Source organism: Dicentrarchus labrax, unplaced genomic scaffold (genome assembly GCF_905237075.1).
Source record: "Dicentrarchus labrax unplaced genomic scaffold, dlabrax2021, whole genome shotgun sequence".
Lineage (NCBI taxonomy): Eukaryota > Metazoa > Chordata > Actinopteri > Moronidae > Dicentrarchus > Dicentrarchus labrax.
In genome coordinates, this window is record NW_026136712.1 from 18,645,123 (window position 1) to 18,778,121 (window position 132,999).

Here is a 132,999-nt window from a genome sequence, read left to right on the forward strand (position 1 = left end):
TCTTCTTGGGAGGACAGTCTCCAATGAAAGTTATATTTTGTCAACCATTTCCCACCAACCTTATCCTTACAAAGGTATTTAAATTAATTTTGCTGGAACCTTTTCAAATGGAGGACACATTTCAGAACAAAGCTCTTCCTGAAGCCATTGAGTATCAGCTAATGGCCAAAGAACAGCTAAATATCTCAAAAGTTGTCAAAGTGAACATATGGAGATGGAGGTCAAGGGAAGGCAAGAAGAACATTAAGAGGCATTAAAAGGTGCAGTTTTGAATGTGTGACTGGGTGGAGGAGAGTCAAAGCAGGCTGAGAGGCAGGGCCCTGGCACCGCCATACAATCCATTTGTTCATGGCACAGGCGTTAATGGTTGAGCAGCTCTGAGCCAAAAAACATAAGGGAGCGCTTTAATCAAAACTTGCATGCATTACCTCTGCAGATCCAGGCAAACGTTTGCAGAGGGTGGCCAGGAGGTGAGCAAAAGCCAGTTTGGTCTCCAGTGCGAGGGGATGATGGGGGTGTAACTCTAAAAACAACTTCGGTCCCTGTGCGTGGACCACATGTCGGGGGGAAATGAGGAACGTGTGCAGTATCAGAATGGTGGCAGGCGATGGAGGTTTGAACACGGAGGTAGGATTAGGGCTGTCAATAGACCACAGTGTGGCTGATCCTGTCAGAGCTGTGCCGGGGGTTAAAGACCAGGAAATCAGTCTCACAGCACACATACACACACACACCGTCTTAATGCCATGCGGGTGCAGGCTCTTGCAGACCTTCCTCTTGTGGCTGATGAGGTGTCTTAGCTGATTAATGCCACACAGAACTTTGGAGGTCATTTCCAGGACTTTAATTAGGCCAGGCACTAACTAAATCACACTTATACAATTGAGTTCTCAGTTGAGTATCTTCAATTAGGCTCAGCTGAGGGCCAGGAAACCTGATTACTGTGTTTACTTGAGGGGTAGTTCCAAATTTAAAGGTCATGGGGGAATAATGGAATATCGGTTACCTTCTGTAGATACAGGAGATTCAGACAAAATGAAAAGTTATGCTGGCTCTTTACAGTAGTTGTGATAAGTGCAGAGGTTGTTCGGGAGACTCATGCTAAAGCCAGACACACCCAAATCAGATTAACAAGCCAAATTCAAGTAATTTGACCAACTCTATAGAGAGGTTGATCCCATTACAACAACGACCCCTCCTCCCTAAAACCTACAGGAACTGGCTTTTTATGGCCTCTAATTAATTGACCATCAAACCTGCCCACCAGCACATCTGTGACAAGTTATCTTATTTGCTGATTCATAGGTTTTCCTGTTTGCAGAGCTTTGTTCAAATAAACTGGGTTTTGTGTCTCATTACATCACAGAGCGGAGGTGAGGGGTCTGCCATGCCTGAGGCCTCAAGTGGAAGCAGCGAACAAAAGGGAGTGAAGGAGTTTTTGGTTGTCATTGATTCTCATCATATCCTGTATTTATTTTGAATGTCTATATTTTTTAAGCTGAACCAACCAATACTTTTATACAAACAATGGATCAAATGACTAAGGCCTTTCTTGTAGTACTGACCCCACAGAGAATTATCACTCACCTCTCCAGTTTCCCCCAGGAGAGTTTTAGTGTCTTTCAGTTTATTGCTTTGGTTTTATTGGCAAGAACTGTATTCTGGTTCAGTCTCACTGCTTTCATCAACACTACCAGCAACAGACAGTTGTTTTCAGTATAAAGATTTGGATAAACTCACTCGATGCTACCTGCTTAAAGTTTGTGACCAGCTGGTGAATGTATTGGAGCATTTAGCAGCTCAGGAGCCTAAGGAGCTGGTAGAGAGTAAAACAGAGCTAAAAGCAGAGTAAATATTGGACTCAAGATTAATCAGGTGGACAGAAACACAACTCCAAATAAATGAAAATCTTGCTCTGTCTGCTGGATGTGTAAACAGGAAACTGATTGCTAATTAATTCACCATATCAACTAATCCCAACGGATCCCAATAAGGTGATAATATGTGAATGTTGTGTTTACAGCTTGCAATCAATAAATGCAGTTTTGAATATACAGTGAAATAAAACACATTTACAAACTTCCCTTTGTCTCCTTAATTGCATGTCAAAAAACATGTTTAATGTTCTGTAGTTATATTAAAATTCTTCTCTTCCCTTGCTGTAAAATACTTTTGATGACTAGGATTTCTTTCTCTGATTGGAGTGTTGCATCTTTCTAGATTCAACTTCATTGGATCGTAAAAAGGTAGCAGACCAATATCATTAATTGAAGGTATGTATTTTGATATCAGTTGGCAAATAGCCCCTGGTTGTTGGATAAATTATGAATTTTATTACACCTCCTGATGTAACATGGAGGTGAGGGAGATGTGGGTCCAAGGCATACAGCCCTCTACAGCTCCACCATGGTTCTCCAGAGACTCAATGTTTTCTAAGTTGTGCCCACTTTTGATTAATCAAAATACGCCATGTTGGTAATACGTCAGGTTACAGAGGTTAAAGAAGCTGTGACTTTTTATATTTGCCGCAATAAAGTGGCACTAAGAATATCAGAGAGCTCTGATATTGAATGACAGCTAATAGAAATCTGGAAAGAGTGAAAAGAAAATTTCAGCCAATTAGTGCAAAAATTGTCTGCCTGCTGACTACTACTGTTGATGGGTCGTGTTAGTCAGCCCAGCTAAGAGCAGACTGATGAATGAAAGCTGCCGCCAAACAACACATTGGATTGAACGATGTGGGTGATGAAGTTGGCCAAAGCCCTTGTGGTGCCTACCTCTTTCTCCCTCCCTGTCTCTGTCTCCGTCCCACACCCACACACAAGAGTTCATCAAGTGCCATCAAAGCTTTGTGCGGTCAGAGGGAACATGTTTTCTTTCCTGCTTTCACCATTTTATGAGCGACCGCAACGTATTTCCCATGTCTAATCCCTCTCCCCGTCTCTGCTCTCAGCCTCCCTTTTCCTGTTTCCCTTCTTCAATCCATCCTCCTCTGTCACTGTGATGGCATAACGCTCCAAGTATCTGGCTAATGTTTTAAATGTTCAGTTAAATACCCGTACTCTGGTTAAAGCCATTGCTCTCCGGGAGAAGGCATTCATAATTTAGACAGAGAAGAGACTTGGGAGGAGACCGAGAGGAGAGAGGGAGCAGCAGACAACAACACATTAGTCTGATCACCGAGGTATACTCCATCTTGTTGAGAAGCCACGTTTCATAATGTGCCATTGCGGGATGTTTTAATGCAGCTCGGAGGAAAATGCATCGGGAATGGTTGCAGGGAGGTGGACCTGTCTGTGATGGACAAAGGGGAAAAGGAAATAAACACAGCAGACCTTTAAAGAACTTCTACAAAGCTGCAGACCGGTAGTTACCACGTCGCTTTCTAGGGCAATAATTTTGTAGGAATGGATACAGATCGTCTGAAGGGGCCCACCTGAAATAAAGCAGCGCCTCACTGCTGAGGTTTCCTGGTGGATGATGGACAGGTTCAGTTTTGTGCCTCCTGTGTAAATAATCATACCCTGACTGGCCCTCTTTAAATGCAAAAGGGCTGAATTATGTCGCAGTTGCATCACAGGTTGTAACAGGTCAAATTATACTGACAGCAATGTGCTATTACCTGAGATGGTATACATGCAAGGTGATTTTTGATTGAGAAGATGTCAAAACAAATGCACAAACTGGGGCCTGTATAACAAATCAAGTACAATATAGTCAGTCTCTTTGGCTTCACTGAGCCTTACATTGGCGGTCCTGGTTAACCAATATCATTATAAAGTCCCAGGGTCCACTGAGTCCACTATCAACGTCGTGTAGGACTGATACAGACCTCTCCATCGTTAACAAGTTCAAGAAGCCCTTCAGTCAGTTCTCAATTAAAAAGATGGATTCATAATTTACTGAGCTAATTAGCAGTGTATGCTGATAATAAGCAGATATAAGTCCTGTCTCAAACCCAGAATGGACACATGGTTATCTTTATCTCTGACATAATTATCATGGTCAGCAAAGTGATTCTCCTAATCTGTAAAAATGTCTGCTCTTTATTACTTTATTATAAAATCAATGTCCATGTCAAGATCTGGAAGCTATGAGGACTCATCTTTACTCTGATTGGTTTTGATTGATTTGATCTTATTTTGCTCTGGAGCAGGTTAGCCCTGCAGCATAGGTCACTCTGATAAAAAAAGTCATGGCCAAAGATGACCTGCTTAACCCAATAATCTTGTCTCTTGATACAGGACCCTGGCGTCTTGTGGGCAGAAAAAGAAGTAAATGTGACAAGAAGGAAAGGGATGGCAGCTAAAGCTCGAACTGTTGTGATGACAGGTATTTGAATTGGAAACACAAGGTCGCGACAAAGAAAACAAAGTGGTGACAGAACGTCTTGTAACATTTTTCTTGTAAAAGTGTTTTTCTGTTCTTTACAGTCGAAGGTTAAAGGCCATGTGCTTGTCCTGCACTTCCTTTCCAGCCTTCTCTTGGAATCCCAATAAAAGTCATCACATTTTTGTCTGTGCTCAGTATCCTGTGTTTGGACACGGCAAGGGGAGAGGACCCGCTGAGATCTCTTTCACTAACAGATGGGAACTTGTGGGTCCATTAGGCTGAGAAGCACGCTTCAGCAGGTTCAGTCAGGAACGCTGCAGAATCTATTGATTCTCCGGTGAAAAGAAAATTACAATCCAGACATCTAGTTTACAATTCTTAGGAGCTTGCCGGAAAAGCCATCCTATTTATGTGATAGTGCCTTGCCGAGAACTTTTTCTCATTGGCAGCTGGGTGGCTTGAGAGCGGAAAGATGATGGATTTGTTGCACATTCACCACCTGTGCTTCCACAAATAAGACAACGCTGATTTGTTTCATATTAAAACTACATCCATTAAAACAGACAAACCAAAGTTCTGTGGCATATACTTTCGACAGTTTTCTGTTGTTGATCACACCATGTTGAGGATCCCAGCAGGCCTGGATCAACCTCAAGCCCTGACTCCCCCACTTCTGCTGGGTGTAGGCAGTTAATGGGGGGTAATGGGGCAGAAAGTAAAAGTCTGTCTGGTAGGTAGAAGTAACTACAGGGCTGCTGCAGCAGATGCAATCACAACACAGCAATACAGCTGCCTTGTAAATGGTTTGGTATGCTTTAAACAAACTAGTTAGAATTCAGTGCTGTGCAAACACATCTAAAGGTAAAAGTGTTAATACCTGTCACAATGGACACTCTCATCGTCACAACAGACTCTTGGCAGACTGCTAAACACCGCAAGGTCAGGGTCACGTGACCCACATGGACAGCCGGAGCTGTCAGCAGGTTACTTTTCTGTACCCTTGCTAGCTTGCCAACTTGTCTAATATTATTTGTACTGGGAAAGAATTGTTATCTTACATCTGCACACCTGGCCAATCACTCTGTGAAGTGGGCGCGATTGTCAGATTGCCAGTTTTGGAATAAAATCCAACATCAAAGTAGTGTGGGAGGAGGGGATTTTACACACTTTTCGCGATCTGACAAGCACTTAGTTTGACACCTTAACACTGCTAGCTGTGAATTTATGCAGTAACTTACCAATATTTTATCAAAACCTATGGCTATAATTAGAAATGCATTGTTCTTTTTTGTCTCTGCATGATTTACATAAACATATTGCTCTTCCAGACAGTCAATCACACAAATAAAGCATGCACGCAATATAAGAGTCATAAAACATCAGCCGCTCCAGTTCAAACTCTGGATTAAACTCATCTAAATGTAGTTTGATATGCATATACATTACAGTTTCTTACCAAGAAACCTCTTACCAAAAATGGTGTGCAGTAACATAAAAAAAAATCCAGTTAACATCAGTCCTCCTGCTAAAAGACCTTGTTGATGAGTGACATCAGATTAAAATAGAAATATTTATTCCAATTTCTTCCAGGCTAAATATATGCAAATAACAACTCAGTACAAAACTGATAGGCAGGTGTGCATCTCCAAACACACAACTCATCAAACCTTGAAGTAGACAAGCGACTGCAGGAGGAAACCATGCCATCTGTCAGCTAACAATAAGAGGATGAAGCTACAGTGAGCATGTGATCACCAAAACTGGATGACTGGAGAGTAGGAAAAAACTGAGTCCTCTAGCACATCACAGTTTGTGTTGTGGTTTGCTGATGGCAGGGTCACAATTTGGCATAAAAAGAATGAATCCTGGAAGCCTTTCTGTGCGGTGCCAATAGTAGAGTACATGCTGCTGTTGCTGCTGCCGGTACAGTAGCGTAATAGTTTAATATTATCACAAATTAGTTCCCTGATCCCTAGGACACAGGTTTAAACTTGGCAAATTGAACTCGGAACTCCAAACTCCCAAAAATGGGAGGACACAGTACGCCAGTTTCCAATTGGCCATGATCTAGTGATTAGACTTGTTCAATGCAGATTGAGAAAGGCCAAAAAAAAGCCAAACTGAGGCTGTTTAAAAGGAAATTCTAACGTGCATTTTAGATTAACTTAATAAAGTGGATATTAGTTGTACTGTAGGTATATGGAGCTGAGCTGTTAAGACTGTGCTTTGTTAATCCAGGCAAGTTCACTTTGGAAGTAACAAATCAAGCCAAATTATTTGTACTAAATCTGCAAAAAACTATTCAACTCAGTATTTTAAGTTACAATGACTAGATTTTTCATTGTGTCATTAAACATTCATTGAAGTCAAATATTTAAGTTGAGAAAACTCAAAATATGTCTTAGTAAAAAACACACATTGCAGTAGTCTAAAGAAAACACATTTTTGTTTGCCTAAAACAGGGTATATATTTGTCAGACATGCTCACACAGTAGCCTAGAAAATCAGTTTGGGTAAGTTAGAGCCCTGGAGGAAAAAGTCTGAAAACTACCACCACAGTGGGGCATGTTACAGAGTGGCGAAGCAAGGACAGGCTGGGCAGCAATCTGAGCGAGGACAGCAGCTTGTTTGAGAATCCTATCTGTTGTTGGAGCTCCTGCATGAGCTGCTGCTGTGAGAGAGATAATAGTTTTGTCCCTCCTCCAGGCTCCCTGTCTGCTTCTGGTAAAGCAGACTGGCCCATTTTATGAGACAGGAGGAAAGTGGGGGGGACTGACAAGGTGGAGGGATGGCTGAAAAGATTGGAGAGGGGGTGCTGAGAATATGGCCTCGGGCACTGAACAATGTCATACTGCCATGATTCATGTGCTGGTAGTCGGGAGGCAGTATTTCATGCCTTGTTTTGTGGTGGTGGTAGTCAAAGTGGTGGTTGTATCAACCTGTATGTTGCTCATGTGCATGCATGTGTGTCACTGTGGTTGTCAACTTAGTGGTCTAGGTTACTATTAGGATGTAGAAATTATGAACCAGCATGTCCGTCTCATCACGGCTCACCTCCAGGCCCGTCAGTCTCACGTCTTTGTGGTTTCACTTTAGTAGTTAAAATAATAAATAAGGCCTGGAGAAATTGATTTACTGTGATTCATTGTGGGAAAAGCGCACTGAAAAATTACTCGCTGGAATAATTAGCTAGACGTTTGATGAAGACAGACTATGATAAACAGAAATTTTGTGGGCAAAATTAGCAACAGTGCCAGAGCAGTTTATTCAGTTTTAATCACATAAAAAGAACAGTTGCAAGAAAAAGTTCTGAACAGATTTAGTAACTTGTTATCCACTTTGTAGTCCCTGTCTGGGGATCGAAACTTAGACACAAGCTGACTGCTTTATCGCCACCAAAGGCACCAGACATTCCCTATGCATCATTTCTATATTGCAATTTAATAGCATACAATCAATGTGTCATTAAAGAGACTTATAATACAAACTATGATTTGTTCAGGGTGACTTAAGTAAGTTTCCCTACTGATGTAAGTTTCAGTCATGTTCTTCAGCACTGACGCAAGTTTGTTTTGGGTGTGTGTGTGTAGTACTGCAGAGCGGCCAGCGTACAGCATACCTGTGGTGTTTCTTCTCACTGAAAAGTACAGGGTGGTGCAGCTGCTCCAAGACAGAGAGGTTAGAGCAGGCTGGTGTCCAAAACTGAGGCTAACTCTTACTCTGGCACCAAGCTTTGGATTTCTAGTACAGCATGTGGAAGTGCTTTTGGCTTGGAGGAGATCTAGCAGTTAAAAAAAAAAAAAGAGAGAGAGAAAGAAATGAAATGAAAAAAGCGGTGGCAAAAGCAGCCTCTGCACAAGGATGAAGTAGCTGGGACAAAGCACATTACTCTTCATTTTTGTCACATCCAACTTGCCAGCAACCATACGGTGGAAAAACAACAAGGCACGGAATTATGATGAATGCAGTCAAAAGAGGAGAGCGCCTGGTAACTCAAAACAAGCTGCATGCTTACCATCCTTAAATTTAGTTTTATTTGAGGCAGCAGAGCATTTTGCATTAGATTAAATTACTGCTGTTGCCAAATTAATTAAATTTCCCCAGAGATTTCCTTGCACTGCTCGCATTATTTTTGCGTCTGGTGAGACAGTATCGGTTTTGATAGCACATCGCACTCGATTTTCCATTTTCATACAAATATTTAACCTAATGCTGACCTTTAAGGCAGCTTCCTCTCTTGGCTTGATCTCCTCCCTGACAACACCCTGGACTATAACAGGCTCTCAGCAGTGCTCAGGGTTATCATCAAGTCCATCCACCAGTCTCAAGCCTAATATCAATGTCTCAAGGGTGTGCAGATAACCATCATTTTCCTCCCTCTAAACCCTCCTGTTGGTCCCCAGAGTGGAGACTCAGCTGTCTGCTAAAGCCTGTTTTTACTTCACCCCCTTGCTGTTGTCACAACATTTTCATTACATTGCAGCTTAAGCCCGTAATGACCCCCTTCTAAGACTAAACATGAGGTCAAACAGGGTGTTGCCTGGACAAAAAGCAGGAGAGGCGACAAGGGATCTCATAGTCACCCCCTTTACGCCTCTATGCCTCTAATGCAATTAGCTTGTCAACAAATTCTTGCAAGCTGCAGAGAAAATGTCCCTCTATTGAAAGTATCAACTTGCCATATTTGAATTTTATATTTAGATTTTTTGTGCAAATGAAACCACTTTCATAGTAAACAACTTCTCCCTGTCAGTATGGGAAAAGCTGTTCCACTGTACAGCCCTATAAAACAATGGATAGAATAAACAGTAAATGGGTAAAATCCCATATTTAATGGCTGCACACTCCAGGCACCACTGACACTCACCAGCCACCACTTCAGTTAACTACTTTTGTTTCCCTTCAGAATAAAATTAGCCAGCTATCCTTAATTTACAGTTGATGCAAGAAAAGGGCGCCAACTCCCTGTCACAGATTTTGTTTATGTACCATTTTTGCGCCCTGAAATAAACAAATTTGAATAACTGAGTTATTATTTTGTAATAAAATGTAATAAAGTTGCAAGTCAGCAGTGAAAAATGTTAATGAATAAAGTACAGTCCCAATGAAAATAAAAATCATTTTAGGTATCTAAAAGCAAATTTTAGAGTTTGTCACGGTTGCGTGTAAAGTCAATGTAAGTAGACAGGAACTCACGCTCCCTTTGGGTGATGCGAGTTGAGTGGAAGACATATCTGTGCCAGTTGAAAAAGTTACCCCTTTAGTGAAAGTGACTTTATAAATGTACAGAGACCAGATGAAAAGGAGAGAAACTGGAGGAAAATAACACAAAGAAGTGGAGTTCCTTGAGTCTGAGCTGTCAAACACACACACACACACAGACACGCACAGTCGCCACATGCTCCACTTGGTGTGTGCGTTACTCGCTACCGGCAGCTAACATCTGTGCAGTTGGTACATTAGCTGTTTGGGGGGAACAAAACACAAAATGCAAGAATACTCTAGTGGTCAAATTTATGCAAATAATGCGAAACCCCACTCGTGGTGTGAACACAACTTTAGGATCTCAAGAACAACCTGTTCATTGCCATGTAGCAACTATCCTGTGCAGTTATAGCTGGTCAGGTATAGTCCCACTAAGAGCTGCCTGAGAAGACAAGTTCAAGGAAAAGGTCCCTCTGCCAAAATTAAAAGTTGGCTTTTGAGATTGTTTGAGATTGAGACTTGGCTTTTGGCAATTAAAAGTGGTTCCATTCTTGATTATTTTTATGTGGCAAGCTCTGGTGAATAGCATGCATTCTTTAAGTATTAAAGTTTTTTGCAGAAAAAATCAGTGGGATTTGAAACCAATGCAAGATTTCTGAAATGTTTATTTGTTATATATGTTCATTCATGAATTCCTGCAGAGACTGTTTAGTAGCCTATTATTGTTATGACAGCTATGCAAAGACAGAGTGATAGCTAACTCCAGTAAAAAAAAAATTATATGGCTAAAGAGGAAAATGCAAAGGCTCAACTTCTATGAATCCACAGTGATTGTAAGGACTATTGAACTATGTTTTGTTGCCTTTCAGATCATGACAAATATGATGGACAGGGTGACCAGGGTGTTCAGATTTCCCACAATTAGAGGCTTGATAATTATCCATATAAACGCTAGACATGACCGCTCATGTTGCTCCTGCTGTCTTGTTGTCTGTGGTGGGAAGGCATTCGGTTGCCGCTGTCTAACTCAGTCTCTAATAGTGTCAATTTATTCCTTGAGTCTGGTCTATATGGCTGCTGGCTGCGCTGCTGCCAGCTCTGTGGTGCTGAGTTCAGCAGAGAGACGAGCTAGCTGAGCTGAGAGCTGGGTGTGATTTTTGTATGTGTTTGCTCGGTTTTCCACTGAAGTCCAAATGAAATGATTGATGGCTGCGAGGGCCAAGCATAGGGCCGGTGCTTGTTTCACAGCCCACAGGCTTCTGAGTCTGATTAACTTGTTTACGCAGACAGAGAACGGGAACGGGTGTAGGCGGATGCAGAGACATAGAGTTTGGACAAAGCAGAAGATGAACAGAAAGTGTCTTTATTAGTGTGGATTCTGATCATTGCTCCTCCCTTCGGAGAAAGGAGCATAACACATTTTGGAAAGTAAAGTAGGAAAATCATGTTTGGCAGGTTTTTTGATCGACAAATGGAACATCCAGGACTTTCAAAACTACCACCCTGTTGAAAATTTGCAAAATAAAGCGAACAATAAAGGAGAAAATTATATTACAGTATGTTGCGGTCAAAACATCAAGCGCTTGCAATGACATTCGGCTGTAGTTGTTAGGTGTTTGTGTGATATTTTTGGTAGAAACCAAAGCTCCCCATACAGAGCGTTGTCTTGTGGTCTGGGGTTTGCATTTGAGATAAACCAAAGTCTGCATCATAGCCCACAAAATAGGCTTCACAGCTGCCAATCACATTTTTCCAGTCAGTGTGACGTAGCTCTTCTTCTCTTGTCTTCTAGAGGATTAATAGCCCCAGTGAGTAACTAAACATAAAATCTTCTCACTTTTTTCAAACCAAAGTAAACTTATTAAAATGGGACTAGCAGTGGACCCTGTAAAGCATTCTCTTACAGTAACTGCAACACTGAGGGGAATACCATCCCCCCCGTTACAGCAGACATCAAATAAGTGTCCCTGTCTTTTGTATGACCAAATCCCTCAAAATTATAGCACACTGTGGTGTCATTAAAGCAGTCATTTAAACAACTTGAAAACTGCTTCAAAGGTACTCGCAATGTTAGTCATAGAGATCTGTATGGAGAACAACAAGGTTTTAAAGCAGTTCCAGTATTTCCTTTACACTCCAAATATAACTCCTTGGAGATTTAACATAATGCCCTTGAGCATTTCCTAATGCAGATAAGAATTCTGCACTGGCATAAGAAAGATAAGAAATCCCTCAGGGCACCTGCTCTCAAAGAAGAAGAAAAAAAACTCCCCTGTGTGTAGGTTTCTGAATAGCCTTTCGTACCTGTTAACATTACACTCCCTTCTCCCGTCCTCAGCCACAATTAGCTCACCTTTCAGTATGAAAGTCCTTCTTGGCCTGCTGGCCAAGGCAGCAGATGTTACGTTGGCCTGTTCACGCAGACATGCTTGATCCAAGATGATTGGCCGTAATTATAGGCTGTAAGCTGATAGTGGGGGAATAGGCGGCCCATTGAGATGTCAGTCCTGCCAGTGTTTATGAATGCATTCAGGCACTGTCACGAGTACAGCCTCAACAGCACGAGGGTTGATAGAGTAAGGGGAGGTCGCTGTGATTTCAATAGGAACACCTGGAGAAGTGGACTGGGTTAAACAGTGAAAGGTTTGTAAGTGTGTGCATGCGTGTGTGTGTGTGTGTGTGTGTGTGTGTGTGTTTGAGGGGGACAATGTTACAGCTGGTGTCTGTTAGGACACATATTTTGTACATTTCTGAATTTCTCAGCCATTACTTCAAATAATTTGAGGTGTGTGTTTTGCCTTTAGTTTAAAAGGAATAGTTTCACATTTTGAGAAATTATTATAAGAGCTTATTTGCTTTCTTGATGAGAGTTAGATGATAGGACTGATACCGCTCTACGAGCCAGACCCGAACCCGGCAGGCATTATATTTTTCATGTCCAAACCCGAGCTGAGCCTGGCGCAGTTAATATAAGCTGAAGCAAGAGTTTGTGTGTCACGCAATTGTTTTTATCATGGTTGCAGCTTACCTCTTTACCCTGATTACATGTGTGGGCAATGCACCTTGTAAATGACCGCCAGAAGGCGTTGTTCTATTGGCTATAGATAGATTGTTTTATTTTTACACTATATTTTCACTAAAACTAGGACATCATTTCTACATTTTTGGGTCAGGTGAAACCAATTATCTTAACTGAGCATGCAGACTAGGAACATGGGGAAACAGCTAGTCTGGCTCCATTTTAAGGTAACAAATCCACGTACCAAAGCTCACTAACAACCTTTCTACAGTTTTAAACAAAGGAGATTTGACGTGTTACATTTTAGGGAACGTTAGAAGTGATGGTAGGTTGGAATTTTTGTTTGGTCTTTATGCTAAGCTAAGCTACCCATCTCCTAGCAAAGGCTTCATAATTTGATAGACATGAGAATGATATTCTAATCTAACTCCCAGAAAGAAAGCAAATAAGAGTATTACCCAAAATGTCCATTAACTGCTTGTCTAATGATCCTTATTGTGAAAGTTTTACTTAAATCAAGTGTTTTTTAAACTATGAGCTGGGCTAAAATCCGGTGAGTCTCCACATGACCAGACATTTAATTTATTTTAATGAGCTTTTGGTCCCAGTAGAACAAGAAAGTTTGAAACCTGCTGCAGGGGGCCATCAGCTATTTGTCATCAGCTCCCTCAATGACTCACAGTCTTGTTGCATTGTCCCTTCAGACTCTTTACCTTTAGACTAAACAAAACACATGTAAGAAATTGACTTCAGCAACTTTGACAGGGCGGAAGATAAAGAGAGCAACAGGGGAGTAAGAGGAGAGAGAGAAATGTAGAAAAGAAGAGGAGAAAATCAGTGAGGGCTGTGTATGTTGGGAGGCACCTAATTGTCTACTGCAGCATGTAATGACAAGCTTACTTCACATCAATCTTTCATTATTAAGAGCTATTTCTGTCTTGATGCAGTATGCAAACAGATTCATCTTCAAGAGGGAGACACTGGTCTGTCCACTAACTAAACGGGGGAAAAAAACAAGAAGGAAATGTGGATTAATGCAAAGTGTGGTAGTTTAATTGAAGTGAGAATTAGATGAGGAAGTTTGCTAGTTGATCTTTTGGGGGTGGAAACTTTGTCAGTTTTATGCTGGACTTTATAAATGTGTTGCTCAAGTCAGTATCATCTCACAAAATGCTTTATAATGGTATTATCAGAAATCAGTGTGATCTCAAAATAATATGAATTCTACCGTAGAACTGTACTAATTATAATGCTGAGGCTTTCATTTTTTGTAATCCTCCAACTATATAATAATAACATTTGACTCAGAGCAGACTGATGTGAGCATTTATATTAAGATTTGTATTTATATTCAATTAAGAAATGTAAATCGTATTGTCTTTATTTTAACAATTTCTTCTTTAGTTCACAGTATCAAGTCAACTTCACTTGTATTTCAGCTGTATCTGATGGCATTTTACCTTTGAGAACACTGCCCCCTATCTTTGAAAACTATATAGCAACTCGTCCACCACTGTGTATAAGCCTCAGAACAAGAACTCTGCTGCTACAGAGCAAACATGATAGATGACAGAAGGGAGAGGAAGCTTAAGTGAAACTTTTAATTAAAAACTATTGCTTCACTTTGTATGTATTGCATACTGCACTGGCCCATTCATCAGCTATTAGCGTGAATCAGTGAAACATTGAAACTGCTGTGAATGGCTGAGAATGAGCGAGCTGGGCACTGTGCCAAGGCAGCTCGGACGTGGAGATGAGGAGGAGAGAGGATCAAGAGTGAGTAAATACAGAAAGAGAGAGAGAGAGAGAGAGAGAGAGAGAGAGAGAGAGAGAGGAGAGACGTCTGTGTGGATTTCACTCATCTCCACCCTCCTAATAACCCCACTGGATAAAATATGCTTTGAGTGGAGATGATTACCTCTTTATCACTGTTCTCTGTATTTATCCTCCCCCCCTCACTCTCTTCCTCTCTGCAGCTTGTAGCTCCTCTCTCTCATCCTCTCTCTGTACTCAGGAAAATAAGCCTCAGTCTCAGTGATGCTGTTCACTTCTCAAAAGTCCTGAAGAGATTAGCACTTTGAACTAGTGTGGCTTCATTTAAACTTGAACACTTTCTTAACTTTTAAAGGTAAAGTACAGCCGATGACAAAAAAGTTTGCCTTCAAAGAGCAGGAAACTTGTGTGTGAGCTACTAAAGAGGGCCCGAGTGAAAGCTGAACTTTTTTTTCAGAAATCACATTGACATTTAGTAATTATTCAAAATGCTAAAGTCCAGCCCGGGAACATGTTTAACAGGATGGCATGGGGTTCACTCCATTTGTCTAGACAGCAGTGGTACATTTTTAATAAGCTACAACAGACAACACTGCAGTTGGATGGGTGCTACGTAGCACAAAATCAAAGACTATAAAGAAAAGTACACTGGACTCAGAGCTGTCTTTGGCTTCTGTTTGCAACATTTCAACCAAATTAAGGTCTTCTTTAGGCAAAAAAAACTTTAATATGACTGTTTGTAGTATGTCATATGACTGTGACATGCACAATATTTTACTTTAGCTACATAAGTTATGGATGCACCTTTTCTTTGAGGCCTTAAGCAGTGTTTTTCAAAGTAAATGGTAACTAAAAAAACTAAAACTAAATGGTAAAATAATTTTAAAAAAAAACTAAAACCCTTTTTTATAATTAAAATATTATTGTTATATATATCTTTATAAAATAGAATTTATAATAATATTTAAGACATAGAAATTCTATTTGTTGCAGTATTGTCAATGAGTTTTTAAAGACATCTTGCAAAAGGGGGGCCGGGCCATAAGCTGATGCTATTTGGGGGGGCCTTGGCCTAAACAACAAGATTTACCCACGATACCTCCCTTTACTCAAGCATGCAAGTAGATTTTCCTCAAGCCCTTTACTTTTACAGTACAGCTTTGAAGTACTTGTACTTTACTTGAGTATTTCCATTTTCTGCTACTTACTCCACTACACTTTTTTTCATTTTTACTACACTAAATGTATGTGACAGCCGGAGTTAAAACCTCTGCTTTTTCATCAAAAAATATTTGATAAACTTCAAATTCAACATGTTGTTAAAGATTCTTAACCATTTGTGACCTTTTACAAAAAAATGTGGAGTTGTGGCTCCTGGTCATGTTTCTGAGTTTTTTCAGGCTCAAAGAAGAAGGAGTACTTGTACTTCTGATACTTGAATTACATTTTACTGATAATACTTCTGTACTTTTACATAAATTAGAATTTTAATGCAATGCTTTCCCTTGCTATGGAGTATTTTTGGAGCTATATTGGTTCTTTTATTTAAGGACCTGAATACTTCCATCACTGCCCATGTTGTTCTTTAGCACACCGCACACTACTGTAAAGTGCTCTGCGGCTGAGCAGCGCTATGGTGGCCTGAGATCCCCATTGTATGTGCAGATCGTAGAACGGAGACTGTTTTCCCAGCTGTCTCAGGCACGCCAGGCATGAGAGAACGACGGAGGAGTGACGGATCTGTATCCCTCAGGATTAGCATGCAGAAGACATCCTGGTGTTGAGCAGGAGCGGATTTAAAAGCACTTTGCTGATAATAATGCAACTCTGAAGTTGGCAGACTGGGGAGGAGGACTCGCAGGACAAGACCCTTTGGGAAGAAAGAGCAGAGGGAAAAAAAGTGCACATGCTGGAGAAAAGAAAACACAACCTCATCCCTGCACTCTTTGAACTAGGAACCACCTGCTCTCTCTTAAAACAACTTGTCTGGCTTTTTATTATTTTGCCGCTCACCACTATAACACATGCTCACATGGAGAAATGTTTCATGTGTCGCTCGGAGGAATTTTGTGGATTTTCATGTGGTCGTATTCCCCATGTTGAAGCTCTACTTTAAAGGATTTCATTTTGTTGATGTTGTGACATGTGATAAGTCCATGCATATAAGATATTCTTGGGCAATTTGATTGGCACTGTGAGAAGCAAGTGGCTGGAAATCTGGCAATAATTGCCATTACTGAGTGTACTTAAATGTATTTAGGTGGACTTCTGCATGAACCCAAATAAAGGTAATATTTCTGTTGTCAGGTTTAGTTTACAAAGTAGAGGAGGAATCATTTGAGATGTATTTTGGTGTGAAGAAAGAACTGAAAAAAATAACTCAAATATATCCACACATATATCATACATACATTCATGCATACATATTATCAAATATCTACATTTAATAGCTTTATTCAAATTAAAGCTGCGTTAACTTAATTTAGTCTTCAACTTCTTTTCCAACTTTTTTAATTTTTAATGCCAATCCCACACACCTGCCCACACAAACACATTTGAATATTTCAAGTAACTCTTTCTCTGAAAAGGAAAGTTGAGAAATGCCTCACAATGTTTGTTTTCAAAGCTCTCTGTTGTGGGTGTCTAGACATCTCAATCAGCAATGATATGGAGGCTGTCAGTAAGAGATATGTTCATCCATTGCATTCATCTCAGCAGGCATCAAAAGGCCCCGACAGCAGCCTCCGTCACGCCACAGGTGGAGGATACGCTGTGAAATGGCACCATTGTCATCTCTCCGAACCATCTGCCTCACTTTCTCCGGCCCCCCTTCCACTGCCACTTGTTGTCATCACAGAGCAGCTACAATGGCCTGTCACCTTGTAATGAACCATGAGGGTGCAAGGCACTGATTTAAAGTCCCATTACTGTCACAATACAGTGGGACTGTAGGAATGATGACTGAGGTACGGCGGTTTGCTGGTTCCTAGCACAGATGGTGCTTTTTCACACACTAAATGTTACTGGGTAAACTGTGTTGAGACTGTTGGACAATGAAGGTGAAAGTGTCCGCCGCAACAGATTGGTATTCTTGCTTTTCTCATTTGGCTCCTTCTGGTCTGTAAACTGGTCCAGGAATCTGTTTTTATGAGTAATTTCTGAAAACAGAAGTAAAGCTGCAATATTCCGCACCACTGAAGTGGAAAATGAAAACAGGCATTAAATTAATACATTACAGAGCATTTATAAAAAATCTAGGTATGTCATCAACATGCACAGACTCTTTGTAGTGATGAAAAAAGAACACGACTTCTGTTCTGGCCGATTGTGTTGACTCTTGTTCCCCAAGCTGGCCCGTGTCTTCGCTCTCTCCATGTGAGCTGTGTTTGAAAAGGCAGCGAGCAGCATGAGGCCGGGGCGACTGTGTCCGCTCATGTCACATGGCTCTTTTCATCTCTCCATGCTGCCATTATGGCGGGTCAGGGGGTGAAGGGCACCACAGTGGCAAAGCATGCTGGGATACATGGACTGTGAGTCACTCTCCCGCCGGCACTCGCAGCCCTTGTGGGTTTGACGGTACTTGTTGCTAGGGTACGCTGGCAGCTGCTCCAGCGCTGCGTGGAAACCAACCTATGGGGCATTAGTTCTGGTCAGACCCCTGTAGGATGTTTTTCAGCACCTGCATTTTAATTCTTCATCTGTATTCAAATGGGGGACTGTTGCAGGCTATAATGTGTCATTGCCATTTATGTGTTTTAATCTTTAAGTCAGGCTGGAATTAAAACCAATATTTGCTAATTAAATTCCTACTTTCTGTTGGTTTTGACTCGTGCACTTGGGTCAAAATTGTAACTACCAAACAGTAGGGTCATTCAGTTCCTTACAGGCAGACAACAAGCTATTTGGCTTATGTCGTTTGCCACTGCTAGGCCCATCTGTGATTTGAGCTCCTCCTACGTTACACCATTTCTTCGTACAGTACTCCATGTTGTGAGTTGAATCACTTCAACACAGGACTACCCATTGCTGTACATTTCGACAATCTGGTCATTTGCCATCACCACTTCTGGACCCATGAAAGAAAGGCTGCTAAAACCCTTCCTTTTTTATTTTCTACAGTCTGTTCTCCAGCCAGTAGCACACCATTGTAAGTAAACAGTGTCTCCTAGCAATGCCTGCTCTTAGCTGTCAGTCTATGTAACAGGAAACACCCACCCAGAAGCAGGTTTAGAAGCTGTTTCCAAAGATATGTCCAAAAAACGGTTTATAATCCTCTTTTGAAAAACTGAAAACTATGCACAATAGCTGCAGTATCGTTATAGTTTAGACTTCCTCACACAAAGAGTAAGGCGAATTTCAAATATCAGTTTGACTGCGACTTGGGGATTTCAGCTATTCTCTGTGATGGACATGCTACGTGTGGATTTTCAAACAAAAACAGCCAAGGATTACAGATGCTGAGCTTGTCACATCACTCACCCTCCAGGATGAAGAAAATTTTGGATCAAACACAATCTCCTGTCCCATTCCCGCTCGGCTTTCCCGAGAATCAGTGAAATGACTTGTGGGAACGATGGGAAAGGTGTTCCATTACACACGGCGAGAAGTCTGTTTGAAGCAGAGTGTCAACACAGATTTGTTCGTAAGGTCGATGGTTTACGTTCAGCAGGTTGATTAGTGTATCTATATTGTCAGGGCTGACAGTTTTTTGTTTCCTTTACCTTTCTGGTTTCACAAGGTTTTCCTGCCTCCTCTTCTGAAATTAGCCACGTGTTCTGCTTATAAATCCTGCTAACCTGCCAACATTTCATCATTTGCGGCAACAATGTTCCCTCTCTGTTTGGAGCCCCGTCTTAATCCTCCATGGCTGGACATGGTAAACACGACACAGTGCCATTAAACCAATCAGACACATCTCAGGCAATTTACCTCGCCAGAGAGAAATGCAGATGGAAGAAATGGCAGGCAAACAAGATTTGTGTTTGTCAAAAATAAAAGTGTATCTGTCCCATCACACTCAGGATTTGAGCCAGAAGATCAAACCAAATTATCAATTTCAGGCTGCTTTTGGCTACTGGCTTGACCTTTATAGAGACAAAGTGATAATCTCTGGACAGCAGTACGTGCTGAGTTCACACTGTGAATGAGGCTATGAAAAAGAATGGTGCATCCTCTACAACACTAGCCAGCTCATCAGGCATGCGGTCCCAGCTGGCATGGAGGCAATATGAAACACATAAACCCTGATATTAATGACTCTGTCGAGCTGAAAGCCTCTGATGCTATTCACAGATAGGCGCTAAATGTCCCTGAGTACTGAGAACACAACATTATATGCATTCATATAAATATCCTCTCATCTCAGTACAAGACTGCCTGTCCTTGAGTTCCCATGAAAATAATAAAGAGGTGGGCCTCTTGTAACTCAATACCCAGATATTGCCTGCAGTGGTGGCGCCGAGAGATGAAATGAAATCAGAACAAGGTGATGACAATGATGCCACTTGTGGTCGAGTTGGAGACTTAAGGATCCATTCCCCTCATATTTCAACTCCCTCCTCCAATCTCCAGCGTCCTTCTTTAGCCTCCCCTTGGAACTCCTTGACATTATATTGCTGGTAATTATAATAATCAAAAACCGATTTACAAAGTGCTTCAAATAAGGCAATCTAACAATCATAACATATTCACAATGGCAAATGGTAAAACTTATAAAACTAAAAGAATAAGATCTTTAAAAAACTCCCGACTGCAAGTCACTGTATATATATATATATATATATATATATATATATATATATATATATATATATATATGTATAGTATAAGTACAAATATTTGTTCATTAATGATGCTGTTGGTTCATCTTTTTATGCTAATTTTAGTGATCGCATCACTTTCTATCTTTCAGTGTTCAAACTGTTTAGTTCGGTACAAAATGAGGCCTAAACAAGCAAAGTTTAAAAGGTTAGTACCACAGACAGTATCTTTAACAGTCACACTGATGTTTTTGGGTTTTGCTGACGTTCTTGTGGATTTTGCTCTTTCAGTAAATTTTTAACCAGCAATTAATGTTATGTCCCAGCTGAACCAACAATGAGCTTTCAATCACCTTCATGATGGGGTCAGTGATTCAACATACGAAGCTAAGGACTTTGTCTTAAACATTCCTACCTGGGAATCTCAAACTACACTACACAGGCTCTTATGGGGCTAATTTTGTATTTACCAAGTTTTATTTGCCACATACCCCATCCTAGTTTTCCTTTCCAAAGCATGGGGAATCTGAGGAATTCAACTGTTTCTGCGGGTTTACAAGAGCACCAGTGCCATATGGAAAAACTGTGGTGGAAGACAGAGGCTTAGACATTGGTCGGGCATCCCCAACAGCCAGACCCCTAATCAGTTCTTGAGACGAGCCAAGAGGCTGTCATCTCTGGGGGGTCCCAAACGTCCTTTAACGCCCAGATCTGTCACACACCTGCCACTGTCTTTTATAGGGTCTGAGAGGCAGCTCGTACACTGGATCTGTGCCGATGAGACCAGCTATCAGCCCTTCCTGCAGCACTTCAATAACAACGTCAGTGTCAGGTTCCCCTTCAGCAGCACACCACGCATGGATGGGGGGCAATCAAAGGCCACTCTTTAACATTAGGGGAGATTGGCCTGAATTTAACCCTTGCCTGTCCTTCTCTCAAGAGCCTTTAACAGACTGGAAACTCGCAGCTTGCCAGTGTCCAATTTCTCTGCTAGTTTACCCTCTGAACTGTGAGGACGGATGGAAGGGTAGCTTAACCTCTTATCGAGACCTCCAGGGATGTGTAGCATTGGAGCTGGATGGACCCAAGAGATCCTTGATTTCATTACATGCCAGTTAGGAGTTGGCCTTGGATGTCTCGCTGTTGTTTCCTGTGTTGGAATTCCCCTCAAATGGCAAAGGAACTGTGCAAAATATTATTACTTCTTTGAGACACAGAGCTTATTAATTTGCAAGAATGTTGATCTGACTCATGTCAAACTGATATGACAAACTTGTGTTTTTTATTTTTATCAGATTAGATGGAAATACTGGTTGTTAAACGGCCAATTCACCCAAATAACAAAGAATATATATTTTTATCTATGCACTATTGGTGTCATTTGCCCAGATTTTTTCAGATATCTGTCTCTGAGATATTCTGCTGCCACCCAAATATAACTGAGGTGAGGTGAGCACCATTTTTTTTATCTTCTTGATCTTTATTTTAATTCAGCATTATTTATTTGGGACCTTTTAGTTTAAATTATGACAGGGAAAGTATTACATTGGTTAATAGGTTTGGTATATATTCAGAAATAAGTTAATAGTTTTCAAATCTGTTTCAACTAAAGAAAATAAGAATTAAAGCTCTTTAAAGAAGCAACATATATTTTTTTCCAAAAACAGTGTCTCTGTTAAACTGAATAATCCACAGAAATGTGTTGTCAGCAGTTTTTATAGTAAATATTACTTTGGACAAAAGAAGTTCCAATGAAAAGTGCTGACAGCCTGGTCTGTGGATTATCACGGTGATTTAGAGAAGACACGGTGCTGCTGGATTTTTTTAATGTAATTTTTTATTGCTGTGAACACCACTGACAAAATTCCATTAACATCCATTGTATCAGGGTGGTAGGAAACATCTCACAGGCAGATATCTCAAAACCTAAATAAAGTCTGTCTACATGACTTAGAAATCACTAGCGGTAAGTGAAAAAAATATTATCTTTTGTAATTTGGATAACCTGACCTTTTAAATTACTGTATCTGCTCTGAAGTGGACTGAGGAGGATTGCTGTCCAGAGTATACATTGGCCCTGATTAGACTGTGTGTAATGCAGAATGAGCTCAGATTGGGGAGAATGTCAAGGAAATCATTAACGCCTCCTGTTGCCCAGACTGTGGTGCCATGGTCGATCATCAGCACTCTGCTCTGCCAACACGTCTTGTTGCCCACCAAACACAACATTCTCCATTAGTTTCAAGCCTGCAGCTCCACATTGTTGGGAGATGTGTAACTTTTCTTTCCGAATATCACTCATGTACCTGTTTTCTCAGCAAAATGGGAGATGAGAGGAGGAATTACCGTGGAATTATTTTGGGATGTTGTACTCACTCTGAAATCTTCATGCCCGACATTTAAAAGCACATGCCAATGTTAAATTATGGGTGACAGACATAAATAAAATGGTAAACCCAGGATAGTTGCAGTATTTGAATTGGACTGTTCTGCCTTTCGTGAGACCAAGATGTTTAAGCAACGCTGACAAATACCACCTCTGGCCTGCCGCAGAAGGCATAGCAATCCACCCAGGCAATGAATAAAAGAGTAGGTGTTGAGCCCTAATATCCCATGTCTAGGACTATTGCCATTCTGGGGAGACAGTGACAGCCAAGTCAAACAACACTACTACACTCAGCATTAGCCACACTGTAACAGCCACTACTGTACACGCCTTCTCTCCTGTGCCGTTACAAATTATTCCAAGGTTTTGGTTTAAAAAACAGATTAGTTTCTTGATTACTGTGACAACTGTGACAATTCATACTCATTTTAACCCAGTGTGCTGCTGTGTTGTTTAGATAAACAAATACGTCTTGCCTTCAGTCACATTATATAGATTAGTACAAGCAGCTAATTGAAAAGAAATTGATGTTCTCCTCTGGTTGTGTTCAACGACTTCTGTACAATCAGATAATTCATCTGTTTTCCCTGAGCTCTTAATCCACTTGGCTTTGGTCTGCTGACCAAGCCACAGTCAGACTCAATTCATGTTATTCTAGCATTTCTCCATGCCGAAAGGAGTTCGCCTTTGCCCTCACAATTACTAAAAGCATTCATTTGGCTGTACCAGTGAAAGTCATGTGAACCCCACAGCCTTCTCTTCAAAGTCTGCTTTTAACCATCATACAGTAAGTGCACAGGAAGCAGAGATATAATTCATAACTCATTTACAGCCTGTCTCATAAGATCAGGATGACTCAGAATTTATGACGAGCCATTATTCTTATTAGGCTTGTAAAAGAAGGCATTAGCCCACGCCAGGCATTAGTAAAATTCACTTTACCTAACAAGGGGCAGGCTGAGGTGAGAGAACTGTTATACTCAGTCAGAGCTCTACAAGGTGATGGCAGGATGCCCAATTTCATAACTAGTATGAAGTGTTCCAAATTGATAGATGTGACTAATTGTACAATCTCTAGAGGGGAAATAGGAGGTAAGGAGCAAAGCCGAGGTTGAAATTTCGAAAGGGATAAGAATCCAGGCGTTTAAATCTGTTGTTTGTGTTGTACAGTATGAACAGCTGATTGCGTGCGAGGGAAGACAAGCCGCAACTCATCACTGCACGTCAAATTAAACTCAAGTCTCTCCCATCCATGAGATAATGGCGCAAGACAAAATAAAATAAACAAAGTGAAGGAGCTCCGATCCCCCAATCGAATGCCCCACGCGGATCCTGATTCTGCATGGCAGCTTTAGGAAATCCGGCTGTCCCGGGGTGTGTCAAATCCCACACGGAGGACCCTGGAGGAGTCAAGAGCACAGGCCCGGTTTCTTTGATTTTCGCTTCATATGACACGGTTCTCACATGACCTGATAACTTTGCAGCCTCTGTCAGACAGCTGAGCCCGGGCCATGTAGAGGAGGGAACAGGTGGGAGGAGGCCACTTCATTGGAAGAGGTTTGGGACCAGTAGCTATCTGTGGGGTGCACAAATGAGAGGAACTGTTCACATGTTGGCAGCACTGAGCAAACTTGAGCGGCTACAGCCCCAGAGCTGAGGAGCCAATTGTTTGATTTACATTTTGGGATTAAGAAAGGGTCTGTATGGATGGAAACAACTCCAGCCATTTCTGAGCTCAAAGTTATGTGATTTGTCAACCTGGGTTTTATTCTCATATGTTTGCCCATTATGACTAGTGGTTATAATTTTACTCACCACCTCTGCTGTAGAGATTTGGGAAATATGTTCTCTGGCAAGAACTAGGTCAATTTGGGGAAAGACGGTGAATAAATTAATGGACCTTTCAGTGCGACTCAAAGCACACACAAAAAACTTGCAGCTGTTGCTGCAAAACTAAACTTTCTAGCTAAATTACCTGCCTGATTCTTTTTTTTTTTTTTTTTTGGTATATAAGGTACAATTATACAAGAAACAGAGAAAAACTGGATATAAGCTATACAATGTAGATAATAAAATATGTAGAATTTAGAGAAAGAAATAGAGATTTCAAAAATAAATGGATCGACAGTTTTTTTGCATATATATAGCACATAGATACACACATGTATATATATGTTTTTTCAAGATACTATATGCCAAAAAGCCTTTAATTCTAATTGAAGTTATCAATTCCCGCTCCAAACAGCACAAATGATCCACTGTTACTCCCTCTTTTTATAAAAAAGCACACAAAGTAGCAGTAACATCTTCCCCAAATTCATGAGTGTGCCCCAAATGCAAGAAGGTGGTTTGTCTGCGTGTTTCTAAATGCCACAAATTAGCATACCATTCAGCTTTCACTGACTGCCAATATACAGTCAGGAGGAGCTCCGGTTGTGTGTAATTGCTTTACAACTGCTATGCAATCAAGTCTGAAATTACCACATTTCTACAACAGGGTGGTATACAGTAATATTATCATGTCCAGTAGTCATATATAATAGATAAGGTTATACCAGAATCTGCCATTAAAGCTAAATGTACATCGCTTGATGAAACATGCAGACCAGAAGCCTTAAGGGAAATTTTAACAACTGAATATTACATGAACAAAACAATTAATTAGTATGTTTCGTGTCATGCAGCTGTCTAACCTCCAGGCCAGGGTATTAAATTCAGGATGACTGCAGTCATCAAGTGCATCAGTTACACCACAAGCCAATGGTGTCCGCCTATAGGCACTGTTTTGTGAGAAATATTGTTTATTAAGTCCCCAAGGGTGTAAACACCATTAAGGAATATGAATTCCATCCTACTCATGCCATTGTGAAATCCACTAAAAATCAAATTGACATCTGTTGTTGTTTTACTTCAAACTGACATAAAAGTGTCGTAAAATTCACAAGGGGCCCGCTTTAAGCACAAAAGATGTAAATATTTTGCTCAAGAAAATGTAAAATTAAGGCAGAGCTGATGCTGTGATGAGATGTGTTTTCCCACTGACAGTTTCTTATGGTTTTGTGGTGAGACATTAGTCCATCATCTCCAGCAGGCACCAACCCCGGATCTCCTCATTGATCCCACACAAAACAAATGGCAATCTCCTACAGCGGGACACAATGCTTCATCCTGCCCAATCTATTAACCCCTATGACAAAGCTCCCACTCTGAAGATGCAATGCGTTGATGTCCCACTGATAGACAGAGAAAGGAGAGAGGGGGAAGAGGGTGATGAAAAAGGTGCTGTGGAGGGAGAGAGGGAAGAAGGGACTGTATGTGGGAAAAAAAGAGATAAGGAGGGGTGTGGGGAGATAGAGAATAAAAGAGGTGGAGAGAGGCAGGGGTAAAGAATGAAGCTGGCACAAGCAAACCTAATCTTACACCACCCCCAGCAATAAACAACTGTTTACACCAAATTTAAGTAACAAATTCCCCTTTCTAAGACAGATAAAAATGCAACAATTGAGTATATGATCACTAATGACATGAGTGTAGAACTTTAGTCACATGATGACACCTGAACCACCTCCATTCGATGAAGAAGATTGCAAGATGGTGCTGAAAGCTCTGAGATAGTAAGTGGACATTTGACCTTGGATTATTCTGTTATATTGTATAAATTATAAATATAAATGATATAAAAACTCATCCTGCAATTTGGAAAGGTTTAGCTACTGAAAAAGAAGCTACTGGAATAGTTGGCCACTATTTTCTCAACATGTAGTTACATTTTTGAGAAGATTTACACCAGCTTTGGTCTGGGCTATGGCTTAGCGACATATAGGCTACATACAGTATGAATTGTGTTGAGAAAGTTACTTGACAACTGTCACCAGTTACTCATTGCATATTACCCACTGATAAACTATGAAAAACTAAATTTAACTACAATACTATTTAGTCATCAGCAAAAGTAATTCATTACATAATTTTTGTCCCCCAACCAGGCCTCAAAAGCGCCTTTAACCGCCTCCAAATTCTCCACACACGTCACATCTTCTGTATAGTATATTTAGAAATAGAAAGCATGTAGTCAAGGCTGAACATAACCAGATGAATCCTAAATGTATGCTTACCAGTTACCAGCTCACCGAACATTAAGAAGAAGACACAACATGTAATTAAGACAACTTAGAAAATACCAGGAGGCATGTTTTTCATTGTCGGAAGTCACATTGGCTAACCTCCTTCCCCCGCCTCAGTCCCTACGTGTAACTAAATAATGTGTTAATGTCCAACATTGCTCATATCATAAGTATAAATCCAGCTTAATCCTAGAGGCAAATAACATACATTTCTTACCACTCTTATAATCCTAACCACGTGTTAAACAAATGGCATTGGTACAACAAACTAAGGTTTCTATCAATACACAGCTCAAAACACAGCAGTACCAATTTATTTCAACATATTTGATATAATTGTGACAATTATTGGTAATCTAAACATAACCCTTTATGTGTTAGTCTGTAAAATATCCTCATTGTCCACCCTGCTTGTCTTTTGCACCCAACAGTTGAAACCACAGTCTTGAAAAAAACAGCTGCCATTGCGAAACTGAGGTTATAATCAAGCTTTAAATTGGGCAGTGTGTTCCTGGCTTACGGGAAAACGGTAGCACCAGCAGCCACCACGCACCCCGGCAGGTTGGGGAGAAGTCAGTGGGTCTTCATTAAAGCCAAACCGCAGAGTGAGGAGGAGGGAGGCCTCGTTCTCCCTGTTCTCTCTGGGCTGCGTTGGCTTTGTCAGCCCTTCTTTGTAATTAGAACAGACCTCCTCCTCCCACTGTAATTAACAGCAATAGGATGTGTGCTGTAATTCAGCCTCTCGCTTTGTCATGCTGATATGTTTCTGGGCAGAAGCTGAAGCTGGGTGGGCCACATCTCAGGCTGCTGCAGTGTGAAAATATGGATCTTTTCAACACGATAGCTTATTTTCTTACTTGCAAATATATACGCTTATATAATCACACCTTAAGCATTTTGTGATGTGGATTACAGCCTGTAAATTGCAGTATAATTATTCAGTATATACATGGTATCAATTAAATACTGGGGCATACATTTAGGTACAGGGCAACAAGACAAAGGGCTGTTACAACTTTGTGCTCAAGAGGTGTTACTTAAATGACACAACACACACTCACTGAGCACCTATTACTGGATAACAAGGCAGGGATATTACTAGAGAAATTACTTTGGTAAATTACAATGTAAATCTTGATATACTTACTTACCTTCTTACTTAGGCCTTTGTATTCCCTAAGGAACACGGGCCATCAACAAAAGCCCAGAAACCAGAAATGGTGGAAGGTTGGGCTTGAGGTTAGCAACCTTAGTCTGTATAAAACAGCCCAGATTCTACAGAAACATCATTATTGAATATATACTGGGTAATCAGAAAAGTAAAACCAGTATTATTTATATCCATCAACCCCCGTAAATGCAATGTTTTTTCCCACTTGTTCTCTGTATTCTAGCCTTCTGCCAACCACTAGATATCCAGTAAATATTTTATTGGTACCTCATATTACTAAATATTTACACTGCATTTTGCAGGCTGTAATCTGTGTTACCAACTAACGGACCAAATTACTTTACAAAAGTTTGAACCTGACATTGATTGAATGCCTCTGCTCTGTGTCTGAGTTGCTTATTGTTTAAAAGTCGTGGTCAGGTCTTTAGTGGGTCAGAGCAATCCGAGGTCAACCGATGTCACGATCCTGTGGTACCCTTGTTACTCCATCACAGGTCTGATGGTTAAATAGCTCCCAGCTGCACAGAGGTAGCTGCAGCCCCAGGTCCCATAGTAAGCAGTAAAGGCTTGGCAGCAGGGAGGTTTGATAGGCGTGAAGAAAGGTTGTAAGCAGCCAAGACAAGATGCTTATTATACCACTCTCACAGATCCCGTCCAAATGATCTGAAAGGGTGTTTCTATTTATTCTCGACTGATGAGTGTGAACAAATGTTCCTCAGCGATTCCCTGCTGACAAGTCAAGACATAGATAGCTGCCGTAAGACGTTCTCTGCATGCATCGTTTGTTTTGATGTGGCAAAGAAGAGCAGCGATTGCCCAATTGCGTTGAGATGACGACAGCGAGACCCTGGCCTGCGCGTTTAATGCCGCAGGGCGCGGCAAGGGCCGGATATTCTCGCAGGGACATCTTTGTTAATATGAGGTGGGTGTGTTTTATGTACACTGGCGGATCTTTACTCTCTGGCTGTCCTTCAGTGAGCTCAAAATTACAAAACCTACGGCTGGAGAATTCAACACCTTCTCCTGATTCACCCACTCAATCTTGTCTCTCTCCAAACAAGACTGAGATTGGATGATATTTTTAACCTGTTTGTCCAAAGGTCCTTGGCATATTGAGGAAAGAAAAAAAAAGAGAGATGAGTGGGAAGAAAGATGAGCCGTCATCGAAACACATTTGTGTCAGGTGGTGTCCAATGTGTTGCAGTAATCTATGGGAGCACTTATGTCTGTGACATGAAGGGGCATTCATCACATTCCTCCTCAGTCTGTGGCAGGAGAACGCTGGCAGAAGAATTTCAATGCGACACTTGGGCAATACATCAAGGTGGACGTCCCTGCGTGGCACGTTCAGCACATCCGCCTCGCATTTTGAGGACCTTTTGTGTTGGCATTGAGATGCACCAACACTGCCCTCTCTAATGTTTCCAAGATGTCAACAAAGATTGGGCTCAAAGAAAGGTCTAAGCAGGAAAAAAGGAACCTCTAAAACTTTAGAATTAAGGTGTCCATTATGCTGTTGGTTAACACCAAGAATGAGCAGTCACAGGTCAAAGACTGTAAACATCTGTGTTGAAATGCCTTCGTCTAGACAAAATCAAATAGTAAAGCAGTGGCTGTGGGCCAGGTAAACATTAACTGGAGCTCCAACTCACAACCTGTTTTTGTTCAAGCCAAAGACTGGAAAATCACTTATCTCTGTAAATGGCACAATATCATTTTCCACCGTCCTGGGAGTGTTTATTACAACTCAGAGACTCTGGGGTGCTAATTAAAATGGAGTTGTGTCTCTTCAACTTACTTTTTTTTTTTCTATAAACCAGAATCTCTGCTCTCTTTGTCTTTGTGTATAGAGGCTGTGTTTTCTCCATTTGTCAACATAACACTGTCAATAGCTTTCAATTCTCTGGTAGCAAGATGTGATATATAGTCTGTGGAGATGTTTGTGTTACCATGCTATGTGAGTGCAAATAGGGTGTCAAAGATAGGCTCTTGAGTGATACCACCAGTTTCTATAATGAAGGTATTCATTCTGAATGTCTACTTAGTTTTTTTTGTGGGGAACAACCAATAGCAGGTGATTAGTTGCAGAATGTTCAATGCTGAGAGAGACTAGTCCTAATTGCATCTGTTAAACTTGGAATTACACATTTTTTTGCAACTGTTTGCAGTGAAAATGACATTAGCACTAGCTCCCAAGCACCAAACAACAGATCAACATAGCTAGCAACTAGCTGGTGAACATGACCAAAACAGAGCTAAACAGAGATTGAATATTGAATTTATAACTTATAACTTACATTCATTCATCAGGTAGACAGAAACCTGACTCCAAACAAGCCAGTTAACGTTGCTCTGTGTCTGTTGGATGTAAATAAACGGCATCAACCAGAACAGCTCCATGAGATGATAATATGGCTTGTGCTTACAGATTAATCTGCTTCCCCAAGTGGCCAAAAATCTACTATTGCAGGTTTAAATGAAACATAACCTTTCATCAAAGATAAATGTTCTTATAAACTCGTATGGTAGAGATCAGTTTATTACTCTACGAAGTTTGTGCTTTTGGACTTGGCATTAACTTCCACTTCCAGTAAATTTTTAATTCCCTTGATAATCTCGAAATGCTCAGTGACTTGGGTCGAGAAAAGGCCCAAAACGAGTCAAAACCAAAAAAAGCAGGGGTAGGCAACCTGTTTATGTGAAAGAAAAAAGCTGTTTTCACAACATCATTGATTTAAAAGCTCCTGTGGTTACGCAGTTAAGAGCCTCCAGGCTGAATCTTTACTGCCGTTTGAGATAAAAGGATGTGCTATTAATCTGTTCTATCTCCAACTTCTAGATGAAAAACACCAAGCAGTAGAGAAGCAGTAAATGAGCAATTACCCAACAGCCTTGTTTAGACAAGACCCGCATTAAATGTATTAAGCCTTTCAAGAATAAAACTGTCAACAGTTTAAAAATCATATTACTCCAAATGACAGAAAAAAAACATTAACCAGTGAAGATTTTGGGAGATAATCATGTGAGCAAACAAACATCCCCAGCAGAGACTAGACAGTGAGACAGCCATTATTATATATCTTTCAAGTGGTCCAGATCATGTGGCCTGATGAAAATTTGAATTGATATCACCTGTGTTTGTTTATACTCAGCACTAATGGCGTTTCACAAAATGCAATCTCTCCCTGTGCACAGCCTGCCACAAATGCAGCCCGCACAAACCGTCTGGGATGCAGCTGTTTTCTTCATTGGATTTGTTTGCTGTTTGCTGTAACACTGATGAGATCAGTGCATGGATTACACTCGTTTGACGGCTCTGTGTGACAAATCTGTCGAGGCGGGATCAGGTCAAGGCATAATCTGTGGAATACAACCTGAATTTATGATTCATTACACGTGTGTGTTTTTGTCCGGGACGTGGGTGGGAGATAATGAAACTCTGACCTCCTTTATTGGTTTATTATGGTCCTGTCCATCTTCCGCTGATTATCATAACATCATTCGATTCTTTTTCATATCACACACGAGTTTCTCTCACAACAAATGAGTTTGTCAGAGCACTAAGCGATACTTATTTTCTGTGAATTTGAAACAGAAAACACCAGAAACATATAGCAGAGTTGTATATGTACAATTATAAGGGCAGGGACACAGAGTGATGAGGGGGATGACAGGAAAGGCTGCTTCCTGTCCAGACAGTGTGGATGGGGTGCTGATGTGGAACATGGCCTGGGGCACATCCCTGCCTCTCCGCACGGCGCCCATTATCTCCCATAGGGTACAAAGCAGCCCTGCTATGGCGAGCATTTCCTGCTTCCTCTCCCGCGGCAGAGGCAGGTACATGTATGAGGCAGTAACATGACTTCCCACTGTAACCCAGCTGGAGAACAGAGGATGGAGGAGAGCATCTTGCTGGGTCGTGGCCTCCTGATTTAGTGGGCAGGAAGCATTGTTAAAGAACAAAGCTAGTCTGTTTTTTAGAGATGCAGTGCTACAAGAAGTGTGCTCAGCGAGGGTGTGAATTAGTGGGAAAGTTTTTTTTTTAAAATCTACTCTGACCCTGTTATTTTAGCTCAGCTAGGTGCAGTACACTGGCCTGCAGTTTCAGACACAAAGAAATGTGTTTTCCATAGGAACATTCTTTGGTTTTATTTAAAAATACAAAATACACCATTAAAAATACCCCAGTAATTGACTGCTGGCAAGAAAGTGAAGCACATCATGTGGTTAGTATTAAAGTCACCTGTATACATCATTTTAAATAACCTTACATTTTCTTCTCTGCTCAGTGAATGTTTAAAGGCATTGCAACTGCATATAAAGTCAATGATAAGACAAATGGATGCTTATTTGTCCACGGCACAAACTGAGGCGAAACCATCCATGTTAAAAAAGTTTAAATATCCTCAGACTTTGTGACTCCAGTCCATAACATGCTTCATTTTTTGAGAAAGACAGATGAAAAAACGCTCAGTGAGTTACAGAAGCAAGTGCAACGGAGGCAAACTTGGATGCAACGTCAGGTCTGATAACACACAGTGTATATTGACTGCTAGGGCCAAAAAATAGGGATTGTAAAAACATTCCTTGCACTTTTTTTGCATTCACATCCAGTCCAACATCCAACACTGTTTGTTAGTTTCCTTTTAACCATAAGCCATGATGCTAAAATTATGCATAATGCTAAATGGTTTTAACTTTAGAGGCGGCAGATGAAAAAAAGGGGTTTATCATTGAGTCACAGCCTATATGACAGCAATGAGAAACAATGTCTTGATGATAGGAGACACCAGATCTGAAAATAATCACATGGATAATTTTATAATGTAAAGACAAAGTTTTGTCATTTAGGCTGGAGGACTTGTTGAACAAAAACATGCGTGTGTGTGTGTGTGTGTGTGTGTGTGTGTGTGTGTGTGTGTGTGTGTGTGTGTGTTTTAATTATGGAAAATGCCATAAATCTGAAAAGTTTTTTCTCTGTTCCCAAGGGCTTCAGGTGACTCAGTTCCACTGTGAAGCCAAAACAAAGAGGATAGGCTGCTTTGCCAAAAAATGCAAAACAGTCACTTTGTTTAAACACTGCTGAAAACGCTTCTCTCCCAAATGCACAGCTTGGGCCTGAACAAAACATTTTTCTTTTCATGCATCTGACACTGCCGTCCGTCTGCTGCTTGGCTCGGCTTAGCTTGATGCATCTGTTTGTGGAAAAAAAAAAAAAAAAAACACCTGCATATCTCTCTCCCAGCTGAATTGCTCAGAAGTGCTGCCAAGTAGAACTGGACAGATGTGGGGACTGGATCTGCAGTAGACAACTCCATCACTCTCCCCACTCATCCCTCTATATAAATCTCTGTCTATCACGGCTGTTCCAGTTGTCCTCTGAATCCCATTTGTTTTTGTCTGCTGCAAAGGGCATTGGGGAAGGGCATTTGGAGATGAGCAGGGAAGCAAAAACGTGAAGACAAAAAGGGCTGCTGCTTCTTTACATGCCGTGCACTGTAGGTCAGGAGCAACATGTGTGGTCCATCATGCCTTGACGTATTCTCGCCCTACGCGGTGGCGCGTAGCCATCCACACTTTAGACTAATGACGTGTCCGCTCCTAAAAATGTGCTCTCATTCAGCAGGGGACTGAGTCACAAAAGAAGTCAATGAGGACAAGCTATCATAGGCCATTTCCTCTAAACCACTCCCGCCCCTGACCATATTCTGCATCACCATTAAATGTGGTAAATTCTCCCATGCAGACCGGTCCAGAGCAGGAAAGCAATGTCCACAGATGTGTTTACGGATGCAAGCGAGTTACTGATGATTAAGTTTCCTGGAAAATCCTAATCTCTCTGTCTCCTCTGTCTTTCTCAGTCTGTCTGGTTCTCTCATGCTTCACTCCCACACAAACCTGAACACAGTATTCCTTTTAATTAGGCTTACATATTTGCTGGCGAGTGGTATGCAAAAAGAAGATCTCCGAATGATATACATGGCTCTGACTTTTTCCTCCTCTGTCTGTCCAGGCTGAGTTCTAAAGTTGAGTCACGAAGTTCAACATCATAAACACAAAGGCAGCTTAAAGCACAGTTCAGGTTCATTAGCATTTAGGTATAAGTTTTATGGTTTTGGCTGCAGTTTCTGTCAACCCTGACTGACATTGTACTCACCAAGTTAACAGCTGAGATGTGGGAATTTGTCACAAAAAAGAAGCCAAGTAAGGGGAACAAACATAAGCAGTCACATTCACACAGGTTATTAACAAGTTAACACTTTTGCCAAACTTTCTGCAAAAATATGAGCTGAATTTGGGTGTGTAAGCATCAGAGTCTGTGCTGATGAAAAAAGCATTTGGGGTTTATAGGAGGTTTCTTGGAAAGACTTATGTAATTTGATATTAATTAAAGAAAAACCTAAGAATTTCCTTTAGTAATTAAATATCCATTCATTATTCAGTTATTACTGGAAACTTAATTGTGAAATGTATGCTCTGCCTGTAGAGACATTCTCATGTTTTTGTGTGTTAAGCTGACCTGCTTTTCACTTGAGGAACGATTCTCTAAGTTATTCTGATGATTGATTTGAATAAATAATTGGAAGTGTGCTAATTTAACATAGTTCTTTTGCTATAATTACTAACAAATTACATTTAATATTTCCAGAAAACATCTTGGAAATTATTAGGAAACTATTCTAACATTACAAACCCATAAAATGTACCAAACAATTATAGAATTTTGTGTTTTGTCAACTGATCAAAATTGAGAAAATAGGCCTGTTTTTTTAACAAATATCAATGATCTAATAACTCGTTAGTGCTTGTATTTAAACAGCTCTTAAACTGATTGAGAGCTGTTTAAATACAAGCACAATCCCGTGATTTGGATTTCGGTTGCAGGGAGATGCTTTTTTTTTTTTTTTTACATTTAGATCACATATTGTACCTTTAACCTCAAAGCGTTATGAGGTAAGTTATCGGGCCATTTTGCTCTCTCTTTTGGAAACAGTAGAATTAATGGTCTGTTTGATCATGTGAACCAGATGTGTGAGATGGGATCATGCCACCATTAATGCTGCTCACCCGTAAGCCTGCACAGAGGCTTCGGCTATGAGGTGATGTATTTCACATTTCTGTTTCACACTCTATTTGTGAGTCAGTAGGTTTGGCTTTCTCATTTCATGCCGGTAAAAATGCACTTTGGCACCACCGGGGTCCCTTCGGGGTAATAGTTGAAACCGAGTTTCTTGTTACAGTCTTGTGAATTTGACAATGACATTCTTCACATAATTATGTTCTATTAAAGACATGATTGCTCCACGAACGGTGGGTCACGGCTCGGAAAAGTGTCCTATCCTTTGACCTGTATATTGGTTCTCTGGGCCAATAACTAGTGTGTAACATTCTTGGTTACTTCCTTGGCTTGTCACTTGGTACATATTAAAAATTGGACATGAAGGGTGTGTGGTGGGAAGGGAGTGACTACAAAGGCATTATTCACTGTGAGAGACAGAGAGGGGAATGAAATCCAGATTGGACAGAACCAACAAGGGTTGTTAGGCAGAGCAGGAGATGAAAGCCCGCACAATTGGTTCAAGTGTCCAGAGAGAAGTGCTTTTTGGACAGTTTTGAAATGATATGCGAGGCAATGAAAGTCACAGCTACGGCGTATGGTTCTGGTCATGGTCGTTTAAACCGCCTCTCCCCTCGCTTCCCTGTCTTCTGCTGGAGCATGAAAATAAAAACAACACGTCTACTTTGACGAGAATGTGGGACTAATCAGTGCCAAAAAAAGCTCGCACTCGAATGCTCGCTGCCTTGACTTAGATGTATGGATGGTATGTGAAAGTCTTTTTTGTTTCATATTCCTTGTATTTTTTTCCATGCAGATGAGTGTTCAACTGTGAATGTCCAATAGATATAGAACTAGAACAGAATTTCATTTTAAATAGGCAATTAAAAAGATGAAAAAGGATGCATTTTCCTCCCCGGCACAGTGTTATTTTACATTCATGTCATATCAGAGTTACCGTAATTACCAGTTCATGCATTTTAAATAGCGTTCAAATAACATTCAAGTCAATACGAATTTTTCCAACTTTGTGCTTAATAATACAGAAGTGCCCTGAAAGCCAAAGTCTGTTGTTTAAGGTCATTAAACTCTAATATCTATGAGAAAGTGTTCAATTGTATGCACAGTATATTTTTTTATTTAAATTGGATTTGTTTTTTGTTTCTTTGGACTAGCTCACTCATATATCTCTGCACATTTTGGAAGCAAGTTGTGTTGATACTTTCCAATCCAGGCTGAAAATACTTTTTTTTTTTGTTCATTATGATCTCTCCTAATGTGACTGGCTGGAACCCAAATCACTGAATCACTTTCCTCCTTGAGTAGCTACCCCAGCCCTGTTACGGTTATGCGATTTTTTCTTTGTCTTTCACTAAAAAAAGGAAAGGAAGTATTCTTCTTGTTATCAAAGAAAAACACTTCTGATATTGAGTAGAATCTCATACTTTATCTGTGAGGCCAAATGTCATGGAGAAAATGACGCTGGTTTTATTTTATTTTAACAAATCTCATAAAAAATACCAAAACTAACAATGTCTGTATCGCAATATACTTTCTGACTTCACTACCTTGTCTATGTCCCTCAACTCCAGCCCAATGGTTCCTAAGGAAGATGTAAATCTTTAAAAAGAGGTGAAAATATATACATCAATTTTTTAGGGCTCAGTCATTTCCTAAAACAGCTGGGCACTGTAGCACTGTTTAGCAAACATAGCTAAAACAGGAGGAAATCCATTCGTTGGGACTACTTTCAGCTGCGGATTAATCTCTTAGGCTCTTGTGAGACGGTGCATGTGGGATTGAGTCAAAATAAATTACAGTGGTTCATTGTAATAGGAATAGGAAAAGGAACACATGTCACCCAGTGTGTGCATACAGTGTAACTTATTGTTGTGCCTTTAAAAGATTTTGAACAACAATGGAGCTCTGTGGTGCAAAGGAATAAGCTACAACAGACTTTGGATAGCAAGACAATACTATTTCTTTTCATGGAATTTGTTGACAATGAGAAAGCATATCACCAGACTTTTTCTTTAAGAAAATACTTTTTTTTTAAAATCCAAAATATAATATTTACATTATTACCTGATGTTATTATATTAACAAAATACTTACATCTTTATCATTTCAATCTTTATCTGTTGAAATAGGCCCCCTGCTTATAAAGCTGCAAATTTACAAGAAAAAAAACCCACACATTTTTGAATGAGGGCGCACTCACTTATGCACAATACAAAGATAATGTACAGCTGAGCAAGACCTGGGTCCAAAGAGCATGTGTAAATCTCATTAGCTGTATATCCAACTGTCGTCGTCGTGCAATTACTAAATTATAAATGTGAAATTAATCAGAAAAAGGGCTCTGTGTTTGTGCGAGGGGATTAATCTTGTCCTTGTTGCGCCAATGGCAAGAGGCATTATTCATGAACCCTCCATTTCTCACTTCCCCCTCCTGGAATGGGAAATATAACTCCGAGCCAAGAGCAAGCATTTACTCTCCAACTCTGCGGACCCTGACAAAACAGAGTTGTAATTATGTGAAATTATTGATATAAACAAACTGATGAATGGCCTTTGCACTCAGTGTGTATTTATGTGGGCTTTTTTATGATGTATATGTGCACGAATGTACAGTATTTGCATGCATGCATGTGAGAAGGTGCATTTTTGTTAGCGTAAAGTGGGTGTTTGCCCTTGAGTGAGTGAGCAAATGAGTGAATAGATCAGGTCTTTGTTTGAGTGAGAGAAATTTTGACTAATGTGGTGTGGATTGGGGAGCATTTCTCTTTCCAATTCAAAGCAGAATAAATATTATTTCATATTGAGACTATTATTAGTAAAAGCAAAGGGGGATTTCTATTACTCATCAAATGTGAAAAAAATTAAGTCACAAATGAAGAACACTAAAAATGTCGAGGTTGGGAGGCACTCGAAACTGGTCGTAGCACTTAATTGAAACCGTACTGCTCTCAAGAGAAAATATCTGTGCCAAACGCAGATCTGCCTGGCAGTAAAGAGGAACAGTTAGGGAATCTTTAACAGGCTACAATCCATTACAGGGAGTCGTAAATGTCCTCGGGAATATACACATCATTGCAGAGTGGGATGTGACCGTACTCTCGCAGAGACTCATCCTCATTTATGTGCCCGTAAGCTGAGCTTTTATGAGGACTTTGTATAAGTTTGTGAAAGTAAAACCGAGGCTGCATTATGGGATTCTTAATCTCAGTGTATCATGTTGTGCATGTTCTTTGGCATGAAAAGGCTGGGAAGTACTGCTACCTATTTTCAGCTGTTTTCATATGCCGATTCTTTATGTCAAAAAGGTTGACTCGTTGAATTCTTCTCTTTCCTTTTAATAATAATAAAAAAAGATGGTTCCCATTCCTTCCCACGGCATGTTGAACATACACAATGAGCTCCATATAGACCTCAGTCTCTGCGCTTTGACTCCACTTACGTTCACGTCAATCTTGGTGATATATTCAAACCTGTAGCAAATTACTCACTCCCCCACCGCCCTGTGGACGACAAGGGCGTCTTGTCTCTGATTGGTGGGTTTTGCTCTCATTTGTCTTTGACACCCAGCGCTGGCCAGCCAGTTGTGCCATTCATCTCCCGTGTCACTGGCAGACCAGGGGAGTCATGCTGTGAAAGGAGAAGTCTGGTCCTCCTTACAAACCCGTCAGTGCAGGTATATTCTTTGTCTCAGGGGCTTGTCAGGACCCCACAAGTCTTTCTACAGTATCTGCTGTAAAATATTGACAGCAGGTCCAGCTGTTGTACTGTTTAACTGGGCTAATGTTGTGGATGCAGTATGGTAGGCATCTGCTAAATTGTTTTAAAGTGATATTCACTTTATATTGGTGAATATGAATATGTTGAGCCATTGTAAAATGTCAACAAAGCATGACATTTTTGAGTCACGGGGTTCTTGCGCTACACACACAGCGTGCGGTGATGACCTGTCAGTCATCCGTGTGACAAGCAAGTTTTAATGAGGCCTCTTTTCCCCATATGTCAAAATTTAAAAGTCATAGGTCACAAAGGATTGTATTTACATCTGTATTTTCATAACTGGCCAGTGTGTGCTTGGTCAAAAGGCTGTTTGAGGGTTAAAACTTTAAGGTTTTAAGGTTAAAGTTTAAATTTAATATAAGTTTAAATAATGGATTGTACTGATCCATTAACATTTAAGCAGTATTTTGATGTTGCTAATTTATACACTGTTGGGTAGTTTACTCTTATACAATGTCTTGTTATAATTAAAGATATAATATGTATTTAAATGTTTAAGAATGTTAGACCTATGTGTTTCCAGCAATGGAATCTGTAATTTCTTTCCAGTAACGGTACATTTCAACGGTACATTGATCGCCTGTCAATGGGTTGTCTGCCAGAAGCTGTCATAAATTGACTTTATATCTAGTTTTAGGTTACATTTTTGAAAACTGGTAAAAGTTTGAGTTAAATACATATGTATAAGTGCAGAGACATTCTCCCACTAGGTAAAATTTGGGTTTTGGCATGACGTCAACAAAGTTTGGGTAAATAAATGCATTATGACAAAGAGGGTCCAAAAGTAAAAATGTGTGTGTGGGTTGGTGTTGGTGTGTGTGTGTGTGTGTGTGTGTGTGTGTGTGTGTGTCAGTGTAAACAGAGCATTAGTAAGAAGTCACATTAGGTCCTGAGGTGTCGGGGCTTTGACCCGTGACCCCATCGTCCCTCTCTTCGTCATCCAGTGCTGACAGTTTGCCCTTCAGCAGTTCCCATTGTAACCAAACAAATCTATGTCAGAGAGCGATGCTGAACCGCTTGCTATCAGACCGAGCTCTTTGGCAAAAAGAAGGCTGAGATAAAAAAAAAAAAAACCCAAATCCATTCCTCTGGTGCTCATTAAGTTTTCATAATAAATAATGTTTTTTTAATGATGACCTTTGAAACTGTGAAAGAAATGAAGAAAGAGAAACCTTGTCGTGTCCCTTTTGTTCTTCGGTTCTGACACAACAGCTCACCACTTTCTGCTTGATCCCACAGTGTTGGAAATGGCTCGATGCCCTGTGAAGCTGTATCCAAAGATCCATCTGTATGTGGCACCGGCTGGTGCATGGCTTCTCATGTATGACATATGAAGCCATGCCATCTCCTCATGAAATTATCATGAAACAACTTTAAAGTCTCCCTTCCTCCCTTGCTAATCTTATTGCCGCTGACGTGTGTCTGTTCAGAATTATTCATAAAGCATTCTTTGATCCTTTATGCCAAATTTCACAAAAGCATATTTCGGGTTTTACAGGCACTTTTATGGGCACACCTGGAAACTGCCCCATAAAGGTCACAAATTGAAATATTACGAGTGCTACAAATCTGCTCAGCACCTATCAGCCTTGCCAAACAACAGTCCTGTTGAATACTAAACAATTTAACTCAGTTTGGGCCTGACATCCAAGTGAGAAACATCCTCCTCTTTCCTCAAACTTTCTGTCTCTCCTCATTCACACTTTGTCTCTGTATGAGGTGACTGAGACAAACTTTTAAGTCTCTCTATGCCTACTTGGCTCTCATTCTTCAGTAGACTTTCTGCATGCTATAAAAAGACATGGGTTATCTATCCTTTTAGTTGAGCCAGAGCAGTTTATGGTCACAGCAGCCTCTCTGGATCTCTGCCACAGTGTGAGAAGTCTGAAAGGCTCCACACTCACCGAGACTGAGAGAGAAAAGAGATGTGTATGTTGACATCTTGATTTTTGGTGGTGGCCAAAATGTCTTCAACACGTTGGAGCACTTTAAACACTTGGACTGAGATGCTAGGAAATATAGGGAATTCCTTCTTTATGTTAGTTTAACTACAGCAACCAGCAGAGGCAATGTAACTACATTTACTCAAGTACTTCTACTTTACTTAAGTCTTGTCACTTTCTACTACATTTCAGAGGGAAATAGACGTAAGCTTTTGACCAGGAGATCATCAGTTCCATCCCAGGACTGGGAGGATAAATGTGGGTAGGGAAAGTAAAAAAGAAGCCCTTGAGCGCACTGGAGTGTCCTTCTGCAAGGCCCTTAACCCCAACTGCTCCAGTGGAGTTGCTCAACGGCCAGCAGATCAGACTGTGTTTGTACTAGGCAGCTTCCAAGTGATGTGAATGTGTGTAACTGCATCCAATGTGATCAGGGGCTTCCTCTTAGTTAAACTTCCCTGCATAAATGAAGGTTAAAAAAATAAAGCTTTAGTTATTAGTTACTTTAAGGATTCTGATTTTTGGAAACAAGACATATTAGAGCTTATAAAATATTTATTAAAATGTATTTTGCTTTGTTATAAATTAAACTATCCAACAGGCCAAGTACAGCTATAAAACAATTAGTCAATTAATCACCTGACAAAATTAATCTGCAACTATTTTAAATCTTTCATGCAAAAGAAATTCATACATTTCCAGCTTCACAAATGTGAGGACTTCCTGCTTTTCCTTTTAATAATTTTAATGTATTTTTAATAATTTTGAGGTTTGGCCTGTTGGTTGCATTGTGATGGTGTCAGTTTGGGCTTTGGGTAATTGTGATGACATTTCTATGATAAGAATATTTATAAACCAAACAATGAATTGATTACTGGAGAAAATAACCAGTAAATCAATCGATAATGAATATAATCATTAGTTGCACAAAATTGTTAAAAATGAGCTCCACCTAAACCAAATGCAACAGTAAAATCCTGCTGTTAAATTAATGCATGAATAATAATAATCTAATGATATAATATATAATAGTATAACAGTCACAGGGGACATTTTTTCTGCAATACTTTTACGTTTAATTGTAAATACTTGCATACTTATATACTTTTACTTAAGTGAAGGATCTGAATACTTCACCCCAGCCAACCAGAAGGTCATATTCCCAATCACTGTATGAAAATGTATAATACTAAGAGAATCAGATTGTGTTATTTGTAGTAAAGCTGAGAAAACAGTCAAAACAAACATATCCAACATGAATTACAGTCTTAATGGTTTGTTCATTAATCTCCATGGCCTGCAGCCCTATTCATCAGTGGTTGTTGTCATCACCATGTGTGTACTGTATTAGGCAAAGGGCTCTGGTGTCGCTCCGCCGTGGAGCTGCTGATGGCCAAGGAATGATAAGTGGAGGGATAAACCTTTGTGGGGGTACACGGCGGCAAACAGACCCTCGACCACTGCTAAGCATCCAGTTTCAAGACTTCAGAGGCACACAGAGTCCCATTCAAAAGCTCTTTCTGGCTTTATAATCCTAATGTGGAGTAAATATAATCACATGCACAGGTGGCTCAAGACGCTGATGTCCCTCAGAAGCTTACAGTGACGTATGAGCCCGCTGGAATTATTAAGCCAGCTGATTATTCTTATCAACTCTGGAAATGTGTTCAAGTTAAAGGAATGGTTCAACAATTAATGAAATATATGTATGGGCATGGTATCACATGTAATGAAATATGCTTATATCTCATATTGCTTCCTGGCTGAGCTCATATACATTAAATGGGAAGCTAAACTAGCAGTCGATTAGCTTAGCTTATCACAGCGTGGTTCTGTCCAAAGGTGATAAAGTTCACCTGTTGCACCTATAAAACTGAGTATATCTGTGTAATCAATACGGACACAGAAGTACCACACAGAGCCAGGCTAACTGTTTTACCCTGTTTCCAGTCTTTATGCTAAGCTAAGCTAAGCTAACCTGCTGCTGACTGTAGCTTCATATTTACCGTACAGACATTAGAGTGGTATCGATCTTCTCATCTAACTTTTGGCAATGAAGCACATGTATAGTTCCCAAAATTTCAAACAGTTATTTTAAAGGCATATCCCATAATCCCTACCAAAAGGGCAAGGAAACTTTCTTTGTTTTTTTTTTTTTTTTAAAATTTTAAATAAAAATATTATTTTTTTTTGGGGTTTTTTTTCCTTTGTTTGTTTACAAGCATAAACTTGAAACACAATTGGTTACAAATTGTTTGGTCTATGAATCAACTGTAATTTTTATATTAAGCATATATTAGGATGGTTAATGAGCCTTTAAACGAGCATTACTGGCACTCTGTAAACCTGCTCCAACATTAACGATATGTTTTAAGGTTCAATGTTAAATCCTAGATTTGAATCATCACTTACTCTAATATCTTACTAAGGAGCTTTCAGCTCATTATATCATATTATCCTTGAAACATTAGTTTGTTTGTTTGTTAGTTTGTTTGTTGGTATGTTAATCAAGAAAATACTAATAGAAAGATTGAAGAGGAATTGGTAGGTTAGTGAATGATTTCCCAAAAGAGCCTTCAAAACTTTGATTTACTATTTGAACTGACCAAAAAAAAAAGATTTAAAATGAATTTGGCTGTTGGTGGCCGATAAGCAAGCGATATCTCGCAGTGAGACACTTTAAAGTACATTAGCTCTTCCTGGTTTTTCATCAGAATTCTGTTTGTACTTCAAAGGATCAGCGCCATATTTACACACATTACACATCTGCTTAACTTCAGGACACTGAGTATGAGGCCCAAATCTGAATTTGCCCACCCTGACACATAAAAGTAGAATAGCAATTGGTTTAAAGTATCTTTTGAGCAACAGGGAGAAAACCAGATCAACGTGGCTAACTGAAGACCTGGGTTTTATATACTGTACCTGATCATCTAAACATGCCAGGTCTGTCTCCTCATCACTTACACAGCTAACAGGTTCTGATCCCGGTGTTCCCAGATGAGTCTGAAGCACAGCTGGAAACAGGATCTCACACCTCCTCTTTGGCACAGACCTTTCCTCCTCCACATCACTTTTTCCGTTCCCAAATGGTGAGACGTGTACATTACCAATTCACCCTTCACAGCGACGCTAACAAAGGCAGTTTAAGGAGCATGTCTGTCTGTTGTCGTTGTGAGGAAGTGCATTAGAAAATCATTTAATTGGCATTCACTCTCAACCTCTCCATTTTCACTCTTGCTGTTTGTTTGTGCTGCTCAAAGAGCCGCGTTGCCATGGCACCTATCTGCATTTTTCATTTGCTGCTTTATCCTGTGGCCATTCCCCACTTTGTGGGTCTGCAGATATAATTTCCTTTTATACAGCTGATTTTATGGTTGGCTTTGCTCTTTGCTTCACCCTGAGGGGTTGCTCCCTCAGAGAGTGGTTGCTGTAATGTTTGTAATCTTGCTACCTCTGAAGGAACTGAACAGGCTGGAAAGTGGGCAGTTGGCTTAATCTGCATAAATGTCATATTAGAACTGCAGATCCAGGTCCAAGGTGCTTTCACACCTGTAGTTTGGCCCATTTGGTCCAAAATAAGGGGGAATGGGAAATGGATACATTGCTGCCAATTAGTCCTGTTCATGTTCAGGCGTAAACGTGAAGTCAATGGACTGACAGGACAGTTTTGACTACCTCCATAATCAAAGCTATATGAACCCATACGGGGAAATCAAGTTCTAAATACTAGCAAATCATGCAGCATATAGCTGCACCTCATTAGTTTCTCAAGTGTCACAAATAAAATATAAATATTATTAAAAGTCAAGACTGCAACCAGACCTTGAATATCATGAATAGTGACAAACATAGTACGAGACACAACAGAGGCATTCTGTACTGTAATAATATAGTACTGATATGTAGCCTGGTCGCTAAATATCACTCGATTCACCTTCTTGTTTCAGGAGAAATTCTAAAAAGACAGAGTTGGAGACCTCACCTCAAAGGTCTCAGTGTGTTTCGTATGAAATATTGTCCAAACATGTCTAAACCTTGAGGGGGAGCTGTAGTGAATTGTACAAATAGGGATAATAGCACACTTTTGGATGATCTCCTTGAAGGTATTCATTTTGTTGCATTCTGTTGTACACACATACGTACCTGGCCAATCGCTGCCTAAAGTGGCAGTAAATGTGTAGTTGTCAGTTTTACAAGATGCAGTCACCCCAGTTCTGATGTCAGAACGGGGATGAGGGGTTTCAGACGATGTTCAGCCATCTGACAAGCACTTTGTTTGAAGCATTCTGACACCTCTAAAACCTTCTCTTCCATTTATCTTCCCTACACTAATCTCACACGTCATTCCAATACAAGCATTTGCATTCAAAAGTGGAGTGGTCTTAGCTAGTGGATAGCCGCTGGCGCTGTTCATTCCTTGTCTAGTAATTATTCTGTGACATAAGTAAAGAGCTCAATAACTATTGCTAATAGCAAACATCCTTTGGGAAAACAAGTCTCACCTCAAAGAAAATTTAGTAGCTGCTCTACAGCTTTCAATCACATCAAATAATCTTATATATACGTTTGTCTACACGATATTCCATCTGACCTTGCCAAGAACACTTATTTACAGAAATGTTTAACTATTCCTTTAAAAATGACAATATATAATCGTAACATATTTACTTGGTCATGGGCCTCAGTATTTGGCTGTGCAACATTTTCATACTACTTTCCCTTGGAGTTGAATGGACCTAGACCAATCATTTTACTGCATTTATGTGCTCTTTAAAGCTTTACACACCATCTTATTCTTTATCTTAAGTCCATGACCTACCCTCTGCAAAGACAAAAAAAAAAAAAGTCATTGACTTTTTCTGCTCTCTTTTCATGCCCTGGGCCCTGTTAGCACCTTTTTCATCATCCAAAGCATGTTTATATATGTGCTGTAACAGCACAAGTGCTGTAGCCACTGACCTACAGCAGATTGTTTACATATGAGAATAGGCATGATAAGTGATTCTTATCCCTCACTCTGGTCTTGTATATTGCAGAGTGTGGTTTGATACGTGTTATTCTTCGCCTGCGTGTTTGAACCACACGGATGATGAAATGCCATTGGGCAATGGTAAAATAAATTAAAATTGATAAGAACATAAAAAATAATTAAAAAACCCAGAGTTTTATTTCTGTTGGCTCCCAGCAAGGTCACATAATTTGTGGAGCCATATGGAAGTGAATGGCATGTGTGGCATGCCAAACTGATAAACAGTCTTCTTCTAAACTAACATCTCATCCTGCTGTCGAACTCGCAGGAAAGAGCACGATGTTGACAATGGAGTATGAAGTGGATGTGGCACTCTTCCTTCTCAAAATAAACGCAAACCACAAACATCACATCAACATACATGAAAAGAATCTGAGGCCTTGCCTTGTTCACCTCAACACTGGCAGTGCCTGAACGCTGAGAACAGGAACTTCCTGGCACAGTTGTGTTATTGTTGCGGAGGACGAAGAGGGTGAGAGCCAGGTATACAGAGTTAGTTCAATAAAGCTTAGACCAAAAACAGCAAATTGAGCAGGGTGGATTAAGAACAAGCCAATACTGTGTCTAGGAGTGTCCTTGAATCTTTTTTTTTTCTTTCAGTGTATATTCTGTGCTTGCCTGAATATTTGCAGGTATGCATACAGAGTAGCAACAAATGAATAAACTGTGGAAAGACAAAGGGTCAGCAGTAATTCTTGTGCATTTCCATTAAAGCCAGACTATGGACAGTTAAGTTTATGGCATACTCAACACACACTCAATCCAAGTGTGGAAGGAGCAGGAGATAGGAGGAGTCAATCCTTTTGCCAGTATACAATATCACTACCCAAATCTCAGGTTTGATGGTTCAACCCATGCCAGCAGTTCCCAGAATGCCTCTCTTTCCATGTGGGAAAACTTAACCTCACATGAGATTTGAAGGGTATTTGTTTTCACCTACTGTCACGTTGACGGCTAGCCCATTTGGGACGGATCAAGCATGGGGCCAAAATCTGCTGTCACGTCTTCATGCCACTTGAGAGACATTTCCAGAGGTAAACACTTAGCTGAGTGGAAGCCAGTAAAATATGGAATATTCACATGGATGTTTGGAGTAATATTCTGGGCGCCTGTTTTGCGTGGGTATCTCGACATCTCCTGAGCGGTTTTCACGACACAGTGATCCCAGATGTGGCCTTTGTGTTGTCGTCCAGCCCGGCACTCTCACTCTAACCCGCCTGGGACACACGCCACTGTTTTGGTCCTGAGAATCATGGGTTCTCGTTTTAAGGCAATGGGCTGTTTATATGGGCCACGCCAACTGGATCCGTGATTGCAGGCCACTGGTTTATTTTAATTAGCCATGGAGAGCAGTTCCGATGGATTTTGAGTGTGACTCACCCCTTTTTCAAAACATTAGTCTCCACCAAGTCCCACTGTTGCCCTTTGAGGTTGGGTTTCATTTCAGATTAGTAAAAAGAAGGGGCCATGTATACTGTATGTGTAGTTGTGTTTACATTAAGACAGAGACTAAAGGAAAGTGTTACTCGTGCAAGGCCAGTGAAAATGTACTAGAGATTTTCTCTTAAAAACGTTCCTTGCACTGAAACGACAGTAGTTTGCAATTGAAAATGCACTCAGTTCATCGTGGACAGAAAAACTAATCTAATCTAAATTCGAGATGGCATGGTGTCTGTGAGCCAGTGAAGTTGAAATGAAAGGCAGCACTCAGCAAGACTGCAAAAAACATCTGGTTTTCTGCTGCTGGTCCTGGAATAATACACCTTTAATTGTAAAATTGTTCAAATAGATTTGATTTTACATTCAATTTACTGCACTCGAGGTGGCCGTCCAACTCATCCACCATATAAAGTCAAAACCCAGAAACGTGAAGAAATAAGGGAGAATATTTGCCTGTTCTAGCGGGGTACAACATGTAGAAGGAGAAGTAGGATGGTTACAGTTTGGTTCTGTAACCATTGATTGGTTATAGTACACAATTTAATTTAATTATGTCATTATCACATGAGAACAAAAACTGTCAGAATGTCAGTCTCTCAATCAAGAAGATGCTCTTTTACTTTAAACATATGCCAGGAGCTAAACAGGTCAGTTTCATGTGTTATAAATATTTGACTTTACTATGTACTAGGTTGTTCTCAAATATTTTTTTCAACCTTATCTTAATCTTTAATATAGCATCTGTAGTTTGAGATATCAATACGAATATTTGCTGATTCATGTGTGGAGAAAGCTAAAAAGCCTGACAATCATCAATGGACCATCGTGGTACCAAACATTTTTTTTTATAATCACCACATCAAATCCTCAGACACAGACAAAGGAATTCACAACTATTGAAGCAAACCAAAGCACTGGAATAGCTATATTTTCTTATGCTTTCCTTAAATATCTGCTTTTGTAATTTCACATGGTTTTTAAAGTTAAATTCAAACAGAAAGTCATTAATTTTCTATCTGCGGCATTAAGACACTCATCACTCATCACAAATTTGTGATTGTAATTTTTGCAGAAAAATAGAACAGAACCTTTTTACATTAGAATATCCTAAAGGATAGCTTTTTTCCCAGTGACACCAGCAGTTCATTTCCACAGCCTCTCTGGCAGAGTGCTTTAAGTGAATCTAGTTTATTCAAAACACATGAGCAGCATTCGAGAGGCTGAGCCACAGCTTCAGACTTGTAGTAAAGACGTCCTTTGATGTAGCCACATCAGTACACTCAATACACAAACGTAGACACTTGCCGAAAGAAAAGTGTGGTCTGACATTTCCAACTTATCACATGGTATCAGGTTTCCTTTGTGTACAAATGCAGTGGCTTGGCGTTTGGAAAGAGCTTAGTGAAATTGTCATGGACTGTCATGGACTGCCAAAAGATTGCAAATGATATCCTTCATTCTTCCTGTAACTTCAATTTATGTTCACTCTATCGCTACCTGTCTGCAACATTCATGTTGTTTAGACTGTGTGTGTGTGAGAGAGAAGCAGCTTGCTTTCCGATGCAACCACTAAACATGAATTCAACTTATTCGCAACCCCTGAGAGGAACTAGATGACAGTCCTATCCGATACATACTCATTATGCCCTGCAAAAGTGAGATATCGTGTGCAGATATGTGTGGGAAAGACAACTCCAGCTATGTCATTCTTACTTCATGCTTTTATTGTTGAAGGAAAACAGCACACTCACCCAAATGCCTCAGCAGAGCACCTTTTAAACACTCGTAACTGTTAAAAGCTGCAGCTGCAGGGATCAGTTACATTCTTTATCTCACCTTATAGAGCTTTTTCGAATGAGAGCTATAAATTTTCAGTCTTGTGCTGCTCAAGAGCGGCCGTTTGTGAATCTGTAGTGCTTTTTATCTCCTTTTTTTCACATTGGCTTCAAATTAATTTTCTCGCAGCTGTTAACAGACGTTGAAAGGAGAAATGGGTTGTAATTATTAAAAGTCTACTGGGGGAGGTTATATAAAACACCATTTGAGTGAGTAAGCAGCCAAAACCATACAGTCGTGGTGCTCTAGAGAAAGAAAAGAGAAAAATTACTGGCAGACAGATTTGTAAGAACTAGCCAAGACTTCTCTGGTTAAATGACTAATTCTAATTTAATCATTAAGTAACATAAACACCTTTAAAAGATAGAAGAAAAAAATATGATTAGCGCTCTAATCGACACAAAAGTCTCCCAGACAGATTGTTCAGTAATAGAGAGAAATATCTTTAGACAAAACTTATTTCCTTCAGGTGGACATTAGAAAAATGGGAATATTTTGAGAAAAACACAAGTGTGAGTTACACAACCTCTTATTGAAACCAAAAGAAAATACTTTAGAATCATTTGTGTATCTTGGAGAACCTGTTAATTCATATCAGCCCATAAAATCACCATCATTTCTGAGGAACGCTGCCTGTGTACACGTTAACTCCACTTTTTTCCCCTCCGTATCCATTTCACACTTTATGAAACGCATATCAGACATGTCAGCCGGGGCCAAACAGATGTATCACTGTGTGTCTTATTTCAATTGGAAGGATGTGAGGAAGAAATATTACAGAAATTTTAAACATAGCGGACCCAAATGTGACGAGGAGCCGTATCATCCAGTAAGCCTGAACGGAATGTCTTTGGGTCAATTATAATACAGTTCACTATTCCCCCGTCTTTTTATTTGGTTTATACAACCAAATTAAATGGTAATCACCTGATAATAAGGCAGCCACTCAGGAAAGACATTTCTAAATGTCAAAATGCACTGAAGAATGTCAGTAGTCAGAAAATACTTGCCTTTTAGACCACAAGTTTTCGATTCCTGACTCATCCAGCTTGGCACATTAAAATAACAGCCTACACACTGAAACAATTATGAGAATAATATGGGGTGTTTTAACAGCTGTAGACTGGGGGAGGGCAGGGTGAGAGGCTGCGGGATTCGATGAATCGTGGAATGCCAAGAGAGGAGAGACCTATCACAATACCAGGGTCTCACTCAACAATGACAAAAAAAGGTACATTTCAATATCGGACAAGTTGGAAATTAAACGCCTTACAAAGACTCTGGTTTCTTCTGCCAGTGCGTGTGCATCCAGACGCTGACACATCTTTGGCACAGAGGTACTAGAATAGGTTGTTTTTTAGGAATCGTGAATCTAAAACATTATAAAGCCCTTTTGAAGGTCAGCGCTTTCCCTCAGAGTGAGAGATTAGTAAGTGGATGGATACATATGTGCATATATTGAATGTCCTTCTAGGCTTATGCAGCTTTTAAAGTGATAGACAACTAATAAAAAATACTATAGTTTGCCATTTTGGATACACTTACAGTAATAACCCTCACCTTACAGGTCTTAGTGGTCTGTGGAGTCTCCCGCCTGCCAACACTTTTAGAGCTCACTAATTACACTAATTGTTATATCTTCCTTTTTTCTCCACTGATGACTCCATACTTAAGACTCCAGAAACTGCACACTGCAAAGAAATAGTCACAGCAAGTACCTCCCCATGAAACCACAATTTGTTGTTTCCACATTTGAGTTTGTGTGCAAATTCCAAAAACAAGATATAACATGTTAATTAGTAGTATTAGAGGTGCTGGTATGGGTGGATTTTTTCAATCTTTGGAAAGAATCAAGCTTTCAGTGTATGTGATAAGCTCAAGCTTCAGAAACTCTTGCATTTCCCAAAATGTCTAACTACTCCTTTAAGCTCACTAGTTAACAACAAGAACAAAGTAGCCTACACCCCCAACCTAGTCTTTTTGACCTGAATGCTTTACTTGCAGAGATATGTGGCTGAAACATACCAGAAAATGTTCAACAAATTTTGCTTGAATTTCAAACCCAGGCCATTTTGGTTAGCCTACACAAGAAAAAAAAAAAACAGGACAATGTTGTGTCTAGACAGTAACATGTAAAGCTTTGTTCAGCTGCAAATGTCTGTATGTAGGGTAGGGTGACAGTAGCTGATAAAGGAACAATTTTAGTCTTTCACCTTCAGGGGGTTTAAACTGAGCCTTTTCCAGTAACAAACCTTCAGGTTGCAAAAATGCTCTTCCTGCTCATACAGCTGCCCCTCTGGTGGCCATGACTGATACTCCTCTCACCACACGGGCCCCTGGGAAAAGCACATAAGACGCTCCACTCCATGACCCAAAACATCTGCTGCTAATATGGGTCACTTTTATCCCCAGGTCCCCTAAAAAAAAAAAAAAAAAACCCTGCACATGACAACTAAATGAAAAACACAAATGGCATGAATCAACCGGCTGTGTGTTATTTCCCAGCACTTGTATCAACATGCTAGAGAACCCGCTGAGCTGTGAAATATCCAAGCTAGGACACCCGTTGGTTCGCCTCGGCTCCAAAAAAGGCTCTTCCTGGGCCAGGGTCAAGCGAGGAGAGAGCAACAGCAGTCAGGTCATTGTGTCTGGAAAGTGGCATTTGTTGTGACGGATACAGGGCGAGGTTACAAAAAGACTGTGAATTTAGCTGCAGGATAAATAGCAGTGAACGTTTTCAGGAGTTGCCTGAATTGCTTGAATATTCTCGGGATCTACTTTAAAAGGACAATCTCGAAGATTTTCATTTCAATAAATGTCTGTTAAGTGACTATCCATTGCCAAATTAGTTAACACAATGGTGATTGGGCCATCTTTTCCAGGAATGTCACCACAGACAACCAGTTTGTAATACTTCAAACATATAAATATTGCAATACTTTCATAAGCTAAAGGCTCAGTCACCAATGTGTTACCTAATTTGGCGATAGTGACTTAACAGACATTTATTTAAAGTTTTTGTATGAAATGATAACACCCTGAGTGGAGTGGACCGTGACAGCAACAGTTGATTAATGAAAACAAAACGACTCACTTTTCAACAAAGACAATGCACCGGCACCCATTTAAGAACCCAAAACCAGCTGTAAAAGCTCCCCTAAGAGCGAGATTCTGTATGTGTGTCTATGCATGTGCAGTCGCTTGACCCACAAGTCAGGGAGGAGCTTTCTTATCAGGTACTGTTCTCTAAACAGCGAGAGCTCCGCTGGTATCAGGATTCAGAGGAGAGCAAACATCTGTAGCAGACATGAGCGAACAGCTATTTGTTTGTCAGACTGTGATTAAGTGCATGACTCAAGCTATGAGGAAAGCCCTGATAAAGATGTCCATTAGCTGTCCCAAACTCTCTCTCACATTATTGCTGTGTTGTTGAAACTCCTTAAATAGAAGCACTTCTCTTTATTGTGGCGATGGTATTGTAGCCAGTCACCATTTAGATTATAGTCTAAATAGAAAAATGGCGGCAGCACCATTTTTAAATGCCTCTTCAGTGAGATATCAAGAAAAGTACAGTTGCTTCCAACACAAGACCTCTAATCCTCAGCTGCAGCTCTGGGCCCACTTAAGTGTTTTGTTCTTCTGTGGTGCATGAAGACCTTTGTAGTCCAGTGTTACAATTAATTTTCTGTTCTTCTTTGGCAGGAAGTAGAGTGAGATGCCGTTTGCCATAACTTTTCGCCTGTGAATTGCCTTCTTGTTCCAAGGTGCCACTCCCCGCCCCCCTCCTCCCTCGCCCTTAGACGATTTGCGTCTACTGACCTCTAAATAGGGAAGTTTTATGCAGTTGACCTTTGACTTTTACGTCTCCATATTTATGTCTGAGAAAATAGTGAAATTATGACACTTAACACTGTCGCCTGCATGTGTCTGGAGCTGCTCTGTGAAGACTGGGGGCCATTGAGACCACAGGTCAATTCATGACACCCTTCTCTCTTGTTTAAAAGTGACGCACTGAGACACATTCACATTGACATGCCGTGAAAACCTAATGGATTGTAAAGCCTGTTATTAAAGTTTCAGACTGCACTGAATTTCTGCTCTTATTTCTTTTATGAGTTTAATTATAGCAATATATAAGCGAAAAGAAGGTAGTGTTATTTTACACGCAATTTACACTAATTACAAAATTATTTCTAAGTAATTGTGAGGTCATACAGTTAACGCTTAACAAAGATTATGTGAGGTGGCAGTCAAAAACACATAGAAGAGATGAGACTTGAACACTCATAATTGGTTGAAACATTCCGGACTTGCCACTGAACGGGTCTATGAACAGGTCTAGTGGGCCCCCCAGAGGACAAATTCCAAACATCATGGCTCTCTGTCAATAGTGGCACTGAAACGACCAACTTTAAATGTAATATATGCCATAGCCTCTGGTGGTGAAACACCGGTGTGTTTGATTTTGTTTTTGTTTGTTTTTGTATAGGCCTTTTGTATAGAATAGGTCTTGCAGATAGAAAATAATCTCTTTGCAATTATCAAAAATACATTCCAGATGCCACGCTGCAGAAACAGATGGCACAATCACTCAATTCCTAAATGAAAACGAAAAAAGTTTAAACTTAATGAAATAAACACAAACAAAATCAAGAGCGAGGGGGGAAAATCTTGCTACCTTTACAGTCCGATTACACAATGGCTCTTTATATGGAATGAAGCATTTACATCAACCTCAGGTGTCAACTCCGCAGCCCATATCTGTGCTCTCTGACACGCGTAAGCACTGAGCCATCTGTGAGTAACAATTTAGCACAATCATCTGTTGGGGGTTAGTCTTGTATACGAGGAGCCAGAAGCCTGCAGTAGCCTCTTTGATCATCTTCCTGATGTGTGGTCACAGTGGTTTCACTTTGCTCTTTTTGGCTCAATCAGGGGCCCCTTGAATGCAGCAAGGTCCAACTTTAGAAAACAAGAACCTGCCCACTGCAGAGGCACCGCCGAGATCCAATCAGTGAGCAATCAGATTCCCTCTTATCTATTTGGCTTGGCTGGATGTGGATGTTAATCAGTCCCATATCTCGGTAATGGTGTTCCTGTTAATTGCCTCCCTTCGTTCTGGCTGTATCCCCTTTCGCTTATGATCTCTATCTGCAAATGAGGTCAGAAAGGCATATGGATCTTGTTTCCAGCCTGGCTCTTCTGAATCCTAACAGAGGACGTTTGGAAACAGTGCTGGCCGTGTGGCCTGGCGTTTAAAGCTGTCCTAAGATCAAGGCACTTGTCGTCGCTCCCATGTGTTGATGTCACTGCTCTGTCAGGCCTTGAAGTCGTTCGTTATGACCCTTGTTTAAGCTTAGCTTCAGTTCTCCAGCAGTCTCTAGGATACAGCACAGTATATGGCTGCCTTTCAGAACAACGTCTAGAGTATGTTTCCCACAATAGGATAGACTAAGTCCCCAGTCTTATCGCAAGTCAGCGCCCCATGAGAATGATGTGATTTGCATATTCATTGGGCTTTTGCATCTGATGCCCATCTCGTTAGACCTGGTAACGGTGTGATATCTGGACAGCTCCAGGGCAAGTCAGCCACCCGTCTGAATGACATGCAAATATAAAAAGATCATGCAGACCATGATTTGGTTAATCACATTTTATACCATGACTGGCCTGGACTGACCTGGTCTGGAAATAGGGTTCTAGTCTAACCGAGTTAAGAGCTCAAACCTGCTGCTGACACAGCATGACAAAAATTGAAAAATTTATTTGACAAATGAACTATGATGCAAATATCCGCCTTTGGAGATGGAGATCCATATGGAGCTAAGGTCGGCTGGGTCATACTGAATTGTCTTTTTGTAACCTTCTCTCGAACCTCCAAACCTTCTTTCACTGCGAGAGGGTGAACTGTCATTTCTTTCAAGCTTCTCCTCATGCATAAATAAACCTGTACCCTCCTCTCCCCAGCCAACCCTTGGGCCTACTCGAGGGAGCAGAAGGTCTAAGAGCATTCCTCCATGAAGACTTTCCCTTTTCTAACTTTGCTTTGATTTTACGCTCATTATCCCCCCCTGCAGCTCCGCCGGTCCTGGACAAGAGACCCCATACCTGATGAAACAATGGGGGAGCTGTGCTGCATGATGAAGCTAAGCCGAGCTCGGGGTGGCAGGAGGGAATTGCATTGTCTCCCTACGTCACAGTGCCACAGGAGAAAAAAGGGGGAGACGCCATTATCCCCCATTCTCTGCAGATCAAATTAATTAGCAGCAGAGCGCTCCTGAAAGAAGTGACTCTCCAAAGTGGGACGTCTTACCCAGTCAGTTCTGCTCATAACCCTTTGTTATTCACGGGTGCCCAGCTGTTGTGCTGCTGCTGTCAAAGCAGAGGACCTTCTCCCCGATCTTCAACCTCCTCGCTCCTAATGATGCCCTCAAGGCACCAGGGCTAGAGGGCAGGTGGCAGGGTGAAAGGTCTCTCTGGATGGAACAAACTCCCCTCACTCTGATGACTTCTCCCATCTTGTTTGAAGTACCGCAGAAGCTAAAAATCCACAAAGATTTGCTGTTGCTTGATTGCTGAAGGAGTGTTTTCCAGGGTGATTCATTAACTGAAGGGAACTTACCAGCTTTGAATATTCTTCTTACAAAAAAGTGTGAACACGCTGTTACAAACATCAGGTGTTAAGTGGCAGGCGCTGATAATTATAACTGTTGGAATCTGAGAATACATGCTTGTAAAAAAGACATTTTTCGTTACATTTAAAAAGAAAATTGTAAAAGTGTTCGAGAATATGAAAATACAACCTTTTATTTCAAAAGTTTGGCTGAAATCAAACTCTAGAAGCAAATTACTTAAAATATTTGAGATACACTGTATAAAAACAGTGAATTAACTGGCTTCTCCCTCCCATTATAAATATTAACTATGTTAGTATTATAAGTTAATAAGTTAATATATCAAAAAAAGAAAAAAATACAAATTTACCATACAATAATCTGATTTTAAATACAGTATAAAGAACCATAAAACTTAAAGGAAACTACTTTATAATAACCCTGGAGCCTCATCCAGTCACAATCAGGTGATACAATACTGACCCCTAGTGGAGTTTTAATGAAACATAACATTTAAAAACACGGTGCCTTGGACAACAAAGATGTCCAGGACACCCACTGTGCCGTGGTGAGTGGAGTTCTGCTAACACATTATCATAAAAAAGGAATACATTTTCATCTATTGATGCACATGTGACTTTCTTCACACTGTTTTGTCTCCTGCTTCGTATTCCTCTTGGACAGGATTTGCTCACAGCTCTGCATGAGATCCCTCTTGGACCGGACACAGTCTTCCAGCTGGTTCACTGTGAGAACCCTCGCTGCTCTCTGAATGAACTCACAGCGCTGATGCTGGGAAAGCTGGTTCTAGTTTTCATGGAGCATTTTGGATTAGGTTGTGATCTCATGTGCATGCACTCAGGAGCCTTTGTAGTGCATCCATTCACTCTCTTGGTTGCCCTGTGTGTGTTAGCACTGTGAGGCTCCGCTCTGCCTTGCATTGTGTTTGTCACATTTTGACCAACAGCTCTCTTTGAAATGGGTACACAGGTCTTGGCCCTTCTGGGATCACCGCCATGTGTGTGCCACAGTGGATATATCGGAGTCTGCAGCCTCTGTTTCAGCACCTGCAGGTTGGAGTGCGGAGGATCCAGAGGGTCCCAGGAATCTCGCAGCCTGGCGTTGCACTCCATGTTGATGCTCACTTCGTCCGTGCACTGAGCCTTCTGGATTGCATTGACCCTGAGGAGGATGGAGTCACGTGTCGGAGGATGGTGAAGACCCCTCTTCTTTATCCGTTCACTTGTTGCCTTCTCGCTCAGCATCACCGACCGTTTAGCAAAGCACTCTCTGGCTATGAAGGAAAGGTTTCATTAACAACAGGGACCAACGGAACTTCAAACATATTTCCTCTATTGTTGAGCATGTTTACCTTGTGCTCGCCATTTAGCAGGGTTAGGCAGGAAGCAGGTGTTGGTTGAATCCACTTTTGCCAAATGATCGGCCCCAACAGAAGCGAGGGGAATCTTTCGGAGCAAAGCTGCAGATTTCTCAGAAACATCACCCTGGCCTCCCTCTGTCGACGCCGTGTAGTCCCAAAACACTTTGGCAAACTGGTACCGCTTCACGCTGGACGTCGTGTTCACTAAGATACTAAAAGAGCGTGTAAAATAAAATAGGAAAGACGAATGCATACTAGCATTGGTACAACATCTGAACATTATACCATAATAACAAATAAACCTGCTTTCACGCATCTGTCTCACCTGTTGTCATGGAAGTGCAGGGACAGTATTCGGCCTGTTTCAGCCTCTGCCGTTATGTCTCTGAGACAATCTCCGGTGAGGAAATTAAATATGCGAATCTTTCCATCAAGACAGCCAGTAATGACACGGAGGTAGACGAGAGTGAGAGATTTTACCTCCCTGCAGAAAAGACAGCCTTCAATTTAACATTTAGGGTTATATATAAACCGTAACTGTGGAGAATACTGTAATTAAAACAGCAGGCAAGATATTTCACACAAGTTGTTCAGGTGGTAATAACAGTTAGAATATTTCTATTAGTTACAAATAGTTAACGCTGTCAGGGAAAAGCTACTAAGGTAAGAAAAGTTAAAAAATACACTGAAGACACTGTAATCCTACAAGATTAAAGTAAAAATGCTGAACTTTCTGGGGATTTGAGCTCCAAAGGTTTCTTGCTTACTTTGGGTGGCTGAAGGTCATAAGCGACTGTTTAGCGTCATTGTTGATGCTCCAGGCCATGACCTGACCGTTAGCGTCCCCGGATAAGAAGTGCCATTCGTCGATGAACAGGCACTTCACTGGGCACCTGTGGGCATCAATCACCTTTGGAAAAGTAGGACACCAACAATCAACAACGGTGACCAGACGCATAGGTATTATCAATTGTAGATGACATACAGGTTAAAAAAAGTTCCACATTTGCTCCACAAATGACTAATATTCTCACCCTGAGCAGCGATGCCTTCTCCATGTCCCATATTTTGACAAGGCCCCGATCACAGCTGCTATAGACGGCTCTTTGGTTGATCTTTACGCACTGGACTGAACTGGGGTGCTTGAAATTAAAATCCTCAAAATGCTTCCCTGTGTGTAGACTCCACACTGGCAGTGTGGGGGTTAAGTTTAGCTTTAGGTATGTACACATACCAGTATTAAACATTAAACATTAAAACTTACAAATTATTCTTGCAATTCAATCACTTGTGAGACATATATGGAAAAAATTGTTCCCATACAAGTGAAATAGACACTGAATTCAAAATTTGAGTCGAAGATTCAGGTTTACTGAATAACTTTTTGGAACAAAACTCAAAATTCATCTTCCAGCCTTTGGGAGGCTCTAACACAATCCAGATAGCAGTAAACCTGCTTCTTGGAATAGGTCCCTGAAGGTCATTTCTTGTTAGAGAAAATGCGATTGGTAGAAGATGTGTTGGAACAACCGGAAGGCCAGGTTTGTTAATATTACAGTTAATAATGAATAATATGAATGCTATACATCAATGGCTGCTTACCTTTCACTAGACAATCTTTGGCTCCTGAGACAAGTCTATCATCGTGGACATCCAGACAGTTGACAGTGCCAGTGTGCCCATACAGCGCCATCACACACCTGTCTGTCTTCAAATTCCAACACCTATAGATGTGATTACACAACAAATAAACACCCAGCCTAACAAATCTACTTAAATCCCAAGGAGGAATATGTATTACGACATGCACTATCTTCCATCTCCTCCTCACCTGATACTTGCGTCGCAGCTGGCGGTTATCACCAGGTCTCTCTCCTCACAGAGCAGCACTGCCCGAATGCTGCCAACATGGCCCTTCATCACAGATACGACTTTTGTTTCTGAGGCCACGTAAAGCAGATGCACCGCGCGGTCCTTGGAACTCATGGCCATTAACGGCCCGCCTTTGTAGCCCACCACCCGCAGAAGATCTTCTCTGTCAACACACAACCAGATGACATTCGTGGTATGACAATGTGTGTTTGTTAGCACCAGTGAGCCTCTAGCTACATCCAAACAGAAGGTTGATCCCACTAACTTGTCCAGCAGCACTGTGGTAAAATATGCACCACAGTAAACATTTCTCTCTTCCATTTGCACTGTCTTGGTCTTCTTCATTTTGGCATAAGCGGTTGCAAATGGCTCGACCTGTGGGACCAATCAAAGAAAAGATAATCCATGTATGTACAATTGCATTTCTGGTACAGAAACTGACATTTACAGACATAAAGTGTTGATTTGTTGACCTTGTGGACACTAGGATGAACATCCACTTCCTCATCATCCTTGGCAGGAACGGGGACTTTGACAATGTTGGCGTAAGTAGGACTGACTATATTAACACCTCTGCACCTCTAGGACAGGAAAAAAAAACTATTACTGATTTTATTAGAAACATATCTTATTGTTAAACTTGTCACATCAAAAAAAAAAAGGTTTTGATTTCAATCTCATCACAAAAAACTACAACAGCTTTAAAACCAAATGCTCCACCTTCATCATTGCCTCAATTTGATCCTGGAAAATTCTTCTGAGCTTGATTTCCTCCGTGGTTTCCTGTGCAAGGTGCTGCCAGTATCGACAAACCTTGTGGCAGCGCCTCAAAGCGTGCTCATCTAACAGACCTGGTAGAAGACACACATGCACAGTATAATGTCTACGGGTATGCACATTATTAAGAGTTTAAAAATAAGAGTTACTGACAAAAATACCCAAAATGTTATGTTCATTACTTTGTCACAGTGCATTTAAACTGCATAGACGCCTTTTTACTTGTCACATTCTTCCTTTAAGTAATACATACTTTTAACCTGCAGACAAAGGTCACTGGGAGCAAACAGCCAATCGGTTGCTCGGCAGGGCTTTGTTATTCTTATATCCACTTGAATGGGGTGGATTTAAACAAGAGCATTCTTGAGTAATTTAGCTGAATCCCCATAGTGCTGTTAGACTGAATGTCAATGGTCACTTCAGACTGAACACTGAGAGAGTAAGAAGTCAACTCCACTACTGTTTGTGTGTGTGAAATCTTGAGGCACTACAGAAGTGCACATTATAAAATTAATTTGCAAGTATATGTTGCATAAAATAATACATCACAAAATATAAAACTAACTGAATTACATCAAGAACCCAAATATCTGGCAGGCTGCAAACACTGACTGCATGTGCTTCTGTTGAAAGGTACTCCAAATATCAGTGAACCTAGACTTACCTAATATCCTCTTTGACAGATCAACAGGTAGGCAGCCTATGAAGTCTCGGTATCGGCTCACTCCAGACACAGACTTTGAGGATCCAGGCACTACCATGAGAGCAGGGTCTTCTGAGTCCTCATCTTGATCACGTTGATTGGTACTGCGGCTTCTCACTGAAATGGACATGCAATTATTATGTGATACGAAGCACTGATAACTAAACATTACAAATCCACTGAGCAAAGAACTTGTTTCATTAGATCCCTTCATTAATGAAAAGCCATCGCTAACTGTATCTGGGTTATTTACCGACATCTAGCGGCAATCAGTGGAATTGCACTGTCTGCACCTTAAATATACGTTACAACTTGAACTAAGAGAAATGTAAAATTAAGAGTTTGTTGGTAAAAAAAATATATATATAAACGACAACTCCAAAAGAAAAAGAAAAAAGCATAAATCTTTGTGCTGTCTTTACCATTAAATTGCAGAAACCCTCGTTTTTGTCTGACCAGAAGCACGCTGGTCAAATTAGACACCATGCGTAATAGTTCCGAGTCACAAAGTGAAAAAAGACGGCACAGATATCGTGATTTTATCCAGTCCGGGCTGCCATTGAACCAGTCCCAGATCTGACTCATGTTCATGCCCCGTGGTTTCCCGTCCAGCGCACCCTCCGGACCACCGCGGCAGGGGAAATCCTGAGGAGAAGTTGGGCTCCTTGATCTGGCGTAAGTGAATAAAGTCCACGACGTTACACCCAGCATATTCCGGACGTTTTCGAGCAGCTGGGTGTTTCTGCACCGTAAAAGCAGCTCCACTAGAAACCTCCTCTTGAATTCATCCGACACCGTCCACAAGCACCGAGTGGACGCCGGTGGTTCTGGAGCAAAGGCGCAAGATGGACACATCCCGCACATGTTGAGACATCCCTCCGCCGCGTTAAAGCTCCTCTCGCTGAACGACACACTTCCACCAAATCTAACAGACTTCATGTCGATGCTGTAACGTTAAGTTAGTTGTTTTTTGTTTTGTTTTTGTGGTGCTCTCTGTTGGCTACCTCGTTGCTTTGAACAATATCAACAAACATACAGGCAGCATTCAGCAGGTTGCCAGGCAACAGGTTCCACCCGCCAGGAGGGAATGGATGCTGTCAGGGAGATGTAGCTGAGCGAGCCTGCATTAGCTCCCTGCACACTACTGGGCAGTCTCTAACTAAATCAGCTTGCTGAAATTGATTGCACCTGGATGAGTTAAACTATTTATTTAACATCTGTAAACTTGTGGTTTTTTTTTTCATTGTTGAAATTCAGTTCACAACATAAATAAAGTCCTTGAAACACATCTTCCCGTGCTGTGCATACTGTGTATACTGCAATAACTTGAACCAACTGTACACAAACTACACCTTGCAAATATGCACATGGACAATTTATTTGTTGTTATACGCTGTTTAAAATATTTTGCACACCACTCTACTGCATACTGCATATAGTGAATATATTTTGAATTATAGGCTTATATATTTTCTATCTTTAAAATACTTTTATTTTATTATTCTTTATTTTACTTTTTGCACTACATTCCACTGTATCAACTGTATCAATAAAGGAACATGTTATCTTATCTTCTAATATCCACCTACCTCATCTACATAAAGAAACCTGCACATAAATATTTATTTCAGCGTTCTTTGCACTCTGTCTGTGAGTATAAGTCTGTGACATTTTATAATTTACACCACCTTAGAGGGCATGTGTAACTATTTAGTTGTTACCTGGCCGTGGTGCAACTCATACACTGTCAATGGTGCAACCGCTTTTATTTTAGTAATGCATAAATCACAACTTCATAATATTTTACATTATAACTAAGGCTAAGTGTGAACTTACACACAGCTGGTGCAATAGGCTGCAGGTATTCAGATTCAGTCTCCAAACAGTTTTGTTTGTTCTGCTTTTGCCAACTCTCTTGAGAAGTTTGTGTGATAACAGCAATAAAACAGTAACGCGTGCCACGAAGCAAACAGTTTGTGCACAACAATATAATACCACAACATAGATTTGTTGAATTTATCTAACAATTTGCTTTAGAAGACACAGATTTTATTCAATTAAGCAGCTCTAAGTACAAAAATACGTGCGCCGCCCGGGAATCGAACCCGGGTCGCAAGAATGGGAATCTTGCATGATACCACTACACCAGCGGCGCCGATGACTGATAGACCTCCAATGGTAGTCAATAGATAACCAATTAAGAAATACGATTACTGGTTAAGATAAAATAGGTATGTTCGCTTCGATGTGACTGATTGGCCTCAATGGGAAAAACACTACGAACAACTGTGAGAGTAGCTCCATCGCAAATAGGTAATGTGAACCAACGTCACCGCTTTTATTTAGAAAAGAACAGACATAAATGTGGACCCTTATTCTGAAAGAGGGGATTTATTTACTTCCGGGGACAGCTTGTAGTTGTGTGTTCCTGGATTTCAGTCCGATATGTTAACAGCATGCTCAGCAGCTAAAACCAGTTTGTAACCGTGGTTGGCGAACAGTCCGAGGATTAATCGTCTGTATACATTAATGTAAAAAAAATATTACTTTATTCTGTTTTATAATGTCTCCGTCTTGCTGGTGCTTCTGTGATAGCCACATAGCGCTAACTAACTCTCGGGTTAGCTATGATAATGCAAATTATTAGCCAAAACAGACTCACTCGAGAACTTTCTTTCTACTGAATCTTACCAAGACTGCGGTTCTTCTCCATCTTCTCCATGAAATCTAATGTTAGCCAGCTAAACTGTTTACTGACTGATGTTCAGCGAGCTATCTCAAGGCGCTAACGCGTTAGCTCCCTGTATGTGTTGTAACCTGTCTACTTGTGTGAGCAGCTGTCTTAAAGATTGATCGTTAACAGTTTCCCGTCAAACCTCCGCAGAGTCTGCACTCATGGCGGACAAGAGCAACGGTGTGGAGTGGGTAGAGACAACCGAGGAGGTAGTTATAACAGAGGAGTGTCTGCCCCCCGAGAACAGCACTCCTGCAGGTATGATAGGTTTCCTCAGTGCACTGGGTTACAGTTTTAACATTTAACCTGGTTTTATGACTTGTTTTCATGTGTGCCTTTCTAAAATAGTGTCTTTGTTTTGCTGCTGTAGTGATACAGGTTTTAGAGCCAGCAGAAACGCCAATCCAGAGGTTACTGGACACTGTGGGACATGGAGATAACCCAGAGGCTGATAGTGGCTTCTGTAAGCAAGACACTTTCTTTCCTCTTATAATTATATCCACAGCATCCTTAGGCGTAATACAAAGTTTCTACATTATCTTGGACAACTTGTAGAGCCACAAACTAAAGGCAGGCAATGAACAGATGGCATTAATGTTGTTTATTCTTCTTCTTGTGACTGGAATTGTCCATTAATGAAAAAACATTGAACCTGGGTGCAGACAGTGCATGCTAAAATAAGGAGATATGTAATCTAAACATGGTACAGCAACACTAGATAAAATGTTAATGCTGATTAGATATTTAGCCTTGGGTGTACTTTCTTGCTTACCTTTTTTGTAGATGGAATATGCTGTATTAATGTGCATGGTAGTGCTATCTGCACTTGTTAAATAATACATGGTTTTACATTGATAAGCATTAAGATCAATCACTGCATTCTTACGTTCTTCTGCCTTTTTTATTTTTTTACATTTTCCAGATTGTGAGGAGTGTCTGACTCTCTTCCAGGACCAGAGTGATCCCGCTAACATTAATGGCCCCTCTTTTATTCTCGACTTTCCAACGAGCATGGGCATCCCCCAGAGGGCCCTCCTCAGTATTCCCTATGGCCTGATGATAGGCAGATCTAGTATTCCAAGTGCAGGCGTCGGAGTCATAAATCATGGACCAATAGTGTCTCCAGGAATGCATTTTGGACCGTTTGAGGGGGAAGTGACAACGAGGGAGAACGCCGTGGCAAGTGACTTCTCCTGGGAGGTGAGCTTGTATATGTTAAACCAAAATCAGTAGAATGACAAAAGTGACATTTCTCCTCTCTGGATTCTTCTTATTGTGGTCTTTGTTATTTGTATATATTATGTCTTTTAAATATTCTTATTTTCTGCAGATTTACAAGGGCAAAGATGAGTATGAGTACATTGATGCTGCCAGAGAATCACACTCAAACTGGATGAGGTAATGTATTGAGTTCTGCTGTTGTGACTGTGTATGCCTCTTTCTCTTCCAGCCTCAGAATTCATTCAAAAGAGTACTCCACTGATGTAGCATTGCTCTTCTATAACATGACTCATGATGGGCAGCTTTTTTTTTAAAAAAAAACTCCACGCAGCAGAACCAGAGATATCCTCTTTTTTTTTTTTTTTATTCCATGACTTCTTCTTCCTTGTCAAAACCTGCCGCCTACATCACCCACAATGCAACTCGACCACCAACAGTCCAGTCAGAGATTCAGTTGTCTTATGCTTGTAGCATCTAATGTAGCACAGATAAAGTGATGGCCATTTACCAGAGGTTGCGAGCCACGAAAGGCTTTAAACAATTTATTTTCACATATTCAGTAGTATCTGGAAGATCTGTATTGTGTAATATTGGTGGAGTTACCCTTTAGATTATATTAGAAAAGAAAAAAAATAGTACGACACACGGCATTAACATGGAGAAATAAATGAGTTGACACTGAAACTCAATTTGGCAACTAAATTGGACTCCTGTCATAAAATAAAATCACTGCATCCAGGTGTCTGAAAGTGAGAAAGGTACACACTTTCTCTCTCTCATTCATGTGTTCTGTAGTTAACCTCATGGTATCTCTCTATGTATGACAGAAAATGGTGCATCTAAGAATCTGTTTCACCGTGTCTCCTCTTGCACAGGTACGTCAATTTTGCTCGTAACAAAGACGAGATGAACCTGCTGGCAGTCCAGTACAAAGGCAGCATCCTGTTTCACTGCTGTCGCACCATACACCCTGGAGATGAGCTCATGGTGTGGCCCAGCAACAAACTTCTCACCCGTTTTAGTGAAGCTTGGACCCAGGTGTGTTTGATGAAGCTGAATGCAACAGGTATGTTTTGCTAGTCAGAAACAATTGTAGTTATTTTTTATGGATTATTTTCCATTAGCTTGTCATTTAGCTAGTTTGATCCATTTGTTATTTTTCTCTTTTCCTTCTAAATTTTAGAGAGTAATACAGCTGCGACATCTCAGATCTTCCTGTGCTCCCACTGTCAGCTGTCCTTCACTACAGAGGCTTTCCTCCAGAGACACACAGAATGCTTCCACATACAGACTAAAGGGGAGAGCGCAACAACAGCAGCTGCTGAGGCAGTTGAGCCTGAAAATCCAGCTTCTAGTGCCGACCCAGGTCCCTCTGCAGAATCCCTGGTGGTGGTGCGTGTTGATCCAGTCGAGTCAAATACGTGTGGTGATTGCGGGAAGATTTTCAAGCAAATACCTCACCTTAGGAGGCACAAGCTTTGTGTCCACTCAAACAGACGCCCCTACTGCTGTCCACAGTGCAGGCGGAGCTTTAGCCAGGCGTCTGGCTTAATCAGACACCAGCTAGTTCACAGAAAGCAGGCTGTGATAAAAGACATTGTTCCTCATCAAAGCACAGTGCTTAGTGAGAAGAAAGAGAGCTTGACGGAACTGAGGTCAGAACGTGCAGATCCAGCTGTAACTGAGGAAACGAATCAGATGAATGTAAGTGAGAATCTACAGGAAGCTACGGATGTAACCGAACCTGAGAATACTCCTGCAGGGGAGGCAGAAAGATCCCAGTGTAATTGTTCAGACTGTGGTAAGAGCTTCACAAACGAAACATACCTCAAAAAGCATAGGGTGAGTGTCCATGACAGATTACGTCCGTACGTCTGCACTGTGTGCCAGAAGTGCTTTGGCCAGTACAATGACCTGACCAGGCACCTATGCTGTCACCAAAAGCTAAACAAAATGGGAAAAAAACTAAATCAGGCTCCAGAGGAATCTACTACCATGCCCTTTAGCTGTGCTGAGTGCTCACTGGCTTTTCCTTCAGTGGACACCATTCAGCAGCACATAAATGAGCATCACTCAGAGGAGACCGCAGTGGAAAATCCAGAAAATGATCCAGTGCCGGCTGGTGATGATCAGAGCCACGATCCAGACTTCATTCCACAACCCTCGGTGGCTGAACCAGTTGAACCTGTCCAAAAACGACCCTCTCAGAGGCCTCAGCGACTTGCAGCTAGATCTAAGATTTCTGCCATAACCAAGCTCATAGCTCCAAAACGAAGGACAGCCATCTGCAAGAAGCCATTAACCAGCCCTGCTCAGGCTGAGAAGAGCTCCACTGAACCAGAGGCACCTGCCGCCAGAAATGGAAAGCTGGAAAAATACAAATGGTTTAGCTGTAATCGCTGTAAGCGAACCTACGCAAACCCAGATGAGCTCAAAGCACATAAGTGCGCTTTGAGACAGCACAAGTGTGGTCAGTGTGGGGCGACCTTTAATAAGTCTGGCTTCCTGAAAAGACACGAGCAGATGGTGCACGTAAATGCAAAATCATACAACTGTGAGCGCTGTGATAAAGTCTTCACTACATCTGGTAACCTCAAACAGCATCAGAAGAGCAACACTTGCATGAGGTATCACTGCACGTCGGAGCTTTTCCCATGCTCCTTTTGTCAGTTCTCCTTCACTATGAAGAGCTACCTTATTAAACACGTCAAAAGGCACCACCCTGTGGAGTATCTGTCACACTGTGATTCAGACACCCTCATGGATGAGCTGGAAGAGGAGGAGGGGGAAAGAGAATGCATCTGCCCCCATTGTGGGAAGAGCTCTGCAAACGCCAAAGCTTTCAAATCTCACTCGTGCTTCCAGCAGGTGAAGGTGCTGTACTTGTGCACGGACTGCGGGAAGGGCTTCACAAACCACTACGGTCTCAAGCAACATCAGCGCATTCACACGGGCGAGAAGCCATACAACTGCCCCCACTGCAGCAAAAGCTTCTCCTACACCGGCCAGCTGAACGTGCACCTCAGGACTCACACCGGGGAGAAGCCGTACCTGTGTACTCACTGCGGGGAAAGCTTTCGGCAGTCGGGAGATCTGAAGCGACACGAGAGAAAGCACACGGGGGTGAGGCCCTACAGCTGCACCGAATGTTGTAAAAGCTTCAGCCGACCGCAGAGTCTCAAAGCACACCAAATGCTTCACCTGGGACAGAGAATGTTCAAATGCACCCAGTGCGGAAAGAGCTTTTCCCGAAACTACCATCTCAGGAGGCACCATCAGAAGGTGCACTTGTAGTCAGTTTTAGAACTTAAAAAAAAAACTATCAAAGATGTAAACTGAATTGCACTACATTGCAACTGAATTGCACTTGACAATTGTGCCCTTAAAGAGTTGCAGAGAATTTTTGAATGTCCTGTAAATAGCATTATTCTAACTTAAGTTGGTTTAAAGCCGAAGCATTTCATACCCCACAAATTCTATTATGTTTAGAATTTTCAATTTTTGTTAATTATTTGAAAGAGGTAAACATAAATATAATGTATGTCATTCATTCAATGGATGTACTGCAATTAAACATATGTAAAGGAACTCTCCACAGTCACATAAACAAATGCTTCTTGTCTCTCAATGTCCACTTGCTTTGAAATAAAAACAACCAACTTGATCATCACTGTTGACCATTTATTCCACAAAACATACAATGCAAAGCATGTGCACTGTACAAGCCTTAATATTATGAAAATACTCATAACCATGCCTGTTTTTTTTCAATTCATTAATCTTAAATTTGTTTTTGTAGTCATCCAGATCTACTTCTTTTTTACAAGACACAGTATAACTGTCTAATGAACATTGCTTTTTGCATTGCTTTTGTCAGTTTTTGTCCTTGTTAGCTCATATTTCCACCTTGACTATATTATAAATATTAAGTAAAATTAAAATATTTCAGTCTTACCTGAACTATACAAACATACTGGTATGACAGTTGACACAAATAGACTCAATTTCATTTTAAACTGTGCGGAAATTGAAACAGGTATAAACCTGGCAGTGTTTTCCATGTGCTACACACAGCGGTGTCAAGTGCAGCTGCTGGTTAGAGACACAAGCTTTTTAAATCTATATCTTTGCTGCTGGTAACGGCTTCTTTAACATCCCAGTCCAGTAATGTTTCTTATATCAGTAGTCCTAACTAATACCAGTTACACAAGTCCTTGACAACATCCATTTTGAGGGAGAGAAAGAGATCCATTTTCATTTGTGGCACAGCAGTTGTGGAGGCTTGTTTCTGTGGTCCTTTTTTCTGAAAGAAGCGAGGGGGTTGAAACCGGAGGATTGGACGCTCATTAATGAGTCCTAATGTGTAAAAAACACAAACACTTCTGAAAGGTAGGCAGCAGGTGGTTCTCAAGGTTAAGTGACAAGACCCCTACGAAGGTTGGGTTACTGTTTGTACAATTTCGAAGACACCTCAAACACTGTTTCCGTTCATTCCTCCAATCCAGTGAAGCACCTTGTTGATGTCTTCTTCAGTGCAATCTCCGTCCAATTTACACATCTTCATCACATAAAATATACAACAACCCTCAATCTCATTAGTTTATATTATGTTAAATGTTATAGACATTAAAATTTTTTACAAACCAAACTGATTGTTAAACCACACAGTATCACATCTGTACAAACTCAGAAAAAAAAGGTCACAAAACTAGGCAAAAGAAAGAAAGGAAATTGTTTTTTGGCAATTAAAAGCAACAGCCTGGTCTGTCACAAAACCACAAATTAAGGGATTAAATACTGAACTCTGAAAATTAAAAAGGAACAGTACACATCTAGAGCTCGACAGAGTCTGTATTTGTGATGGTAAAACCGTTCTTCAGTTCCCATAAATGTTAACAGAAAAACATGGTTAAAAGGGTTAAGTGGCCGAAATAGCCTGAGGACACATATACAGTATGCGACCAGAAACCAAGCTCAAGTTGGAGACGAGAAAATACCCTGCAGGTCATTGCAAGTACAATAACACTTATCTTCTGCTTTCTGACAAACGGAAACGGACAAAGGCTTTTATAAAGGTTCAGATTTCAGCTCCTCCACCCTGCACTCCAGGTCAGCCACCTAGAGAAGAGAGAGGAAGAGGCAGTTATGACAATGTTTAGTCTGTTCTGGCATGTGAACAAAATATATACAGTAGGGTCCAAAAGTAGTAGCCACGTCGGGCTTTTAACAACTAATACAACACACTGACTTACATATATCCTCTAAGGTTTTGTGGCTATCACTTGTCAGCTTTCACCTTCATTGAAAACTATGTAATGGTTTATATAAAGGCCACAACATTTACTGAAGCAGTCTGGGGACAAATTGTTCTCATGAGTGCTGAAAAAAAACAAAAACCCACAGCCTCATATTCTAACAAACCAGTTAAAAGTTTCCTTGCAACTAAAATTGGAGGGACTTTCAGAAAGTGAATTTCATTCGGAGCAAGAGCAGGTTGGACCTAAAGTGACCCTGCCATCAACAAACTCCATAATGACAGAGCTACAGAAGTTAAAAACACTGCAAGCTGCTGCCTTAGAACGGGAGAAAGAGTTTCAAAGCTACTCCTTTTCGGACAAATGTGGCAAAAGCCCATTATTGAAAATTGGATGAAAGTCTGCAGATGAATCTACTGCAAGTTTAAATGTATTGCTGCGAGCAAAGAGCTTAGACAAGGAGATTCCTGTAAGAGGTGCTGACTTGCATTTGATCAACTACACCAAAAATAAGTTCTGCACAGCATGTCGTCCCCTCTGGTTTAAAAGAAGATTGATTTTCCAACAGAACATTTTCCCCTAAACATGCATCAAAGCTACCCCAGGCCTGTTAGTCCAAAGAAGAGTGCTGACTTTAAAGACTTTCCCTCCACTCTCAACAGATCCTGATCCTAATGAAAGTCTTCGGGAACATTTGAAAATGAATACACAGGAAACAGAGAGTAACGTTACATGATGCTCAGTGCTCTAAAAGACAAGAGGAACGTTGTGAATTGCCAGTGTGCAAAAATTTCAGACATGAAGTATGCTGTGATAAATGTGGACCTTCAGTACCTTAGCAAGCTGTGAACAATTCTGCAACAATATTTAAGAAATATAATGAATGTATAATGGAAAGATTATTGGAGTTCCCTGCTGGTCTACGGGTTAAGACGCAGACCATGAATTGCAACGCCCGGACTGGGGCCTATATTGCATCTCATTCCCCCTCTTAGCCCTCATTTCCTGACATTTTTATACAGTAAGCTAACTCATAAATAAAGAACGAAAATGCTGTTTGATTTTAAAAGTGTATTAGCTGCTGGGGTTGAACTCAGCCTTTTGGACTCCATAAATATCAAATGTAACCTGAGATTACACTTTGGCACAGACGTGTTGTAAAATTGATTGAATATATTTGAGGGTAAAAGCTAAAAGTACAACCAAAGTAACTTCCTTCTAGGTCACCTCCTGTACCTGCTCTTGGAGTTGTCCAGACTCCTCTTTCAGAAGAGAGGCCTCAGCTCCAACTTGTGCACAACGCTGGGTCTCCTTCTTCAGGTACTCAATCTCCCTGTTAAAAAGGAAGCAGAGTCAGAGTGTCAGGCTGTAACATATCGCCCAACTCTTTTAACTCTCATCTGTGTGCTCGCGCTGTCTTACTTCTGCTGATACTCCTTGATCAGGCGTTTGGCTTTGCTGTACTTGCGCTCCAGGGCCTGATACTGGGACTGTGTCTCCTTCAGGTGCTCGTCCACTGCCTGGCACAGGCTCTGAGCCTCCATCCAGTAGCCCTCGAGCTTCTCCATACGCTCCTTGTTCTCCTGCAGGGTCTGCTCCAGCTGGGCCTTATCCATACGCCAGCGCTGCTTCTCCTGCTCCGCGTGGTGCAGCTGGAAAGACAAGTGAAGCATTAATTTCAGTCAGAGAATAATGTAAACGGACACCTCTGATCCTTAAAATAATCAATGCTTCGTTGCTACTTCTGCCTATAGCATTAAATATAATTTAATATAACATAAATTTGATTTTAATTTAACAACTTACCTTTCTTTTCAGCTGTTGGATCTCAGCCTGGGTCACTGCATGCTTTATTTGGAGCTTCATGGCAATGAGAGATGACAATTTTAAATACATGTGTTAATATTAGGTACATTAGAGGAAATAAGCTGTGATTACACAGGAAATGTTCCAGTTAAGGAGTCCATTTCTTACTTCTTTGTATTTATGGGCCAGTTTCTCTGGGTCTGTCTCCAGAGGCGACATGTCCTCGTTCTCTGCCAGGTCAAACACCTCGATGGCACTGGGATACGGCGGACTGACTTCCTCATCATCGTCTTCTTCCTCATCTGTGCCGTATTCGCCACCCTGCAGAGATGAAGTCAAGGTAAGAAACCCACACAAAGACAAAATAATTATATAAAGTTCAAAAGCCCAGTTCACCCAAATTATGAAAAAAAACACTTTCTTACTACTTTTTTACACATGAAAACAGAACAAAAATCACATTTGTTTACATTTATTGTTAATTGTGTGGATAAAATGTCACAGAAAACAGGAAAACAAAGTGAAATAGTCTTTTAATGGTGTTTTTAAGAGCAAGTTTTTGTGCTGTGACACCAAATGGACACTAGATGGTGCAAAACTCCAAGGACTATACTTTGTACTATAAAATCCACTGCTTTTCAAGAACCACCCACCATCACCCTTACATGAATGGGGTTAACTTCCTCTCTGTTGTCATAGTGAAACTACACACAGCGTTAGAGCACATTCTCTGTTTATGTAGGACTAAAACAGAGAGACAATCTGAGACACATGGATTAACAAAGCGAAGAGCATCCAAGGGCATCAAATTTGAGTCATCCTGATTTGTCCCCATTTTGGAGCTGAGCTTATCGTTTGATCAGACTGACACGTGCTGGATACAACAGTGTGGCTTTTCGCCAGAAGCAAACACAACGCAGCCACACAGGACAGGGTCACTTCTGTTCACCATGGTGTTGGGATGAATTTCATAATCCTAAAGAGGAACCAGGGACATATTTTGCAACGAATGATTGCAAAAAAAACAGACTTATTTTTCATTTTAGGGCAGTATTTTGTGCCTGAACAGGTTGGCATAGTTACATAAACTTTAAAGCTCTTTAGTCCTGCCTTTGTTCTGTTGTCAAGTAGCTTTGTGTTTCTGCTTTGTGTATTTTTAAGCTGCAACTGTTAAATAACACCTTATGTCCCATTTATTGTTTTCCTGATTAAAATTTTGATAAACTCATGCATTTTTCTTAAACTAGAATGAATTCTCTCTTAATATTGACGAGACACTCTCTCAGCTGTAAAAGACCATGCTACTCACATGCCGAATCTTCCATTTAATTCTCAAAAATCTGTCAGTGTGATGTGTGTGCATGCAAGTGAGGGAGGGAGGGGAGGGGAGGGGAGAGTTAGTAAGGATTAGTAAGCATTGCACCCTCACCTCTGCACTGTGCATGTGCAGACGTTGCACCACCCCTGATTCAAGAATGACAAACCAAGCAGTTTTGTCAGTTCACATTGGATCCTACACCAGTACTCCCTTAGCCCTGACGCATGAATTCTAACCTCTTGTTCGTCCATGTACTGGTTGTAGCGCTGCTCCATCATCTCCCTCTGCCAGCGTTCCTGCTCCAGGGTCTGCTGGATGAGCTGGGCCACTTCGCTCTGTTCACCCGGCTTCTCTCGCCCGATCATGAACCTGTAATTTAGGGCAGTCCAGCTCAGTTGGGATTGAAAGCGCTGAACCCAAAACATGTTCAAAGTAGCTACGTAAGCTCAAATATCCAATATGGTATGATACTGTATATGCATGCTAAATAATGCATGATGGTCTTTTTTTTTCTCCTGACCAGTGAGGACAATGAACACTGGCTCCACAAGGACCAAGAAGTGTTTTTCATATATAATGGACAACTCTTCAGTTGGTATATTGTAATGTATTAATGTAGTAAGGAATGTGCTGGCTCTCTGATGACAGAAAATGGCTTCCTGTTTAGAGCTGAACAAAGGCAGTCTCTATGGAGATGGCCTCTTCTATGATTAAAATCAAACCACTCAGCTCTGCCTCTCCTTTAGTTCATTGTACAGTTCATTATAACAGCTATATGTTCCCTGATTGAGACTCACAAAAGTCCAATTAAAGCCAACGTGTACACAGTAAACAGGAAATAATACAGTATATCATGTTGAAGCCACAGACGCTTATTAAGCCAGCCACTGCAGCCTTTCAATTTCTGACGCACTAACGGGTAATTAAATGTTCACAAACACACTTCCTGCCCACGTCTATTCGTCTGCCTGACGTTTTTTTTATGAATAGGCCTGAGCTCTAGCGCCTCACTGCAGCAGAGCCATAATGTATGAACTATCTATGGAGGTCTCTGGTCTTCACAAGTCACACAACACTAACAATTACCCCACAGTGCTGACCACTAAACCCTGAATTATGAATGAGCTTAGATGACAAAAGGAGCACATAAGGAACAGACAGCTCCCAAAATGCCAAAGAGCTGGGCTACAAATAGCCCTCTGGCATTTCAAAATGATACTTTTGATGCCAGGGGTATTTGTTCCTGATAACCGTGTTTTCTGTGGCTCTAGTGTGGATTCTTTGGACCATATTCAGGATGTCTCAAAAAGGAGCTTTTCAATACAGAGGGGTATAATCATGACCCTGTGAGACTTGAGATATAAATCTACAGTCTGGTGAGCTGAATGGGCAGGATGTGGTAGAAGTCAGTCCTGCGTGTAAGACTGGCTGTGGGTATATACCAAGAGGAAGCCATCTCTTCGAGTAAGAATGCTGGATGTCATAGCAAGCTGTGGCAACAAAGTGTAACAAAACACATATAGCAAGCCCAAGGGACCTACACAATGGCAGCCATAAAAATAAATGCCCATTTAACTAAAGGCACAGCAGAGATAAATGCTAACATCAGCGAGCTAACTGGGTCACAATGACAAGGTTAACATGCTGATGTTTAACGGGTAATGTTTACCAGCTTAGTTTAGCATGTAGCAAGGACAACTGAGGTCCATGGGAATGTTTAAGTTTTGCACGTATTTAGTGATAAATCAGTACTAAATAAACAAGTATTTTGACCTGATGATGATGCTGGATGATGTATGAAGCGTGAAATATTTATTATAATTTATCCCAAGGAGGACATGAATGTCTCTGCAACATTTCATGACAATCCATCCAACAGTTGTTGAGCTATTTCTGTCGAGACCATAGTGGTGGACCAACATTTCCATCGCTAAAGCCACGCCGCTGTTGTGGCTAAAAAAAACACCACACTGACGTTCATCAAGATCATTTGTGTTGATTAATGTGCATCAAAGCAATTGCAATAAAACTGGGACTGTCCAGAGTAACTCTTACTTGACAGTTCCTGAGGTGTTCCTGAGTACGGAGGCAGCAAAGTTCTGGGTGACTCCCACCAAACTGGTCCCGTCCACCTCCACAATCAGATCATTCACCTGGATCCTAGAGGAGGCAGTCAGGAGAGACGTTAAGGGGTTTACAGTAATAGCTCAACTGTGGCCTCTGTTCATCATCTTTATACTGAAGCCCACACGAGCCATACTCCTTTTATGAGTCCTCGTTCTTGGCAGCAAGACCTATATACAGTTGCCAAGAACCAGAAAGACAAGTGGGACAGTGAAGCATCCGTTCCTGGAAATAAAACTATAACTACCAAGCTGACCTCAGGTTGACATGTAGTTTACAAAGCGAAGGCCTTTTCAGTTTCAATTAACATACCTGCCATCCCTGTGTGCTGCTCCTCCATCTGTGACCGTCTTCACAAAGATACCCAGCTTTTCCAGGCCCATGTCAGCCCCTGCACCCATCCCGATGATACTGATGCCCAGGCCATCGCCATCTGAAAGGGAGTGGTGAACTGTATAATATAATAAAATAATAATTTGTGGTGGGTGAATAATTTTAGATAGGTGAACTCGCCTCTTTCCCCTTTAACACAGATGAGATTCAAATTAAAGGTGTCCTGAGTTTTCTTTTTCAAAGCTTTGTTTTCATTCAAGGTTACTCACCAAAGCACATTGTGTGTGTCTGAAAATGCATTTCCTTCTTCATTAAACATTTACAAAGGCATTTGTTTGGAGAATTGTAAACATAGCATTGTTAACATTCATGTTTTCTTGCTAGAAGTTGTCTTTTTCCTGCCTTTGTTGGTGTATGAGGATGACAGTTTAAGTGCGGCAGGACTGTGACCGGGTATTAAGCTATTGAAAATATTTGATAGACGTACTTATTTATTATATATTACTTATTTCACTACTTAACTCTCTAACTACTTAAATCACCTTGCTTTTCTCTTCAGTAACCTTTTCCACACAAGCCACACACACACCTACTCTGGTCCGTGTCACTCTCTCACACACACACACACACACACACACACGGCCCGCACCCTCTCTCTCTGTTTGTCTCTCTCTCTCTGTATGTTTCTCTTTTGACTTTCTTCAGTAGTAACTTTCACTTTGCTTTTAAATGCTTGATTTAAGCAATATATTACTTTCAAATGCAGAAAGACTAAAGAATGTTAAATGTTAAATTACAATTTTAATTAAGCAGAAGTGTACATTTTTTAAAAAGGAACATCGCTGTCCCCAGATCCAGTGAGACAATCTGTTCCAGAGGTTGGATTTAAAACTGCAGAGGGCAGCTTCACCGCAGGTCTTTGTCTGATTTTTTTGGTACAGTGAGCAGCAGAGTCTGTGGATATGAGGGGGTCTAACAGGGGCATGCAGCACATCCTGCAGCATATCAACCACACAGTCAGAGGCAAGTCCATGACGAGATTTCTAAAGTAGTAGTAGGATCTTAAATTAATCCTTAGACTACATGGAGACTATACAAGGATATGGATTGATGTAAGCTCCTTTCTTTGCACTTTTTATTACTGACAGCAGCATTCTGTATATTGCTGTAATTTATTTATAGTTGTAATAAAAAGGTATACACAAGCTTCTTTGTATTTCGAGGACAGAGAAAGGGTCTGACCTTTACACAGACTTCAAATAGTTAAAACAATTTCTGTTAACTATGTGACTCGGAAGTTCAGTGATCAGTGATATCATCTAGATTTCCTGCCTGAGGTGTAATATGCCAAGGTAGTGTATTAATATGCGAGTACTGTCTCTCTCTCTGCTCTTTTGGACCAATAACTACAGCCTCCATTTTATCCTGATTCAATTAATGTTGACAGTACACACAGCAGCACATAATTTATATAGAACATGGTCACATATGGTATCCTGTGTAACCTGCCCTGTACACAACTCTATATATAGTCTGCTATAAATATATTAATGCACCATAATGTTGAAGGGATGTTGGAAGTGTAGCTCACTGGGGAGAGATGGAAGGTTGCACTTTCTTTGCCTTGCGGGTAACAGGATGGTTGGCAGAAGGCAGTTGGTGAACAGTGAAAGTCTTTTTACATAAGTAATAATGAAATGTGGGTTTTTTTTCTCATTTGACTTCAGCTATAGATAGAACGGGCGAATGGAAATGTCAAGTGGAATGTAACCGCACATACCAAAATTAATTTTCAAATACCTTTTCATGAATGTCAAATTTGTAGTACTCAAACTAACCACATTATTTGTGAACGCAGCTTTGTACAGGTAAAATTTGGACAAATACTGTACACATGGGTGGGTAACTTTATAAGGTTCACTACCTTTCTCCAGCTCCACGGGGAACAGGTCCAGCCTCTCCACCCTCTTCTCCAGCTCGTACTCAGCAGACGCCGCCATGGGGTCCACGTCTTCATTACGCCTGTCATAGTCCTCGTTGGGGTAGGTGGCAAACACCTGTGGGAGGAGCCGGAGACACTGGATCAGACTGAGAATCACACTTTTATACCTTTTGTCCAAGACTGTGAATTTGTAAGTTTCTTATAAGGAATACATCAACATTTTGGGGAAAACATTTATTCTCCTTCTTGCAGAAAATTAGATGGGAAGATCAAATACCACTCTCATATGTGTGCGTTAAATATGAAGTTACCACTAGGAGACAATTACCTGAGCTCTGTTCAAAGGTTAAAACATCAGCCTCTCTAAATGTCATTAATTAACGCTTTAAATCGTGTTTCATCCTTCAAAAACCTGGGTTACAAGGCAACAATTTGTGGTTTTATGTTTGGACAGAGCCAGGCTGGCTGTTTCCAGTCTTTGTGCTAAGCTAAGCTTACCATATCCTGGCTGTAGCTTCATAGTCAGCATACAGAAATAACAGTGGCATCAGTTTAAGTGATGATGAGGCTGGGGCATAAAAATTACATAATAAATAAAGAATTTACTGAATATGAGTGAACTTAAATACTAAAAACATGTCTGTATGTTAAATATGAAGCTACTGCCAGCAGCCAGTTAGTTTAGCTTAGCATAAAGACAAAACAGAGAGGGTAATTCCTAAACTGTCTAACTACTCCTTTAAATAAGTCCCCTGTTTATTGATAACTGATCCTCTCTTTGTTGTTTTTGCACTTGTACTTGACGTTTGAGTTTCTGTAGATAAACCCTTTCTGTTCTTTGCACACACAGTGGCTTATCACTTTCGTTCTTCTACCCAGACCTTTTTGCATTTACTCCAAATATAACTGCTACTGAAAACAGAAAACACACGTTGCACCCATGGGGAGCTAGTCAATGCTGAATCACCTGTGTGTGTATGTGTGTGTGTGTGTGTGTGTGTGTGTGTGTGTGTGTGTGTGTGTACGTATATCAACAAGTGAAAGAGTGTATGTAAATAGCAAACTACACTGCAGTGTTTTATTAAATCCTGTATTTCAGTTTAATCCCTTAAATGGTCATACAAATGGAAAAAAATTGTCAGTAAAGAAGTTACTGAACTCAATTTAACTTTAAATTTCTAGCATTAAGTTCAGTTAAATTCTCATCACAAAGGAATGGCTGTGTATTGTGTACTTAGAAATGCTCAAAATATTTCAGATTACAAAAATGACTGCAGCTTATCACCCAACGGTCACAGGTTGAGATTTATGCAGCTGAGACGGACAAGCTGGACACATGGTTTGATAATAACTGACCACCGCTGTTAACATGGACATAATGCAATTCAAAAGTATCGACTATTTCAACTGAGACAGCCGCAGCGTTTCCTCGAGGCCTCCGAGCTGTATCATTTCACAGCGGTAATGTGCATTAAACACACTGGGGAGGGTGAAATCAATCACAACCACTGAAATTGCTCTCATGAAGACAGAGGCCTCTGTTTCAGGGTCCAACTTCCTACATTCACTCTGGTCTACCAGCATGACAGTTTACATAACCACCTCCAGCATGCTAATGGAGGCCCTCTGCAGCTGCTGCTCTCTCTCACACACAGAGAGAGAGTGAGAGAGAGTAAGCTGAATCTTTAAAAGCCTCACTTTCAGTCTTCCAAGGTGATTATGCATGCACCACCTTGCATGCTCCGCTAGCCACACAAATTCAGTGCTGGACCTTCTCCTTTCACACATTCTTTCATTTATTTGATTGCATTTCTCAACTTTTCTCTCCACAATCCCTCTGCAGCGACATTTTAACACTTTATTCTCGAGCCTTTGTTTACTTTTATTCCGTGCATCTTGCCCTTCTTTCTCTGACGTTTAGTTTGTCCATCTGTGTTTCAAAGTAGCATCTTATGGCTTCAGTGCTACCCTTCAGTCATATGGGCCCCGTCTCCCTGGCAACCCCACAGTAAAGAGCCTGTCAGTTTTGACAGCGCCTTTGAAATGTAACCAGCCCCTCCTCTCTCAGATTTATTCAGTATCATTGTATTTTCATGCAGCATTGAACAGTGTACAAGCTTGTGCTTCTACTCTTAAGCCTCTCTAACCCGCAAGAATGGGATTTAAAACTTTATGGCCTTGAGCCACATCCCTGCCATCATTGTATGTCACACAAGTGGTGACGAGGCTGACGTATAAAAATGACACACTGCTTTACAGTTTGGCTGGGGTCAATCTATTATTTTAATGAAGGCAATACATGAAATTAAGAAAGTGCTGAAACGATTAGTCAATTCATTGATTAATTCACAGACAGGAAATTAAAGGACTAGCCATTTTGGAAAATACACTAACTAGTTTTCTTAAGATTAGAAGATTGATACCACTCTCCTGTCTACTGCTAGCAGCCAGTTAGCTTAGTATAAAGAGTATTTCCGAAAACATTTAACTATTCCTTTAAAAGTCATAACTGACACTGTAGTCATAGCCGATCCATTCTGTGGTGTTTTCCGCTGCCTAAAGGTCTGAGAGTGTAAGTCCTGTGATAACACTTGAGTTTCTGTAGGTGACCCTTTCTGTTCTTTGCAGCCCTGCAGGTTTCTGACATTCTAAAATGTGGAACTATTCCTTTAACTGACAACAATTTTGATATCCATTTATTAGTCATTTATCAAAACAAAACGTTTTACCCTGTTTTTGACATTTTATAGACCGAACAGTTAGTCATTAGTCAATTAGTTGAAGCAGGACTGATATTACTTGAACTGCAGTTTTAGTTTACCCTATATAATTAAGTGAATCAAATTGAATACAACCGTAGTGCGGATGACAGACAGCATGGGAGCAGCACTGAAGTCTAATGGCTTTTGATTTAGGTTACCTACGTATTTAGAGGGATTAGCAGAATGTGGATTACAGACACACAAAATACACTGTTTGCATCCTAAGTAACAGAGCATAAAACAACAACCGTGCACTCCAAGCCTGCGTGCCCACTGTGTCGCTCTCACGTGGCACTGCTTCACTCTTTTAAAGTTTAAAGATCAAGAGCCCACAGCTGGTAGCTTGTGGTGCCCTTGTTTTACGCCCACGACGCTACAGAAGATCAGAGAGTTTCAGCAGCATTTAACGTGGCACTGGGGGAAAAAAATAGGGCCATGATCAGATGTGTGTCGTGACCTCTAGCCTTGGGCAAGTTCATGATGCAGGCCAGGCTACAATCTCTCCCTCAATGACAGATTTAACACTTGCGCTTCCCAGAGGAAGATTTTCTCCTTCCTTATGTGCAAGGCTCCCACACCGGGCAGACAGACTAATGGGATCCCGCATGATGCAACCTCTCAACCCCAACCTCACTTAAGTATGTAGAGTAGTAGATGAACTCCTCGAACGGTGAGGTGGCTATCTTTGGAAGACAAACATTGGGATTAAAGGCAGGGTGGTGGGGGGTGGGCAGGGCTGGAGGACGACGCTGTTCCAGTTGTGGCAGATAGTAGGTCAGAGGAACTAACAGATGGCCAGGAAACTCCCTTCCTCCCTCCCTCTGCTACCAGCCGCCTGGGATGTCCTACAAAAGCTCTGTGGGCAGCTAGCTATAGTCATGACCAGCAAACAGATTGTGTTTGTGTCTCTAAAGAGCACCCACTTGAGACTGTAAAGGGTATTAAAATAGCCAGTAAGTGACAACTACCATTTTACAATGCAGTTGTCGTGACAGAGGGATGGTTAAATGATAGAGTTGCTCTAGAGGCTTCTGGTCTCTTGCAGTGTGGTTCCATCTTGATGGCCCTCTGGCTACAACGTGATTGGGTAACACTGTGGTGGTTCAACTAGCGAGTCAGTACCCCCTTTCCCCCTCCTCGCGCTGCCCACAGCAGCATGTCAACTGCTGTGTTTCTTTCCCTCTGGACTCTCCAAAAACAGATCTAATTTTGGATTCCACCAATAGGATGTGTGGAGGCTGGTTTTACACAACAGAAACATCGTGTTTCCACTCTGTCTCTCCACATTCTGTAGCACCCAACTTTCCATCTTTTTTATTAGTCATACTATTCTAGCTATTATTACTGGTTTTAGGAATGTGGGCTTCACTGCTACTCTCCATTTCTACCTTAAATTCCTTCAAAGTGGAGGAAGGTGATAATGATGCATAATGATTGATCTGGTCTTTGGGTGCCTCGCTGTTATGTGTATATATGCAGCAATTAATCCACTATATAAAAACACTTGTCTTTATTACACTGTTATAATGAAGCATATGCAGACCAAACTAAGCTGTGTAATGAAACCACCATTAATTGCTTTCCCCAACAACCACTGGTTAAACATGTCCAGAAGTGGCAGCTAATTGCTTCTAAATCCTACTCAAATTTGGGGGTTAATCCAGATCCCAGATGTGCAACACACAGACAGAAAATAAGGATGTGGTCCTGGCTGCCATCACCCTGGACCACTCTCAGTCAGCCAACAAAATGGATATGGTGGGTTCATCATAGTAACGGTTGCATGGCACCAGAGCCTGTCTGTTTTGGCAAGGCCACTCTTTGGTCAGCAGTCATGTTTAGGCTTAGCGCTGGGAGAGACACGGCAGCATGAGAATAAGGTCAGGGACAAAGGACCGAATGGCACAGCATGTGGAATTATATGATAAATCTAGTAAATTGCATATATAACTGTATGTATATTTATGTTGTTGTTCATATTAATATTCTTTACATTATTATTGTAATGTGCATAAATATATATATATGTAAATGGCAGTAAATTGGTTATATATTTATCATGAGTCCCCATACCATCATACTAAAGTGTTTTATTTACTGTATTTTGTACATTTTATATGCTTAACACTGTATTTACATATGTTATATTGCTTTTCTTATTGCTTGTTAGCATAGTTATTTTTATTTACTATCTATGTCTTTCTCTGGTGATGTTTTGTTTCTCGAGTTTGAGAAATGTTTGCTACCAAATACACTGCCCAGCTGTTTCAAGAAATTATTTAGCCATTTTAACAATGAAAGTAATTTTTTGTGACTTGTTTTTTTAGGAAATTACATCTTCAGTAGGAACAAATGGGCCTGGGACTGCCACAGATAAGGTAGAGAAGTCTTGAGAGTCAGACTAACACATTGTTGGCTTTGGTCATTTTTTTAATTAGATTTGTTGCCAGTAATGAAAACATAGAGTAACATCACCCTCATGCTATAATTTCTCCCTTAGGGATGAATAAAAAGTACCAGTAAGACCTAAATCTTCACTACAGTACAGATGCTGCCTCACAGATGACTATAACCAGCGTCTGTTGTTTTTTTTAAGCTTGACAAGATGATGGACAGGACAAAACAGCACTCAGACATCATGAGCGAGACATTGCATAACACAGCTTGTCGCAGTAACCTGAGCGAGTGGGCACATCACATCAACGCTTGCAACCCACCACCACCACTGCAGGACTAAGAAGTGGGGCAGAGTGACCTTGCCGATAATCTGTCTGGTCTCCCACCCCTCCTGGCTGTGAGTAATGCACTGTATGAAATACTGCAGGACCGCTGAGTCTAAGTAATAGACAGTTTGAGGATAACTTGACATGTAGTGATGCATTACGTCTCCCTGGGCAATCCCTCATTGGCTGACCTGAACGGTGAACACAAACCACCAAAGGTTGAATTTTGGGCATTCTATATTTTGCAATTTGTGGTCGAAACCTTAAAAATGCCATCCCTCCTACTATGTTTGTCAAAATTCAACACCCTCAGTTTATTACAATATAGGAACAGTCATTGTTTGCGTTAATGATACAGTGCGAAAGAAAATCATAGGTGTTCTTTGAGCAGCCTGGCAGGACTGTTGTTCAGGGTTGCGTAGGCAGCAGAAACCCACGATAAAGTGTGTGTGTGTGTGTGTGTGTGTGTGTGTGTGTGTGTGTGTGTGGGGTGATGGGGGGGATTAAAAGTGTAAGAGTAGGCTAGGTGATGAGTGCGCAAGGTGATTCTGGTGCATGAAAAATAAATCAGATTATTTCTGGTTTAGAGGGAACACAGTGGCACAGTATCTTCTTTTAAAGATCTTTCCTTCAACAATAGCTTAAATAATTAAAAATCACAACATGCCAGGAGGCTACATCGTGAACTACAGTAGTGATACCAAGTGATATAAAACTGAAGCCAAAACAAACAAGCTAAAAAAAAAATAAATAAGACATGAGCGGCGGCTTCCTGTGTTCGACAAGGAGGCGGCCCTGAAAAGCGAGGCAAGTCTGCGACGATAACAATGCTGCTATTTTTACTAACAGTAGGAGACTGGTGACAAAGAGCGAAAGGGAAAAAAGAAGGAGCGAGAGAAGGAGTGTCAGGAGGAGCAAACAAAGGGTGTAGTGTGAACTCTACCCGAAGCAGAACTGCCAGAACTGCTATTTTTGCCAGTTTAAGAAGACAGAGAGACAGAGAGAGAGAGAGAGAGACAGAGAGAGAGAGAGAGAGACAGAGAGAGAGAGAGAATTGCTTAGTGTGAAACGGGGACAAAGAAAGACACGTGCCCAGACGTCCAACCGCCATCACCACAACAAGACTTAATTGTGGCCAAAAGCTGAACTGTAAGCAGAGAGGGGAAATATGCACTAAAATGGGCACTTCCTGTTTGGAAGAGAAACCAACTGACACTGTGACTTAAGAGGCAGGCTGTTATAGAGTTGCATGACATTTGAGCTGCATAATAACGCCCCTCCCATTTGACCTCACACCCCCCACCCCCTTTACTCTCATCCACCCCTGCATCAATCTCCATAACAAAGGCCACACTGATACAGTGTGAAAGGCCACAGTAGGAGGTTATTCTCCGATGACGGCTGCAGGGTCACAACTAAATTCGGCCTTTTTTTCTATCAAAGCCTATGAGTTATGACTTCTTTATCACGCCATACATAAAGCTTCCTCCCCCCGATCCATCTTTGATCTCATGACGATAAAATAATGGCACAGGAGTCTGGTTTTGTCTTCTTCTTCTTCCTGCATTACAACTGCATGATGGACATACTAAGCTCAGGCATAATTTATAAGGGACTCATGGGATTCTCAGCATGGCCGAGACAGTTCGCTTCAATCCAGGTTGTGAGGATATTAGAGCCCACTGTTGGCTTACCACAGATATGTTAGTATTAGCACGTGCACACACATAGAAATAGCTGTATATACGAGCTTTACAGACAGCAGAGGTATTATTTAAGGGTCCCTGTGGAGTAACGTCTCTTCCCAGAACACATTGTGTGTAGGCCTATCCCTGAGGCCTGATAAAAGCATTGAATTCCTTGTTTGCAAAGCTGAGACACAAAACAAATCAGGTAACCGCTTATCAAAATATTTCTCCACATTGCCACCAGTGGTTAAAAAAAAAAAAAAAATCCACAATTTACCTTTCATTTCCACTAAAACTTTCATACTGTCACATTTACTGTTAAAAAGGTCCTGAAAATCTACATCATAAACACATTACCTGCCAAAGTTAGAAGAATATTCACTTCACATGAGGTATTAGGTTATATATTAGGTTATATCTGTGCTAGTCTCTCTGGTTGGAGGTGGGCTCTGCTGGGGAAATGTGATGTCACATATTGCCCTGCACCAATCAGAACTAAACAATATAAAATCAAGACTATTGAAACATTATTAAATAATAGCTCACTTTAAATACCAAGTTCTGATCCAAGATAAGCTAAGCTAACCGGCTGTTGGCTTCGCATATTTACCAAAATGTCTCACCACTCTTTCAAAATAAACTGTTAAGCTCTAAATTATCTTGCAGTTCTCAGTTCACATCTTTGTCAGAACTATTTTATAGCCAAATATGAGGGTGTTTATGTTAATATCCGCCTATTTGTCATCATCTGATTTGTTTTTAAACTCTCAAATACTGAAATACCAAGCTCTAGTGACTAACAGGCCGATGTGCAGCCATGGGAAGAGAGCAAGAGTAACTTTCGACTTGACTGGTCACGATACGGGACAGGAGCCCTTAGTCACTGAAATGGCTTTCTGCGCGAGGGAATGTGTGCGATGTACAGTGTCAGGGCCCACTTCAGCTTGCAGAGCCTCTGTGTGCCTCAGACCTCAAGGCAGAGCAGAGCAGCGAGACTGAGCTGGAGAGAATCTGATGCTCCTCTCCAGATCATTACACCACCCCCAGACACAGAGAGACACTCTGAATCAACTCTACCGCCTCCTCCTCGTATCTCCTCTTCTTTTCATCTCACTGGTCCAAGAGGAGTTCACACACTCTCTTTTCTCACTTCCTCCCTCTTTTTCACACTCACCCAAAAAAAAAAAAAAAACTCCATTCTTCCTCAATACACTGTCCACTGATCTGACATTGGCCACGGCAGAGTATCCACTTCTCTAAAAACAGGACTAATTATCCAAGCCTCTTTGTTCCTTCTCCCACAGCAATTATTTACAGAAGCGGCTCCCACTGCATTACAGATAGTAATCTACATCGCAGCTCTTTTGGGGCCCATGTCAGCTGCACAGTAGGAATGCAGGACCATCCATTAGCAGCTGGCTACTGGGGAGGAAGGGTGTTAGTTGTGTGCAAAGCCCTGTGTTGAAGCAGGATAAAATCAAAATGTCAGCATCATTCTGACACTGGCAGAAGCTGAGTGAGTTCATTAAAACAGCTGACAGTGGTGCTGGCTGTGACTGTACCACAGATGATAAGCTTTAAGGTCAGGTTTAACAAGCCTCTCAACACACAGGATGAAAAAAAAGAAACGTACAAAAGAGTACAAATCAGAAATCTGCAACTCAGCCTAATTAAACAAGACACAGAGGGTAAAGTCTGAGAGATTACATCTTCATGTTCGCCTGACAGTGATTAATATTCATTCTACGTGCTTTCCCACTGAATATTTCTCACCTTGATGGGCTCTGTGCTGAAGCGGATCTTCCTGGAAGGGGGCGGTTCCTCCTCCACAGGTAGCCCGACAATCTCCACACAGCTGGACTCGGGCTCGTAGCGGTCATCAACTTCCTCTTCCTCCTCGTCCACCTGGCTTCCTCCAAAGTCTTCCCCCACCGCGCTATAGGTACTGATATCCACAGAGTCACGTCCCGACTGGTCGTCTCTGAGCGTCCTGTCTTCCTCCTCCTCGGCATCCTTCGCCATCTCCCCCTCCTGCCTGAGCATCTCACCTCCCTTTGGAGAGCTTTGCTTCTCAGCAGCGGTTTCTCCATTCTCCACAGAGATGCGGATGTCGCCCTGCAGTGATGAGCTGCCCGGCTCCTTGGCCCCAGAGTACTGCTCAGGTCTGACTTCAGCTTTTGCTTCAACACCTGCATCTGAAACAGTCTTTTCTCTCTGCTCATTCGGCTCTCCTGCAGTACCGAAATGTTCAGTAGTTGGGCCACTTTGGCCAACGCTTCGGCCCCCATTGATGCTTTCAGATGGGGGAGTCACCCTTCCCCTGAGGCTCCTTGGAGGCCCCTCTTGGCCATTCAGATTGCTGAGCTCGTCCTCCTGGTTGCCTGCTGCAAAGGCACAAACCCTCTTTGTGATTATTTTGGAGTTCAACACACCCACCTTGGCGCTGACCCCCCGAGAAGGGAGTGGTGGGGTAGAGGAGAGGCGGTGGAGGTTGTTTCGGAGCTCAGATGCCCGTTCGAACACAGCACTGAGCTGGCTGACTGTAGGGGACACAGCCTCGCTGGTGTCCAGGCTGTCCAGAGACTCTGTGCTGCCGTTGAAACGAGCCACCACGTCCAACCTGCCATCCTGGAAGCCTGAGGCCTTGTCTGTCTTCAATAAAACCCTGGTGGTGGCCAGCTTCTCCTGCTGCTGCCTCTCCTGCTGCTGCTGTTCAAAGATGCGGCGGGTCTCCTGCAGCTTGGAGTAGCTGGGTGACGAGGCCCGCTGGTGCCCATTCTCCGGTTTGATGTCGAACTTGTTAACGCGCTCGGACACGGTGGATCCGAGCTTTAGCAGCGCGCTGTGGTCCACGTTCTCGTTCAGGCTCCCGGCTCTGGGGAGGGAGAGGCGCACTGATTTGTCGGCGTTTCTGGCGACGTCCTCTCCCTCTGCGTCGGCTGGGGATGTGGTTTGCATCTGCTGGAACATGTTTTTGATACGGTGCACATTGGAGCCGTACCTGCGCCCTCGGGGGCCCTCCTGCATGTCCCCGTTCGCAGCATTGTCTTTGACGGGCTTCAGGGCCTGCATCCCCGCTTCGTATGCGTTCCTGTGCGGGGATGGGCTCCGGAGCGTAGAGCCAGAGCCGGTGCTCTTGGATGTGGATTCGGTCTTCATCATGGTCAGTCAAGCGTCGCAACGGATGCTCAGCGACGGCATGTCTCCTTTCTCAACCCCCGGTGGCAAATCTGTATTATCCACCAGCAGCCGATCCTCGCGAGGTGGCGCTCAGACTAGACCGGCAGATGGGGAGAAACAAAAACAACAGATCGTATTAAAGGCCTGCTTGCATCCGCTGCAATTCTCGTCCAATGCAACGGAGAAAGTGAGCACGATGCATCTGTCATTAGCTCGCCTTGCACTTACAACAATGCAAACCTAACCCTCACACAGATAAATGCATTAGTCATTAAAAGAAAAACGTGCACGGAGAAGTAGAACAGGAATGAGCCGCGGATTTACCGCAGCTGACGACAGATTGCTTACGTTTAATCCCTTTTTACAGGCAGCATCATTTTGATCTCTTCATTCTGGGAGCTGCAGATTTCTGGTCCTCCTCTCGCAGCGGCAGAGTGCTGCTGCATGGAGGAGGGAGCTGCTGGGTCATAGTGCCCGACTGTCCTGAAACAGCAGCCTGTGCTATGTGCTGCATAATCCTAATTTATTGTTCGTAGGAGAATTGCATTCACCACTGTGTGTATTATTTCACTTGTCATTATATAGTAAATCAGTGGTTATCAGATAGGGGTGCTTGTGGGGGTTAATGTGGAGTAGTTCCTCTATTAATTTGAAAAAAACAACAATATAAAAATTATGATTTGATTAAAATATATATATCCACATTTTGAGTCAGATGCAATTATATTTACATTGTCAGCGTGTGAAAAATAGTCAGCTTCACCAACAATAAGTGGTGAACCAGATACAAAGTAAAATAAATGACTTAAAATAGCTAAAAGTAATGAATAAATAGCGGAAATTGTAAAAAAAAAAAAAAAAAAAAAAAAAAATGGTTGAAACTGCTTTTAAAAATTGATAAACTGTTTAAATAGCTTTAAAGTATTGGATAAATGGTGAAAAAGGTCAAAGCAGTGGAATAATGGCTGAGAATGAAATATTTGAGCCAAAAATGAATGAATAAATGGTTAATGGATCACTAGCTAACATCTAAAATAGTTAGCTAAAATGGTTCAAATGTGCAGCTTCTGACACAAAAACATGACCAAACTGACCTTAACAATCACAGTTAAATTGTTATTATTGTTAATATTAGCGCTTAATAATATCTGGTTTCAACATTCAATTAAATTAACATATCTGAAAAATGACTGGAGGTGTTTAATGAAGGAATATTTGAGTTTATCTGACCAAAAAAATATATATATTCTTTATTCTGATCAAAATAACACAGTTAATGTCAAACACAAACAATAAGAAGTCATTCTCCCAGTCAGCACAATAAAAACGAACCACTTACCTGTCCGACAATAGGTGTCTCTGGCTGTCAGAGAACTCGACTGGCGTTAGGACCCAGTGAAACATCAGTCACGTCAAACCCTCCTGGCCAATAATAACACATCCGTTATTTGCAGGCCACATTGTCGCTTCCTGCATTCTGCATCTGTAGCTGATAGATACATTAAATATTATCAGTGAAGCTAGACAAAGCATTTGCCCTTTTTTGGTTGAGAGCTGGTTTTGAACCTGCCCACGCCGTCTCGGTTTCTCTACAAGGCCAAAACACATATCATTGCAGCTGTCTCACACGTTAGATAAAGCCCAACACGAGATTTCTGTCACACTCTTTTGGCTTTTACCATGGCAGCTATTTTGTCTCCCTGAGGGTCTGGTGTAAAGCATACAACTAGAGAAGTACTGCCTGAAATTACTTGAAGTGTTGTTAAATAGGATGTGCATCACTTTCAGTAAGGCAGTAAGTGCCATCTAGCCAGCTTTCCCTTAAAAGTGTTATTGGTGTGTAGCATAGGAAGGCAATGCCCTGTCCTTGAGTCAGTGACTGAATGATATTGATTAAAAAGCTGTTTTTATATTAAATGATCTTCTATTTAGTAAATGGAGAGTGAAAACATTCCCTCCATATATAAAGTTTACTTTAACCACCATTCCTTCAAGTGTTTAATTGTGTAAACTTGCTAAGTTTATCATTTATTTGTGATATAGTGTGCCTGAATAGACTTTGTAGTTACCATTTTCTATATTTTGTCAAGGCAAGATATAAAAGAAACACAGAGCAAAAAAAAAAGGCACCTATCCTATAAAAAAAATTAAAAAATGTTTTTTCCTTGATGCATGATACATGTTGCTATTTAATTTAGTTTATTTCATAACAGTTTTATTTAAAGTAAGTAAGAATGAGAGAGGAGGCGCAAAAATCTGGTGACAAAGAAAAATTAAAACCAAAAATATTTGCTTTAATAATTTCATTACCCACTTTTAAAATTTGGAAACTCTTACAACATTTAATTATTAGTACAGACGTATTATCAGAAATGTACCTGTTTCTCATTAGGCACAATGCATGGCTCCTTACACAGTGATATTATTAGTATACAGTATATTATGGTGTTTTATTATCATTGTTTTGATGCAGCAAACAGCAGTGTAATGTTGTAACTGATCTCAGCAGAGCTCGTTTGCTTTATATACTGTCAGTAGCTTAGCCTACTGTCAATAACAAAGCTTTAAAACTTTAATCTATAAAGCATAGTGACTCTAGCCTTCAAATAATGCAAATTACCCCAATAGAGTATGGTTCATGTAAAAAATCTAAGCTTGCAATGAATTTGTTTTATTGTTCTTACCTTCGTTTCCTGTTAAAACAGAAGTTTTATTTTGAAAGGAAACAGTATGCGTATAACGAACGGAAACTGACAGAGAGAGTAATAGATTATGACTGGAGTTTACCTATAGTGGTAATAAGGTATGTTAATTTAATTTATTTGTGTCAAATAATATGTTTTGTGTATTTGCTTACTTTCTGATACTAACAGTAATGTTAAATAAAATATTATTTTGTCTTTTGTCTGTAATTTTAGCTCCTACGTTGGTCTATGAACTGCGAGAAGTAAAATAAAAGACATTAGACCCCCAGTCCTGGTTTAACGTTTTATTGTTTTCATGCTACAGACACATTAAGTTTATTTAGTTCATTTAAATTTAATTAGTTTAGTCAAAAAGTACAATATTTCCTGATGACATTCTGTGGGGTACAAATAAAAAATGGAAATAGTCAAGCAAAGTACCTCAAAAATATACATAAATGTACTTAGTTACTTGACGCATGGGCAATTCATGCTTCAACTAACTTAAGTATGTGATTTTATATTGCCAGAAGAAAATAATAGAGCTCCTGATTTACTCCACGCAAAAATAGTTTGACATGTCTTCCAGTGAAGTCTCCTCTCTGTCAGTGAGAGGCCAAAACTAGATGGCAGGCTGCTGGAGCTGGGTCTTCTTTATAACAGGCAAGTTTATTCCTGAAATGATTTAACTTCATGTTTATGACAAACTGGAAAGCTTGTTTTAGTGTCAGGTCTGTAAAGTAAATATTTGAATTCAGCAGTCAGATTGTAGGCCTAACTGTAAATTCTGGGGTTGTGTGTAGTGTGTGGTGTGTGTATGTTTGTTGTGTAAGTTTTTGTTTGACCACTCAGATAAATCCTTTGCTGTTTTTTAAAGCTAAACGCTGGTATGATGACCCCATGAGTTTTAAATGCAACCTGCAGAATCAGACCTTCCAGAGTGGCTGCGCTTCACCCAAAGCCACCCTTATGATAATGGACATCTGCAGGAAAAAGTGTGATTGAGGTATGATGTATGTTTGATGTATCATTTACACCAACAGTGACACAAGGCTGAAATATTTAACAGCATTTCTGGCCTTATTTTGCTGTTTAGTTGTATATATTTTTATGTTTCTGTTCCTGTACATAACTTGGCCAAACGTAGATACGGTTCCAGTGCAGCTACAGTGGAGACCAATCTGAAAAATATGCAGCTATCTGACACATCGGTGGTAAATGTCAGGTTTTGTTGTCAGACCCTCAGAGACAAAAGCTTTGGGTTTCTTTCTATAGCTGCTATTTTGAACCAACATTAAAAATTCAGGAGGAAACATGTCTTTGAAGAAGATGGGATACACATTTCTGAAGTGGCACAGCAGTCTCAATCAAACAGAATGTGTTCTAGCTTGAAAACATGTTACATTTTGGATGTAACCACAGAAAATAGCTGTACCTCGGATTCAAAACACTTAAGTAACAAACTGCAGCCATTTTCTGTGATTTACCCCCTGGAGTCTAGATTCCTTTTGGTTTAATTTTGCTTTCCGTGCACTCATTTCTGTCCTTGTTTAGCACCTTTTAAACTGTCCTTACCCGACATGCATGGTATCAATTTTTCAGCACAAACTCAGCTACAAGCCTGGCTTCATTTTTTTAGCAAGCCTTGTCTGATTTGAAGGCCTGGGCTCGGATAAAAGCAAACCAAAAAAAAAACTAATGACACCAACACCTATAAAAATGTACAAATCATCAGTCATAATCATTCTGAATGTTATTATAAAAGTTATAGGTTGTAAAAAAATATATGGTTTTCAATAATTATACACACAATGACAGCAGAAACTTTAAGAAATAAAATAACTTTATATGTAAGTTCTTTTATTCCAACTCACCATGTGCTTTTTGCACTGAAAGTCTACATATGCCTGTAAATGAATGAGAATATATATAAGTTTTAAAAATATCAGTTTTATGGTCTGCAGACAGAAATCATTGTGTGAAGGCTGCACATCAGCGCTTTTAACTGCTTTTCTCAGCTTGTCTCAACATGATATAGAAATAAAGTTACATTACTGTAAATAAAACATGCTCAGTGCATTTGCAGATAAATAGACAGACTCCAGAGGGTTGAGGTATTACAAGAAATGTAGGAAATTGAAAACGAATGCAGAAGTAGACAAGGCAGATTGATGCAAAGTAAAAGGACACATCAGCAGAAGCATCACAAACGGATATTGAAATAATATCTCACAATGTCTGAGGGTGGGATGTTTAAATGTATGAACACTGATAGTTATAATGGTGACAAACTGTCAGTGTTTCTGACAGATCTATGCCTTCAACAAGCTATGAAACAACCACACAAACACTGGTAATCAAAGTCATTGCAGGTATGAGTGATTCAAATATCACACATGCATTGTATAGATAAATAAGGAAGTGCAACAACAACAGAGGAAATGGTTGACATGTCACTGCTGTCACTCACAGAGAAGATGCTGCCCTATCAAGCAGAGTTCTTCATCAAGCTGAGGGAGATTGAGAAGGTGCTGCCCTCTCCTGTTCAGGATGAGATACAGCAGGATTTACAGAAGCTTTGGAACACAGAGGCCTTGGAGATTGTCAATATATCCAATGCCAAGTTTGGAGTATGTTTTGTGTTTGTGCTAACTATCTGATACTAACAGTAATGGTAATAATATATTATTTTGTTTACTGTCTGTATAATTTTATTTTAGCTCTTACATTGGTCTATGAACTGCAAGAAGAAAAATAAAGGTTTTTAGACCATCAGCCATGGTTTATCATTTTATCAACTGGATGCTACTGATAATTTTGAGTCTAATTAGTTCATTTAAATGTAGTTAGTTTAGTCAAAAAGTACAATATTTCCAGCTGAAAAGTTGTGCTGTAGAAGTATAGTAGTAGAAAAGGGAAATAGTCAAGTAAAGTACCTCAGAAATATACTTAAATGTACTTAGTTGCTTTAAGCATGGAAAATTCATGCTTCAACTAACTTAAGTATGTGATTTTATATTGCCAGAAGGAAATAATAGAGCTCCTGATTTACTCCATGCTCTCAGACAGCCTCCCGGATGTTTTTAGGTGAGTGAGGTAAAAATAGCTCTGACATGTCTTGCTGTGACCAAGCCCCTCTCCGCTTGGCTCTGTCAATCACAGGCCAAAACAAGATGGCAGGCTGTGGGAGCTGGGTCTTCTTTTTAACAGGCAAGTTTATTCCTGAAATGACTGAACCTCAGGTTTATGACAAACTGGAAAGCTTGTTTTAGTATCAGGTCTGTGAAGTAATCATTTAATTTCAGGGATTGTAAATTGGTGATTAGACTATTACGTCTGGGGTTGTGTGTAGTGTGTGGTGTGTATATTATAAAGACAAGTTAAGGGGTTGTTTGCCCTTTGTGACCAATCAGATAAATCTGTTGCTGTTTTTTTTTTACACTTCCACACAGTTTGTGCTGTCAGTTTGCTTGGAGCCAATGCAGAGATCAAATTTACCATTCCTGTGGGGAAGTTATTTACATATGAGCTGCTGAGAGAGACTTTCCAGAATGACTTTGAACCTTTGTCAAAACTCTACGGTAAGAGCCTGAATCATATTAACACACTCTTTTGTCACTATTCAACAAAATTACAAGATAATATATTCTCTTATTGTATGTGTCTACCTCTCTACTCTCCTTTTTGTGTGTTGTAAAGCTGAACGCTGGTATGATGACCCCATGATTTTTAAGTGCAACCTGCAGAATTTCCCAGACCTTCCAGAGTGGCTCCGCTTCACCCAGAGGCACCCTCTCGATAATGGCTTCCTGTATGGAACGCCAACATCTCCAGGAAAAAGTGTGATTGAGGTATGATGTCATCATTTACACCAACACTGATACAAGGCTGAAACATTTCAAAGCATTTCTGGCCTTATTTTGCTGTTTAGTTGTATATATTTTTATGTTTCTGTTCCTGTACATAACTTGGCCAAATGTAGATAAGGTTCCAGTGCAGCTACAGTGGAGACCAATCTGAAAAATATGGAGCTATCTGACACATCGGTGGTAAATGTCAGGTTTTGTTGTCAGACCCTCAGAGACAAAAGCTTTGGTTTTCTCTCTATAGCTGCTATTCTCAACCAACATTAAAAATTCAAGAGGAAACATGTCTTTGTGTCACAGTAGCCTCAATCAAACAGAATGTATTCTAGCTGGAAAACATGTTACATTTTAAATGTAACCACAGAAAACAGCTGTACCTCGGATTCAAAACACTGTCCTTACCCACATGCATGGTATCTTTTTATTCAGCACAAACTCAGCTACAAGTCTGACTTATCATTTTGTCAATTAAGTATAAAGCAAACCTTGATATCAGACAGAATTTTCAACTCGGGGGAGTTTGGGGTTTCGACCCAGGTAAAAGCAAACCAAAAATCCATGAAAATGAGACAGACACATCTTTAGTCATAATCACTTAACATGTTATTGTAGAAGTTATAGGCTGTACAAAATGTTGTTTCAATATTTATACACACAAGTACAGAAGAAAAAAGTAAAAAAAAAATAAATTAAAAAATAGAATACAGTATATTTACGTTTAAAGTAACTTTTATTTTCCAACTCACCATGTGCCTTTACCATTGAAAGTCTAGACAAGGCAGATTGATGGAAAGTATAAGTACACTTCAGCAGAAGCATCACAAACCGATACTGAAATAATTTGGGATGTTTAAATATATGAATACTGATAACTATGATCAACTATGATGGTGACAAGCTGTAATTGTTCTCTGACAGATCTATGCCTTCAACAATCGGAGCTATGACACAACCAGACAAATACTCGTAATCAAAGTCATTGCAGGTATGAGTGATTTAAATATTACAAATGCATTGTATAGTTAAAAGTGCAACAACAACAACAACAGAGGAAATGGCTGACATGTCATAAATCACTGCTGTCACTCACAGAGAAGATGCTGCCCTATCAAGCAGAGTTCTTCATCAAGCTGAGGGAGATTGAGAAGGTGCTGCCCTCTCCTGTTCAGGATGAGATACAGCAGGATTTACAGAAACTGTGGAACACAGAGGCCTTGGAGATTGTCAATATATCCAATGCCCTCGACCGTGGCGGCAGAGTTCCCCTCCCTCTTGCAGGACACTTTGAAGGGTAAACAGAGAGCTTTATGCAACCCCACTGTAGTGTTTAAGCTTTGGAATAACCGTATGTTTATGAAAATCTGATTTGTGTCAGTGTGTATGTGAAGGTGGGGTCGGAGAAGTACTTCTCAAATTGTCTCCTGAAGGTGCTGACTTCAGAGCATCAAAAGCAGTGCTCATCAGGGGCCAGAGTTAAGGTCCCCGGAGGCTGTAACTTCTGCAGCATTCCCAGCAACTGCATCACCTGGTGCAAGACAGAGCTGGTGAGGCCTGAAAACACACACGGACGGTCATATATATATTCTTTATAAATGACAATGTACAGTAGGATACATTTTTTTAAATTTTATTTCCATTGAAAGCACAATAGCAATCCTGTTACCTGCTGTGTCTCACAGTTACTGTAAACAGAAGAATAACACAAGGATCTCTTTCCCTTCTTTTCCCCCGCAGTTTGATCTGACAAAGCAGGAGCCAGCTCCACCTGCTCCCACGATGGGTTCGGGGATCGTGGAGGCCGGAGGGGACTTCGACCCTCCCGAGTCACCCCCAAGCAGAGACTTTTTCCCTGATTACATTGTGACAGTGATCGTGCCCCTGATCCTCGCCATCATCCTGTGTATCCTGCTGGCCTACATCATGTTTGGCAGACGAGAGGGAGTGTATGCATCTGTTTTGAATCTAGCAAATAAAGAAATGATCTACAAAGTCATTGTGATGAAGGGTCAGTTCACCACATTACAAAAGATTTTCCCCCACTTACACTTGTGGGATTTTATGCAGCCAATGCAATGGATTCCACTGTGGGTGAGGAGGAATATACAGATTTCTGTTATGGGGGTGAACTTACACTTTAAGCAAATGATCGATCCTGATAAACTGTGACACAAATGTGACACATTTTCTTCCTTTTTTTATAGCGAGAAGAGGAATGCAAGAACAAACCAGTAAGTAAACTGATTGATGCGATTACCAGACTCACTCAAGTAGTGTAGTATTAATACACTGTATTTTATAAGCATATCATATCACATATTTTTTTTCCCTTAACTATAGCTGTCCAATAAATGTAGTAAAGTTAAAAGAACAATATTTCCCTCTAAAATGTAACATATTAGAAGTATAAAGTAGCAGAAATGTCTCAAAAACTGTATTTCATTTTATATTTCAGTATTTTCCATCTCTGCATATTAATAATGAAATCTGAATCTGTTTGAGTCACTGAATGAGCCAACATGCTGTATGTGATGTTCTGTTCAGAATTCAGCTGTACCACCACCACACCATCCACGGGAACGCCGACGAGCTGAGGAGCATGGCTGGAACCCGCGGCGTCCCTCCGCCCCTGTCCACACTGCCCATGTTCAACAGCCGAACCGGGGAGGGGGCTCCACAGCTGCAGTCTGACAGCCCCAACATCCCCCTCATAATGGCGCAGCAGTAAGAACTTCACCCACTGATTTTTTTTAACATTTATTCATAGATCTTCTACTATTCTACCAGCATTAATCATCCTGCTTCTTTTATCATTACCGTTATATCTTAAATTGATGACTCTCTTTCCCTGGGAGTCCTGAGAACTCAAGTTATTTTTTTACTCTCCTGTCTTCATAGTGATCCTTACAGTGACACACTACCCAGGTAAACTCACTCATGGGACTTCCTTAACTCTTAATTTTATTCTGGTTTATATTTAGGCTTCTACATCTTTTATTGAATTATTATTGATGATTCCAAGATCACAAACTCATCATGTTGTTTGTCTTTGCAGGAAGTGAGAAGAACAATGGATAAAGTGTCTTCAGTACACTGGCTGTCATTCATGCAGTCATTTTCTGCCACAATCTATGGTTCTATATTTGCAGTGGGAAATGTTGTTGTTGTTTTTCTTCTTCTAGGTGCCATTACAATTAAATAATAGTGTGAAGTTTGTCCGATTATTATTCGCTGTTTATGATTTTGTGTATTCCACCATCTTTCACTACTAATAAAAAAATTATTCCATCTCTCGGTGTAAAGGACAGTTTTACAATTTTTCAAGTCTGTCTTACAGTTCAGACTGTCAGGTGCCGTTATGAAAACAGAAACAGGTTTTGCTTGCTGTAATCATTCCTCCTGTTCATACTGGATGTGAAAAGATCAGCTTCCTATTGTGCTTACAATGTAAGTAAAATCCAGAGTCCTCTTGTAGTTACATAAATTATGTATGTTCTGACATTTCCCTAATATTTGTTGATTTATTGTAAAATGCTGGAACTGGGTAATTTCACCTCTTCTGACCTGTAAAAACTATGAAAAATGAAACGTAAAAAGAGAACATCACTTGTTTTGAGCTGCTTGCAACTTATAGACATACATGTGACTGGTGACAAAGGGTCATGAGTAGACTTTTGCTGTTGGATTGAGGTCAGAAGAACAATGTGAAACCTGAAAACCTGAAACCTGAACGTTTCAGTAGTAGCTTCCTGATCCTTTTGATTCAGCTTTCCTTTAAAGCAGCTGTTGTTGCACTAGAAGTCCAGAAGGGGGCGCTAGTGTACCTTCATTTGAAGTTTTTAGGTCAGACACACATCTCCTCCCCTGTGAACGGTTAGTCTGAGGACAAATTTTATTTTCATGCAAATGTACCTATTTTTGAGTGGCCGTAGAGATAAAAGTAACATGAAAACTCCAATATTTGCATGTCTGATTAACATTTGATTTGTGCTGTTGGCTGCATTTTACACTGTTTTAGCTCCTATTTATGAAGGTATTTAGAGGTGCATGCAATTCAAAGTAGCAAGGCAAGTGCATAAGAAAAGCCAGATTGAAGAATTTAATATTGGCCTTGTTTTCACTGCTGCTTAATTGAAATTTACTCAGTGCAACTGTTGTGGAACAGTTGATTCTCAAACCTATTTTGACTCTGTTTCAATATCAGAACATGCAGGATCTCCTGGGGTCTCTGACAATGAGAAATGCAGCTTCATTAAATGGACTATTCTCCAAATCCTAACACCTGATTTCAGTTTCACAACAGTTGCAAAACAGGACAGTGAAAACTCCGCCACTGAGTAGACCACTTCACATGCTTTATTTCAGCACCCAAAATAATTAAAAACATCTCAATTTATTATACATGTACAAAATAAGTACAGAATCTCTCTTTTAAACCATGAAAGTGGGTCTGCTTCAAATTTTTTTTAAGAAACCCTTCGCGAAAGACATCAACAAACAACATAAACAACAGGGTGGGAGATGTGTGCTGTTTTTTTTTTTTAGTAAAGAGGAGTTTTCCACAGGGGTAAACAGACAGAAGGATGAACACTGAACACATGGGCAGGGAAATGAACCAGAGTCACTTGCTTTTATCTACAAAGACATGATTGCATGCATTACATCTGCAGTGATCACCTTTTCTGAGGACCTCTTTTATCAAACCAACACTTAAGAAGAAAACAATTGCACTGCATAGACAACAAGACAGAGTCAATTTAGTAGCACCAAAGGTTCTGCAGGCATTAGTGGCAATAATTACAGTATGACAGTGAGAGTTTCACCATCAAACACCAATAGCTGGACCTCATTGAAATGGTAATAGCACCTTTGAATGTTTTTGATTTCTCCACAATAGACTCGTGTAAAATATACCCTTTTCATTTAAGAAAAAAACTGGGGGTGACTTCTTGTTATGAGGTAGCCATCTACATATTGCAATGAAGGTGAGTGTTTTTGTCTTGCTCTTTTGCTGGTCTTTTTTCTTTGTCTGAGCAACATTCAGGTGTTGTTTTTCTCATGAATTTAGAACAAGACACTTCACACTTTTTACAATTTATTTAACACCAGGAAAATGGTACATATCATTTGTTGTTTTCAATGTCCTTCCGCAGTGGTAGAAAATGGCAAACGTCACCTGTGTTTCATTGCGTGTGTGGATCTTTTTTTTCTCAATCTCCAGGGGGAAATTTTACACAAGTATATATTATTTTCTTGTTGCCAGTGGAAACAAACGATTCTTTTTAAAGTGTCCTTGTTGTTGGTTTTGGTTGAAGTAGCAGTCCCAAAAACTTCTCATGATTGGAAAAACATAAACGTCTTCAGTAGAGTGGTTTTAAGCATGTGGACCAATGGCAGCCGAATGAGTTTTGTATGCATAGAAAAAAGGATTTAGAGATGACTGCTAGAAAAAAAACAACAATGTCATGTCCATATTTTTTTCATTTTTACAAGAAGCAAACGGGGCCAACTTCGACGCCAAACTCCTGATCAGGTGCACCAACATCCATAGGAGCAATGTCAATGATGGGCAGGCGGGATGTTTTTGATGTCTTGTAGTCGATGACTGTCTTACCCCATGTGCCAGTGTGTGACTGTGGAAAGGAGCAAAAAGGAGAAAAAGTCAGATAGTGCTCAAGAAATTGTATTGTTCACCTGTTCGCAAGCATCAAAATCTTCTCTTAATGATGATTTTACATATTTGCCATTAGAAAGGTATGTCAATGCAAACTCCAGGACAAACAGAGGGAGAACTCACCGTGCAGCCATCCTCGCTGACGCTGTATGTGAAGCGGCTGTTGCCCTCGGCTCTGATCTCAACGTCGTTGGAGCCCTGGAGAAGCAGGGCCTTCTTAAGGTTGCCGGTGGCGGAGTCCATGTAGGCAATGCTGTTCTTGCAGTGGTATGTGACGTTCTGAGAGGCCTGGTTGGACATCAGGCGCATAAAGGTCATCTGGATGCTGACATCCTCGGTATCAGCTCCATCGGTGCCATACTGGAACTGCGTGGTGGAGGGAGGAGAAGAGTTCATGAACCATCACTGACTTAGAAGTACATATTCTATAGTCTGTTGGTTCTTGATGATTTTAGTTAGTGCAGGAAACTTTTTTTTAAAGTTCTTACCTGGAATCCACCAGTCATGGACTCGCCGAACCAGACGTGCTTCTTCTCTCTGATGTTCTTGCTGAGGTACCAGTTCTTCATGGGGATGCTGGAATCGCTGGGGTAGATGCAAGTCTCACCAGTCTCCATGTTGCAGTGGACCTTGATGGCATCCAGAGAAGATCCCTGGTTGGGATCAACCCAGTACATGCCTGTAACAGAGGAGCATAAAACCGTTTGAATCTGAGCTCATCATTAAGTTGTACTTGGGATATGTTAAACTGCTCTCATCTGCACTCACCGCTCTTCCACTCAGGGTGGCACATCCTCAGGTCACGGCACATGCGTGCAGGGCTCTTCTGGGTACCGTCTGGGCTACGGATCTTCTCGACCTTCTGAGTCAGGGTCTTGAGGGTGGTGTCAACCTCCTGGTCGCGATCGCGCATCATGTTGGGGTCATCAGCGCGGTAGTGGCCACCACGGAAGGGATCGGGAGCCTTCTCCTGAAGAGGCTGGCTGACAAAGTCAAATCCACTGCCGGGAGGTCCAGGGGGTCCGGCAGGTCCAGGAGGTCCGGGAGGACCCTGTTTGCAGGCACCAGGCATTTACAAACTGCATATACATTCAAAGTTTCTGAATTTATAAGTATTTGGTTAAAACAAAGATTGTAGTGTGACTTACAGCAGGTCCCATCTCTCCATTGCGACCGCGAGGTCCAGGGGGTCCAATGGGTCCAGGCAGACCGTTCATGCCATCCTTACCAGGGGAGCCATTAGATCCAGAAGATCCCTATGGAGCAAAAGCCACATAATCACTTAATGAAAGGAAACATCAATTCGTAACAGTTCAGCTTACCATTTTACTAACATTATCTGCATGTGTAAAACTGGTAAATGTGTCAATAATTGTAAAATGTAGTCCTGCTATTTTTGCCACTTTCTTATAAGAATATTGTATATACACTCTACACAACAGAATTTTATGACCATTTTTTGGGGGGGTTAATGAAAAAGAAGACTAGAATACATTTTTTGTGTAAATAACCACTTGTAAAACAGATGTACTTACTCTAGGTCCAGCAGGTCCAGAGGCGCCAGCAGGTCCTCTCTCTCCAGAAGGTCCCTAGATGAAGAAGAATATGAATATCAAATATTATGCATTATGCATTTAAAATAGAATATTTAAATATCTCATAAAGTGAGAAAAGTTGAGATTGTTTGATGCAGTAATCTACAAACACGTGCTTGCTTCAATACCACTTTAAACAGTTACTTACAGCAGGTCCGGGCAGACCCTGCATGCCACTGAATCCTCTGTGTCCCTTGTGGCCTCTCTCTCCAGCCTCACCAGCCTCTCCTCTATCTCCCTTTGCACCAGCAGGGCCCTGAATGAAACAGGAGGTCAACATATGATCATCAGTCAACACAAGACTAGAGCTATATATCTGTTTGTATATGTTATTGATGCATATTATGTTATGATGAACGTACAGCAGGGCCACGGACACCAGCAGGGCCGGAAGGACCAGCAGCACCAGCAGCACCCTAAAGGAAAAATCACATCACAATAAAAATAAAATTTTAATTTAAAAATGTATCTGCACAATGAGTTACCAGGTTTAATTAAAACAGGCTCAAGATAAGCAGGAGGGGGGCTTACAGACTCTCCACGGTCACCAGATTTGCCAGAGGGACCGACAGCTCCGGGGGCTCCAGGAGCACCAGGGGGTCCTGGGGGTCCAGCCATACCAGACTCACCACGGTCTCCCTATAGGAAAAAAAAATCTCTTGTCGTTTCTATTGGAAAGGTATACTGGACTAAAGATTAAATGGCCCCAGGAAAACAAAGCAGAGAGCTTGGTATTTACATATTATTTGATGCTTAAGAATGATAAGAAGAAGGAGGGTTACCTTGGGGCCAGGAGATCCATCGCGACCAGATACACCATCATGACCAGGAGATCCCTGTGGAAGAGCAGCAAGGATGGTCATCAAAATGCTCAGTGGTTAACTACAGGCTAGGGAAGCTAAAAAAGTGCATCATTAACCAATGAATGACTCATACCTCACGACCAGCCTCTCCGGTGGCACCAGACAGTCCAGGGGGTCCAGCAGGTCCGGGAGGTCCACGCTCACCAACCATTCCAGAGGGTCCCTGCTTTCCAGGCTCACCCTGAATAAAGGCAAGAGAGGTCAGTCCTCGGCATGCGGATGAACTTAAATAATATACAGTAATCCTGTGCTCAAGTGTGGCATAAAGTTACTTATTACTTTCATGTGTACATTTATAAAATACTGTCCTGTCCTAATGAATAAGAAACAATAAAGGTTAGTCCAACTAATATTCTATGTGTACTAGGAATTTAGCCTATTTAGCTAATTAAGCAGTACGCACTCTGGTCATGATAAATACTTACAGACTGTCCGGGCAGACCAGGGAAACCACGCTCTCCACGCTGTCCAGGGAGACCTACATTACCACGCTGTCCAGCAATACCTGAGGGTCCAGGAATACCAGCGGGACCCTGCACAGAACGACACAGCAGCCAGTTAGCAAGCACATCATTTAAAAAAGATCCCTGTAGTACGTTTTAGGGTGTCAAAAACCTTGACAGAACATCTAATGCAGAATTATAGCGGGAACTCACAGGGGCACCATCAGAGCCAGGAGATCCCTTCTCTCCAGAGAGTCCAGGGGGGCCAGAAGCACCAGCCTCACCGGGGCGACCAGCAGGTCCGGTCTCACCACGTCCTCCTCTTGCTCCATCTTTGCCAACGGGTCCAGCAGGTCCAGGGGGTCCGCCAGCTCCCTGGACACATGCAGAGGATTCAAGTCATTTAATTCAACTCTGCTGATGGTCATGATGGAAACAAACAGACTAAATACAAGATTGTGTTGGTTATTACTGCTGGTTATGTGGACCAGGTGAAACTTACAGAAGGGCCAGGGGGTCCAACTCTGCCAGCAGGTCCAGGGAAACCAGTAGCACCCTAAACACACACACACACACACACACACACACACACACACACACACACACACACACACACACACACACAAAGAGATAAAAGAGATGACATTTCATGCAACATCAAGCATCCCTGATTTCACCATCCTTGTCATACAATTTTGCAAAATCTCAAACGATAATGGATACTTACAGGAGGTCCAGCACCACCACGAGCACCCTTGGGTCCAGGAGGACCAGCGTTTCCCTGTTGACAAAAAAACATTTCTTAGTGAATGAGGAAGGAAAATACAGTAATAATTATTTAAAAAAATAGAGGTGTTTCAATACCAGTATCAGAAATTCCTCCAATACTGCCTAAAATGTGATCCGATATTACATAACTTATTACCCCTGAAACAGGACACTGCTGGTATGTAGCAGGTTTTCCCCACAGGATAGCAAAGTCATGACCCACCCTATTCTGACAAAGGCTTAAACTGAGCCATGATGAGTAGAAAGCAATATGCACACTTGCACGGAATCAAATCCCCCCCAAAATCCCTCAACCTGAGCCCAATCATACAGGTAAAAAAAAAATTGTATCAGAACATATTTTATAAAAATTCCAAACTCAGCACTTTTATTGTAGTAAAAGTATTTAATGTGGGCCTACCTGAGGACCAGCAGCTCCAACGGGTCCAGCTGGTCCAGGAGCACCAGCATCTCCCTTGGGTCCAGTGTCACCACTCTCTCCCTTGGCACCAGGCTGACCATCAGCACCCTTAGGTTGGAAGGCAAGATAAGGAACAGTTCAAGACACACTTTCTTATGCCTGCTTTATTCATCTAAATCTGTATAAAATTATAAGTTTTGCTATCAGATATAATGTGTGAGATTCTTACAGGAGGTCCAGCGAATCCAGCAGGTCCAGCAGGTCCGGTCTCTCCACGCTCACCCTGTTAAGAGAAGGTTCAGGGTCATTCAATGATATTTTGGCATTTGTACTGAAGATAAAAATTCAGTAAAAAGGTGTATCTTGTGCTTTGTTTTCTAGTCTTGTTCGGAAAAGAACTTACAGGGGCACCACGGGGACCAGAAGGTCCAGAAGTTCCAACGGCGCCAGCCTCACCCTAAAACCAGAGGTTAAGGGGAAGGACAGGAGGTTAGCGGAGAAGTTTCTTGGTAGTCCTGACCACTTATTTCATGACTAAAGAGTCATACCAGAGACATTCTGTGACATGTTTAAGTCAAAATCTAGACAACAAAGTTCACAGAAATATGGTTGATTTGCTTATTTCCTACTATTACTAGTACTATTTCACATGGTAATGTGATTGCTTGAATCAATAAGTAGCAGGATGATTTCTAAAAAATGAGATGTACAGCAAATAAACATATAGAATCAGAATCAGTTATTATTGCCAAGTAAGTTTTTACACAATTTGTATATATGTATAAAGATACTGTAAGGAGGTGATAATATAATAATAACAATCCAGCAAAGATCATGAACTTGGATTGCTGATATTTGCAGGTTAAAACTAAAGTTTAGTCTGGTCTTACCTTTTCACCCTGAGCACCATGAGGTCCAGGGACACCAATAGAACCAGTTATACCACGAACGCCATCTTTGCCAGGGGCACCCTCACCTCCCTTGGATCCAGCGTCTCCCTAAATAGAGAAAGTTTATTAAGATAAATATTAGAAAAGTTTCAACTCGCGTACATTCTGGCTAATTGTTGGGGGAAAGTTAACACTCTGATCCTGGTAATAATCCAGGCTGTTGTGATTTATTAAAAGTATTTTTAGATACAGTTCTGTTTTATCCTCAATAATCATAATTGCCTCATGACTGTGGTCTCCGTACCTTTCAACTTTTGACATTTAGGATATGTTTGTTTGATTCATTCATTGATAGCCCCTCTGTAGGGTAATCCGGACCACAAACATTTACTGAATATCTGTAAAAACTAAAGTTCTAAACATGCTTTTGTCATTATAAACTCTAATAATAATTTTTTTTTCTTATGTTCAGTATTATTATACCTTGTATAAACCTTGAAACTGTGCTTAATTCAGGTCATGCCATTAAAGCAAAACTGAATTCAAGTAATAGGACAGGACAGGTGTGATACTTACTCTCTCTCCCTTGACACCAGGGAGACCAGCAGCTCCACGCTCACCGGGCATTCCCTGCATACCAGGGGCTCCCTGACCACCGGGGGCACCAGCTGCACCAGGCTCTCCCTGCACAAACACACACAAACAGAAATGTAAGCATTAATATACATTAAATCAGCTGTAATATCAACTGCAATGTAAAGTGGACAAAATTAAATGAAAGAAAAAGGATTATTAGAAATGTTTTAAACCTAAACCATGCTTTTGATCGCTATACTAAACTACATGCATGGTGGAAAGTAAAATAAAGAATGGGCAGTATTATTTTTGATGGTTTTTAAAGGCTTCACCACTAGACTGTCTTTAGGCTCTGTGAGCAGCAGATTGGTTGGTTACTAAAAGTAAAGCCAAAATCTGTGAGATTCATGACTTTTTGAGATTTTACAACATTTTTAACAAAGTCTGGGTTGAAAAAAACAGTAAACCTCTCCTTTAAATATAAATGGATGAGCATCCTGGGAGTGAGGAGAGTGCAGATGTGTGTATATCAAGGAAAAGAAAAAAGGCTACAACAGATGATTTATCATCTATTCTCATATCTGATGATACATTCGTCTATGCTAGACACTGAATATGTATTCATGTATTTTTGGAGCTATACATGTGTATGGATAAGGATATGTGTTAAATACACCAGCCCACATGGGATATGGAGGAGGCAATCACATGGCATGGCTACGATGTAAGGGCGGAAGGTTTTATAGTGTTATCATGCTGGATAACTGTCTTAAACAGTGATTAATCCATTTGTTGTGTATGGTTACTGTGCAGATATTTGGTGTTTTTAAAGAAAAGTTTTTTGTATGAAAGGACTATTCTTTGTGGATGAATATTTATGTGCCTATCATATATCAGTACTCACACTACAGCACTTGTTGATGATTAACATTGTTATATATCTTATAACACCTCATAAAACGTTTGAATGTTTTATGAGGTGTTATAAGATATATGCTATATGACAGGTCTGTCAAAAACTGGAGAAGACTGAGGTTTAATATTCATGTATATAACAAATAACTAAGTTAAGTGCAAGATCAATGCTTGGGAATTTGTCCACCTTTCAGAGTTTTCTTAACCTACCTTAGCTCCATCGTTACCAGCGGGGCCAGGAGCACCACGGGGTCCAGTTGGGCCACCAACGCCGGGAGAACCGCGCTCACCAGGGAAACCTCTGTCACCCTAAAGTAGAACAGGGACACATCGGTCACAACCAATTATAGCTTAAGACCAGTGAACAGTGTTTACCATGGATGAGGAAAACGCCTTGTTTCTGAAATGCAGTAGATACTCACTCTTGGTCCAGATGGGCCAGAGGGTCCAGCCTCACCAGGAGCACCCTGAACAAAAGAAAAAGTGGGGAGAAGATTGTCATGAAGACCACTAAAATCTTGAAATTTCAAAATACTCATCAAAGTACATGATTTAATGTGCTTTATATGTGTGTGCTGTAAGATCAAGTGTGTCTGAACAACCTCACAAGCAGAAACAAAGAGATACGAAACAAAGATTTGGACCTTCACAATTCCCTGTGATTCTTACCTGCTCACCAGGCTTGCCAGTCTCACCAGTAGCACCTTGGGGTCCAGGAAGACCCTATACAAGGAAGAAGGTTGGATTTTAGGGTAAACAAGTGGAACAGCTCAGAAATATATCAACAAAAACAAAAGTGAGCCCTCAGGCTGCTAAGACTCTCAAATCCTACCTGGAATCCAGGAGGACCAGCAGGTCCCTGCTCTCCCTTCTCTCCAGCAGGTCCCTGAACAGAAAGAAGCAAACTAAATGATGAGAAACATTGCAATGGATAATGTGAACTTTTATTTTATATTTAGGTAACCCTATTAAGTATACATGTATGCAACTAAATACTGATTGCAATAGCAGTCATATTATGATGGTAACTGTATATCAGGCAGAGGAGATACGTACAGCGGGGCCAGAAGGTCCAGGAGCACCAATATCACCATCTTTACCAGGAGCACCCTGTGAATAAAAACAAATATGCAAACCAATTATCAACTGTTTTTTAAGCTCTTTTTGCATTTTAAAATTATTTTTTTTAATACATAGACTAGAGTTTGATCTGTATAGTTTTAAAATGTTTATTTATTAAATAAATTAAAGTACTTACAACGGAGCCAGGAGCACCACCGGGACCTCTCTCACCAGGCTTACCAGACTCACCCTGTTAAAAAAGAAGAAGAAGTCCACTATTTATACCACTCATATTTGAGTGATTTTTTTTTTTGCAAATACATAGTATCTTTTAGCTTAATAATCCTATAAATGCACCTTCTGAAAAAGATACATTTTTGCATTTCAAAACAAAATAAGTGGGGCAGTTAACTTACACTGGCTCCCTTGGGTCCGGGGAATCCCATAACTCCAGGCTGTCCTCTGGATCCAGCGGGGCCAGGAGGTCCGGGGCGTCCATCTTGTCCTTGGGCACCCTAAAGATCATCAGAGAAAAGGGGAATACTTAGAAGACTGTCCTATCATGATTCTTAAACATGTTCAACTAAGTCATTCCTATCAGAAACCATTCATGAGTCAGAACTTACAGAAGGTCCAGCTTTGCCATCAGGGCCAGGGCTTCCAGGGCTACCAGTCACACCCTATGGAGGGAACGTATGACAAAGATTCAGTGAGTGTGAAGCCAAGCAAAGATCATATAGTGAGTGCTATATGTTCGTTTAGATATGGAGATAGAGATAAGATATGTAGCAGAACTCACCTTGGATCCAGGTGCACCAGGAGCACCGGAGCTTCCAGACTCACCGGTGGCTCCCTGAGCTCCCATTGCGCCAGGGGCACCACGCTCACCGGGGGCTCCCTGTAATACAAGTAAGGAAGAGTCAGGAGAAATCTCCAGAAGTCGTGATAGTGGGTGAGGTTTGTGATATGTTAGTTAATTGGAAGGTTTGACTCCCTCAACATGAGAATAGAGCTTTGCTAATGCCAGTTTTCTGACTCATTGGGTAGATTTACTAACTCACCTTGCCACCAGCAGCTCCATCAGCACCAGGGAAACCACGAGCACCAGGGGCACCCTAATGGAAAAACAGACACACCAACTATGTCAGTAACTGTGGCGTCAATGCTCAAACTGGAGGGGTAAATCCCCCTGGGAATTTAACATACTTTAAATGCTTTAAAGGTTGTAGGAACCTTGATTATAGGAATTTACCATGGAGATCTGATCGCTTCACTAATATGAGTAATGCTGGGACTGAGTACTTATTTTACTAAAGTGGGAAATGTAACATCATGGCCATTCCCGAAATTATCTGAAAGTGGTCGTCCATGATGAAGTTTATCCTCCTGCTTAAATTGATGTGACAGAGGAGGTAACATACACGCTCTCCAGGGGGTCCACGGGGTCCAGCACCACCGGGCTCTCCGCGACCTCCTCTCTTTCCCTCCTCACCAGCGGGGCCAGCAAGTCCCTGAACTCCAGCTGGGCCCTGGAAAAGAAAGCAAGGTAGTTAGAAACAATTATTTGTTGAAATCATACAGAATTGTAAATAAAAGGCAAGATGTATGCATTGTGTATTTTGAAACTTACAGGCTCTCCCTTGGAACCAGGCTCTCCCTTAGGACCAGGGGCACCATGGTCACCCTGTTGACAGAAACACACACATTTCATTTAGGCTGTCAGGTGATCCTGGGTCTCTATAACCCTGAAGAACAATAAGTGCTGATACCAAGACTCAAACTGCACACAATCAATTGTTTACTCACATTGTTACCCTTGGGACCAGGAGCACCAACAGCTCCCTGAGCTCCAGCAGGACCACGAGAACCGGGGAAACCGGGAGCACCAGCAATACCAGCAGCACCCTATGGAATGGAGAGTCGTGGTGTCAGAACACTTCACGTTCAGGAATCAAGTGCAATAAACGTGATCAATGACTGTGATACTTACAGGAGAACCCTTAGCGCCAGGGGAACCATCAGATCCAGGGGAACCCTGTTGTAAGAGGAAGAAAATAAAATGTTGATAAAATTGCTCCTTGTGGTGTGAATTATTTTTTTTGGTTATTAATGTATAAAAGAATGCCCACAGACAAGCCCAGTATCTACTCACAGCAGGTCCAGCGGGTCCAGCAGGTCCTGGGTTACCAGGCTCACCACGGGCTCCCTGGGGTCCCTCACTTCCACGTCCTCCCTGAGTACCAGTCTCTCCCTGTGAAGGGAAACAGCTATGTCTCAGAAATCTGCAACTTGCATATTGTAAGTATTGTAATATGTCTTAATGAATCAAAATTAAATTATAAATCACAAACAAATAGGCCATCTTTTTGTATTAAATATGCATGTAAATAACATTGTGCAGAGGAGTTAATGGCCTATACAACTGTGGTATGTTGTGTGTTGTTTTTGTCCAAGTTTAATCTCAAATAAAGAGTGTAAATAGAGGCAAAATAATCACTACACTAATCTTAAATTTCATATCCAGAGAGTAATTTCAAATAGTTTGACTGTGCAGTTGTCATAGCCCAGCTTCTGTTTTTTCTACTCTCTTCCACTTGGTTCCTCAAATATTTGTGTGTGTCTGACTTCATAATAGGAGGGAGTTACAGGATATTAGAATTGCTCCTTCACTGATGGCAAAAAGGGAAGGCCAACAGAGGTAAGCTGCCATTACAGGTCTACTGATGCCATCTGGTGGCTACAGTGTTCACCTGTCGTATACACTATTTTACACCACGCTGGCCAGTGGTTGATGTTGTGGAGTGAGAGTACATTTCATCTGTTACAAGTCTCCTGCAAACACTAACATCTGTTACAGTCCGAGTAGGGTGAAAGGGATTCATCTTTACACAAAGCTTTCCTACTAATGTGCAAGAACGAGGAGATATTGAGACAGCTAGTCAGGTGGTTAACACAGGAGGTCATGAGTTAAAAAAATCTCATGTTCCTCCCAGTTTTCCCTGGCTATAAGTGCAACCCTTACACACCATAACATAATGCAATACTGTTGTCAGTTTCCTTAGACATGGGATAGTACAGCAGAGAGGTACTGCTGCACATAATCTAAAGGTGGGAAGCATAACAAAGCCTAATAGACAGGCTATTGCTATGATCAAATGTATTGGATATGAAGAATGTATTGGGAGACTTACCTTAGCGCCGGCACCACCGGGGAAGCCGGGGGGACCAGCAGGTCCAGTAGAGCCCTGAAAAAGGACATGATGTTAGTAGGCATCCACACAGAGCATCAAACCCTTAATATAGCATTAGGTGATGACAATACAATTTTACATGGGTGATATATTAGGACAAAAATACTACTTACAGGGGGTCCAGCAGGACCAGTGTTGCCATCATTACCACGAGCACCCTGCAGAGGAGTAGGAGATTATATCAAAGTGATATTTTACTAGCACTCAAAGCTTTAAGAAGCCTATGGATTAAATCGGTCTGATTTTAGATACAGATAGCAGTGCTTACAGAAGGGCCAGGAGGTCCAGGGCGGCCTCTCTCACCAGGAAGACCACGAGCACCCTACAAAAGACAAAAAAAAAAACATTTTACATACCCTGCTTTTTGTGGGCATGAGTCAAACGGTAGCTTGTGATCAGAGCTAATACTACTAGCACAAAAACAGAATTTGTACAATCAACAAATTGACAAAAACGCACCATAGCACCGGGGACACCGTTCTCACCAGAGGCACCACCTTCTCCCTGTGGACAAATGCAGATGGAGGAATGAGCTATAAAGACATTTGTATTGGAATGGTTGTAGCCTGGTCATTCAAACTAAAATTTTACTTCAATTCATGATGAGATTTGTCTATCCTAATCCTGCTATCTTACCTTGGGTCCAGCAGGTCCAGCATCTCCCTTAGCTCCATCCAGACCGCTGAAACCCTGCGCACAAGATCAATCAGGATTATTAGGTCAGTCACCACGCATTAAAACATCACAGCAGTTGAAAAGGGTGATTTTGGTACTTAATGCTCCTCCAAACTCACTCTGTGTCCCTTGATTCCGGGGAGTCCAGGGGTTCCGGGGAATCCACGAGCTCCCTGTAGGAGGAAAACAAGAGATATGTCAATGACAAAACATTCCAAAACAACATCCAGATGTATCATACATGAAAGCTAACCTGTAATAAAATATGATGTTTTTTCTGCAACTACAGAGCAAGTATAGCCCTCGCCTGACCTTTGCCCTCAATGGGCAACACTCACCTGAGGGCCAGCAGGTCCACGCTCACCGGGGCGACCAGATTTGCCAGGCTCACCCTGTTGAAGACACACAGAGGGGAGGTCAGTATGTGCTGATCAGTATGCATACTTTCATGAATTACAATCTGTATTACAGTATGATTTATGATATTTATGATATAGATCAGAAGGATAATAACAACAACAAGGACAAGAGAAGGAAATATAATCACTAGGTCATATCTGTTAAGTGTAAGTACCAAATAAAGATAAAAAAATAAAGTTCTTTCCTTAGTTATACATGAACACAGGAGTGCCTCCTAAAGAGGGAGGGGCAATAATCAGTAAATCACTTACATCATCTCCGTTCTTTCCAGGGGGGCCAGCAGGACCACGAGGACCCATGGCACCCTAAAAAAACCCCACAATAAATAACTGGATTAGCACCAAATCATTGTTGACTATTTGTAGGACATGTCTGTGAATATTCACAATGTCGTAAAGGGGTATTTATCACTGATAAAACATTGTGTGTGCAGATGTGTGTCAGTGTGTCAGTGATTATAACAGGAAGTGGACCACAGAGTACAGGAAGTACCATGTTAAAAGGATCTATCTATAACTATAATACAAGTAAGTAGCATCTTATTGATGAAGTGGATTCATGCAGACTTCTGGGTTTCCATATTCATAGCGTCAACAGTGTTCTGCTTCACTAAAGCTAACATTTTCTTCATCACAGGTAAACCAAAAGAAATTATTTATTTAGTCTTTCATTTTGTATACTCACAGAAGCTCCGGGCTCACCGGGCTCTCCAGGGGGGCCAGTGAAACCCTGGGGACCCTGATGGACAACAACAACAACAGATTAACACAATATCTTCTTTAATGTTTATGTGTGACACCGTGTCACCTGTCTGATGCATGAAAAAGTGACTGGGTGGTGATAATTAGCTAGCTAGTGTATTGTCAAAATGAGAATCTGAACTGGCATGTCATTGATAAGGAACTACTTACAGTGGAGCCAGGGGGTCCAGGAGAACCACGAGGACCCATAGGACCCTGTTGACCAAGATAAGAAAAAGGCCATTAGATTCTCTTTATTTGTCTGAGAGATGAGCAACATGCACACTGCAAGCCATTACGACACATTGAGAAAGACCGAAGCCTTCATACCATTGGGCCAGGCTGAGCCGGGCCACTGGATTTGGAGTGGTCAACATAGCCCATTTGAGGAGAGAAGTTCTGTAAGGGGAGAAGATAAAGAATTAGTCATTGAGCTTTGGAGAAACAAACACTTACTGTGAGTATTGTTCTTGAGTTAATGTAACACAAAATATCATGTGGGACAACTGAAAGTGCTTTGTTACTTTCTACTATTGCAGTGAGACAATAATGTAAATTCATAGTCACTCTCAATCACATGCTACAGTGATGGAGGAGGAAGATTTTTTAAGAGTGAGAATATTTTCACTGTAGCACAGATCTCATGTTAAAATGGTATAAATGACAGAATAAACTGGTCAGATCAACTAGTTATTCAGCATTTTCCTCAGAACTAAACCTGAGGACCAGGGAGCTGTCTGCACTCCCAGTGCTGAAATAATATGGAGGAGATTTCCTAGTTGGTTCTCTCTAGCACAAAGTGTTGCCTGCTGTTTCTTGGAGGGAAACAGATGTTTTAACCTGGACTATCATGGGTTTTTAAGCTGTTTCTCATTTCAAACAGAATCGATCTACAAAAGGTAATCCCAGACTTCCCACATGTTGTGATTTACTAGATACTTAGGAGATACTTACTCCGCCAAGGCCAGGGGGGCCAGGGGGGCCTGGTGGGCCGGGAAGGCCAGGCTGTCCGTCAAGTCCATCATTGCCTGGAGGACCAGGGAGACCCTGTAGAAAAGGCAGACAGTCTGTTAGAAATATTCTTTAATAATTCATTTCATGTTTTCATTTATGTCATTCCTTTTTAACTTGTCTTGCAGGAGGAATTATTCTAATTTCTATGGACGAATTATCATCTATACTGATAAATTTTAATAGCAAACATGAAACTGTTATTCTGCAGATTGTGAAATGTTAATCGTACATAGATATTGATTTTTGCACTCGATGTATCTTAAAAACAGAACTGTGGTCATGCTTGTTTGCGATCATATATGTTAGCAAAAAAAAACAACTTTGTGTTTCATGCTACTGTTATTTAATATTACTTGAGTTTACGATCACTTTTAAAACCAATTTGCATTATGTGACCTTTGAACTTTTAATGACCTGGTGACCTTGTGACCTAATTATCAAAAGTCATCAGCAACAATTATGTCATCTGTCAGCTTTACAGGCATTCAGAATAATTTGTAGGGACTCAGTCAGCAAACATATAACACCACTGTGTACATTTTCACATTTTTAGTCAGCAATTGGTGAAATGTATAATAAAGACAAAACTATGCCAAAAATACTGAAAAATCTCATGAAAATAAAGTTAATCAACCACATGCAATGCAGCAAAGATACATGAACTGTTGCTGAATAAGTCAATATAATTAATTATGAACAGGGAAACACTGATGTGTCGTCGTTGGGACAAATACATCTGACAAAGGTGCTTAAATATTATCCATGTTCACAGTCATTTTGTCCCAAAAAAAAAACACTTGAATTGAGGGACAGAAGTGTAAGTGAATTGAAACCTACCCTGTCTCCCTTGGGACCAGGGTCTCCCCTTGTTGGCTATGGATAGATGGGAAAAGGACATTAGGCTATGCAGCAATGTTTCATCCAGGCTGTAAAAACAAGTGCATCTTCTACATTATTAGCAGGCGTGATTACAAACTAACTGGGCCATGCCAGGATCCCCAAGTTTGGGTCTCAGACCCAAGTCACACATCATTTCAATATCAAACAAAGTTAAAGGGCAAAATACCTCAAGCTCGCCTGGAACCTGGGGTCCTACAGAACCAATGGAGAAAAAGAAAATGTCAACACCTCTTGAACATTTATGAGAGACACATTCATAACTTTGGACAATTACATAATATTAAGTGTTCAAATCTAGCAATAAGCTATAAATCACAGCTTTCTATATCAATTTCAAGGTGAGAGCCAGGGCTGATTAAAGCATGAAATACAGGATTTCATCAAATTACTGAATCAAAAGTATATTAATTTGATTCTAAATATTATCTGTAGTGAAATGTTGTTGTAAATGTGGTTTTCAGGAGACGTGGCGTGTGTAGGCCCTGTTGCACACTGCAGTGTCACTGCACAGGTAGGCATGTTGGGAAATTACACATTTATTGCCAGATGTCACTTCGCCAAAGAGCAGGTATAATCCATCGTTAAAAGAATGCTTATTAAAAATGAAATGAATAAAAGGTAAATCCAAAGCGATTCTTTTCTGAATTAAAATCCTCTGGAAAGCAGGCAGGCTTAGGGCCTCAAGTCCATGAGTGGCCACTGAGCCATTGATGGTCAGAGATGAGGTGAGAGGCACTAGGTGGCGCCAGAAAGCTAATTAACCACAGAATCACAGAAGGAGGATGAAGATGGAGTACCATCAACGTCTGGGCAGATAGGGCAGCACTCTCCGTCTGGGATGATGGGATCGGCACAGTCAGATGTGTCCTCACAGATCACCTCGTCGCACATGACGGTTCCACTGTCGCAGACGCAGATCTGGCAGGGTTCTGGTTTCCATACATCCTTATCGTTGTACAACTGTCCGTCTAATGTGCAGCTGCCGAATGTGCCTGAGAGGAGAAAACCACGATGAGTTAGGTAACATCGAATAAGATCAAACATCCAAAAAAAGATCTTCTTAATAGTTTGTCTAATAAATGCCTAATATTAGGTTTGGGATCAGTAAACTGACTATATGACATCATATGGAAACCAGATGTTTTCAATAGGATCAGACATGAGACATGCAAAAACAGTATAATGTTTAATAAAATAATTATTTTGCAGTTTCCCAATGCAGACCTATATTTCTATTTCAAGTCTGAGGCTGTAAACATATCAGCTCTGGTCTTTTTTGGGAGTAAAGTTATTGCTAGATCCATCCCTCAGCTTGTGTCAATCTAGCTAGATTCATTAAAATGCAACAGAGTCACTGAAACAGGCTTTTAATGAGTTAAACTTCTGGTATCTGGTGTTTGGTGACTGACTTGTGAGCAGGAATAGAGCTTCTAATCAAGTATAACAGTGTTTATCAGTGGCTGTCTACAGAAGGTTTAAGTAATTTGGGCCTGGCAGATGTTAGAATGCAGAAATTCGAGTGTTAACAGAACAAATGTGCAGAAGTCACGAGCCAATATTATTGATCAGATATAGAAACATTTTTATCCTTAAAAAAATTTGGGGTGGAAATTGGGCCTAATCACATTTCAGGCTGCTGAATGTGTGGTTGGGCCATGGAGGTGGGAGGACCGAGGTTTGGAGGATGGATGCATAATCCCAGTGTTGGCCACTGAGCGGCGCTGTTAACCCGCACAACGAGATCTTCCGCACCCTCCTCTGTACGGTGATTAATTGAAGTCTAGACTATTTTACTGTCGACGTCAGGCTTAAGCTATTTTTCCATTGTCCCTTTTTCAGCTAACAAAGTCCAGTTTTACACAACTGGAACAAAATGTTGTTCGGTTCAGTGACACTCTTATGAAGCTGTTGTGCAAAAGTTTAACCTTATAACAACTAAAAATCATGTTTATCATGTTTGGTTTCCCAACAAACTGCTCACTTTTGATGCATTAATGTTAAAACTACTGAGAAAAATTGCTCTAATCTACAGACTTGGGATGCATTTTTTTAAATCTGGTTTAAACTACTTTCAAACCAAATGTAATTAAGATTTTCTCAAAAAGATTTGCCATTTTTCAAATTTCTTTTATGCTTGTGCTCTGCTTCAACTCCCCTTGAACTCAATGTCCTGTCATTGCGCATCAGAGAGATATTGCAGCTGCTCCTCTCAGGTTTGCGCACAGTGAGCATGTATCTGCAAATCACTGAGGGCAACAAACAATAAAGAAGAGTTTTATAAACTCCTATTCGCCTCCAGATCGCCAAAAGAAAAAGAAAAAAAGCATCAAAAAGCATCACTGTGTAACAACTTTCACATTCTCTGCCCAGTGGAGTCAGTTATCCCGCAGAGGACAATCATTCCAGCAAACTGCTCAGCATCCTTGCGGGCTTATCCACATCCTGAGGGTGCGACAGTCCCAAAACAACTCAAATCAATGTTTGAAAGTGATACTTACTATCATCCTCGCCTTGACCTCTGGCCAAAAGCACTGCTGCGCTGAGCAAGAGCGCTAACCGAATATCCACAAAGCTGAACATGTCTAAATATTAGACATGTAGATTCTTTGCGGCAAGGGGGAATCCTCTTTTTCTCCTCAGACACCACTCATACACGGTAGGGTCCGGTCTGTGTATAACTCCAATCCAGACCCTAGCAGAAACTCCCTACTGCCTAAACAAATGAGTTAGCTTGGCTTTTATATGCCAAAACTTTTGGGGAGGTCCTGTGTGCACCAGATAACTTGTACATGTTCAAGTCAGAGTCCCTCCTTCATCAGAGAGAGGGGCCGTCTTAAGACATGTCAAACAAGTTCACGTTTCAGCTCAAACGTGGATGATGAGGACACTCGTCATTTACACGACGGCTCTCCGCGGCTCAGACGTGTTTGATCATCTTCTGCTTCTCCATGGACTTTTCTAATTGAGGCTTTTGTTGGGGTGTTTTGTCTCTTCGCCATCCAACCTGAGACTGTGTCGCTGAACTGGTTTTTGAATCGTCTGTGCATTGGATGATTTTATTAACAGAACATTTGCAGTTTAGCCGTCATTAGGCCCAAAGTTATTAAGGAGATGCTGCGCAGCTGCGGACCGGTTTGATTTCAGTTGTGCAGCAGGAAGTTATTTTGTTTAAATGCCTTTATTTTATAATAATTTAAAAAGAAGGGAAGGGTGAGAATGATGTATCTCATGTAGTATCAGTTAAAGTGACGTGTGCGCAATTTACGCACGGAGAGCCAACCAGGTGGAGGTTATTTGAGTCTCCTTAGATGTTTGCTGACTACAATATTGTATCTACAAGTACCTAAGAGCTTCTGTCACTTACAGACATTCCTAATATGTAATCCTGCTCATGGTATTATTTAGGTATTAAAACTCTTTTTCATTCTGGGCCTGAACACCTGAGTACCAAGCACCTGCAAGCAACTGCAGTTTCACACCAGCACATACATGCATTAATGGTCACATATAACTTTACACACACATTGTATCCAGTTATAGTTTCTATGTCTTTAAGGGAATTCATTGTTGAGGTCCCCCGCTCATTATTAGACATCTAACCCTTCCCCTCACTCCTTCATGCAAACCAAATGTACGCCAGCAACAGCAGTGCTTTCATCTTTTTGCCATTAAACGCTAACAGTATTCCAGAAACAAAATGAACAGAGTTTTAAAGCGTGTACAACAACCCATGTTAAATTACAAATTTTCCCAAAGAGGCATGGCCATCACATGATGTTAGAGACAGGGAGGGAGGGAGAGAGAAGAAAATTTGGCAAATCCACAAAGCAGTCTGGTTACACTGTGGACACGTTGCAGCTTCTACAACCAAAGTATGGCCCAATTTGACCTTTCCCTACGCTCTACTGTTGTCTTCCTTTTTTTGATATTCGACCCAAAGAACCTGTCCTGTTTTCTCTAGTTGGAACAAATGAGGAATATGAGCATTTTACATTTAGCAGACATTTATCTCAAGCACAAAGGGATGTTAGACTGATGATCCAGTAGTGCAAATAATTCAGGTTACAACAAGGTAAAGCTCCAGTGTGTAACATCTACTGGTAGAAATGGAGTATAATATTCATAGGTATGTTTTCATCAGTATGTAATCAAGTGAAAATAAGAATCATTGTGTCTTTGTTACCTTAGAATGAGCCTTTTATATCTACAGAAAGAGCGGGTCCTCTTCTATGGAGTCAGCCATGTTTCTGCTGTAGCACAGAACGGACAAACCAAATACTGGCTCTAGACCGGGCCTTTGGTGTGACAGAGCTTGAAGTGGTAGTGATGCACGAGCAAAAACATGATACAACCTTGGTTGGTCATTCAGCAGATGAAGAGAATTGTGGGATTTGAACAGATTCAAAACTGATGCAGAACTACCCCTCTTACTCATAGACAGGTATGTAACATATTTAGGCCTACAGCTGCTGGTTTGCATCTTAGAATGTAATGCAAATGGCTGTGTATGTTCATAGATGCATCGTATAGGTCACGGTGGACATTACTGTAATAGAACTGACTCATAAAGTAACACATTATGTTGGTCTTAGAGTTATATGGTGATGTTAGCTTATTATTATGAAGATGTAACTGAATCTGTAACTGAAACGTAACCTGGTCGTATGAACAGTACTAAAAATAAGTTTACTTTGTATCACTGTCGTTTATACATTTTACACAAATAAATAAATTTACCTCATCGCTATGCATCCTGCAACATAATTACATAATTAAAATAAGCTGTGTCTTTCTTTCACTTGCTCATACTAGCTCTAAACTAGTAGTTTAATATACATATAGTGTGGGGGGGGGGTTATTGCCTTTAATTAATAGTGACAGCTGAAGAGTGACAGGAAAGAGGGGAGAGAGAGTGGGGATGAACCCATGGCCAACGCAGCAAGGACTCTGCCTTAGTGCATGTGGCACCAGCTCTACCAGGCAAACCCCCGTAGCTATAACTTTGTAGCTATTATGAAATAATTATAGCAATTAGTAAAATTACGTTTTCCCAAATGATTAATGAGAAAGTTCCAAAAACATCTTCACAAAGCTCAGCTAAAAACAAAATGATAAGAGACAGAGGGTACTGGCTATATACTAGCTTCATCCTAGCTACTAAATACAACAGTAAATTACGATAATGATTGAAAAGCTGCAGAAAATACCCCAAAGCATCTCCACAAAGCTCAGTCTGACGTTTACTGAAACATTATAATCAGTGAATTCTCTCTCTTCTCTGCATGTCCATATGCAAACACGTCGCCTTGATTCAGCTGCAGGGAAAATGAATAGTTTCTTAGCAAACTAGTGTGGTCAGGGATTTTGTTTGCACTGAGCAGGTATTTCTTAGCATCTGTTCTCTGTCTAATGAAAGCTGGGTGTCTGCTGCAACACCTGCCAAACACACAGACAGCTGTCAATCTCCATTTCAATGTTTACATTTTTTCTCCCCATTTTCTACAAGGGCTACAGTAACATCCATTGCAGTCTGCAGAAGATTGACATCACCTGCAACCAATTCTGATACGGTAAATTAAAATAAAACTCTACAACAAAGCTTTCCTTTAAGTATGAATAAACTGTTATACAGATATAGTAGGAGACTTTTATCCAAGTGCAGCTTTTCTTTAGTATCTCCTATCCTTCTTTTAAAATCATGTCAGGCTTGTCTTATGTTTTCATGTTAACCATTTCATGTATTTTCTGCTTTCTTTGGTAATTAAAAAAAAGCACTTTGACTTGAAACTGTTTTTCTGTTGCAGTGACACAGTGAAGGAGATCTTTTTAACACAATTGTTTGCAGCACATGCATAACGCAGCAGTAAAGTGATTTGAACTGCCACAAGTGCACAATGAGGAAAACTTCAAAATAAGACACACCCATCTGGGTGAGTTTTTTTTTTTTTTTTTTAGAAAAGAAGGATAAGAGAGGAATTGATAAAGTTACAGAATATCACAGGTTTCAGGGGTTTTTGAATGAAATGAAAATAGGGAAGTCCTGTTTTACAGAGTCCTGTTTTTGTCTGAGAGGAAACGTATGTGATAAGACCTGTGCCTGTGTGCTGTCTCTGTGATTTAAACTTCAAAAAATACTTCTCAGCACAGTAGTATGACTTTTGTATGACTGTCTTTTTCAATTTTCTGAATGTGTAAAATGCACTAGATGAATGGATGGCCTTTAAAGCAGTACTTTCTGAGTGACTTTCTACGAGTGAAATGAAGTTGAAGCTCACAGGACACTGTTAAAATAGAACTGGTAATTTTCTGGTGTTTGGAGCTGCTGCAATCTATAATATATTTTTTTGTGGCGAGTCTCTCAGAGTTCAGACTGGTGGTTTGGGTGAAATCCCTCTGCATGAGTTTCTGGAGTTTCAGCTGTATTCAAATATCCTTCCATTGTAGCTTGGAGCTCCATGTATTCAAACTGCTGGACAAGATATTTAGCATATTTTAGCAAATAAACTTCAGCCAAGAGAATCAGAAACAATCCACAGCTCTCAGCTTTGCCAGTGAAGGTAATCTGAAATCCTCCCATGTCAGGCAGACACGAGGGAGTACAAAATAATTGAATTGCAGCCACCAAGCTTTGCAGAATTTGGGGAGGAAATTCCAAGTTTGTCATTGGCAGCCTGTGGGAGAACACGAGCCTAAGATGTAACAGGTTGTGGGAAAAGGTGTCTTCACAGTCACTGCTTGGGATTTTTTCATGACTTTCTTCCTGTTAATGAGAATAAGGTGACTGTTTTCCACAATGAAACCTAACAGGTTCTCCCTGGGAGAAGCATTTGTGAACGGAAGCTGTCGCTGTTTGATGGTGGAGGTATCACATGTTTGTTAAAAGTGCTTCAGACCCTCAGGAGGGGTCAACTCATACAGCTCTTATTTGAAACGTGTCCCATAGGAACTTTAATTGGATCACTTTACTTGAGGCAAACAGCAGTAAATCAGTTAACCTCAAATTTTGGAGAAGGCATCTTTGCATACGTAGCTTTACATGTAACATTAAGACCAGGCAGGGATTGCACAGTAACTAAAAAGGCCAAAACTGTGCATTCCCCAGCAAGCCTCTGAGCTGTAACCAGCAACACGTAGCATCTGCCTGGCCTTGTCCACGTGTTTCTACTTGTAAGTCTCTGAGCCTTTGCAGCTCCAAACTCTAACAAAGCCAAACCCTCTCTGTCTCCCTCTCTCACTTGTTTCTATCACTTAGTGCCTGGAGACGCACTTTCTTCCACCTTTAAGGTGCTGAGGGGCATTTATTTGTTTTGTTTTTTTGCTTTTTTAAAACTATAATGTCTCCCTTGACTCACTGTGTCACTAGCATTTCGCGATAAGGCCACTATTACTTGCTGTTAAACCTTTGTTCCAGGCCATTATAACGTTTTTTAATTATTTTCAATTATGGGTTTTTGCAGACATTTCATGCTTTGTTTGCATGGAAACCCATTGTAGGCCCACCTGCTTCAGACAAATTACAGGGTATGATGAGGAAAATTGTACAGTATTGCAAATAAAATCAGTCACTGTACAGTATATCTTTAAATTCTAAATGGCTGTTATCAAGTGTACTACCAAACTATAATACTGTTTATCTTAACTGTTTTCAAAAATTACATGTCCACATTTAGTAAATGATCAAAAATGAAAAAACATTTTTTTTTTGTCGCTTTCATTTTTATGCAGAATAACCACCTGATACATTCCCCTATATACTTTTTTGTATAATACAACACACAAGGGACAAATAAGCTAAGATTACTTCTGAAAGCTAACCTGTGTGTACAGAGATCATAGGTACAGTTTGATGTTGTCAAGATTTAGCCCTATCCAAAAACAACTGAGTTAATGCAAAATGTTAATTTCAGTGCAACTTATAGTCAGTATTTGATCGTAGGGGTCAATGGTTAGATACCTAAATTATCAGTGATACCAATATCAGTTTATGGGCACTTTTCTGTGCATGCACTCTTTGCTTCTCTTCTCTGAAAATTTACACAACAAATTGCCTTGTGTTTTCACATGAATGTCATTAAGTAATTGAAGGAGAAGAGTAAAAATAACAGCTTGATGAAGTGTTTAGTGGTTGAGATTCATAATACATTCATAAATCATGACATGCATCTTCTCTAAAGGATCCCTAATTTTCTTGGACATTTTATTCCTTTTTTAGATAGCACCACCCTCCATCAGTTGTAGATGTCAGATGGAGGGTGGGATCATAAGCTGTATTCACACATGAACTGCTACAATGAACTTTTCATTACATTAACTAGACCAAGTATGTACCAACACAAATGTCCAACTCAGCTGCACTGGACATTAAACAGACTTTACCCTGCCAGCTCCCTAGGACAAAGTCTTTGTAATGTCCCATGTGTGAATAGAGCAGGTCACTGTCCAGAGAATGAACAGCGAGCCAGTAGGCTTGTTGATGACGTTTCAAGTGTAGCTTGAGTGTAGCTCCCTCGTAGTCTTTTCTTCCTGCCTGTATATTGCTTTTCACTCTTATGTTGACGTTGCGGATACGTCCAAATACATTCATCATTACTTCCTTCTTTTGCACAATCTACCCAGGCACCACAACTCGCCCAAACCAAACGGAGAATTTCCAACAGAAGAGCGTCTGACAGACAATCTTCTGTTGTGTGCTACATGTGTGAAAGGGCAACTCTGGATTCTCAGGATATCAGACTGGAGTTCATATGAGAGAACATCTATATATGACCTATTACCTTCAAGTGAAACTCCTTTTTGGTGTTAAAACATAAACATCACATAAACCACTGCCCACGATGGTGTCCTGGTAGCCCAGATGCAAGGTCTGGTCTCAAGGTCTGGTCTCTAATTGCATACCATACCCTTCTCCCTCTTTAACCATTTCCTGTCCACACTAAAGTCACTATCCAGAGTTATGACTTAAAAACTCATTTAATAAAACCTGATATGAGTCAACCTCTTTTGTAAATTTAGGGTCTCCAGCAGAGATCCTCATTCACACTCAGAGCAGCTTGTGTCTGCCGTGTACGTGTACAGACGAGCAAATAACTAGTGTGACTACACCAGTCGCCTCCGTGAAAATAAACCTTCCATCTCTGGCCCAGACTCTGCAAGTTCATTCAAAGCTGTAGCATCAGTTGAGAAAAAAAGAAAAGAAAGAGGCTTCCACGCGGCATTATGGGTAAATGCTCAATTACAGGGTGAATGCTTCAGCCCACTTCTGACTGTTACTTCAAGTGGAGCCCAATGTGAACTGCAATCATCTCATAAAGGCCCAACTTTTGTCTCTTTAGTCTCCAGGCTGGGGTTAGTGTTTGCTGGCTGAGCACCACTCTCACCACTACAGTAGTCATTTACATTCAGGACAGTCATTTTCAGCTTTCAACTAGCAGGCAGTTGACGTTTGGAATTTATGCTACTGTATAGATGTATATATCTCACGTTAGTATAGCCCAATATTGAGTTCATCCTTGACCTTAGAAACAGTAGTTTGACAAAATAATCTGAACCCAACATCTACTTACTAGCTTTTTCTGTATCTTTCAACCAGTTACTAACTTTTTCAAAGCCAGCAAATAGTTGCGTTTAGATTATTTTGTCAAATATTAAGCCTATAACCTTTGTCGGACACTAGCAGAATTATTATTTCACATTTGATATGGCACATGCATGTGATCATCACTAATCAGATTATGTAAAAAGTATCAAAGTAAATGTTGTGTATTAAGGGTAAATGCCAAATTATTTAAATCATTCACTGTTTTTGATCCATCCAATCCAGCCTCTCATGAGCTCCACCCATTGTGACACGTCACCTCCCATTTGGGGCGTGAGAGAAAATGGTGGGGAACCCAAAGCTTAAAACCCATATCCACCATCATGGTACCACGTCCTTCATTGGCCTAGCAAAAGACTTAATGTTAAATTACCATCTTTTCATTAAAAGGTAATTTTACTGATTTCCTCTTTATACCCATGTGAAGGTTTTTCAGGATTTGATGTGGGATGTGCTACACAAGAGATCTGTTGGCTTTGTGTCTCTCACAGAACACACATTTTAGCAAAGGCCTTTTCCCCTATTTCTTGGTCTGGTTTTCTTCTTGTGTCTGCATCTGGATTTCTCCACTGTCCCAGCCCCCATCCAAACTCCAAGCTCTCCATCCCTCCCTCTTTTTCTCCCACCAGCGCAGACATCCAGTCAGACACAGAGAGTGGATGGAAAATATGACTGGATCCTTCCCTGACTTCAGATAATGTGCAAGACTACTGGCAAGCGTGGCACCACTAAAAACAGGGAAAGGCAGGGAGAGAGAGAGAGAGAGAGAGAGAGAGAGAGAGAGAGAGAGAGAGAGAGAGAGAGAGAGAGAGAGAGCATACCGGACAAAGAAAAGTTTATCTCAAGGGCTGCTTAGTACCTCTTAAAGCAAAGAGAGCAGAGAGTTAGTTTAAGTTCAAAAGCACATGCTTAATTAATAAGGCTTTAAAAAATTATTGTGCTGTTCTGCAGAAACAACTTGTTAACTGTACAACATCTTAACAGCTGTACTTTTTTATTTTTTTTGGGGGGGGTGGGGGTAGTCAAAAGATGATGTGCACAACCTCCAGAACAAATGACGTGTCTTTAGACATTAGAGAATCATAGGAAACCCTAAAGGTGTCTTCTCATCTGACAATGTTTATGTTGATGATCTGCATGTTAGGACAACGTCAGAGGCCAAAAGACAAAACCCACAGTGCATGTGGGTGTCGTATTTCACTGCCACAAGAGCTCAAAATGTGGGAGAGCCTGTTACAAAGCAGAGAGAGGGGAGTTAGCATAATGATGTTGGGATGGAATATTCTATTCTGGATGGGAGACACACAATAAAAGGAAAAAGTGACACAAGTTTTCTTCTGTGTTTGCGTCTCCAAATGATATACATATGTCAGGGACTATTTTGAATCACCAACTCCAAATTGCCTTTAAAACCTTTGAATTTTTGTAACCTTTCACTGATGCATTTACTGATGTCTTTTGAAGCGAAATGCAACCAAAGTGATGGTTTGGTGTTCACAGTTGTAGTTTTCTTCCCATTTCTCCCTGGATGTAGTTTCCAGTTGACCCGCAGACTCTTCAGGGTGGTTTGACGCCAGTCTTTCCAAACATCTGGGAAAGTTAGTCAGTGCTTTCACTAGACTGCCTTGTCTTTCCCTAGTTTTCTCTTTTGCTCCTTTGCATTATCTGAACAGCACATCACTATGCCCAATAAATATTTAAGTTGTTTAGACACTTAATAAAGAACTCTCATCTAATTTTTTTGTCATTCTTACAATACTACCTATGTTTTGCAAATCTCTTAGTCATGCTAAGTACTTTAATTTCTCCTCTGTACCACCATCCACCAGTAAACGTTTGCCTTATAAATAGTGTCAAAGAACCATGATTTGAGGCTAAAGTCTGACTCTGTCACAAAGTGAGTTTGCGAGAAATGATTGGGGGGGAAATGAGCTCAGAGATCCTGTCTGGAAATGTCGTTACTCCTGCTGCCTGCCGCCCCCCTCTGCAAGCACTCATAAATACTGCAGCCTACAGAGATGCTCACATGTGAGGGAAAATGGGGGAAAAGTAGGTGCAGCTGAATATAAGAGAGGAAAACAGAGAGAGAAAGACAAAGAGAAGCAAGGTCAGAAAGATGAGTACAACAGAGTAGAAGGAAGTACTTAGTTCCCAAATGAATGAAAAGGTGGTAAAAAAAAAAAAAAAGTGGGATTTTTAGGATCATATTGAAGCTCCATTAATTCTTGAGCACCAATGAATAGAGAAAAAGAAGGAGAATAGACAGCAGGTAACCTCAAACTAAGGGAGACTTCAGATGGAAATAAGGAAGCCTATAACTATGTAGGGGAAAAATTCCCATCTGTCGGATGACTCATACTCTCCCCTCAGCCACAGAAGCGAAAACGTCCTACTTTTTACACTGCTACAACAACGATATTATGAGCACATTTTTAAAGCACAGGAATGTCTTAATACCTACAAATATTTGAGTACATTCTTGATCTTTACATTTTATATGTCTACGCTGTTGCTGGAAGTACTGTACATCTGTAAGGCATATAGCCCCAATGTGTTCCTTGCTTGAGATGATTTGTGGTTATCTATATTCCTGAAGAAAGTTGATGAATATTCATAAAACCTGACTGTATAATAAGTAAATGACTGGCCTGTACTATCTGTCCCAGGTTTTTGTTTTTACCACTGAGACAATAAAGTACAAGCTGTTATGTTATCACAGCCTTGGCGGTCTACATCTTGTAAGATTTTCCCCTTCCAATATCTTACTCCAATACAAACTAGCAGAAGTTACAGACATTAGTCTCACTGGCTGCAATGCTGTCCAACCTCTGGATAGTTCTTGTTTTGGTTGACGGCAGAGAAAGAAAGGTAAACTCACCTCAGTCCGTGAAATCTGTGGATGTCATTAGGAACACACATGAAAAATAATGTTTAAAAAAAGACTTTTGTAAGCTGTAAGTGATTTTTAACTTGACACACAAGCTGATATTGTATAGGCCTATGTTTGTTAAAGTATCAATAACATAAAGTCAAAACTTAATTGTATTCATTCATTCTATTTTATGGTATTTAATTCTAGAATTCTAATAGAATTTCAGTGTCAACATGTTAAGTTAAATAAGACCGTTTTGGAGCAGTTGGATATGTGTTTTTCTTCTTTTATGCTAGTCTTAATGTTTCTACCTGCTATCGGTCTTTAAGCTTTTAGTCTAGTTTTAGCCACAGGCTCTTTATTTTTACTTTACTGAATGCACAGGTGAAGTTCACGTTGATCTTTTCATCTATCTCTGGCCCAACAACTCTCCAGGTGATCCAATTTATTCTAAAGGCAGCAGACTCTGATCATTAGGGGACACCTTCATTCATGGCTTTCTAATCTATTCATATTTTGAAAATAATAGTAATACTGCATTGGCCCTCTCTTATCCAATTTTGATTCTAAAGAAATACTCTGATATTTGGAGATACTTATTTGCTGCTCATCTGGTCATTTAGTCTGTCACACCTTAACATTGCGTTGTGACAGTGAGTGCAATGATCTCAAAATAAAAAAAAGGTTTTCTTATGTTTCACCTTTCTCTTGGCAGCATATCACTCTTGTCCTGTCTGGCGGACAGCACAGTCTACTGGAAATAATATTCATCTGTGCACCATATGTGATGATATTTGATCATATGGAGGAAACGAAAATCTGTGAGTCTCTGCAAAAGCGCAACCAGTTTTCATACACACTTAAACTGGAAAATGTTGACTTTAGCTTTTAGTTTATCAACTAAACAACTAACGACTTTCTCTCAGTATTTACCAAACCCTTTATGTATTTAAGCCATGACTCTAATGGAACAGGTGTCTCATCCTTTCCCAGGGCTGTGAATCAGTGTTACCGTATGATGACTTTTTGCACAGCGAAGGGCAAAATGCCCCTCTCTACATTCTGCCAGTGTTGTTTTCTCAAGGCCCCCGGGTCCCAGTGCTTGACATTACATCAGTGCATGGCAGTGCAGGATGAAAAGATGGACTTGTGGGAGTCCCTCCAGGACCAAGCAGGAAACCACAGGAATGGTGTGCTGAGGTAAACGACACTCTCTGTGTTTGTTTGCTTTTATTTGTGTGAGAAAAACTATGTATTTCAGGTTGAGGTCTTGGGGAAGCGATCCATTACTTCAGACTTTAATATAAGTTAAAGTCCTACCAGTTCTTATCTGTTGGTTCTCGGTCTGTTGATATTGTGGTGTTGAAGTATTGATATAGTGACGTTTTCTCTGCTTCACACCTTGCCAGAATCTGATTTCTGCTGATAGCACAATTTTAGATGCCATAATATGCAACAGACTGACATTTTCCTTTCTGGCTTGATGTAATCATGTGATATGATTTAGATAGTTTGTGTGAATTAAGACTGACTGAATTAAGATGTCTCAAAAGCAAAGGTGGAAGTAAGGCAAGCAAGTTTAATTTTATAGCACCTTTCAACAAGTATTTCAGAGTCAAGTTAATTTTATTTCTAGAACCCGAATATCATAAATTAGCTTCAAGGGGCTTTACAATCTGTACAGCATACATCCATCCATCCTATCCTATCCTTAGACCCTTGGTTTGGATGAGGAAAAAGTCCCTTTAATGGGGTAAAATGGCATAAAACTCAGGGATGGACAGACATGCAATACTGTAGATGTTGTTTGTACAGAATAATGTGATGTACATATAACATATATGAAGAATATGATCCAGGAGGACGTAAATCAGCTTCCAGGCCACACAACTTATTTTATTTTATTTTTTTTACTCCTGATAGATTAGAAAACGCTCTATCAGCAACAATGTATTTTGTCATTTAATTTTGAGGACTTCCAACTTACATTTTACTGTGATATTATAATCTTTACATGATGCAATTTTAAAGTAATGATCATTAATGATTATCAGCGCATCGAGCCTCCTCTGCTGTTTTGAACTTTATCTATTTTTCCCTCCAGCATGTATTCTGAGAGCAGTGCAACAAAATGTAATCCAATAGCATTATTTAGCTGAATTGTTACACTTAGACCTTATTTTTTTAAATTATGCTTATTCACATGGTCGTGTGCCATACATGTAAAAATAAATTGGTAGTAAGTTTAATATGATCAAATTTCTTTTTTACAAAACTGAAGCTACCAACAAATTACAGTATGTAGTATAGTTGAAGCAGCCATCGGTCCCTGAAGAAGTTATTGGTATATTAATCTACTCTGAGGGGAGCTAATCCCATATATATTGAAGTCACTGCATACTGACACATATAAGAAAGGCATCTGTAGGTTTTTCAGAAGATTGGTCAAAGTCTTCTGAACAAAATGACATTATTCTGCCCTTTTTTCCCATGCTGACTGAAAAAAATATGGATTGTTGGACTGTAGTTAGGTTTCCTAAATACAGCACCCATTTCATTGTCTTAATTAATCATTCCTCTATGATGCTTTTGGGAAACTCTGTTTTGGAAACACCAGTGGGCAATGTCACTTCTGAGCATGTGCAGTAGATCCCTCGGTGCTCCATTAGATCGAGCTTGTAGTCCAGCCCGAAGTTCGCTGAGTGCCTCAGAATGGTTGAGAAGAAAAAAGTGACCTCAATACAGAAGAATGCAGTGTGGTCGTTTCTCCCTCCCCTAACATCCAGCATGGGCAAAAATGACTTCTCTAAACCCACTGTTTAGCAGAGGGAGTGTATACGAGTTGAGCCATTTAAATGGCCACAGCCGCCGTCTTCTCCTCCTTACTCTTCTTCCACCCTTATTTCCACCTCCTCTTTTCATGGGGAGGATGTGAGTAAAGTTGCCACGTTAAATGCTTTCTCTCGTCCCTTTTTTACAATTGTTCTCACTTTGCAAAGGGATGTTTGAGAAAAGTTGTTGCTGGCAGACATTTTTGTCTTCAGCATGCACAAAAAAACTGCAAGTCATTATAGTTCACAGCAATCTATGTGGAAAGCTTTGTCCACAGTGTTTTACATTTCACTCAGATACATCACAGCAGTGTTTTGTCTCAGCCGAGGCTTTGCGAATGCCATTTTTTTTCAGTCCATTAATCATAACCTGATAAAACATGCAGATAACAGTTTTTACTCGTTTTTCCATGCCTTGCCTTCCTTTTTTTGATAGATTATGTGAAACTGCTTGCAGTAGTGGGAGTCATGCTCACCTATCTTGTCGCAGAATAAGTCTGTGTGTAATACAGCAGAGGAAGACTAGTAGACTTCTAGACACACTGAAAGGAGAGAGCAAGCTGAGTCAAAGTTTATGTGTAAATACTTATTTTATCCACGGTGCAGGTGAGTAAATGTTTAAAATATGATTGTATGAACTTGACCATTTGCATGATAAATGGTGCACAGATTATATTTAGGTCATTTTAGATCAACTCAAGTTAACACAGTCAATCTTCAAGTCAGTTTATCAGCTGTGTCTTGAGACCTAATTGTTCTACAAGACATTTGGCTTTTTCCTGACTGTTATTGTGGCATTAGTGTCTCTGTATGCATTGTTTGCCATGTTGAGATTCTACCATGGAGGCCTCAGGAGAAGAGATTTCATGCATGATAAGGTATCCTGGTGCCAGCCACATGTTCAGAATCCGACACTGCCGCCGCTGCTGCTGCTGAAGGAGGAGTTAAGATTCATGCTTGCCTCTTGTGTCACCCTGAAAATGCAGGGCTAACAGCTTTCAGATGTGGGAGGAAGTATGGAGGATGGTGGTGGTGGGGTTGGAGGGGCGTGCATTTAGATTGTGCTGTGCAAATTACACAAATGATCTATCCTAATAAAGGTATTTTGAATTTTAGTCATTTATAGTATGTGGAGCATTGGAAGTAGATGCAGGGCAGGAGTGCCATTACTAATTACATAGAAGGATGTTCACTGCCACTTTTATGAGAAGTTAAAATTAACTTTCCTTTTGTAACACTTGGATGTGGCATGTTTGAACATTGGGCCTTTCTAGATAGAATATGTCACGTCATATATACTGTAAAGAAATAGAAACACCTACATGATGTAATACAATACAATAATGCAAAAATATAAAAATAAATCTGTTTTTTGAGAGTACTACTTTGATTTTGTAATTTTCTCCCACTTTATATTGAAAGTTATTTCTATGTATGTTGTTGCCCACCCCTTTTACATATATGGAGCATTACAAATATGTTTTTTGAACACATGTTTTATTTACAAATGACAAAATCAAGCTTAAACAAGCATGACTTTAGACAAGAGAGAGTTCAGTGAAACATCTCAACTTTGATGGTACAGGAGGAAAAATTAGTGGATCATCAAAGTCATTACAATTCATCCTCTGGGGACTTTGAATGTCTGCACAAAATGTCATGAAGATCGATCTCATAGCTGTTGAGATATTATAGGCTGGACCAAAGTGGTGGACCGGCCGACCAAGAGTGGGCAGTCGTGAAATATGATGCATGTTATTGATGGACACCCACATGTCAGCATTTGGTAGCATTTCATTTAGATTTAAAGGCTGAAATACATGATGTAGCTGTGTGTTATAACCAGGTGCTACCTTGTGAATTATGTTATGCTAGCTTTTTTCATATCAGGCTACTGCAGGTACTAATTATGTTCTGTTTCTTCATCAAAAGCAGTCAAAAAATCTGCTACTGACTTTCCCTTGGGTGCCAATAAAATGTAAAGTCATAATCTTGTGCCGACAGCTCACATAATGCTTCCTTCCATTATTCATCTTTAGTGACAGTAAGGGCTCAGGCCTAACCCACTGAATGCCTGTGCTATCATTAAAACTAAGAACTGTAATTTCTTTGCTCAGTTCTTTGCACCTGCACACGCAGTTATGTTTCGTGGACACCTGGATAGTTCCGAAACCAGGTGAGCTTGCTGATCTGCACACAGATTCTCCCATTTTTACCGTGCTGTGTGGCAACTGGAATTTTAACAGAGGCTGCGTTGCCCCCTGAAATTCTGCATTTAACTGCGTCTGTTAAAATGCCACATAAAGACAAAACAGTCACTCCTTGGCACCCCGGTGTCTTGACATAGTCTGCCTCTCAGGTCATAAAATATCATATCATACTTCACCACACTTGGTGGGGTGATCGATTTAGTACAGATTTGCTGCATAAGAACTAAAGTTTCCATATTCTCTTAGATTCAACACCACTGTGACTTGGGAAAAAAACTGCCATAAAACCCATTGTCCTCTGATGAGTAAGTCATAGATGAGTGCAGAGGGCAGTGAGTGAATATCACAGTGACCGAGTCTCAGGCTTTTTGCACTGGACTAAGACTTGAGCTCAATAAACTCTCATCCTAAAATAAATGCTAAATTAGAGGGTTATAGAATGGAGAGAAAAAAAGGCCACTGGGCTTGGTTCTTGGCCCCACGCACTCAGCCGTTGTGGAGTTTTCTTTCCTGTCTCCTATTATTCCTGGTCTTCTGCCTGGATGAGTCAAGGCAGGGAGAGAGCTGAAGAGAAGGACGAAAGAGAAAAGGAAAAAGAGAGAGGGTGGATGGGGGAGGTAGAGACAGAGGTAGACAGAGACGATGGCAGGGTGAGGTGGAGGGAAAGGGACAGACTGGCTGTGCTGATCTGTCTGATCTGACCAGTGTTTAAACAAGGATTTGAATGACAGGGTAAATGTAGAAAATTTGGGAGGTGTTCAAATGCAGCCATTTTGTTATAGCTGTTTCAATCCACAGTAACATTTAGAGTTCAGTATAAAAAAGCTCAGCTCCCTGGATAGCAAATTCTCATGCATGTCAAGGGACAAATCCCTGATATCTGAAAGAGGAAGCAAACTTACAGCCCCAGCAACAAATTTAAATCATTTCAAAAGAATTGCTGCAATCATAGATGCAACAGCTGGAGGGTTCAAAATTATTATTGGTGTATAAACTGTATGACAAAAGAGAAAGGGTTTGAAGACAATTATGAAACATAAATCGATGCTTATAAATACCTCCTAACATAAGCTGTGTGAATTTATTGTCCCGCTAGTGACCGAGCTAGAGAAGCTTGCTAATGGGCATTTAGCTCAAGAGCTTCTATCCCCCTCCACTCTTTATTGGAGGGTAGTAAACGTCCAGTACAAGATCAGAGAGCTATCATGACAGTGCTTGCATTTTCCCGGCTGGCCTGCTAATTAGTGGTTAGCTTGTCGACTACAGCACTCCACCAACTATCCCTGCGAGTAGTCCCTATGTCACCAAGCTATTGACTGAGAGGAGCATATCCACAATATCCCCAATGATCCCAGTTGAGGGGAGATGCTTAAAGGAACATCATAGAAAAATCCAAGTTGGAAACTATGAGTCCTCAACTAAAAGCTGTGAT

General features: G+C 40.7%; 5 protein-coding genes and 1 non-coding gene across 16 annotated transcripts; 2 read left to right on the forward strand and 4 right to left on the reverse strand.

Moving 5' to 3' along the window:
- Positions 1-55,653: 55,653 nt before the first annotated feature.
- Positions 55,654-63,074, reverse strand: fbxw10 (F-box and WD repeat domain containing 10). 3 transcript variants are annotated; one of them, XM_051418767.1, is made up of 12 exons: positions 60,642-61,288; positions 60,181-60,336; positions 59,460-59,590; positions 59,213-59,320; positions 59,005-59,114; positions 58,699-58,902; positions 58,470-58,591; positions 57,902-58,056; positions 57,635-57,777; positions 57,193-57,351; positions 56,859-57,079; positions 55,654-56,780 (listed from the first exon to the last, which is right to left on the reverse strand). In XM_051418767.1, the coding sequence occupies exons 1-12, from the start codon at positions 61,156-61,158 to the stop codon at positions 56,230-56,232; spliced, it is 2,577 nt and encodes an 858-aa protein (XP_051274727.1). In that variant the 5' UTR covers positions 61,159-61,288; the 3' UTR covers positions 55,654-56,229. The 3 variants fall into 3 exon arrangements, with proteins under 3 accessions (XP_051274727.1, XP_051274728.1, XP_051274725.1); XM_051418768.1 differs by lacking the exon at positions 60,642-61,288 and adding an exon at positions 62,911-63,074 and having other exon boundaries at positions 58,699-59,114; XM_051418765.1 differs by having other exon boundaries at positions 58,699-59,114; positions 60,642-61,290.
- Positions 62,304-62,374, reverse strand: trnag-ccc (transfer RNA glycine (anticodon CCC)). The gene has a single exon. It is a non-coding gene; the product is annotated as a tRNA-Gly (tRNA).
- On the forward strand, positions 62,444-67,844 carry LOC127373889 (histone-lysine N-methyltransferase PRDM9). Of its 2 annotated transcripts, none has more exons than XM_051418763.1 (7): positions 62,444-62,532; positions 63,104-63,211; positions 63,324-63,416; positions 63,876-64,153; positions 64,284-64,351; positions 65,050-65,240; positions 65,358-67,844. In XM_051418763.1, exons 1-7 carry the CDS (start codon positions 62,484-62,486, stop codon positions 67,466-67,468), a joined length of 2,898 nt encoding a protein of 965 aa, XP_051274723.1. In that variant the 5' UTR covers positions 62,444-62,483; the 3' UTR covers positions 67,469-67,844. The 2 variants fall into 2 exon arrangements, with proteins under 2 accessions (XP_051274723.1, XP_051274724.1); XM_051418764.1 differs by lacking the exon at positions 62,444-62,532 and adding an exon at positions 62,603-62,750.
- On the reverse strand, positions 67,842-87,921 carry LOC127373891 (neurabin-2). Of its 3 annotated transcripts, none has more exons than XM_051418769.1 (11): positions 87,654-87,921; positions 85,899-87,400; positions 76,935-77,067; positions 74,990-75,128; positions 74,609-74,713; positions 72,790-72,922; positions 71,404-71,556; positions 71,236-71,289; positions 70,852-71,081; positions 70,666-70,762; positions 67,842-69,292 (listed from the first exon to the last, which is right to left on the reverse strand). In XM_051418769.1, exons 2-11 carry the CDS (start codon positions 87,285-87,287, stop codon positions 69,242-69,244), a joined length of 2,484 nt encoding a protein of 827 aa, XP_051274729.1. In that variant the 5' UTR covers positions 87,288-87,400; positions 87,654-87,921; the 3' UTR covers positions 67,842-69,241. The 3 variants fall into 3 exon arrangements, with proteins under 3 accessions (XP_051274729.1, XP_051274731.1, XP_051274730.1); XM_051418771.1 differs by having other exon boundaries at positions 74,990-75,110; positions 87,654-87,918; XM_051418770.1 differs by lacking the exon at positions 87,654-87,921 and having other exon boundaries at positions 85,899-87,645.
- Positions 87,922-93,102: 5,181 nt separating this feature from the next.
- sgca (sarcoglycan, alpha) lies at positions 93,103-97,142 on the forward strand. Of its 2 annotated transcripts, XM_051418773.1 has the most exons (11): positions 93,147-93,199; positions 93,442-93,570; positions 93,689-93,840; positions 94,774-94,840; positions 94,948-95,146; positions 95,231-95,399; positions 95,590-95,798; positions 96,057-96,083; positions 96,397-96,576; positions 96,751-96,777; positions 96,908-97,142. In XM_051418773.1, the coding sequence occupies exons 1-11, from the start codon at positions 93,163-93,165 to the stop codon at positions 96,912-96,914; spliced, it is 1,203 nt and encodes a 400-aa protein (XP_051274733.1). In that variant the 5' UTR covers positions 93,147-93,162; the 3' UTR covers positions 96,915-97,142. The 2 variants fall into 2 exon arrangements, with proteins under 2 accessions (XP_051274732.1, XP_051274733.1); XM_051418772.1 differs by lacking the exon at positions 96,908-97,142 and having other exon boundaries at positions 93,103-93,199; positions 96,751-96,834.
- A 1,044-nt stretch (positions 97,143-98,186) lies between these two features.
- Positions 98,187-116,780, reverse strand: col1a1b (collagen, type I, alpha 1b). 5 transcript variants are annotated; one of them, XM_051418758.1, is made up of 51 exons: positions 116,558-116,779; positions 114,857-115,051; positions 114,226-114,251; positions 113,997-114,032; positions 113,100-113,192; positions 112,476-112,544; positions 112,317-112,361; positions 112,090-112,143; positions 111,657-111,710; positions 111,324-111,377; positions 111,105-111,158; positions 110,947-111,000; positions 110,770-110,814; positions 110,579-110,632; positions 110,424-110,468; positions 110,251-110,304; positions 109,212-109,310; positions 109,050-109,094; positions 108,866-108,964; positions 108,690-108,743; positions 108,481-108,588; positions 108,121-108,174; positions 107,859-107,957; positions 107,686-107,739; positions 107,476-107,574; positions 107,256-107,309; positions 107,054-107,107; positions 106,830-106,883; positions 106,667-106,720; positions 106,420-106,464; positions 106,208-106,306; positions 105,083-105,190; positions 104,507-104,614; positions 104,020-104,073; positions 103,846-103,899; positions 103,617-103,724; positions 103,155-103,208; positions 102,930-102,983; positions 102,641-102,802; positions 102,410-102,517; positions 102,058-102,165; positions 101,904-101,957; positions 101,653-101,760; positions 101,484-101,537; positions 101,270-101,377; positions 101,062-101,115; positions 100,675-100,782; positions 100,295-100,577; positions 100,015-100,205; positions 99,650-99,892; positions 98,187-99,485 (listed from the first exon to the last, which is right to left on the reverse strand). In XM_051418758.1, exons 1-51 carry the CDS (start codon positions 116,637-116,639, stop codon positions 99,339-99,341), a joined length of 4,353 nt encoding a protein of 1,450 aa, XP_051274718.1. In that variant the 5' UTR covers positions 116,640-116,779; the 3' UTR covers positions 98,187-99,338. The 5 variants fall into 5 exon arrangements, with proteins under 5 accessions (XP_051274718.1, XP_051274719.1, XP_051274721.1 ...); XM_051418759.1 differs by lacking the exon at positions 110,579-110,632; XM_051418761.1 differs by lacking the exons at positions 103,155-103,208; positions 103,617-103,724.
- Between the last annotated feature and the right edge of the window lie 16,219 nt (positions 116,781-132,999).

Excerpts from the sequence above, each read along its gene's own strand:
- LOC127373891 (XM_051418769.1), bottom strand. The coding sequence starts at position 87,287 with ATGATGAAGACCGAATCCACATCCAAGAGCACCGGCTCTGGCTCTACG. Across the intron at positions 75,129-76,934 it reads CCCCGTGGAGCTGGAGAAAG|TTCACCACTCCCTTTCAGAT; the intron begins GTAGTGAACCTT and ends TATATTATACAG. Across the intron at positions 71,557-72,789 it reads AGTACATGGACGAACAAGAG|GGTGGCGAATACGGCACAGA; the intron begins GTTAGAATTCAT and ends TCATCTCTGCAG.
- col1a1b (XM_051418758.1), bottom strand. The coding sequence starts at position 116,639 with ATGTTCAGCTTTGTGGATATTCGGTTAGCGCTCTTGCTCAGCGCAGCA. Across the intron at positions 112,144-112,316 it reads CTGGACCCCCTGGCTCCACT|GGTCCCCAGGGTTTCACTGG; the intron begins GTAAGTAGTTCC and ends GTTGTCCATCAG. Across the intron at positions 107,575-107,685 it reads ATGGCAAAGCTGGACCTTCT|GGTGCCCAAGGACAAGATGG; the intron begins GTAAGTTCTGAC and ends GATGATCTTTAG.
- fbxw10 (XM_051418765.1), bottom strand. The coding sequence starts at position 61,158 with ATGAAGTCTGTTAGATTTGGTGGAAGTGTGTCGTTCAGCGAGAGGAGC. Across the intron at positions 59,591-60,180 it reads TCTGTCAAAGAGGATATTAG|GTCTGTTAGATGAGCACGCT; the intron begins GTAAGTCTAGGT and ends GTCTTCTACCAG. Across the intron at positions 57,778-57,901 it reads AGAAGGCATCGCTGCTCAGG|GTGATTGATGCCCACAGGTG; the intron begins GTGAGAATATTA and ends ACTTTTCCAAAG.
- sgca (XM_051418772.1), top strand. The coding sequence starts at position 93,103 with ATGTCTTGCTGTGACCAAGCCCCTCTCCGCTTGGCTCTGTCAATCACA. Across the intron at positions 93,200-93,441 it reads CTGGGTCTTCTTTTTAACAG|TTTGTGCTGTCAGTTTGCTT; the intron begins GCAAGTTTATTC and ends ACTTCCACACAG. Across the intron at positions 95,400-95,589 it reads CCTGGTGCAAGACAGAGCTG|TTTGATCTGACAAAGCAGGA; the intron begins GTGAGGCCTGAA and ends TTTCCCCCGCAG.
- LOC127373889 (XM_051418763.1), top strand. The coding sequence starts at position 62,484 with ATGGGAAAAACACTACGAACAACTGTGAGAGTAGCTCCATCGCAAATA. Across the intron at positions 63,212-63,323 it reads CGAGAACAGCACTCCTGCAG|TGATACAGGTTTTAGAGCCA; the intron begins GTATGATAGGTT and ends TTGCTGCTGTAG. Across the intron at positions 63,417-63,875 it reads AGAGGCTGATAGTGGCTTCT|ATTGTGAGGAGTGTCTGACT; the intron begins GTAAGCAAGACA and ends TACATTTTCCAG.